This window comes from Schistocerca cancellata, chromosome 11, assembly GCF_023864275.1.
Source record: "Schistocerca cancellata isolate TAMUIC-IGC-003103 chromosome 11, iqSchCanc2.1, whole genome shotgun sequence".
NCBI lineage: Eukaryota > Metazoa > Arthropoda > Insecta > Orthoptera > Acrididae > Schistocerca > Schistocerca cancellata.
The window spans coordinates 106,705,050-106,849,228 of record NC_064636.1 but is presented as its reverse complement, the minus strand read 5'-3'; the positions used below and the strand labels follow the sequence as shown (position 1 = coordinate 106,849,228).

Sequence of the window (144,179 nt, the reverse complement as noted above, 5' to 3'; positions counted from 1 at the left end):
TCTAGGGGACTAATGACCTCAGCAGTTGAGTCCCATAGTGCTCAGAGCCATTTGAACCATTTTTTGAGATATTTATCTTTGCCGTAGACGGCTTGGTTACGAGTTGTTTATTCTTGTTAGTTTTTGATCTGTGCTTGAAAAATAAAATGTTTTCTCATCTCATGAAAAAGCTGTTACTTCATAAAATATAAAGGCTTCCATAGTGGTGACCCCGAAAAATCGTAGCAGAAGCATAAAGAAAATATATATACCGACGAGAATAATGAATTCAGAGACAAAAGCATGGGGCAGTGGAATCAAGATTGAAGACTACAGTCTGTTCGACCGAGGATCGCGGTCCACGCCCTTTGATTCGCCACAAAACGGAACAACAGATGTTAACGCAAAAGATGGGAGTACCTACGCGCGACACGGAAATGTTAAGGTTTCCGCGTTCTGGCCGACGCGCCCCCAGCTTTGGTTTACACAGGCTGAATGCATATTTCGGCAGCGTGGGGTGTCTAACAACATTGACAAATTTAATATAGTGGTTTCACATCTAAATTTAGAAGTGACAGAGCAAGTAGAAGAAACCTTGTCGCAACAAAATTACTTTGTGCTAAAGGAAGCTCTCATACAGCATTATACGTTGTCACCAGATTTGCGACTACAAAAAATGTTCGCATACGAAGATTTGGGCGACAAGACTCCGTCACAAGTACTCAAAGCCTTACGTACATTAGCCGGCCCGGAACTCCTACCTGAAGAGTCTTTACGTCTAATATGGCTTCGTAAACTTCCTGCCAACATCCGTGCCGTCATTGCAGCAGAAACAGACTTACCATTGCAAGTCTTAGCAAAAAAGGCAGACACCATCGCAAACACCTTAACCGAAGTTTCTGCGTGTTCCGAATTCAACTACAGGCAGGATAGAGGCCCAAGAACGTGTAGTGTGATGGAATCTGACGTCAGTGAGCCAGGAACATGCAATAATACTTCCCAACTGCAGTGCTCATCGACCGAACCCACCATACAGCAACTGGCAGCACAAGTGGCAAAACTCAATGCGCAAGTAGCTTCACACCACCAGCAGCTACGAAGTCGCAGTTGGAAAAGACGAAGAAATGCTATCCAACAGGATTTGACAGATCAATGGTGCTGGTACCACAGACGCTTCGGTAACACTGCCCGTCAATGTATTCAACCCTGCAGCTACCCAAACTTAAAAGGCGGGCGTTAAAGGGCGCTAACGTTCGTCAACAACAACGTAAGCGCCCGAGTCATAGCGTGATTCAAAGAGGTGAAAACGCCACGGTATCTGCAGTCAACCAATCACACCGATTGTTCGTGTTGGACCTCTCTTCAGGCGAGAAGTTTCTGATTGACACAGGTCCAGAAGTCAGTGTTTATCCAAGAAAGAGAGGTGATATACTCACGACAACAACGCAACATGTGCTGACTGCGGCAAATAATTCCAGAATATCTACCTATGGTGAGAAACAGTTGGCATTACATCTGAATTCCAACTTCCATCCAAAATGGACTTTTGTGGTTGCTGATGTGCCGAGTCCTGTAATTGGAGCGGACTTTTTACGGAACTACCGACTTATGCCCGACCTGGTTAATCGTCGTTTGGCGACAGTTCCCACAGAAGGGATATTGCCTACTGCGTCTTCCGCGTCGGTTCAAGTGCAGTGCGATGTGCCCGTGTCTTTCCGCACGAAGATTTCCGGCTCCTCTACCGCTTCATCCGCGTCGGGATATTGTGATACGATTTCGTACCCGCAACTAAGCGGGGCGCACACGTGTGCGTCACGCAAGAAGACACCCGACAGTCGTAACGATTCGTATACTGTAGGCAATATCAGAGCACTGTCGGAGTAATCACTTTTTCGTAAACTGCTTCAAGACTTTCCAGCACTTACCGAACCCGTCAACGCAACCAGGAAATGCAGACACAATACTCAACACATCAGCACGACACAAGGTCAACCCGTTGCCTTCCGCCCGCGGCGTCTGCCTCCTGAGAAGCTGCTCGTGGCGCGAGCTGAGTTCGACAGACTTCTAAAAACAGGTATTGTAAGCAGGTCCGATAGTTCGTGGGCATCTCCAATTCACATGGTCCGTAAAAAAGACAATTCATGGAGAGTATGTGGAGACTACAGGGCGCTCAATGCCCGCACAATTCCCGACCGCTACCCAGTACCCAATGTGACTGATTTTAACAGTACGATTAGCAATGCCAAAATATTTAGTGTGATTGATTGCGCCAAAGCATTTTCCCAGATTCCCATGGTTCCATCTGACATTAAAAAAACAGCACTTATCACACCATTCGGTTCGTTTGAGTACAATTTTATGCCATTTGGCCTCAGAAACGCTGCCCAAACATGGCAAAGATTCATGCATGAGGTGCTTCGAGAATTACCATTCGTATTTTGTTATATGGACGACATTTTAGTATTCCCTGGTTCTGTATATCAGCATGTCGAACATCTGCGGCAGCTTTTCCGCCGTCTGACAGAGTATGGCATAATTATTAACGAAACAAAGTGCACGTTTGGAAAACGCGAGGTCATGTTCCTGGGATATTTGGTTTCAGCAGCAGGCCTGTCACCTTTGCCTGAGCGGGTTGAAGCAATACAACAGATGCCCCTTCCCACAACTTACAAAGGACTTCGCAGATTTTTGGGCATGCTCAACTATTACAGACGTCACTTACCTAAACTAGCTGCCGTCCAAGAGCCACTCACAACGTTACTTGCAGGTAAAAATACAACAGGAAATCGTAAAATTCCATGGAGTCCAGATGCTGAAGCAGCTTTCCATGAGTTAAAGAAATGTCTTTCTCGGGCAACACTACTCGGACATCCAAGATTGAGCGCTCCTTTAGCGCTCATGGTTGATGCGAGCCAAACAGCAGTGGGTGCAGCGCTACAGCAAGAAGTTGATGGCAGATGGCAGCCGCTCGCATTTTTCTCTAAAAACCTGACTGGACAGCAGCAAAAATGAAGTGCTATTGACCGTGAGTTGCTTGCTATTTACTTAGCCATAAAACATTTTCACCACCCCCATGAACCATGGACCTTGCCGTTGGTGGGAAGGCTTGCGTGCCTCAGCGATACAGATAGCTGTACCGTAGGTACAACCACAACGGAGGGGTATCTGTTGAGAGGCCAGACAAACGTGTGGTTCCTGAAGAGGGGCAGCAGCCTTTTCAGTAGTTGCAAGGGCAACAGTCTGGATGATTGACTGATCTGGCATTGTAACAATAACCAAAACGGCCTTGCTGTGCTGGTACTGCGAACGGCTGAAAGCAAGGGGAAACTACGGCCGTAATTTTTCCCAAGGGTATGCAGCTTTACTGTATGATTAAATGATGATGGCGTCCTCTTGGAAAAAATATTCCGGAGGTAAAATAGTCCCCCATTCGGATCTCCGGCCGGGGACTACTCAAGAGGATGTCGTTATCAGGAGAAAGAAAACTGGCATTCTACGGATCGGAGCGTGGAATGTCAGATCCCTTAATCGGGCAGGTAGGTTAGAAAATTTGAAAAGGGAAATGGATAGGTTAAAGTTAGATATAGTGGGAATTAGTGAAGTTCAGTGGCAGGAGGAACAAGACTTCTGGTCAGGTGACTACAGGATTATAAACACAAAGTCAAATAGGGGTAATGCAGGAGTAGGTTTAATAATGAATAGGAAAATAGGAACGCGGGTAAGCTACTACAAAGAGCATAGTGAACGCATTATTGTGGCCAAGATAGATACGAAGCCCACACCTACTACAGTAGTACAAGTTTATATGCCAACTAGCTCTGCAGATGACGAAGAAATTGAAGAAATGTATGATGAAATAAAAGAAATTATTCAGATAGTGAAGGGAGACGAAAATTTGATAGTCATGGGTGACTGGAATTCGAGTGTAGGAAAAGGGAGAGAAAGAAACGTAGTAGGTGAATATGGTTTGGGGCTAAGAAATGAAAGAGGAAGCCGCCTGGTAGAATTTTGCACAGAGCACAACATATCATAGCTAACACTTGGTTTAAGAATCATGATAGAACGTTGTATACATGGAAGAACCCTGGAGATACTAAAAGGTATCAGACAGATTATATAATGGTAAGACAGAGATTTAGGAACCAGGTTTTAAATTGTAAGACATTTCCAGGGGCAGATGTGGACTCTGACTACAATCTATTGGTAGATTAAAACTGAACAAACTGCAAAAAGGTGGGTATTTAAGGAGATGGGACCTGGATAAACTGAAAGAACCAGAGGTTGTACAGAGTTTCAGGGAGAGCATAAGGGAACAATTGACAGGAATGGGGGAAAGAAATACAGTAGAAGAAGAATGGGTAGCTCTGAGGGATGAAGTAGTGAAGGCTGCAGAGGATCAAGTAGGTAAAAAGACAAGGGCTAGTAGAAATCCTTGGGTAACAGAAGAAATACTGAATTTAATTGATGAAAGGAGAAAATATAAAAATGCAGTAAATGAAGCAGGCAAAAAGGAATACAAACGTCTCAAAAATGAGATCGACAGGAAGTGCAAAATGGCTAAACAGGGATGGCTAGAGGACAAATGTAAGGATGTAGAGGCTTATCTCACTAGGGGTAAGATAGATACTGCCTACAAGAAAATTAAAGAGACCTTTGGAGATAAGAGAACCACTTGTATGAACATCAAGAGCTCAGATGGAAACCCAGTTCTAAGCAAAGAAGGGAAAGCCGAAAGGTGGAAGGAGTATATAGAGGGTCTATACAAGGGCGATGTACTTGAGGACAATATTATGGAAATGGAAGAGGATGTAGATGAAGATGAAATGGGAGATACGATACTGCGTGAAGAGTTTGACAGAGCACTGAAAGACCTGAGTCGAAACAAGGCCCCCGGAGTAGACAATATTCCATTGGAACTACTGACGGCCTTGGGAGAGCCAGTCCTGACAAAACTCTACCATCTGGTAAGCAAGATGTATGAGACAGGCGAAATACCCTCAGACTTCAAGAAGAATATAATAATTTCAATCCCAAAGAAGGCAGGTGTTGACAGATGTGAGAATTACCGAACAATCAGTTTAATAAGCCACAGCTGCAAAATACTAACACGAATTCTTTACAGACGAATGGAAAAACTAGTAGAAGCCGACCTCGGGGAACATCAGTTTGGATTCCGTAGAAATACTGGAACACGTGAGGCAATACTGTCCCTACGACTTATCTTAGAAGAAAGATTAAGGAAAGGCAAACCTACGTTTCTAGCATTTGTAGACTTAGAGAAAGCTTTTGACAATGTTGACTGGAATACTCTCTTTCAAATTCTAAAGGTGGCAGGGGTAAAAATACAAGGAGCGAAAGGCTATTTACAATTTGTGCAGAAACCAGATGGCAGTTACAAGAGTCGAGGGACATGAAAGGGAAGCAGTGGTTGGGAAGGGAGTAAGACAGGGTTGTAGCCTCTCCCCGATGTTATTCAATCTGTATATTGAGCAAGCAGTAAAGGAAACAAAAGAAAAATTCGGAGTAGGTATTAAAATCCATGGAGAAGAAATAAAAACTTTGAGGTTCGCCGATGACATTGTAATTCTGTCAGAGACAGCAAACGACTTGGAAGAGCAGTTGAACGGAATGGATGGTGTCTTGAAGGGAGGATATAAGATGAACATCAACAAAAGCAAAACGAGGATAATGGAATGTAGTCGAATTAAGTCGGGTGATGTTGAGGGTATTAGATTAGGAAATGAGACACTTAAAGTAGTAAAGGAGTTTTGCTATTTGGGGAGAAGTAGAGAGGATATAAAATGTAGACTGGCAATGGCAAGGAAAGCGTTTCTGAAGAAGAGAAATTTGTTAACATCGAGTATAGATTTAAGTGTTAGGAAGTCATTTCTGAAAGTATTTGTATGGAGTGTAGCCATGTATGGAAGTGAAACATGGACGATAAGTAGTTTGGACAAGTAGAGAATAGAAGCTTTCGAAATGTGGTGCTACAGAAGAATGCTGAAGATTAGATGGGTAGATCACATAACTAATGAGGAGGTACTGAATAGGATTGGGGAGAAGAGGAGTTTGTGGCACAACTTGACCAGGAGAAGGGATCGTTTGGTAGGATATGTTCTGAGGCATCAAGGGATCACCAATTTAGTATTGGAGGGCAGCGTGGAGGGTAAAAATCGTAGGGGGAGACCAAGAGATGAATACACTAAGCAGATTCAGAAGGATGTAGGTTGCAGTAGGTACTGGGAGATGAAGAAGCTTGCACAGGATAGAGTAGCATGGAGAGCTGCATCAAACCAGTCTCAGGACTGAAGACCACAACAACAACAACAACAACAAAGCATTTTCGCACGTCTGTCGAAGGGAGGTACTTTGCTATTTTTACCGATCACAAGCCGTTAGTAGCTATATTTCAACGAGACACAGAGCTCAATTCACCACGTCAGTGCAGGCAAGTCGAGTACATTGCACAGTTCACAACTGACGTGCGTCACATTTCAGGAAAAGACAACCTGGTCGCAGATTGCCTGTCTAGGAATTGTGCCAGTTTAAATTCAATTCGTTGGACCGAGTTAGCGTCTAAACAACGAGGAGTTCCTTTCTTGCGCCGTCTAATAGAGGAACAGAGAACTGCGTTGCAGCTCAGAAATGTGTCTGTCCCAAATGTTCCAGACGGAATTTGGTGTGATGTAGCAAAAGGAAAGGAGCGACCTTACATACCAGAACAATATCGTCGCGAGATTTATAGTGCACTACATAACCTATCACATCCAGGAGTACGAGCTACAGCCAAGTTAGTTTCCTCCAAAGTAGTGTGGCCTGGAATACAAAAAGATTGTCGTGCATGGGCGCGTGCATGCCTAACATGCCAGCGTAATAAAATCAGCAGACATGACTTTGCACCTATTGCTGACTTCCCGGCGCCATCTGCAAGATTTTCACATATACATGTGGACATTGTGGGCCCGCTATCATGCTCTTCAGAACAACGCTATTTGCTCACAATAATCGATCGTTTTACCAGGTGGCCAGAAGTAGTTGTAATACAAGACATTTCTGCGGAGTCGGTTGCAAAAGCACTGTTGCATTCATGGTTCTCCAGGTTTGGCGTTCCGCAAAACATAACAACAGATCGCGGAAGGCAGTTTGAAAGCCAACTTTTCAATGAACTTTTACTACTGTGCGGGTGCAACCACCTACGCACCACAAGCTATCATCCATCTAGTAATGGAATGGTGGAACGACTACACCGCACGCTCAAAGCTGCATTAATGTGTAGTTCCACGTCATGGCCTGAAGCACTACCGCTGGTCCTGCTCGGATTGAGAACGGCCGTGAAGGAGGACTTACAATGCTCTTCCGCAGAATTGGTTTATGGCGAGCAATTGAGGGTTCCTGGAGAATTTATCGTTCCAGCATCTACACAGACGTTCGCCCCCGAGCTATGCACGCAATTCGCGAGACAACTCAGCGTTAGAATGAGAAACATCAAACCCACTAATCCTGTCAGACATGGAGACCGGAGAGTGTTTGTACATAAATACCTGCAAGCAACGTCCCACGTGTGGCTTAGGGATGATACGGTGCGCCCGCCGCTTGTTTCACCTTACTCTGGACCATACGGGGTAATCACAAGAGGAAGCCACAGCTTCAAAATCGATAAGGATGGTAAAGAAGAGACAGTCTCAATTGGGCGGCTTAAACCTGCTTACACCGAAGAGGGTACACTCCTTTCTCGGTCTGCAAAATCACCCTCAACCGTGGAGGCCAAAGAAACAGCAGAGAGTCTAGCCGAGCCCTCGGTTTCAGAAGAGGACAACGAAGCAGCAAGTGCAGAACAGGAGCAGCCATTGCCTGCACCAGATGTTTTCACGAGAGCAGGTAGAAAAATCAAGTGCAAGTTTCCCCACATACCTGGTGCACCCGGTTTCAAAAGGAGGGGGGCTGATGTGGCGACGTCATTTATCCACTGCGCCAAAAACAGCGGGTGAAAGCTGCAGCTGATAGATATTTATCTTTGCCGTAGTCGTCTTGGTTACGAGTTGTTTATTCTTGTTAGTTTTTGATCTGTGCTTGAAAAATAAAATGTTTTCTCATCTCATGAAAAAGTTGTTCCTTCATAAAATATAAAGGCTCCCATAACGTCATTGGTCAAAGCCGACTTTGCTGCTTCACTAGACCCACCCTGCCCATCTTAACGGTCATTTTCATAACATCTTCAACAATCAACTGTATGCTTCTTTTAAGGTATGTGAGCTGCATCTAAACGAAGAAGGTATATTAAGCAGTACAAGTATGTACGACCCAAGAACTGGCAAACTGTTAACAGTACCATTGGATCGTCGACGCTTAAGAAAAGGTAGGTTAATGAACCAAATGTTAGGCAGAGGCCTACATTTGTAAATTACAATGTTATTAGGAGGAAGCTCGTTGTATAGTTGCATCTCGTTTGATGTTAAGCTTTTCTTTTTCAGATGCAATCCCTTCAAAGTTACTGGGATGCCCTTCATATTTGTCCAATGCTGCAACATCAACCTGAGAAGACACCGAAAGTCACAGTGAGTGGCTAGAAAACAGTACCCTTCACATTGCCATTCGAGAAAGTGGAGAAACGCTGGAGAAGTTGATAGAAGTAACTTATTTCTGCAGGTAAAAGCAACTAAAAAGTAAAATAAGTGACTGTGATAAGCATAGTGACTGGATCGTAGATAAAAAATTAGACAGTGTGTGCTTATTATTAACCACAGTGTGTGCTTATTATTAACCACAATCCGTACCCAAGAGTTGTTTCCTACTCTGTTAAAAACAGTGATTTATTTCTCAACGTTTTTATTAGTTTAAATGTGTTGGAAAGATGAAACATCCCAAAAATAGTCTGCAACACATAAGAGATGAGCGATGCTCTTAAGGAAATTTATTTGGTTTGTAGTAATGATGAAGTTCCTGTTGATAATGTTCTGTCGTTCGCTGAAGATACATTACATTTCTGAAATGTAAAAGTTCATCTCAGTTTAGATATTATCTTGGCTCTCTAATTATATGGTCATTAGTAAATACTATTAGCCCACATGGATATAATTTTCTCAGAAGCACTGGCATTATTTCTATGCCAAATCCATATACACTGTCCAAGGCTTTGTACTAAGCTTTTAACTAGACCAGTCATTGAAAAGCAAAGTGATCAGCTTATGAATTATATCTCACAGAAAGCTGGAACATTAGCTTCACAGGATAAAACTTCTTCTGTTAATTGATGAAATACTTTTGAAATCCGAGCTTTTGATACACAGTTCAGATTCACCTTACAAGGATGTGGATACATTCTCCCACTAAAAACAATTCAGGCTGATCTATTTTTCTCATACATAAAAGAAGTAATTCTTAAATTAGAAGCAGCTTGATTTGAGGTGATGGATTAGTGGCAGACAATAATTCAATTAATAGAAACCAATATCTAATTTTAGTACTCTGCCAGAAGTAAAGGTAAAGTACTGTCACCCTGCCCACTGTACTGTCTTGTGGATACAGTTCATGTTTTAAATTGTATCTTAACAACTAGTTCAATGCAAAGGAGCAGATTCTGTGTTTTCTTGATTTCTGTGAGAGCATGGAGGGAGGTTTTGCATCAGTCACAGCACTGAAAGAGCTATGCATGATTGAAAAAGATGATTTATTACAATACAGAAACTCTCTAACTTTAAAATCTCTGTTTGCAAATTCAGTTGGTGCTTTGTATCTTTAATGATATGACAGTTGTGGCTTTGCAGATACTAGGCTCGAAGAAAGGAACTCAAAATTTGGAAAGTACTGCAATATTTATAAAAATAATAAATCTTTGGTGCTGTATTGTGAATGTGAAAACATTACTTAAGGGTCAGAGGCTAAGAAATGTTTTCCAGGAACTTGTAACTTCTAATTCCCATCACATATTTGAATTTTTAAAGAGCTTTGCGTCTTGGTTAGATTTATGGCATGGGATGAATGATGTAGGAAACTTTTTAAAGAGACACACTTTGCTCTAAGACATACAACAGCTGCTTTGACTGAGTTCAGTAGCTATTGGCTGTCTGACAAAAACAGGTCCTATTTACTCCTTGCAAGGGTACAGACTGGCAGGTTGGAATTACGTGGGGGAAAATACCATATTTTTCTTAGACAGGCTTTTGAAACTGAGCAAAAACCTAGCGCTGAGAGCACAGTCTAAAGTAGTTGGACATGTGGTTATTTAGGTGTCATATATTTTTGAAACAACTTTTGAAATCCAGGAGTTAAAAGATACCCCAGTACCAGATTTATTATATGTGGTAGTAGGTGAGAATGATGTTGAAGGGATAGTGAAGGACACCTGGCCATTATTGCACTACATATCAGGATACTGCTCACACCAAGTGTTAAAAGAAACTTACTGTGAGTATTGCAAAGTATTTCTTATTTCAGATGATGTAAAGCAAGATGATAATTTGATAATGGCAAAGGATCGAGGAGGCTTGGCATATACCAAAGAAGTTGTAGTGGCATGTGTAGCTTACATTCATTTAACTTTTTAAAAAAAATGTAAAAGAACATGAAATTTGGTTTTTGCAACAGGCAAATCAAATGTGTGTGCCTTTGAAGATAGAATCCTGTAATATTCCCAGTGATTTGTTTAGTGGATTTCAATGTACAAACAGACATAGTCTTGAATTTATCAGGTGTTCCATATTGCTCTGTTGTGTAAATATCGTATTAAATAATTATACTAGGAGAAGAAATGATGCAACTACGATGAAAAATGTAAATGTTTTTAAAAGAATGAAGAAATGTAACTGAAGTGTACATTAATTTTTTAATGATATTTAGAACAGTGTTTTGGAAATCATATTATGAGGTGAAATAAAAAGTCACTTTATATTTTTATTTAATTACATTCCTTTTCTGCCCACCCCCTCGCTTTCTTTGTGTGTGTGTGTGTTGGGGAAGGGGGTTGTGTGTTTGTGTGTGTGAAACTTACATGTAACAGAATTTCTCAATTATTTTAAAGAGTCATGAATGTGTGTTTCCTTACTAATTGACGACACTAGATGAATCAGTAGATTTCGAAATATTTGCATTACTTTGTGTGCTGCTTCTTTAAATGTGTATTCGTATGAAACGAAATTTTGGTGGCTAGGTTTCAGCTAATTCAGTAATTTTCCAGTAACAGAAAAAGAACATGGTATCCTCCTGCTGCATTTTACAATTACTGATTAACACCTGCGCTTGTTTTCCATTAAAATGTGTTAATATTTTATTCTGAACTCATATGTATATATATATTGCGAATATGAGATTTGCAGTTATAATAGACATCAGTGAAGGAAATTGTTGTGGACTGACAGTCTGCCAGTCCACAGTGACGGGTAACCGAAAGGCACGCGTACACACACGCCGGCTGGCGTGAGGTCTGAAACAGGATACTTAATGAATGCTATAAAGAAAAGTACGTAGCTCCTCGAATACTTAACTTTATTCCATCATTGTGGTACATCGCTCTTGACGATACAATTGAGAGTCTTTAAATACAAGCACTGTAAGGCTAATGGCGCCTTGCTAGGTCGTAGCCATGGACTTAGCTGAAGGCTATTCTAACTGTCTCTCGGCAAATGAGAGAAAGGCTTCGTCAGTGTAGTCGCTAGCAAAGTCGTCGTACAACTGGGGCGAGTGCTAGTACGTCTCTCTAGACCTGCCGTGTGGTGGCGCTCGGTCTGCAATTACTGACAGTGGTGACACGCGGGTCCGACATGTACTAATGGACCGCGGCCGATTTAAAGCTACCACCTAGCAAGTGTGGTGTTCAGCGGTGACACCACAGAAATTATGAACATGTTTATTTTACGTTATTTGAAATAACCATTTACATTTGAGAAAGACGCAGGAAGTACTGGTACATTCACTTAACTGGACATCCGTCTTGCAGGGCGTGCCAAAGTGCCGATATTGTTTGATCCGTGCTGTGACGTCAGGACGCCCGCTGTGAGGCTTTGATTCCAGGTAGCGTTGCCTGACAACGGCGAGCTCTACGCTGCAAACTGCACGCGATTAATGATCCCTCACGAGAAGCGTGAGGCTACTTACCGTGCTGCCATCTGGTGGCACCAGCTTGCAGCACAGGGTAGTTGCGTGGCGCGCCGTTCGATGGCAGGACCTGTCGTAGCCGTTATCATTTCGTTTTCTTACGTTTTGCAGGAACATGCGTTAAGCAACTGAAGTTCTCATAGTTGCATCCATTACTTACTTTGTTTTATTTACACAGCTGATATACGTGACAGTGAAGAGTAATCATTGGAAATCGTGTAGAACTGTTGTGTGCCTCATTGCCGAGGAAATTATGAAAATGTGCCACGAGCATCGGTGTTTTCTTTTCGTAAATGGGTAGAGCTCCAGCAGAACTGGGTAGCTGACAGCAATACATCGTGAAAAGTTTCAGGTTGCACAGAATCCGAAGGTAAGCTCAGCATCTTTACAAGTCACTTATAATGTCTCGCGGTCTGTGCACTTCAAGCTGGGAGAAGTACCGAAACAGCTGTACTAGAATACATAAAAGAAATAATCACTAAATTGGAAGAGGGAAATAGTGTAGTTGGGATAAATCTAGATTTGTCAAAAGCCTTTGACACTGTTGACCACAGCATACTTTTGAAAAAGCTTGAAGCTATAGGTATCAGAGGACCGGTAAAAAAGTGGTTTGAGTCTTATATGGAGAAGAGGATGCAGGTGGATGAAATTACAGCACCAAATATTAATCAAAAAATTAAACTAAGATCAGATCCAAGGGAGGTCACAGTAGGAGTACCCCAAGGAAGTGTATTAGGCCCCTTGCTGTTCCTCATTTACATTAATGATATTCAGGTGTCAGAGAGAAAAGCTAGAATCATGTTATTTGCTGATGATACTAGTTTAATAGTTAGTGATATGAAGCAGTCATTGCACAGTACTGTGGACCATACCCTACAAGATATACAAAAATGGTTTAGTGCTAACAAGCTAACACTGAATGCAAAAAAACTAATTATGTGCAATATGGAAAAATAAGTGAACAGGACGACCTAAATCCCACCATGGAGGGCAAACAACTTGAAAGAGTACAGTGTGCAAAATTCCTGGGTATGCACATTGATGAGAAGATTAATTGGAAGGACCATGTGGTGAACTTAGCACTAAAACTAAATTCAGCATGTTTTGTGCTTAGAATAATTTCAAGAGTTTGTAGTAATGACTGTACCAGATTAGTATATTTTGGCTATTTTCAGTCCATTGCATTCTATGGGATAGTATTCTGGGGAAAAACAAATTGTCGTCTAAATGAGATTTTCAAATTGCAAAAACGTGCTATTCGGATAATGACCCACAGCCCACCTCAAACGAATTGTAGGCCCCTTTTTGAAGCATTGAAAATTTTAACAATTCCATCATTATACATTCTGAAATGTCTGTTGGTGATCAAAAGAAATCAGGACAAAATGAAAACTAATACAGACTTCCATAATTACGATACACAGCAATGTAAAGATCTCCACATACAAGCTGTAACAAGGACCCGAAGCCAGAAACATGTATGTAATCAAGGCATCAAACTTTTTAATGCGTTACCAAAACATATCAAAGAGCTGGAAAATGAGGATAAATTTAAAACTGTTCTAAAGAACCACATGCTTGACAAATGCTATTGCAGCATAAGTGAATACCTCTGCGCAACTGTATAAAATATATGTTTAAGTTAATGTGACAAATGAAATTACATCAGTGCATAATAAATTATGTTATAAAAACACTTATTAGTTGTATATTGTATTAAACATAAGTTAGATTAATATGAATTCAGCACAGATACAAATTTTGTAAAGATATTATATAGTTGTTAAAATGTACCCTGACAAATCCTATATCACAAATGTGATCATTGGGATGATAATAAATAAATAAATAAATAAATTTAATATAGAGAACATGACCAGTTTGTCGGGTGTTCTTGTTAACAGGATGTCCAGTTGTTCAGGAACAATGTGATCTCAGTTGACCTGATGCCTTTCTATAGCAGAACAAGTTCTCTCTCTGCAGTACTGAGTCACTAGCAGACTGAAATCTACATATGTAGCTTTCGAACTCGAAATACCGAGTCAATATTGATCGATTTGTTCCGAAAGTAACCGAAACCAAGCGCATGTTGTTGTTGTTGTTGAAGTCTTCAGTCGAGACTGGTTTGATGCAGCTCTCCATGCTACTCTATCCTGTGCAAGCTTCTTCATCTCCCAGTACCTACTGCAACCTACATCTTTCTGAATCTGTTTAGTGTATTCGTCTCTTGGTCTCCCTCTGCGATTTTTACCCTCCACGCTGCCCTCCAATACTAAATTGGTGATCCACTGATGCCTCAGAATATACCTTACCAACTGATCCCTTCTTCTAGTCAAGTTGTGCCACAAATTTCTCTTCTCTCCAATTCTATTCAATACCTCCTCATTAGTTACGTGATCTACCCATCTAATCTTCAGCATTCATCTGTAGCATCACATTTCGAAAGCTTCTATTCTCTTCTTGTCTAAAGCATTTATCGTCCATGTTTCACTTCCATACATAGCTACACTCCATAGAAATACTTTCAGAAACGACTTCCTGACCTTTAATCTATACTCGATATTAACAAATTTCTCTTCTTCAGAAATACTTTCCTTACTATTGCCAGTCTACATTTTTTATCCTCTCTCCATCGACCATCATCAGTTATTTTACTCCCCAAATAGCAATACTCATTTACTACTTTAAGGGTGTCATTTCCTAATTTAATTCCCACAGCAGCACCCGATTTAATTCGACGACATTCCATTATTCTAGTTTTGCTTTTGTTGATGTTCATCTTATATCCTCCTTTCAAGACCATGTCCACTCCGTTCAGCTGCTCTTCCAAGTCCTTTGCTGTCTCTGACAGAATTACAATGTCATCGGCGAACCTCAAAGTTTTTATTTCTTCTCCGTGGATTTTAATTCCCATTACAAATTTTTCTTTTGTTTCCTTTACTGCTTGCTCAATATACAGCTTGAATAACATTGGGGAGAGGCTACAACGCTGCCACACTCCCTTCTCAACCACTGCTTCTCTTTCATGATCCTCGACTCTTATAAATGGCATCTGGTTTCTGTACATACTCTAAATAGCCTTTCGCTTCCTGTATTTTACCCCTGCCACCTTCAGAATTTGAAAGAGAGTATTCTAGTCAACATTGTCAAAAGATTTCTCTATGCTAGAAACGTGGGTTTGCCTTTCCTTAATCTATTTTCTAAATTAAGTCGTAGAGTCAGTATTGCCTCACGTGTTCCAACATTTCTACGGAATCCAAACTGATCTTCCCCAAGGTCGGCTTCTACCAGTTTTTCCATTCATCTATAAAGAATTTGTGTTAGTATTTTGCAGCAGTGGCTTATTAAATTGATAGTTCGGTAATTTTCACATCTGTCGACTCCTGCTTTCTTTGGGATTGAAATTATTATATTCTTCTTGAAGTCTGAGGGAATTTCGCCTGTCTCATACATCTTTCTCATCAGATGGTAGAGTTTTGTTAGGACTGGCTCTCCCAAGGCTGTCAGTGGTTCTAATGGAATGTTGTCTAGTGCCAGGGTCTTGTTTCGACTTAAGTCTTTCAGTGCTCTGTCAAACTCTTCATGCAGTATCATATCTCCCATTTCATCTTCATCTACACTCTGTTCCATTTCCATAATATTGTCCTTAAGAACATCGTCCTTGTATAGACCCTCTATATATTCCTTCCACCCTTTGCTTAGAACTGCGTTTCCATTGCTCTTGATATTCATGCAAGTGGTTCTCTTTTCTCCAAAGGTCTCTTTAATTTTCCTGTAGGCAGTATCTATCTTACCCCTAGTGAGATAAGCTTCCACATCCTTACATTTGTCCTCTAGCCATCCTTGCTTAGCCATTTTGCATGTTTGCGTTAATACTAGTGGCAACCTTGCCCTTGGGCAATATGATATGTAGCCGATAACAGGTTTTTGTCATTATTTCAAGGTCTGCGAGCTCCATTTCACTGAGGACCTCATTGTTAGACGTGGTGAAAATTCCGCAGATCCACAGGAAATAAATATTCTTTGCCTCTTCTCAAAATTCGCCTTAAACCAGCAACTGTACCATCGATTCTGCCTAACTGTCTGAAGTACCTTTCGTCAGCTTCTTGTTCAATGCCAGCTTCTGGAAAACAGAAAATTAGAACTAACTCTTGCAGCCAATGTAGCAACTGATGCCCAGTATGAACAGGAACGACGTTTCATGAACTTGAATGGCCTTCTTTAGTGCTTAGAAGGGATCAAGCTGCCCAAAGATTGGCATACTATAAAGTCAGATAGTGTCATTAGCTTTGCTCTAATAGAGACGACAGATACTCTTACACTTTCATGTTGTGTTGTGGTGAATATTGGCCAGAGTATGCAGTAAGATGTTGGTAAAAGTGTAACCACAAAACTTGGTACAAGGAAGTTCCCATTAACTATAAACGATTTAACCCTGGTATGGACACTGTGGCTCCAACGGACCTGCAGAGAGTTTTAACTTTTAATTAATATATGACTTAAAGTTGTGCCCCAACTCATCAGGTATGCTCTCTAGCAATATTCAGAAACACATTGAAGGTACCATTAGAAATCTGTGTCATTGGTTTTAAGTGTAACTTACTTCTCGTCTCTATACCACACACTTACATAACCTGGGTCCGATGAAACCTATGGTTTATGTTGTAGTGTCATTAAATTAGATTGGGTTGTTATCGATTACAGTTTGTTGGAATTCAGAGAATGCATTATTGGTACTCCTACACATTGTTGTCATTGCAGAAAACATATTGTTACTACTCGCAACTCTGTTCACTGTGAGATAGCGTTCTCCTGTGTTGCATAACAGAGCGAAATATTGTAGTTGATTATTACGAGTATGTGAAACAATATAGCAAAGTTGTGGGAATTTGCTGCACAGCAGTGGTGTGTCTGATATTCGATACGAACTCGGAAGAAAGGTAAGTGTCATTTGTAACACTAAACAAAAAAATGAACAGCAGTTAAAGTCCTACAGTCGACAGAAGAAGAGAGGTTATTTCTCCACATCGTTTTTTCAGATATAATGTCAGAATCTACATCTAAAAAAAGAAGTAGGAAAGAAGATAGCATTCGCTTATCAAGCTCAAATTTTGAATCAGTTGTTAGTCAATGGGAGATTGAAGATGATGATTTCCTTTCAGATACAAGTACTGCTTCAGATGAAAACCATGAATTTCTTCCTCAGGCAGTGGCATGCACCTCTCTGAGTGAAGAACAAAGTAGTGGTGGTGGTGATGATGATATTGATGATGATGTAGGTAATAATGCCTCTGGACAACTAAGCAGAGAGAACTGTAACATATATATTGCTCCAAATGGTAGGCAATGGAGTAGGTGCCCCCCAGTGCCAAATAAAATGCCTGCACACAGTTTGGTGAAAATTATTCCAGGACCAGCAAGGGGCACCCCCCAAAGATGCTTGGGATTTATTTATGGAACTCTGAGATGCACAAAGATAGAAGCAAGAAGACTTTGTGTACCAAGAAAAATAAACTGGAATGATGTAGCTAGAGACAAAATGTTTGCCTTCTGGGTTATTTTACTTCATAATGGAGCGGATAAAGTTTTAGATGTTCCAATCAGGGAAGTTTTTCTGGGAAAGTTTTCCAATCCGTTATATAGAGCTACAATGTCTGTGAGTCGGTTTGAGGCAATAAGAATATTCATTAGATTTGATGACAAAAGAACAAAGCAGCTAGGTTACAAACTGATAAACTTGATGCTATATCCTATGTATGGAAAATATTTACTGGACAATGCAGGAAAATAATGTACCTAAAAGTTATGTTATGGTGGATGAACAGTTAGTTCCATTTAGGGGCCATTGTGGATTTGTGCAATATGTACCAAACAAGCCTGGAAAGTATGGAATGAAAATATTCTGGATGTGCAAAGCAAAACTGGTTATGCCATTGACAGGATTGTGTACACAGGAAGAGAAACAGGTGAGCCACCCCAGAAAAATTTGTGCCTCACCACAGTGAAGACCTTGCAGGCAATATTGTTGTCACAGCAAGAAATGTTACTGTAGATAATTATTTTACAAGTATACCATTGCCAGAACATCTGTTGCTTAAAAACTTGATTGTTGTGGAAACAATGAAGATGAATAAAGAGAAATACCAAAAGACATGAAGCCCAATAGGAGCAGAGCAGTCAATTCAAGTCTATTTGCATTTACAAAGGAAATAGCAATGGTTAGTTTTTCACCAAAGAAAAACAAGTGTGTAGTCCTCCTACATACCACTAATCATGATAAATCTATAGATGAACAGTATCCAAAGTTGAAGCCTGAGATTGTGAAATTTTATAACCAAATGAAGGATGGTGTGGATGTTATGGGTCAAATAGTGTGTGATTATACATGCAAAAGACAAACTAAACGGTGGCCAATGGTTCTGTGGTGCAGCAAATGGGATGTATTGCACTCTAAATACCTATATTCCATATAAAAAACGACATCTCACATATCATGAAGGGATTTTGCACAAGAGACTTTTCATCAAGGACCTTTCAGTGTAGATGATCTAACCATTTATGATCAGAAGATCGTCTAATCCCTTTCTACAGTAATCCATATGCCTGGATATGGAAAAGTTCATTACTATTCCTAAAATACATAACAGCAGTAGTAACAACAACAGCATAGTGAGTCATCAGGGGAGAAGGTGTTCATTGTGTCCTGGTTCAAAGGACAAAAAAACAATGTGCTGTAAATGCACAAAATGTGTGCCACGGCTGTAGCAGTGAGGTGCATAACAATCGTAAAAATTAATGTCATCCTTGTTTGCTAGGGACTGATGGCCTATGTAGTCTGGTCCCTTCGACCCCCATAAACCAACCAACCTTGTTTAATTAATGATTTGTTCTGTGTGAATATCATAACCGCCAATCTGAGAACAGTTTGTGATAATACTGGTGGCTTGTGTCTCAGTTTCTATAAGGTAATTTATTTAATGAACATTATTCAGGATTAAAAATGTACTCCTTTTAATTTAATAGAAGTGTTAAAAATGATCACAGCTGTCTTATAGTTTACTGATACACCTTAAAACAAAGTATTTCTACATGTTAATATCCACAAAATACTTTTTTCTGTTTAAGTTCTTGAATTAGACGTAACGGGTGCAATGGACCCAAGGTATATAAATGTGCAGAAAATATAAGTCATGCACAGAAGGATTAAATGACATTACAGATAACTTAGAAAACTACACCAGAAAGAACAATGACATTTCAGTAACAGACTACTTGCTATCCATAGCCACTTATTTGAAAAATATGGTAAATGTTTTTGATAAAACCGAAAGTAGCAAAATTAATTTTTTATGTGAGCAAGTGAATTTAATGAGTTTCCAAAAGAAGCATTACAGATACTCGCCAGATTGTATTACGTTTTGTAGTATTTTATTTTCAATATAACCAGACACTTATGAGTTTATAAGGAGCACACACTGACTTATGCTACCCCGTCCTAATACACTGCATAAAATATGTCCACATTTTCAAACATAACAAAGCAGGTGAGGAACTTTGTGGCAGTTAGCAGTAGTATACAAAACAGAAGTTCCAATTTCATTGTGAATCACAGAATGTTTCTTCACTAATTAGTCTGTATTGTTAGTGACAAAAATTCAATTAACAGATGGGGCACATCATTCTTTGCTTCCCCTCCTGAACTGTCAATTGTTTACAATATCACTTTCAATGACACACAGCCCCTTTTTGCTTTTTTTTCGTTCACACATTAAAATGTGTCACATACAAATGAATCAACAAAGAAGATCCAGATCAGACAATAAAGTACCTATAGTTTGAAATTGTTTCAGAAGGTACACAACTGATTATGGCGAAATTCTCTGCATTTAAAAAGCTGCATGATGTGGAGTGTACACAGATAATAAATTTTTGCCAAAAACCTTAATTTAGTCTCTTTATAGACGCAACCTGGAGCAACAAAATGGCGAACTTGCACGTAATATTTTCAATGAGAAGACTGTTCAAGGTTTGTTAGCTTTGGGGGAATATCATCTTAGCGAAAGTTTTGAGAGCACTCCTAAATTCATCAAAATTAATTTGTACATGGCAGAACACCTTAAATATTAGCTGACCTGTTGGAGATATCCGTTTCAATGATGCAATGCAGAAACCACTTTCCAGGACAATATAAGATATTTAGAAAGATTGTTATCGAGGCAGGATATATGGAAACGTTGTCCCGATCGCAGATTTGGATTACCCAATGACACTCATTTGCGCGTATCTTGTACCACTCATGCTCCTCTATAAAGTACTGCACTGAGGACTCGAATTTTAAATATCTTTTGCCAGGAATGGTTGAGACAGATGCTGTGGAAAAAAGATTTGGAAAATAACGAACAATGGCAGTATGTCACTATTTGACATCTCTGAGACAGCTATTACAAATGGAATCCAAGCTAAGAATTCAGACCCCACTACCCCTGGAAATTCCATCACATGTTCTTGGAGAATTTGGAAATGATTTAGATTCTTTGGAAGCTGACTGTGTAGATGATGTCACCTTACTCACCTTACCACCACCACAACCGAACTTTGACGGTATAACGGATTTCAGTGAGGATCAAATTCAGTCTGGTGAGGAATGCTTGCCTTTTTTTACACGTACTTGTCAGGGCATTGTGCCAATGCTGTTCTTAAGAAGCTGAGATGCGAGACATGTGAAACATATATAGAGCGAGGTAAAACATTATCAGTAATAGAAAATAACGAAGGACAATGAGGTTATTAATGTTGTCGTTTCTGTTTATATGTTGTTAAAACCATGTTCTATGGAGAACATCAACTCAGCTTCATTACATGCTCTTCCAAGATAAATTTACTTTTAAAATTAGCTGTTGATATAATTAAAAAAGGAGACTTCTTCGTAAGTGAGTTTTCTTGTAGTCGGGTAGATCACACAGACGACAGAATTCTTCAGTCAGTGGTAAAAGCAGGGTGTAATATGTTTGTCAATAACTATGTTAAGAAAATTAACAATAGCCGTAACGGTAATAACAGCAAAAAGAGGAAATTGTCAACTGTATAGTAGTTTAGAATAAATTTTGTGACAGGTTAATAAACGTTTACATTTGTCATTTTCCCCTCATTCCTAATTTCCTCTTCTCGATATGTGTAATTTCATTGTTAACACTGAAGGTGCATAATACTAAGCCTATGCTTTACCTACAAAGATTTCATTTCATTAACGTCAGTATTCTGGTACATAGTTGACAGTTCTGATGACACAGACAGATGGAGGTGTCAGATTTATGAAATATCTCTTTCTGTTATGTTGGTTAAAACTTGGTTACAGGAGGGTTTACAATTAAACTAATCCTGGAGACAACATCGATACGGTGTTTGGCGAATCATTTATGTCTGAGTGAATTACATTTTTGACAAAGTGATTAAACTAGAATAATTACCTCATCCTGTCTGCTAACTTTTACTAAAACTACATCACAGTAACTCTAGTAGTGTAGTTTACAGGCTGTGGTGTATGTCGATTTCCCTATCAACTTTTTTGTTAACAAACAGTAGCTGCGCGGGATTAGCCGAGCGGTCTCAGGTGCTGCAGTCATGGACTGTGTGGCTGGTCCCGGCGGAGGTTCGAGTCCTCCTTGGGGCATGGGTGTATGTGTTTGTCCTTAGGATAATTTGGGTGAAGTAGAGTGTAAGCTTAGGGACTGATGACCTTAGCAGTTAAGTCCCATAAGATTTCACACACATTTGAATATTTGAACAAACAGTAAATTTTTGCATTATGATCTAAAACATAGAAGGAAATCACGGAGTATTGTAACCAGCGTAACATGCATTTTACAATATGGCATACAGGAACGGCGTAGTTTCTTTATAAATGATAAAATGTGGCATAGTGTCTTTGTAAATGGCCCACAGATTAATAGCCGAGCACTGTCTCGTGATGTTTGTTACGCTTTCATGAAAGAAGTACAGGCTCTTGCGTTAGTGCCGGTTTTCAGCGACGGCCTAGCGGCGATGACGTCACAGTTGCGTCTTGTGGCCTGTGTATCAGAAGCTGTGGGTTCAACCCCCTGCAGTCTACTGCGCGCCTGACTGTCGAGAGTTGAATGTGACATCGGACTGCCTAGTTATGTCGTTCCAGCCTCGTCCTCAATTGAACTTTTTTAGTGGACTGAAGTTCTCTATTCATCGAATTATGTTCCAATATCGAACATCCTCTGCTCCAGCTATGTTCAAACAACAGAAAGAAGTTGGAACACATTTTATTAAGTCACAATTTAAAGGGAAGTGATCACCAATGTTGAATATTGTTATTTTATAGTGCCTTTATTATTTCTTGCAGAGTAATTTTGTCTTGCTCGTTCGAAACACATCAGTTCTAGTGCTTCTGGATTTTGAAATGATAGTCCTATTAACATTATTACGCATCTTAGTTAACACAAACTCCTTGGGGCACTCAGCATATGAGACGTGATAGCGAATTCTGAGGTGCAGTCAGGCAGTTTACTGAATCTGTACCAGTGCAGCACTGCCACAGAAAGCTGTCGCTGCCTTTGAAATGAGCTACGAATCAAGAGTGACCTGATGAAACTCTACATGTTAAGCACGGTTACCTAGTTTTTAAAAAAAAGTAATTACAACACTGCTTGCGAAGCCTCAGGTTCTGATTGCTCATTCAAATGTCGTAATAAGTAATAGTTTTTACAAACAGGAACAACCACTACATATAGCCACCAGTCCACTTCTTCCCGTTTCGGTTACTGACGACAGCGCTCGCACACCACCGTTATATGTGAATACATTAATGGTCACAGATCGCGCTTAGCATCTATCCTAATCAAAAATTGTACTAAAAGAAATTAATGATAATGTAACATCAATATTTTAAACGTAGGTGCACAACAGCAACGATTTCACGTAATAAAATTATAAGCAGCCGACCAGTGGCAATGGATAAAGAAATTCTTTACCTAGGTTCCGACAAATATAAATTTGTCTTCTTCAGAAGGTAACCCAAGGGCAATGAACATCATAGCTTACATTAGAAAAGTATGAAACTTATAAGCCAAGAATAAATATTAAGACAAATTAGAGAAGTCTTGCATTACAGAAGTATGATAATGACGAGTGGTACTTACAATTTTACATTAGTAACGACTAATGTACCATCGCCGTTTTTACAACTGTCGGCATAGATCCATGTGTCAAAAACCAAATATAGCCATAGAATTAGAGTTTGTTACGTTAATATAAAATAGCTCATGGTTCTTGCAGAGCTCACAACTGACTGAGTGTAATCGGCGAGTGTAGTTACTCTAAAAACAGGGCAGGTGGCGTTCTTGCTGAGAAACACTCACTTAAAGTAGCACTATAGAGAAGACATGGCGGCAGATGTGGGGGGGAGGGGGGAGGGGGGAGGACCCGGACCAATGAGGGGGAAAAGGGGGGAGGAGAGGAGAAAAAAATGAGGGAGCCAAATGTAGAGAGGGACATGCAGAAGGGGGGGCTGGGCAGATGCAAGAAGGAGCTGGAAAGGCAGTGGAGGGGAGAGGAAAAGGACTCAGGGGAGAGAAGGGAGTCAGAGAGAGGGTAGGTGGGGAAAAAACAGGATGGAAGAAGGGGTAGAGGGAGCCTGGAAAAAGGACATAGGAAGGGAGGGGGAAGTGAGCTTCAGAATTGATAGGAGGGATAAATGGAGGGAGAGAAGGCATCATCCGGGAGAGAGAGTCGATGGAAAACCACCTTTGGAAAGGAGGTGAAGGATATAGAGGTGGAGGGTAGGGGGACGCAATGGTGAAGGTGCGGAAGAGGGTGGGGATTGGAGAGGAGAGGAGCAACCAGGGGATGAGGGGGATGAAGGTGGTGGGGGCTGTAGGGGACGTGGATATGTACAAGGAAAAGGAGCCGATGGGGGAAAGGAATCAGGTCATAGAGGATCCACGTGGGGGATAGGAGGCATATACAGAAGGCAAGGTGGAGTGCATGGTGCTCAAGGATTTGGACAGACTTACAGTATTTGGGGGGGGAGGGGTTGCGGATATCCAGCTGGGACTGGTATAACAGAGGATCAGACAGAGTAAGGATTAGTAGGTGTGGAGTTCAACCCTCACGGCTGGCCATAGAGGAGTTTGCGGTGTTGGAGGAGGTTGTGGGCTTTGGATTGGATAAAGCGGAGACGAGGGATCCAGGTGAGGTTGTAAGACTACAGTAAGATAGCCAATATTTCTCTTCTGATTAATTATATATTCATATGAAGTGTAATCTCTGTAATGTGTGATCTATGATGTACTATGATATGTTTTGTCTTTCTCACATAATCTCTTTGGTTATCTTTAGAATTGAATAATTTTGTTTAACTGTCAATATGATCAGATGATATCTTTGTTTGCTACTCTGAAATTTCTGATCCTCACTTAGGGTTCTTAGTTCTTTACATATGAAAAGGTATTGTGACTTCCCTCTGGAACAGAAACTTAGCAGCGTGCGCTAAATGTGGTTGGTGCGAGTGAAAAGGTCGACAACGAGATAGTCGGAAACGAGCTACGAAACCGCTGGCAGCTTATGATAGATCAGTGTACTGCGCTGGTGGCGAGAGAGGATTGTTGTGTCTGGTTACACTGTGCCAAAGCCTTGGGTGGATGGATGGATTTAATTATCTTGCTCTGTTTCTGGAAATTGTATTCAAAAATCTGAGGAATGTCGCCACCAAGAGAATGACAGAGCTTAGCATTACCAAGTCTGTAGGAGACGAGATACTGGCAGAAGTAAAGATGTGATGACGGGGCGTGTGTCATGCTTGGGTAGCTCAGTTGGTAGAGCACTTGCCCGTGAAAGGCAAAGGTCCTGAGTTCGAGTCTCGGTCTGGCACACAGTTTTAATCTACCAGGAAGTTTCATATCAGCACACACTCTACTGCACAGTGAAAATCTCATTCTGGAAACATCCCCAAGGCTGTGGCTAAGCCATGTCTCCACAGTATCCTTTCTTTCAGGAGTGCTAGTTCTTCATGGTTCACAGAAGAGCTTCTGTAAAGTTTGGAATTAGGAGACGAGATACTGACAGAAGTAAAGTTGTGAGGATAGGGCGTGAGTCGTGCTTGGGTAGCTCAGTTGGTAGAGCACTTGCCTCCGAAAGGCAAAGGTCCCGAGTTCGAGTCTCGGTCCGGCACACAGTTTTAATCTGCCAGGAAGTTTCATAAGTATTAATTGTTTTTCAAAGGTAAAGTGAACTAAAAACTACCAGCGGCACGAATTGCAACCAATTTGAAAGAATGGATAGTAAAAAGTGAGAGATATCTAAACTTAACAGTAACTAAAATTGATAAGAAACTAGAAATGAATTCAGACAAGCGAGCATAGAATACGACTGACTATTTCAGACGGCGCACCAAGAGAGGCCACTAAATGCGTATTGAATTACATACAATTTCACTCAAACGTAAACGAACAGATTCAAGCCATGAATATCGTGCGTACTAAACAAGACAAAACAGACTATGTTGTCGATGACAGTGGCTATGCAAATGAATCAAGGGACATGTTTGAATCACCAAAAACAGAAAGGGAAGTAGAATTTGAAAACGAAAATGCAGTAGAACCTGAAAGTGAAAAGACCCAGATATGACAGATTTGTTAAAAATGTTGACTGCACAAATTGCTGCACAGGGACAGCAAATTGCAGCACACAGTGACAATACTAATGCACACATTACAGCACAAAATCAACCAATGAGAGCTCAAAGTAGTGATATTTACCAACAGATAAAAACACAGAGTAACCAAATTGAAATGCAAAGAACCAAACTCAGCATTTTTTTTCGTTATAGAATTTCGATTCTCCCCGAAGGGGGCGGGCTGGTAGCAGCTTAGTACGCTGCTCTTCAGCCTACAGAATTTTTAAAACATAAGAAGAAGATAAGAAACAATAAAAACAGGCGATAAACGGTGGCTTATATTGTAAAACGGCGGAAAATTGTGGAACGTTCAAACTTAGTAAACAAATTGAAGAAGTCGATTCAAGGGTAGGAATAGTGAGTAATGAGATCAAAACCCTTAAAAGCGAAATTAATATAATCCATAGTAATATTGCCAATGTACAAGGACACATTGATGACACTAACGAAAGATTTGACACTGAAATAATTAAAATTCAAGATCCAATGGAACCTTACTAAAGTGCACGAAAAAATATTCGGTATTAAATCTGAAATAAAAACAGAATACAGCACCGGATTTGCACAGATTAGACAGTCTATGTCAGAAACAGGTAGGGAACTGGTCAAAAAAATCGTTATTTGCGAAAAGAAGTGTGACCATGACACTTCACAAATCCAAGGTAAAATGTACGAGTTGGAAAGAAAAATACAAGCAAGACGTACCCAATTTATTGAATGAATAGTCTACAGTAAAATCTTAGAGGGCGAGAAAAAATTCGACCCTGCAAAAAGATATAACAGATGGCAACCCTTGAATTTCGTAAAGAATTGCGAAAGAAACTTTCCTGAATACTTGTGTGATCAGAAAAAGATTAACGTAATGATCAGTGCATTGGGAGGTGATGCAAAAAGGTGGGGGCTAAATTTGGACACAAACCAGATGTCTTTCGGAGATTTCATACAAAAATTTATTGACGATTTCTGGTCAGAACAGAAACAAGACCATTTATGGCGTGAATTCATACTGGCCAAGTTTTATGATATTAGAGATAGACAGACCATGAAAGAATTTTGTGAGTCCTGGTATAGAAAATTGATACATCTGAAGACTAGACGCACTGAAGTTGACATAGTTTGGTAACCGTGGAATAAATTGCTGAGAGGTTCGAAACAGTATGTCTGAAGTAACCATAGGAGTTTTTCAGCTTGTCTGAAGTAACCATAGGAGTTTTTCAGCATGTTTGGAAAGGGTCAAAGACGAAGACCATTGGCGAGGAAATTGCAAGTCTTTCGGAGATTTCATACAAAAATTTGTTGACGATTTCTGGTCAGAACAGAAACAAGACCATTTATGGCGTGAATTCATACTGGCCAAGTTTTATGATATTAGAGATAGACAGACCATGAAATAATTTTGTGAGTCCTGGTATAGAAAATTGATACATCTGAAGACTAGACGCACTGAAGTTGACATAGTTTGGGAACCGTGGAATAAATTACTGAGAAGTTCGAAACGGTATGTCTGAAGTAACCATAGGAGTTTTTCAGCATGTTTGGAAAGAGTCAAAGACGAAGACCATTGGCGAGGGAATTGCGAGTCTCGTCCTGATAATATCAACCAATCGCGGCAAAATAATGACCAGAACGAACAAACGGAAAATGACCGATTTCGCGTAAACATGGTACAGAGAGGCCGCGGAAGAGGAAGAGGCAATTTTGCACCCCATGCAGAGGATTCATATCGCGGAATTATCAAAATAGAGACTAACTGGAAAACTAAAAACCGCGTGTGTTAATGGCCAGATTCACGCGGAAAGCGGTTTTAGACCCAAAACAAAAATATCAAATAAGTAATTCGAGTGGGAGGAATACAGTCTGTGGGGTTGAAAGATTAAGAACGTGGCGGTGGGAGATGTGCTCGGAATGATACATAGTAACGGGCACTGATTGGATGCACGAGGCATTATACATACCTATTTCAATACATTTAGATGCTCTCGGAGGCAAGAACTGATACACCATTTGGAGTGCGTTCACCAATAGAAAATGGAGTACAAAGAAATGACATTTAATTCTGTGGAAGGTGAGGATACAAAAAATTATAGTTTATTGTTTGTATTTGCCTGATAACTGATGTTGTACATTGATTGTATATGTAGGACTTTCCAATGAGTTAATTATATGATGTAGTAATTATTAGTGTTCATCTTGAGTATCATTAATGTAAATATAGATAAGAAAGTATTGTAGGGTATACAATGATTGCCAGTATATTTTCAGTGTATAACTGAAATAACTCTACACTTATTAAGTTGTTAATCTGGATTTGCCCCAGCATGCTAAATCTTCGTGGTGGTGACAGGCTGATCTGTAGTGTAGCCCTAGGCTTAGGTTAGATTGGAATGTTGGCTTAAAGCATTCTGACATTGACTGTGTGTACATACCACAACTATTTTCAGATTCTATGACACATGAGTAGAAGAGACTGTCTCCATTACTATCATTTCTCAGGCACCTTGCTTATAATAATCATTGGAAAGCTGCTAATATGTTTTGACCTTAGTGTTATCTTGTGTATTTCAACTAAATTGTTTCCAGAATAACGCATAAATGATATACTTAAGTTTGTATTTCTTATGCATTGTAATTTTATTTTCAGAGTTCTTTCTGTGGAAGGAACAGATGGAAGCTGAAAAGAAGGTTTCCTTCATAAGACCAAGGGGAAAACAGAAATGTGATTATTTTGTTTGCCACCGTTCTGGATGTGCTGACAAAACAGCTTCAGGCAGGAGGTTAAGGGAAACTTCAATCAAAATTGGTGGCACCTGCCCTGCCTGTTTTGTAGTCAAAAATGTGTCATCTAACGTGGTTAATGTCAAGTTCTACATGACACACACAGGACACAGTCTGTCTGTGGGTAGCCTGCATCTGACCACAGCTGACAGTGCAATGGTTGCTGAATTAATTGCACAAGGTGTTGCTGATACTACAATTTTGAAGAAAGTGAGGGAGAACATTCAGAAGAGTTCATCTTTTAAGCAAACAAGATATTAGAAATATTAGGATAGTAGTGCACATGAAGATGATGCAACCAGTGGGTGAGACAACAAAAGCGCCTAGGAAAAGATTCCCTGGTGATGTATAACAATGCCCAAGGCACTGAGGATAATGGAAACAAATTATCAGAAAGTGACTTTATGATAGTACTTATGACTGAGTATCAGCAGAAAATGGCAAAAAACTTCTGTGCAGATAAAGTTCCGATAGACAGCACACATGGCACTAACAGATGTAAATTTTATCTGACCACACTGCTGACCACGGATGAATTTGGTTCTGGATGCCCAGTTGCTTATTGCCTCAGAACACATACTGACGCAAGGTTCACGCAAGTTTTCTTTGAACAGATTAAAAAATGTACTGGAAACATCAAAACAGAGGTAAGAAGACAGTTTCATTAGAGAATGTTTGATCCACTGCTTGCTGAAAGTAACTACAGCATTGACATATATGTTTCATTTTTATTTTTATAGGTATTCATGTCTGATGACTGTGACAGCTACTACAGTGCCTGGAGTGTAGTTGTGGGCCATAGTGAACATAGGTTATTATGTACTTGGCATGTTGATCAGGCATGGAATATATGTGCATAATTAAATGGGAATGCAATGCTGAAGAGTACTGTATACAAAGCTCCGAAAACTTTGAACTTACAGATAGATAGAGAGAAGTTCTCAGAGCTGCTGGATGGGTTTCTTATTTGGTGTGCAGAGGAGAAAGGAACTGAGGAGTTTGGCAAGTACTTTAAAGATAGATATGCATAGAGGACACATATGTGGGCGTATAGCTACAGAATTGGACTTGGCCTTAATACAAATAGTTCTTAGAAGCAAACCACAAGACTCTTAAATACTCATATTGAAGAAAATAAATAACAGGGTAGATAAATGTATCCAGCCTGTGTTGCACACAACGAGGGACTCAGTATTTCAAAGATTAATAAGGCTTTGTAAGGAGACAGAGAAAACTACACACAGTGCTGAAATAAGTAAGAGTCACAGAAGATGTTGTGGTATCAAGAAGGAACTGATACACTGCGTTGAAGATGGGACATAGCATGTATACACCCTTGCTGATAGGCCCCCATAAACTGTCATCTATACAGAGAACTCTTGTGCTACATGCCCATTGTCCTGTCCTGAGTGCAAGGTATGTACACTTATTTTCAACAGTTAAATTCCTAGGTGTAACAGCCATTTGTGCCAATTTAAGAGATGTTCACCCGTATGTGCGTATAATGTATTATTTTGTATTTCTTTTCAGACCTGTGTGCACAGTTATATGTGTTCTTGCACAATTTGATCAAGGGTAACCTCTGTGAACACATTCATGCAGTGGAAATCAGCAAATGAACTGTAAAGCTCCCTATGCAAGACAGGTTCTGCAGAGAGTCATCTGTGCAGGAGTTAAATTGTTGCTCAGCAGACTTCAGCTGCTGGCAGCATTGTTGACCACCGAGCTGCTTTGGAAGACAGGCTGACTATTGGGCAACTGTTAGCAAGAAGTGCTAACAGCGAAACTGCTGGCTCTCTCCTTGCATCATTTGATAAATTAATTAAAGAAATGAGGGCAGGCATTGCATTGCAAAAAGAACTCATTGGTCTGCATTTTCCAGTAACTTCAGCTCCACCAAATGAGACATGCAGGAATCTGAGACAGTTCCAATCAGTAAAGAAGGCATGTGAAAAGAAGGAACATTAATTTGCAACACCATCCTGTGCAGAAATTGAGACCATTATACAGAATCTCTTGGGGAGTGGGAACCGTAGCTGGGACTATGTATATGCAAAAGACATCTAAGGAAACCATCCAATAGTTCTGAGAATTTTTCTTTTTCTGCTTGTATGTGCAGGGTTTTCAGCATTGTATACACAGTACTCTTCAGCATTGAATTACCATTTACGTTTTGCGCATGCCCTCTGTCTCTACTCCTGGCCAGCATGCGAGGCACACAACCTGTGATTACTATAACCCATAACTACACTCTCCTGGCATTGTAGTAGCTGTCACAATCACCAAACTGTATTTATAAAAGCTTTGTTGATGAAACTGACTGTCATCTTGTGTTTGGTGTTGAAAGTAAACTTTTGTATCTGATCTAAGAAAAACCTGCATAAGCCAAGCTTAGTGTGTGTACTGAGGCAGTAAGCAACAGGGGATCTCACACCAGATTCATCCACAGTCAACAGTGGTGTTACGCAGCACACTTGCACTAATAAGTATAATTTATTCTCAAGATTGTAGCATCACAGCACTATATGCAGTTAACTCGGGAACATTTCCTCTTTCAGCTGTAGGCTACCAACAGAGAGATTGTTCTCTGTGCATGGTGTATAGAACTATACACTAACCATGCCACATTACATCATGTGTGACTATGAAAGAGGCACCACAGCTGCGACCATATTCTGAATGGGATTGCCCTTTACCTTTTGACTGAGCTGCTCATTACATTACATTACATTAATACTTATTCCATAGTCCATGAATACTACATTTCATAATGATGTGGAATGTTTTTGTTACACATTTTTTTACACTTTCTACTTCATATGTAAAAATCATATCTAAAATTTCAAATGCTGGTTGGCTATCTGTCAGACTTTTAATGCTATTACGCAAATGACCAAAGATTTTTGTGAATTCACCCCTTTCCATCCTAAAGTCAGTTATAAACCAGAATAATGAAAGTCATACTTTCTTCTACTATTACAGCTATGCACTTTGCTGTTATTTTTGAATTGGGATGCATTATTAACAACAACAAATTTCATAAGTGAATATTTGTATTGTGAAGGTTCTGTGAATATCCTGAGTTCCTTAAATAAATGTCTGCAAGGTGATCTTAGAAGGGCTGCAGGCATTATTATGATATGCACTTATGTGCAATGAATGAAAGCAGTGAATGAAAATAGGCAAAGTAAACTAATTTACTGATATGCTTATCACCAAAATTTGAAATAACCCTAATAGCATAAGGTCTTAGCCTAAAAACGAGTTACTCCCACGAGTTTGTCCTGCCCCCCCCCCCACCCCCCCACCCCCCAAAGATTTTGCTGTCATCCCAGCCAATTTAACCTTCCCTTTCTCATTCAGATGCTGGCCATGCCTGGTGAAGTCCTACCTACCAATGCATGAACAAAACCTTTGCCTGACAAAGTAGCTGCCTGAAGTAGCTGATCTAGCTGCATATTGACCCTCCTGACAGAGCTGTTCAGTTGGGCCATCACACTGCATAATAGCAGGAAACAAGTCATCATTGGTATGGTTCATTGCAGATGGTATTTTTACCAGGCAACCCTAATCCCTATCAATACTGTTTCCCACCCCACACATGATCATAACATGAGGCTACTTTCTAAAACCCTTGCACAATGATCCCACATCCTCAGTCACTTGGATAAGACATACACTGGGCTTGGAAGACTTCTGACCTGGTACCTGTCATCTAATTTTTCCACAAGATCTGGCCCATGCATCTTCCATGGCTGCTAGTTAACAGGACGTTCCTCCTACTTTCTACTATTTATTTATTTATTTCTGAAACAATTGGTTTCCTGGTGAAAGTCTGTTGATATCTCATCTGCCCAGATTTAATTGTAAGGATTTCTGTTAACTATGTAATTTTATTATGAAATATAAAAAAAACAGTTTCTTAACTGATCATTCTTGTTGTATTGGGATTAGCTGACAGTAAAGCGTTTGTTTTTCATAATGAGTTACAGAGAAAGAATGATGATGTATAGCATCTCATAAGATAAATCACCAAATAATGCTGTCACATAAGTAGAATAGTGCTACCTTAAGGAATGTAAATGTCACCTAGAAGCATTATCATATACTTTCTTTCCAGGTGGGATTCTTTCTCTTATTGTATGTATAAAGGTAAATTACCCAACTCTTCCAAATGTTACACATCCTTTCATTGAATTCTACATATGTCCTTGTCTTGTTGTTTATGTCTGTTCAAGGTTTTTCCTTTTGCTGGTGTCTGTCTATAATAATATGAGTTCATGTACAACATGATGGTTGTCGTTTATTTATACTCTTTTTTATTTTGGGAATGACAGATGTAATGTTTTCAGATATTTCCCTCTGTTTCTTAAGAAATGTTTTCTTGTGTTTATGAATGATTTCAAGCATTTTTGTTACCTCTGTATGTAATGGAAATGTGTCCTGAAGACACTTAATTATTTAAATAAAATATATTTTATATAATTTAATGTGTTTCATTGATTCTTGGATGATGAGATTGCTACCTTAGTGATAGCAGAATAATTGCAGATCGGCGATATGAACCAAGTAGACTATAATCTCAATGTTGGTATAAACTATATTTGGTGCCAGTAAGTGAATTCTTTCAGAATTTAATTTAATACAGGTGCTAAGTGTTCAACTTCTACTCTTCTGTTTCAAACCTTACACACCTTCGAAGTTAACTAACTGTGTCAATGTTTATTTCATTCATCTGCCACATGAACACAAAAGGAAGCGTGGAAGATAAACTGTTAAGCACTGAGCAACTGAAATGTAACAACATTTCTTGCACACAGCTGTATCGATTTTGGACAATACAGACCACCTTGAAGATGATGATACATTATGTACATCTGATCATGTTATCCAGAATATATTCAAATGCAACTGTAACATTCATTGACAGGAAATGGAATCAGGTGTAATTATTAATACATGGAGATTAATTTGACATTACAGTTGCTTTTGAATACATTCTGAATAACATGATGTACATCTCAAGTGCTATTACCTTAACAATCGCCTGCAGCAATCAAAATTGGTTGTAATGAATAAATTGATATATCTGTGAGCAAGAAATGTTGTTCACAATATAATGTAATGGTTAATGTCTGTCTCGAACCCAGGCTAATGATACTGCAATTGTAAATCTCAAATGCATGTAGTAATTAAAATTTGATTTAGTTAATTGGTTGAATTCTTGAGAATGGTGTGCCTTAGTAATTTTCTGACACTGCAGTTCTACTACACAATGTTTAGAACAATGTCGGGAAGAACATAATTTTTCCCCACACAGCATATGACAAATCTTGTCTTAAGTTCTTGTTATCTTCCTTCTTATAATTGACTTATTGAAAGCAAAATTTATCGTATCTTGAAAATAGCTACAATTATAAAGGTCTGCAATGTTTGAGGCATAAAGGACAGTGGACGATAACAACATAGATTGGTGGACTTCTCTTACATTATGTTCTTTCAAAGTAGAGAATACGTTATCTCGAAAAATGTGTTGATCATTACGTACTCCTTGAAAGAATCTACTACTAAAATCTGTGACAGAGTTCTCTGAACATGTGCCCTCTTGCAGCTACAGCATGCACTGTTTGTTTCAACAAGTGATTATCCAACGAAGCTAATTGCTTCGAAAAGAACTTTGCGGATAGCCAAAACGAACTTGTGTGCCTGACTTTACAAAGATTTGACCAAAATGTGACATGAGCATTATTTTTAAAAAATTAAAAAAATATCTGCACCTGTTTCATTACAGGTAAAAGCATTTTGTGAATTTCAAGAGTGTATGCAACTCCGCCTGTCACTACCAATTCATCTTCACTCACCTAAAGTTACAATGGCTACAGAGAAATTAGAAAACATATTTTTTGTAGGAGCTCTACTTTTCCCTTTGTCAGTATCAAAGCTGTGCAGTTTCAACAAATGAGTTCATCAACAAACCAATAACTGTATATATCATAACCACAATCAAATTTCAAAAGCAATGCATTGTAGATGTGCACTATAATGAGATGTCCCACAGGTTATAACAAACACTGTACCTGTAGACTTCCTTTCATTTTGTAATATGATTGATGCCTTTAAAACTGTATTAACTATGAATTTCCAGACTGTACTAATTGTAAGATCATAGTGAGCAGCAGGTAATTCTTTAGTGTTAGCTGTTTCCACATTGTTTCCAAAAACTGTACAAATATGCTGCAATACTGATCTCACTGTTACTATACAGGGCATCCAACTTCGCTATTAACAACTTACTTTGTGAAATAAGAAAAGCAGTTGGGTGCATGGCATACAGGTCTTACCTGTACAGACTGAAAACAATGTAACATTCACTTTCCTTGTTCACACCTAAAAATTACTGTTTATACGAAAAGAGAAAAGCGATACAGTTTTTAATTCAAGGAGGAGAGCCTTTCAAAATGTTTCTACTGTCATATCTTAACTTACTTTGTATGACAATAAGCATGAGTACATACTTTTGCACTGTGCACATAATGAATATCATCTCCATCCTGCTTCCACAACGGGTTACTTTGTTCTGAGATGCTGACATGTTGATTAGATTGCAAATGAATATCACATCTCTAGTATGTATTGTTACAACTTAAGCAAGCAGTGAAAAATTTTAATACTGTCAAGAAATGTCCTATCACTTACTGCACCACTCTTTCCAATTACTCAGTGGGTCAGGTTGGCAGATGTAATGTATCCAAACTAGTTTGTTATGTATGCAGCATTCTTAAAAATTTTCATTGAAAGCAGCTTTTATCTTTTTTCCACAAGGCAAAGTGTATTTGAGGACATTACTCTGTTGGTTAACCCTTTTTTTCACTATCAGTTGGAAAGGAAGCGAAAGTGTGCACCTCTCGCACAAATTTTCATACATCCATAATGTCCTCATCATTAAACAGAGCTCTGTTTCAGAACAGAGACTAAGGAAATGGTCTATCACTCTAAATGTACAGTTTTGGTACAAAGTGGCAAAACCCATTAACAGCCATAGTGAGAGAAAATACACGTTTCCAGATGTAATAAGCGAAGTGAGCAACATACAAATATTATTTTATAAATGTCCACAGTTATCGTCTTAGCAGAAAGCAACCCTTTTCAGTTAATTTGAAAATTGTAAACACCTGGTGTAGGTTTGTCAATGATGACAAAGTTATCACGTCACTAACTTTTAGGGCCTTTAGATATTGGGAATACACAGACCTGGAAAGGTGAGTACTCTCAACACAAAATCTTCAACAAATTAAAGTTTGTTGACTCACTGTCTTCACTGCTTGGAAAGTTAGAGACTTCTAATATGTAACACTGGCAAGCAGGTGAGATAACATGGTATCCTGAGACATTATGCAGGAGTATATCACCTTTGTGTTTTGTGGGATTCACCTCAAAAATGCAGTTGTTTGGCTAAAGTTTACAGTGGGCTGCCCATGTGCAGATGTTTGCAGCACCCATGCATGTATGATTAAAGGCGAATGTGTTCTTACTTTTGACAATAAAATCTGATCACATATCTTCCACCACTCATGTTTTAATTTGAAAACATTGATTCACAAATCACCTGTTCTGCAATCTTTAATTTCCCTGACAGCCCTTTGTAAAGTTTTACCGTTTTTTTTTTCGTATCACTCTGCATACCATTAACACGTCTAACATTCAAATAACAGTCCCTCAGTAAAAAACAAACACACATTGCTTTTCAATTTTGCATTTCTGGAGGAAGAGAGTCACAAGTTTCATGTGAAGGCCTACGCTAATTTATAAAACATATATGGATCTGAATTTTATGGAGTATGAAGAACCCTCATGCAGAAAAATGTCAAATTCCTGTATGGATTTAAGGTTGTGGAGAAATAAATGTGCTAAATTACTGTTGACAGTTTCGATTTAAGGTTGTGGAGAAGTAAATGTGCTAAATTACTGTTGACTTTCTGGATGGCAACGCACATAATTTGAGATTTGTGTCTGCAAACAAATAGCAGATGACTGCCACTGAAGAAAGCAGTCTAAAACTCATTAACAGCCTGCAAATTAATCATTAGGACTACCCTGATTAACTCTCAACGAACTGAAACAGTTCCAAATTGCATCACCTACTTGACAAGCTAGTCTATATACTTTTCCACACTTCACTGCTCAGGATAACAGTCTACTCTGCAGTTGGGTAATAACACAAGACAACCACTTTCGATTGACCAATGCTGGCATTATCATCTACAGCAATTACTGTTTTAGGGACTTCTCTCCTGTCTTATTATGATTCTACGAAACCAATCACTAATCATTTAAAACAGTACTTATCTGTGATTCTAACATGTAGCACTACTTTTGAAGCCATAAAATGGGTTGCAGAGGGGCAGCTCCTTAGGGAAGAAAATGCTGAACGCTATGTATTAAGTCTTCTGAAACAGCAAGTTATAGTTGCCTCGACATTTTGTCGAGAATGTTGCCCCAGGAAAATTAAACCACAAAACTGACCTTATCTTTCATCATGTGCTAAAAAATATTCTTTCACGTTTCAAAATTAATGAATTCTTCTAAGGTCATTATCCATGTAAAGCATTCACAAAAACTGCACATCGGAAACAACTGCTACAAACTTAAAAGTCCATGACATGACGCATTAATCTGTTGGGAAAAGACACAACGCTGAAATCAGATGATCCAGAATTAGTATACATAACATTTTTATTTCATTCCACATGCTAATATCGTCAAATATGCAAAACACAAAATGTGACATTTTTCGACAGTAAAGATGGGAGGGATATTCACTGACCCATGATTTGAAATCAAAAGTCGCTTCACTTCGTGAATTTTTGAGATATGTCCATTCAATGCTCTCAATTATGAATGGCACAACAAATACATACTTCAAGATGGCTCCCCCCTCCACCCATAAATCATAAACAAAGCAGATGTTCAAAGATCTGCCTACAAGTAGCTACCTCTCATTGGCTCTAACCGCCAACCAATGAGACTTTGGTGCCATTTGGAATAGCTACGTATAATGCCTCATAGCGCCAAGGGTACTGCTGACCAAGGAGCCTCAACTGCAGAGTGTGATATCTGCAAGGCTAAAACTGGAGGAAGACAGTTCTGTTTAGAACAGGATTCTCTGTAGTTGTGCTATATTGTACTCAATCAGAATAAAGTGTAATTAATCATAACCATGTCTTCAACATTATATGCATCTCCCTACTTTCTATTGAAGATCTACCACAAGTTTGTAATTTCTTTTGTTCACAAAACAAAAGTTTATAGCATGCTTTGTTTTAAGAACCAGTAACAGCTCTCTTACGCTATATTAAGATGCCATACACACAACTATAGATTCACCACGACATAATGACATGTCACATTATGCTCTTAGAAAACCACAAATACAGTGTTCTAACGTTATTTCAGGTGTGCAGTCCATAAGCTGCCTTAACAAGTAAATCACTGTAAACGCCATTCACGTTAATCTTAACATAACTCATCTCAATATACCCCAGGCACTTATGAAACTTGGGACACCTGAGGTAAGGTTCTCTTTTAGAGTGATAACCATCTGCTTGATTTTGTTTTCTTTCAGCAAGAACACATTTTCTCAAAACCAATAAAATAGTTGAGTGATTACCTTTTCGCCACAAGTTTTAAGGTTACTGAGATGGCTATGATCGTGAAGACAAGTTGTGTTGTCTGCTTTGCCATACTGGATCTAATGAGCGAGGTCAAATAATTCATTTTTTGTTAGAGAAAGGAATGTACCAAGCTCAGATCCCTTTAGCACAACTACATTAATTCTGTTCTACGATGGACATACTTTTAGAAGCACAGACCACTTGCTTACAGTTGTGTAAATAGGATTTTAATATTATAAGGCTTACAAAGCTGGGTGGGGGCGCAGCTCGCATTGCAGTTAACTGGCCGCAGTAATCGGCTGCAGCCGCGTCTTCGTTAGGGCATACAACAGGGGTCATTTGGCGGCATCTACCCACTGTCTATCCCTCTGTCTGTCTGATCGATGCAGCCAGGTGACCAGCCATTGCCACTAGTACCTCGCTACCCTACGCCCTTCTCTCTCTTCCTCCCTCACCCCATCCCACCCCAACTTCTGTCACTCACACGCACTGCTTGCTCGTAATTTGCAGATGCGCTTCGCCCTGCCTCACCTCGCCTCGCGTCAGTCATGTCCCATTAAACCCCCTGCCCTCACTACCATCGCCGACACGTCATCATCCAGCCCTTCTCCCTCCCCCCACCCTATTCTCCCACTCTGCTCCTGGCCGCCTTAGAAATCCGTTTTTTCCTTGTAGTTTCAGGTGCTACACACACTCAGTGGCGTTACTTGATCACAATAAGTGACCTGAGCAAAGCCTTTGTCCTCAGACTCTCAAAGAAGATATTTGCCTACAGAGTCTTGGCATGAAAAACTGATAAGTTTTTCTAAAATCATAGTGTGATACATTAATTATTCCTAGATGTTTCTGTAAACCGAAAACTGTTGGTAAATTATTGTAAATAAAGTTGAAAGTATGCAGATTTGTTTGAAACTTTGGAGGAAAGTCTTCATTTTCCTTTTTATGAACTGGATCTACCCTAGATAGTTTATTGGAAAAACATCACTTGGATATATACTTGTTTATACAATGGGATTAGGGGTGCACAATATAATCTATTACGTTCTTCAGTGGGTTGCAAGTACACCTACTGAATATCTACACTACAGGTCAGACGTAAGTATGCTTAAGGATGAGAATGTAAATAAACATTAGTAGTGTAATATTTGGTGCAGCTTACATCAAGAAATGCAGGATACTTCATGAAAGTTAAATTAGGTATAAAATGTCAGTACAACTCACAGGAATACTGAGAAATCTGCATACAAGGAAATCTTACAAAATTGCCATCACTGACGATGTTCTAAGTGAGTACAGGGCTCTTCAGGTACTCCAAAAATTTTTTGGGATACTGAATAATGACCAATAATATTGAACGTCTTATTTCGGTTGTGATGGTGCTCAATATATTAAGTAACAATGGAGAGCTTTAAAGATATTGACAATCATTCAACATAGTGCCAATATATTGTACTGTGTAAGTGCCATATTACACAATACGTGTGAATTCCTCCCAAGACCAAGAGAAATTGAATTAGCTCCAAACAAATTTGAGCAAAAGAAATGGAAAAGCAAGCAACAAAAGATGAGGAAATGGGCTGAAAAACGTATATGAATGCATCATGTGAAATTTCAGATAAATGAATGTCTGAATCATACCCTGGCTCACTATTCACTGTACATTGTTGGTACATACAAATAAAATTGGAAGTTTAATACGAAAAATCGGAAGTCTGTGGAAAAAATCTCTATTTTGTAATTTTGATGTAAAATTCAATAATATATGTTAAGAGGAGAGAAATTTGTGAATTTTCTTTACTAAATTTACCCAATATCTCTGAAGCACTGGTTTATCAGGAGCCAGTAAATAGCCACTGTTAAACACCATAGTGTTTACACCACTTTCACACAATTACACAACTATTTTGTCTGTATTTCGTTGTTAAATCTCTCTGAGAATATAACTTTGTCAACTTTTATTTTTCCATACAATGTCTAGCTTATTTATCGTTCTCAACCTTAGCCATAGAAATGTTTCAATGTCTTGTTTTTCGTTGTATTCGCTGTAGAAAACACTCTTTCAGCACTAGTCGATGAATTGGAAAACACAAAAGTGAGGTCAATAATTTAGATAATTTTGGAAATATTGGTTCTCTTACTTTATACATTGAACTGCAATCCAGAACACTGTTGGGACTGTGGTCACAATGTTAATATTAGTATTTGGCAGCTTTCTCCATTCTGTGTCTAGATGTTGTAATTCGTTGTCTCCAATTAAATTCCAAAATTATGGCGCAAGTCCAAAAAATGATGAATTAGATTTGGTCTTTCCATTTTCAGGGTTAAGAGCTTCTAACACCTTCAAGTTGTATCCTCCCAACAGAAAAATTCCGAAACCTCTCAAAAGAAAAAAATATAATTATTTATACCATTCACATTCAGCATAAACTCCCAATAAAAAATTCTGTAACCTACCAATAATACAATGTGACTAACCTCCTAATAAAAAATGTGACTCATATATAACCTTTAAATAATTAATTGACTGTGAATCTAAACTGGTAAATTTTGGACGTCAGCAGTGCTGCGTCATGGCTCTGAAAGATCATACTGAATAAATTAAAAATTCTTGCCTCAATAAGGTCGCCGGATAACACATATATATCTGCTCCTATAAGAAATTTTTCTGGCACAGCCCAGTGCAATGCTGGCCCATAGATTTGTCATGTATAAAAAGAAACAACTGATTTTTTTCTTTATGATAATCGGGATGACCATGGATTGGACAAATTAGTAAATTCTTTAAATTGAGATGAATGATTGTCAAAAGTTAATTTTTATAAGAAAGATTATTATTAAGATATTTTTTTAAAAATATTTACATGGGACTTGATATAACAATAGTACATATGTGCGAGCCTCCTTTTTTACCTTATACTACATCGCTCAGGCTCCACCATCGTTCCCCACGACCAGCCCAGCCAACTCCACACACATGAGTGCTAGCAACTATTTACTCCTACTACCACACAGTTCCTACTGCATACAACACTGCTCTCTGGTCTAAGATTCTCTTACAGCTTACATATCGCAGGCAGCGTGTGAGCAATCCATCGAAATTACATCTGCTCGAGTGCCCTAGCAACATATTTCTTAATAATGGACCTCTTACATAACCCTCCATTGGAGGGGGGGGGGCAAAAATTTGGCAGCGATGGCGAGTCAATTGGACTTGCCATGAGCAACAAATTTTTCTATAATCTATTTAGTTACTAAGTCTACAGTCACAGAGCAAATACATTATTGATAAGTGCAGAACATATTAAGAAATGAAATATAGTGCACACACACTGAGTACAAAATATATTAACAAATGACATTAAGTGCACACACACACTAAAACGCTTTAGCATTTTTACATAAATTAAACATATCAAGGATTGAAATAAAGTGCACACGCACTGTAAAAGTCTTTAGCATTATTTTACATGAATTAAACACATCAAGGAGTGAAATAAAGTGCACTTGCACTGTAAAAGTCTTTAGCACATTTACATGAATTAAACACATCAAGGAGTGAAATAAAGTGCACACGCACAGTATGTCTTTAGCATTTTTTACAAGATCTGAATACCTTAAGAAATGAAATAAAGTGCACACACACTGTAAAAGTCTTTAGCATTTTTACATGAATTAAACATATTAAGGAGTGAAATAAAGTGCACATGCACTGTAAGTCTTTAGCATATTTACATGAACTGAATACATTAAGAAATGAAATTAAGTGCACATACACTGTAAAAGTCTTTAGCATATTTAGGACAACTAACCATATTAACAAATGAAATGAAGTGCACATGCACTGTATAAGTCTTTAGCATTTTTTACATGAACTGAATACAGTAACAAATGAATTAAAGTGCACACACACTGTAAAAGTCTTTAGCATATTTAGGACAACTGACCATAATAACAAATGAAATGAAGTGCACACACACTGTATAAGTCTTCAGCATTTTTTACAAGAACTGAATACAGTAACAAATGAAATAAAGTGCACACACACTGTAAAAGTCTTTAGCATTTTTACATGAATTAAAGATATCAAGGAGTGAAATAAAGCGCACACACACTGTAAACGTTTTTAGCATTTTGTACAAGAACTGAATACATTAAGAAGTGAAATAAAGTGCATATGCACTGTAAAAGAATTTAGCATTTTTACATGAAGAAAGGAAATAAAGTTCACACGTACTGAAAAGTCTTTAGCAATTTTACATAAACTAGGATAGGAATGGGAAGGATACATCATGGTTGTAGCACAGTGGGTAGCTGCATTGAGAGTCAATATCTTTCCACAGAATCACAACACCAAGTGAGACAATCTGAAGTTATCTTCCCTGAAGTATTTATCAGTGTAGCCAAGACACTGAAATGTTGTATTAATATTGTATGTTATTATTTTGGTAGTACATCAGGTACACCAAACAGTAGGACCATAATAACATCTCCATCGTTCAAGGTGGTGGACAACTTGATGTCACCACCACATTCTGTTAGAGTCCATACACTTACATCAACGTAGAATTAGTGCAAAAACCAAATATAGTGCTCCACGATAATGAGGATGGCCAGGACAAACGGAAATTGCAGTAATTGGTGGTGATTAGGTTAGAAGGTGAAGGATACATTAAGTCTTATTCTAGTCATCATAGAATTACACTAGTGTATCAACTGATCTGAAAAATTACTGGCACTTATTGGCTAATTACTAAACATTTCTGTAGAATGTATGGAGTATTACAGAACATTATTCATAAGTGATCTTATTACAGCAATTATTGGCATAGCATTTATGCATAAGTCATCTCATTACAGTAATCATTGGCATTCATTTATGCAGTATTACAAAACATCATTCATAAGACATCTCATTACAGTAATTATTGGCATAGAATTTATGCATAAGTCATCTCATTACAGTAATCATTGGTATAGCATTTCTGCATAAGTGATCTCATTACAGTAATTATTGGCATAGCATTTATGCACAAGTCATCTCATTATAATAATCATTGGCATAGCATTTATGCAGTATTACAAAACATCATTCAGTATTATTCAGATGTCATCATTCAAAACAAGAGTTATTGCATGTAGCATCAAGCTGCTAGTGTTTATATATGATATCATGTAAGTGACATAAGACACATTTAAAATGTAAGACATTGTAACTGTAATGCAAGGTCTGTAGTCCACTAATACATAGACATAATGGAATCAATACATCAGAAAAATTTGCATTATATTTAGGACTAGAAATATATTGTAAACTGGTAGCATTATTTAGTTGTATATTGGCAATAGTTGGCACTGGTAATAAACATCTTTTTTTTGCTAGCAATGCATTGCATTGTGATCGATAATTAATTGGTCAGGCATGAAAATATTTTCTTTTGACTTATTGCTGGAAATAAGGATTATTAACATAATTCGTCATTAGTCATCTGTAGCAAGGTTATGAAACAAGTAGAGTATATGTGACTACATTCATAAACGATAGACACAACTGGGTAAAAAAAATGCAAGTACTAGAACAGGTTTAATAACTAACTGTTTGTAGCGTATTAATATCATGAACAGCTTCTCCTGGAATAAATACAAAATGGATTATTGAGCTGAAAGAAGAAATGGATTCATATTATGCTGAAAAGTAGTAAACTTCGCATTAACAGGTAATGAAACGTGTACTTGTACTATGCAACATAAGACATACTGTCAAAAGGAACTGCAACAAATACTTGAATAACTACATAGCATTTCTAACTAACAGAACATATATAAACTTCATCATTACCATCATCTGCAAAGAAAAACTTCATTATTCGTATTACCATAACTTCATCATTAACACGATCTGCAAAGAAAAACTTCACTATTCATATTACCAAATTCTTAATACAACTATCCATCACCATTTATTATCATCTGCAAAAAATATACACTTCATTATTCATATTTATATTATCATTCTCCTCATACAACTATTCATTATCATTCGTTACTTCATAAATTACAGAGTTTCTTACTTCTAGCATATTTCATCACTAAAATTACATGTATAGTTCTGTCTGACAGCCTGCATTAACCACCTCGTATTCTGAAAGAAGATAATTAGTCAAGACTGCTATCATACAGTGTGTATAGTATATTCTTGTTAATGCTAGTTAATTCTGAACCATTTACTCTTCATGACAAGGTATTGCATTTTCTTTCGTTCAATCTGATGGTGAAATTTCCATTTCATAGTAAACCACTGTGGTTTGTTTAATTCGTTTCGTTTACACGTTATTGCTCTCTGAAAAATGACGAATATGGATTAGTATCGTGCATTTAAATCACATTTGCATTAAATAAAAACTTGTTTCAAGTGATATGACTAAGCATACAGCATACATGACAGAAAAGTATTAGGTCAAAACCATAGAGACTTTTCAAGTGCAAAAAATGTACACACAGTCTCATAATGTAGTAGCAAAAAATGTAGAATAGTCAAGATATTGAGATATCATAAGGCAAAATGTCAAAGTCAACTGGTGTTTGTTATATCTTAAAGATTTCGTAGTGCATACAGACAAAATTCTACTTTCGATAGGTAACCAATCATACATACACAAAAATGGAAAATGTCTGATGTATAACGACAAGAAAAGCGACCTGCTAACCTTACCTTGTTGGGCACTTGCCAAGAAAAAATATGATGTTCATCAGTAAGTAGTCAAATGTATATAATTGCATAAGTGGTCACATAAATATCAAGAAATGGCGTTACAGTGTGATAAATCATAAAGTATGTTCATTCAATAAAGGGTTTAATATTGGAAATATGGTGATTGCCCTTGCTTTTTCTGGTTCTCAAAGTTTCGACGTGTACTACATTGGGGTGAGGAATGCTGCGAATTCTATGTGGACCAACGTACAGAAGCTCAAATTTACTGCATCTACTCCTTCCTCTGTTGGATAAATAATGTGAGTTCACTAATATCTTCTGTCCAATATGAAAGTCACGGCGTGTACAAACCTGTTTCTGCTGTCTTCTCCGGCGCTCTGCGGCACATTTGATGTTGTTGAGGGCAATGTCAATTATTTCATGGTGGCGTAGTCGACGAGATGTAGGAAGAGATACTAATTCTTTAATTTTGTTAGGTGGTTCAATATTTTTCAATATAACAGTCGGAGATAGCATAGTAGATTCATTTGGTATTGAGTTAATTACATCCTGGAATGGGGGTATGTGTGTATCCCAATCAATATGTCTTTTACGGCATTATATTCTACATAGTTTACCAATTTCTTTCATCAGTCGTTCAGAAGGGTTCGAAGAAGCATGATACCTAGATATATAGATCGGAGAAATGTTTATAGCTCGTAACATACGTGTCCATATCACAGATCGAAATTGTGGTCCATTGTCGGAAATTACTTTCAATACATGCCCTACGTGAAATAAAAATGTTTTACAAATGCATTCGAAATAGATTTAGCAGTAACTTTGCGTAACGGAATGAAGGTAACAAATTTCGAAGTGAGTTCAACAGCGACAAAGATGTAAAAAAAAAACCTCTATTAGATCTGGGAATCGGTCCAAAAATGTCTACAGCGGCCATGTGTCTCAGTTTAACGGGTACAATGGGATGTAACGGAGGAATATGTGAAGTCGTGTCTGATTTAGCTTTCTGGTAGACTTTACATGACGCTAAAACTCGTCGACTACGTTTCTCCATGTTGGCAAAATAACAGTTCTGTCTCAGTATAAGAAAACATTTTCTGGCTCCATAATGTGCGTAACTTAAATGGGTATACCAAATTAATTTGTTAACAAGTTCGTCAGGAATACATAATAACCAGTTGTTGTTGTCAGGGTGAGAGCGGCGAAATAGAATGTTCTTGCTTACAGTATAGTGGTTTCTAATGGTAAGGTTATTCCTATCTTGCCATACGGTGTCTTTGCTCTGCTCTTGTGCTATGTCTCGCAATGATGACGAAATGAAATTTTCAAATGCAACTTGTTGAATATACATGACGCTAAAATTTGCTTGGCAGAAGTTGGTTGCGATGTCTTGCTTATTGTTGATGAGAGAACGGGATAATGCGTCTGCTACAATATTTTGTGTACCGGGAATGTGAACAATTGTAAAATTAAATTCCTGTACATAAAGTTTCCACAGAATAATTGCGTTCAGCTGGTGACAGAATGCGACTTGCAAAAGCTATGTTTTTAATTACTGTAGTACCGTCTTCTTCAATATCCTGAAAAATGTGTACGCCCAAACTGATGTTAGAACTGTCGGTGGCAATGGAAAAATTTCTAGTAGGATCTGTGTGTGATAAAAGTGGTGCATTCAACAAATCGTCTTCCAGATTAACAAATTCAGACTGTGCTTGGCTATCCCAGGACCAAATAGCGTTTTTACCAGTCAACTTGCATAATCTAGTGGTGTCTAAAGCAGAGTAATGAATAAATTTACGGAAAAAGTTAATTAAACCCAGAAAGCTGCGTAGTTGTCCCTTGGTCGCTGGAACAGTAATGTCACGTAAAGCTTGAAGTTTTTCCGGGTCAGGCGCAATGCCTTCTGCTGAAATTACATGTCCAAGAAATTTTACAGAAGTCTTCCCAAAGTGCGATTTGCTAAGATTAACTGTGAGTCCTTGTGCACGAAGAGTTTGCAACAGTGATTCAAGAATCAGATTGTATTCAGACCAATTAGCTTCTGCAATAAGGATGTAGTCTACATACGTTGTGATTCTGTCTTTAAGTTCTGTCGGAAGTATAGCATTCAAACTGCGAATAAATGCTGAAGAAGAAATTGTTAAACCGGGCGGTAATTTGCAAAATTGATAACAATCACCAAAACAGAAAAATGCTGTGTACTTTCTGCAGTTCGGATGGAGCTGAATTTGCCAAAATCCCGATTTCTAATCTAATGTGGAATAAACAGCAGTACCACGAAATTTCTGTAGAAATTCTTCTAGTGTCTGTGGGCGATCTGTTTCATTAATAATAGTCATTGATATGACGTGAATCGAAGTGATCCACCCTTTTTCTTAACAATATGGAGCGGGCTTATGTACGGACTAACTGCCGGTTCAATAATTCCTTGCTCTAGCATAGCTTGTAGTTCTTTCTTAACTTGTTCTCTGTGGACATACGGAATAGGATAATATTTGGCTTTAAATGTGTCATGCTGTTTAACTTGAAATTCATACATAAAAGCGGACCTAGTCCTTGTCCTTGTCAAAAACTGGAGCCTGCTGTAAAAGAATATTGCGTAGTTCTGTACGTTCGTCTTCTGTATTTGCACTGCCTGTTTTACCTTCTCAGAAATCAGTTGCATAACGTCATAGTCAGCTTCGTCTGGTGTATTGTAGTTGTGTACGTACGTATCTGTGAACAATGTGGACTGACAGTCTATGTTATGCGATATAGACATGACCTCTGTCCGATTAATTGTTTGTTCTTCTGCAGATAAAGAGTGCTGAAATTCTACAGCCAGTTGTACCTTTTCATCCTTTAACATTAAATAGGAATTTTGAAAGTCAATAATTGCGTCATGTTGTACCAAAAAATTCGTACCTAAAATAACGTCTGTTGTCAATAAGGGAACAATCCAAAAATTTGAGTGGAACATATAACCTGCAATACAAAATGATAAGTGTGTCTGTAATTTTACATCTACTCTTTACTAGATACGGCACCTATTACTTTAGTTTTGCCTACTGGTAACGTAGGATAGGTGTTCTCTTTGTTACATTCGTTGAAAGTTTCTTCATTTATAACTGACATAGGTGATCCAGAATCAATTACTGCTGAAAATGTGTATGATCGAATCTTTACTTCAATGACAGGGTGGGAAATGGTTTTTTGTATAACTGGTTTTTCATGTAAAAGTGTGTTTCGGATGTCGTCAAAAGTAATAACATTTTCGTGAACAAGATTCTGTGTGTCAACAGTATTGCTTACGTCGCTGGAAGATGCAACCTGTACTGTATCTAGTCAAATTCTTTCTGACGTGCTGTTATTTGCGGGAGGATGCTGTGGCATTTCGACTATTTGTACTATTCTGTTATTTCTTCCTGACGTATTAGGTTCGGGATGATACGGCTGTCTGGTTCATTCATGATAATCTGTTGTTGCGGATGATTCTGCTGCTCGTAAGACCTACTGTTATTAAATGTTCGCTGAAATCTGTGCTCATTACTTTTACATCTGTCATGATAGTCATTGCTATACGGCGGGTTGCGATAGGAATTGAAATGATGTGTTTTCTGTACGTAGTGATTTCCTTGTTGCGGTGAGTTACTATTTGGTGGAGCCGACGCTATACGTGTAGGCGACGAAACATTAAAGCTTGGTTGACCTTGCACATTACATTGTTGGTTAGGTATGCTAACCGGCTGGTTTTGTTGTTGTTGTTGGGGAAAACCTCTATTATTACCAAAATGTGTTACCTGTTGCTGATAATTTTGACGATACTGATAATTAAAATTTTGTCTGTTATTAAAGTTCTGGTGCTTGTCATTCCTGGAGCATCTATCACCTTTGCTATTAAAGTAGCGTGGCTGGTCGTAACTACTGTATGCTTGTTGGCCTTGGTTATGTCGTGAAATATTTTTATTTATGAAAGAATAGTCTGATTGCTGAACTTCCGAAAGCTGTAGCAGATCTCTAAATGCCGAAATATTTTCTTTATACTGTGCTGTTTTAAAGTGATTCTCTTAACGATCGTGGTAATTTAGAAATACATAACTGGATAAGTGCTGATTCACTGTATGGCTCACATAAGTATTGGTTTATGGGAGCAGATATATATATATATATATATATATATATATATATATATATATATATATATATATATATATATGCTCCCATAAGAAATTTTTCTGGCACAGCCCAGTGCAATGCTGGCCCATAGATTTGTCATGTATAAAAACCAACAACTGATTTTTTCTTTACAATGATCGGGATGACCATGGATTGGACAAATTAGTAAATTCTTTAAATTGAGATGAATGATTGTCAAAAGTTAATTTTTATAAGAAAGATTATTATTAAGATATTTTTTTAAAAACATTTACTGGGACTTGATATAACAATACTACATATGTGCGAGGCTGCTTTTTTACCTTATACTACATCGCTCAGGCTCTGCCATCGCTCCCCACGACCGGCCCAGCCAACTCCACACACTCGAGTGCTAGAAACTACTTACTCCTACTACCACACTGTTCCTACTGCATACAACACTGCTCTCTGGTCTGAGATTCTCTTACAGCTTACATGTCACAGGCAGCGTGTGAGCAATCCATCAGAAATACATCTGCTCGAGTGTGCTAGCAACAAATTCCTTAATCATGGACCTCTTACAAAGTCATCAAAACGAAATTTCCTGCTTATTTCTTCAACACCTTCGATGTAGAAGTTTAAACATTGAAGCTTGAAATCTTTCAGTTCCTGGGTGCCTTGGGTTTAGCTTTTGGTTCCTGTGAGAGGAATTTTAGAACCAAAATAAATATCATCTAATGGTTTACAATTACTGGGATTTTTATACTGCATATTCTCCATCATTATCTTAGAGAGGTATTCATCTTTTATGAAGCAGTCCTAAACTGGTCTGAGTGTACTAGCTACATCTTGATAAGTGATATGGATTTATGATGATTCACTCTGGACTTTCAATTTCAAACCGTTGAATAAGGGTAGTATGAAATTCAGAAATTGAAGGAACAATTTTGTAATTGGACCGTTTAATATCTGCAATACGTTCGTAGTTTCATTGCCAAGAAATTGTTCACTCAAGACAGTATTGGTAAAATACAACTTTAAGGCCTCACTTTGCACCATACGTCGAGCAATAACCATCTTTAAAGAAAGCCAGTGTGTTTGGCATGGGTGTAGTATCTTGTGGGATTTTACATTTACAAAATCTTGAAATTCGCTCAGCCCAGCTACACACTTAGAACTGGAGTACAAATAGTTGTAAAAATTTCTTGTGAGACCTTTAATTTCTCTATACAGTCTGAGGCATGCATAGGAAGCACAAACTACAAATGAATGACAAATACGTTTCATTGTGAAAAGGAGTGGTGTGCCCTTCTCCAGCAATGTTTTAATTGAAAATGAATGATACTCCCTCCCCCCACCCCATCATTACTTTTACAAAATCTGCACTTTCTGACTTGCTCCACACTCACAAGAATCGTCTCGTTTTTGGGTCTATGGAACAAAAACTGAATCTAATCATGTTTCTGTTGTATAGTATGTCATGGTCATTAAAAATGTAACAATATGTTCATACTGATTATTGCTAGTAGCATCATTCAGAGGAATAAGTTGAAGGAACTCATCTTTGGTTTTATCATTTGTCATTACACGAACTACCATAGATAAATATTTTATGCAATCCTTGTCAATGGACTCATCTACAAGGGAAAATGTGATTTTTTTTCCATAAGTTCAGCGAGTTGAGTAAAACTTCCATTCCCAGTCACATTATTTATAATGGCTGTTCATTTTATTCTCTTGCACTCTATATGCCTTGTATTTTCAGAATATGGACACGCCACTGCTTTTATCTGATTTGGAAGTCCTTTATTATTCTTATTGTTAGATCGTGTTCACAAACAAAACTAGCAAGATGTATTCCACCTTCCTTTACAGTTTTACTTAATTGGTTTTAATGCATACAGAAGACACTTCAGCTGATTTAAGCTATTTCACAACAATACTACAATTTTTCTTATTTTTTTTTCTCTGTGGTATGTTTCTTCATATTATCTGAAACTGAAGTGTTGGTAACACAGAGAACAATAAATTAAAAAAAAGGGACCTCTCTTACTTTTACTTAACAACCAACGAAAAATAAGATCATTTTCCCATTCTTTATTACATCTTGTGCTGTATTTTGCGGTTTTGCTTCTTAACACTCTCAATGAGGCATCATAATAAATACTTGTACCCATATTTAATTATTTAATGCTCAACCTACATAGCCAACACCTAAACTGGGATACATTCAGTAAAACTGAAATGGTGCACAAGTGCAACTGTCTTTATTTTATTTGGATCATCAGTGATTAACAAACGGATTCATGCAGATTGGTATTACATCACCCATGCAATACTATGTACTGCATCGTTAAAAATTAGTTTATAGAGAGAAATTAAAATTAAAGTTAAAAATCGAAAGATTTCGGAGAAAAACCCATATTTTCGACAAAGCATGCCTAGCTGGGAAATCTTTTGCAGATCGGAAGATCTGGCAATGTTGTCGCTGCAGCAAAATTTCGTTTACACGTCCTCCCACACCGTAGCATGATGTCATGTGCTTTGAATACCAGAGTGCTATTGACCATTGTCGGATGCAGTCATGTGCTGGTGCTATCAACACACAGTAGAAGTCTATAGCATGATAAAATTACTTGATAGTTGATGTCTGTCAGTTGTGGCTTCAGTGTTGCCACATTGGCTGCCAGCTGCTGCTTGGTTATAGGCGACACTCATGCACTGCAGATCATTTCACAAATGCTGTTAATGTGTAATATGAAGAAATGTTAGAAGTGGCTACAACAAGGAATGTCAGAAATATGAGACGCTTTGTCAACAGTCGATGTTAAGTGACCAATGACTGAGCCATTCTAGATGACGTCGTTTGTAGTCATGAACTTAATCTCATGTCCTAAGCTAACCACAGCCTTGTGATGTACTCAAGAAAATGTTGGTCAACAATCTGCAGCATATCACAATGGCTTTGTTCATTCCAGTTACAGCTAACAGGTAATATCAAACAGAAAAAATTAGTTTCATCATTTAACAAAAACTAATTTCTCGATATCGTTGGTTACCTGGAACTATCCTCACACTGGCTTCACTGCCGCATTATCAACTGATGAGCAGCCCTCGTTGACACATGGTTGCAGATTATAGGTGACACAGGTAGATTCCAGACGAAAAAGAATAATAGGAAGAAAAAATAAGGACAAATGAGTCAGTATAATGACGTAAATGAGGTGGAAAAGAATTATAAATAAAAGTATTACATTTAAACCACTTAATCAAATTAAAATAATAAATAAACTCTTGTGACTAGATTTAGAAATGAAAACAAATCGCTAGATCTGATGAGGTTTGAACCTACGACCTTCAACACAACAGAGTAATGCACCAACCATTTCACACTGCTACAACAGTTGTTATATTTATACTGTGATGACCCAATCACAATGGTAAGTTACAGCCTTCAAAATTCAGCTTCATGCAATGTCATTCATAGCTTGTCTAATGTAAGCCGATACCTGTGACTATGATAACTGTATATGTTACTCTGAGTCACCTCTTGTGCAGAAGTATCCAGTAGTGTTTGGTTGGTGCTATGTATGAGATGTGTATTTCATTAGCATCTCGGTGTGTGTGTTTTGTTTTTGGTGTGGTTATCATGTGTGATGGAATACTAAATAGAAGTACCAGACCCTTGATTCAGAACCCAAACACATCAAGAAAGAAGCTGGACAAGGAATTGGAAATGAACTGATTAATTATTGTGAAGTTTGGCAATGGAAAGGGTTTTGGGCGTGATGTTGAGTGGAGGAAACCATCTCCAACACGAGAAGTGTCAATTACCATGCAATTTTAAACAGACTATAATACACATCTTCTTCAGCACCAGGATCCAGATGCCGTTCAGTTTCGCGCATTTCCCCTTTTTACTGAAATTCGTGGGTTATCATCTCTGTGGTCTCTCTGTTGTCTTCTAGCTGCAAGGATTAGATAAGATTAGATTCAGTTTTTGTTCCATAGACCCAAAAACGAGATGATTCTTGTGAGTGTGGAGCAAGTCAGAAAGTATAACACAAAATAACATAAAACATTTGAATATAATATTCACTACCCTGATAATTTGTTAGGAAATTGTCAAAATATGTGAATACATGACAGTATCCTGGAACTGCTAATAGTTACAGAATTAATACACTGTCAGAATTAAACACAGTTATGCACTGTCAAAACTGAAATCTAACTGACATTTTTGCTTAAGCTGGTGTAACATCCTTGTTAAGATATTCATCTATAGATTAGCAGGAGCTGCCTATCAAAATGTCTTGCAATCTCCGTTTAACTTGTGCTTTATCTGAAACCAAGTTTTTAAATGTTGCTGGCTGTTTATTGTAAATGTGTGTTCCTAAATATTTGACCCCTTTTTGGACCAAGGTAATTGATTTTAGATATTTGTGTAGATTATTATTCCTAGTGTTGATACTATTGGTTGCAAATACAGACATATTACTAGCGAAAAATTCTGTTAAGGGGAGACGGTGGCAGTCCTGCAATGATATATTTGTAAATCCATATCTTTGCCGTTTTTTGTTCAATCTCATTGAAATTTTGCACACTTATGTATTGAGATCTAATACGATTTTTTTAAAAAATCAGAATTTTCAATAACAGTCTGATGCAGTGAGATAATTTTGAATTTTTTATTGCATTATTATTTTAAGGTACACCTTTTCATAATTTCGACACAAATTTGGCAAATTTTTTAATGGTAAAATAATCTACACTAATAGGTGTACAATTAAGTGCAGTAATTTTTTGGTAAATTAATGCTACTATTTTCTGTGATATTTTGGATTCGAACATTTTTTACAAACAAACTTTTCAATATACACTCCTGGAAATGGAAAAAAGAACACATTGACACCGGTGTGTCAGACCCACCATACTTGCTCCGGACACTGTGAGAGGGCTGTACAAGCAATGATCACACGCACGGCACAGCGGACACACCAGGAACCGCGGTGTTGGCCGTCGAATGGCGCTAGCTGCGCAGCATTTGTGCACCGCCGCCGTCAGTGTCAGCCAGTTTGCCGTGGCATACGGAGCTCCATCGCAGTCTTTAACACTGGTAGCATGCCGTGACAGCGTGGACGTGAACCGTATGTGCAGTTGATGGACTTTGAGCGAGGGCGTATAGTGGGCATGCGGGAGGCCGGGTGGACGTACCGCCGAATTGCTCAACACGTGGGGCGTGAGGTCTCCACAGTACATCGATGTTGTCGCCAGTGGTCGGCGGAAGGTGCACGTGCCCGTCGACCTGGGACCGGACTGCAGCGACGCACGGATGCACTCCAAGACCGTAGGATCCTACGCAGTGCCGTAGGGGACCGCACCGCCACTTCCCAGCAAATTAGGGACACTGTTGCTCCTGGGGTATCGGCGAGGACCATTCGCAACCGTCTCCATGAAGCTGAGCTACGGTCCCGCACACCGTTAGGCCGTCTTCCGCTCACGCCCCAACATCGTGCAGCCCGCCTCCAGTGGTGTTGCGACAGGCGTGAATGGAGGGACCAATGGAGACGTGTCGTCTTCAGCGCTGAGAGTCGCTTCTGCCTTGGTGCCAGTGATGGTCGTATGCGTGTTTGGCGCCGTGCAGGTGAGCGCCACAATCAGGACTGCATACGACCGAGGCACACAGGGCCAACACCGGGCATCATGGTGTGGGGAGCGATCTCCTACACTGGCCGTACACCACTGGTGATCGTCGAGGGGACACTGAATAGTGCACGGTACATCCAAACCATCATCGAACCCATCGTTCTACCATTCCTAGACCGGCAAGGGAACTTGCTGTTCCAACAGGACAATGCACGTCCGCATGTATCCCGTGCCACCCAACGTGCTCTAGAAGGTGTAAGTCAACTACCCTGGCCAGCAAGATCTCCGGATCTGTCCCCCATTGAGCATGTTTGGGACTGGATGAAGCGTCGTCTCACGCGGTCTGCACGTCCAGCACGAACGCTGGTCCAACTGAGGCGCCAGGTGGAAATGGCATGGCAAACCGTTCCACAGGACTACATCCAGCATCTCTACGATCGTCTCCATGGGAGAATAGCAGCCTGCATTGCTGCGAAAGGTGGATATACACTCTACTAATGCCGACATTGTGCATGCTCTGTTGCCTGTGTCTATGTGCCTGTGGTTCTGTCAGTGTGATCATGTGATGTATCTGACCCCAGGAATGTGTCAATAAAGTTTCCCCTTCCTGGGACAATGAATTCACGGTGTTCTTATTTCAATTTCCAGGAGTGTATTATCAAGCACAAAACTGTGTATAATATCTCGATTAAAATTTTGTTCCACTTAAATATTGCTTCAAAGTGAAAGAATAGGTGTGCCAAATTTCACTGCAATCCTTCTGGTAGTTTCTGATAAATGTGTTCCCGAAAGCAGAAAACATTAAGTTGCAAAAAAATCTATCATACCTTAGCTAAAACTGCCCATATCCATATTCCATTTCTTCCTTATCATCCTCTGCAGCTTTTTTAGCTTCTCTGCTCCTTTGCCTAGCAATTTTTTGTATGTTATGGACTCAAGTCTCTGCCTTCGCGATTCTTTGCTTATCGATGATCTGCAGTATCTGCTCAGTAAAGACCCCAGGTGTAAAGCCCAACTTGCTGAGGATGTGAAGTCTTGTTACATTCCCTTCATTAAACACTGCTGCAGCTTCCAAAGCAGAAATCTTCACCACCAAATTGGAAACAAACGCAGTCTTTGGACATCTTTTCCAAATAAGAGCATTGAAACTTTCATTTGGGTTCTGTGTTTTCAGATGAAGACATTTTCCTAGCAGTTCTGGTGAAGCCAGTGCTCTAAAAGTTAGTTTACTGGCCATTGAAACCTCATAAGGAAGGTTATTTTTCCCCAGTTTCTTTACTCTTCAAAAATTTGCACCATTCATTAGAACAGAGGCCATGTTGAGGTGTAGTGTCAGCTGACAAGTAATGAAACGAAATGGCGCATACTGCTTTCCTCATATTGTCCAAGCTTGTGAGGTTACTTCTAATTGCAGCATCATAATAGACTTGTAGGCTGTCAATTCTCTTCTTTGTTAGTCTGTTTTTACCTCCCAGTGGCTTCCCATCCTCTAGTAGCTTGCCTTTATTGTCTACAACAAGACTTCGGAGTCGTCTACCCATCCTCTTCTGAATATGGCCTAAGCACTCCAGTTTCTCAATAGTGCTATATTTTCCATAGGGCTGACTTTCAACTACATTCTTGAAAACACTAGAGTCTCCCTCTCCTAAATACTGTACGTATCTATGGAACTTGAATTTCATACCTGCAGCTTCCATCTTACCACTGGAGCCTGCATAATTTCTGTTACAAACATCTTTATGGGCTTCTGCCCATTCTGTTTCTTTACCTGCATCAATATATTTCTTGTGCAAGGAACATGCAGAACAGTATTTAGACATCACTTCTACGTCTAATACTTTTCCAGCGTCGACACTAATGATTGTTGAAACTCCATGCAGTGAAGTATGACCCCTCTTCATCCAGGAACTGTCACAGAAAAGTGCTATATCGCTGCTATTAGTTGCTTCACAATTTTCTTGAATTTCCCCCAGGACTGCCATAATCATGCTCTCTTTACTTACTTCTGCAACTGCATTGAGGAGAGCAGTACTCATTGCAGAAAATTTTAGGGGAGGACCAGGCATGTTCATAATACCACATGAAAGGTTTCCACCATCTCTTCCAATCCCTATACATCTTAGTCCATAAGCAAATCTAATATTGGCTTCATAGATTCTATTATTCACCTTTGACGTCTTGAATGGTCTGTCAGCATCACAGTTTTGACACAAACTGTGCAATGTGTAAACCAAACTTTCTCTCTTTCCATCATCAACCAAATACACATTTCCTCCACAAACAGAGCACTTGCAGGCTTTTCTAAGGGCTTCTGCCACCAATTCCAGATCCACAATTCTGAAACCTGTATTTCTGTCATGATTTGTTTCTTCTGACACAATGCCTCTCCATCTGCAGGCCCGACCCTAGCCTCAGTGTCAGTTTTTCGCTTTATATTGGAAATATGGGACTTCCTATATTTTTAAATACTTTACCAGGCCTGATTCAACCTTGCATAAGGAATGGCACAATAAATCAAGCGTCACTCGAATTCCACTGAACAGCACAAAACTTGTTTACAACACTCCACAGCCTTCTATACCGAACTGTTTCAACCAGAAAATGGCTCCACAGCCTTCTTTACAACACTGCTGTTATGTATACAAAAAATCACAGCCTTCTAAAGCTATATTTACTAGGTTCACAGGACAAATTCTGAATAAAAATTTTCCTCCATTTGGTACATTGAAAAGCGGGCTTGGCGCATTACACTGCTTAGGGTTTTAATTTTTTATGCCATTTGTAGTTCGAATTTCAAGGAAAAAATTTGGGATAATAATCTCAATTATATTTACTATCAAATAAGCAAATAAAAATAATTTGTAAATTTTTCATTATTTCTGCCACTGTCTCCCCTTAATGAATAAATATACTGGGAAGCAGTGGTTAAAATACCAAATTCGTTGAAGAGGTTTCTACATGATGCTTTTGGATTTACACCACAAATAAGTCTTTTGGACTCTAAAAACTTCTGTGCAGTTTGACGAGTTACTCAAGAATATGAGCCCATATGACATTATAGAACGAAAGCAAGCTAAATATGCATGTTTTTTTTTAATATTTAGATCTCCTCCATCTGACGCAATTCACATTGCAAATACAGACTTGTTTAGGTGTTTCAGCAGTTCCGTGGTATGCCCTTCCCAACAGAATTTATTATCAAGTTGTAATCCCAGCAACTTGACACTGTCAGCCTCTTCTATGTGCAGGTCTTGATATGTTATATAAATTCTGGAAGGAAATTTCTTACAGATTCTGAACTGTATGTAGTGGGTCTTTTCAAAGTTTAATGGTGGTGGACTAGGTTTAAACCACTTATTAAAGTCAGTGAAAATTTGATTAGCAGCCATTTCTAAAGCTGTAGTTGATTTTCTATTTATTGCAATGTTTGTATCATCTGCAAACAGAACAAACTTATCATCTAGCAATGTAATAGATGAGAGGTCATTAATGTACACAAGAAACAGGAACGCATCCAAGATGGAACCTTGAGGAACATCACATGTAATTAATTCCCAATAAGATGGAAATTGATTGCTTATTCCACCGGTATTTTGATACAACACCCTTTGTTTCCTGTTAAGTAGGTAAGACTCATATCATTTTGCAGCACTGTCAGTGACTCTGTAGTATTCTAAATTACTTAAGAGAATTCTGTGATTCACACAGTCAAATGCTTTTAACAGGTCACAGAAAATTCCAGTAGCCTCTAATTTTATATGTAATGAATAATGTACATTCTCACTGTTCATGAAAATAGCCTTCTCTACACTGTAACCCTTAAGGATCTCAAACTGTGACTTGGGCAAAATATTATTTGCAGTCAGATGCTTAAGAAGGCACTTGAACACAAACTTTTCCAATATTTCTTTATAAAGCAAGTAAAAGTGAAATTGACCCATTATTTGACAGTATCTCTTTTATCTCCCTTCTTGTAAAGAGGCTGATCTTAATCACATTTTTAGCGAGTCTGGAAATATTCTGCAACAGCTGATCTATTAATCTCTCCTTTCTACAGTTGCCCTTCTGCTCTTCTACTCGTTTTTCGGCCTTTTTTTGTATTACTGAAATACACCTGCCCACAACCGCGCGGAATCATAAAAATTCCTAATTCTTTCCAGCGGCATGCGAGCATCTTTGGCCAATTTCATGTGATCACGTAAGTTCCAGGTAGATTTGTAAATTACCACAATGTTCTGTACTGTCAAAATTTTTCCATGCGATCAGTAATGTCCTTAATGAAAGGTAGGAAAACTTTCGTTTACACAGGCGCTTGTGCATCGCTATGATTTTTGCCCAGCGTTCTTAAAGCTCTGTTTACTTCAGCACACGAATAAACATTATCGAGCAATGCCTTAATGAGCTGTTTTAATTCCATGTCCAATGACACAGGTTTGCAAATGTTCCTTGCTCTGTTCGCCAATGTTTTTATGGTGCCTCGGTTTTGTTGTAGTTGGTGGCTCTAATTCTAGTGTATGTGAGATTTTGGTAAACTATCTGGCTTAAGTTATCACCTTCTTTCTTGAAAACTAGTAGATTAAGAAACTTTAATCTTCCACCTACTCACGATAATCTGACTCTTCAGATTAAGGCCATTGAAATTGTTGTGGAAACGACATAGTTCCTCTCTGCCATACATCCACAAAACAAATGTATCATTTTCATAGAGGAAACAAATATTCAGTTTTTTGTTGGTAGTTTCCAATGCCTGCGTCTCGAATTTTTCCATAAAATATTCGCTATAACTGTGGCTAAAGGGTCTCCTCCGCCACATCACCCATATATTAATAGAATTCATCGTTCCATTTGAAACACAAGGTCGTGAGGCAATATTTAAACAGTTCTGCAATATCAGGAAGCTATTGTTCGGAACCATAGTACATAGCGATACTACATCAAAACTAATTAATGTTTCCTTCGACTGGACCATTATGTCGTTTAATTTACCGATATAATGTGCCCAATTCTTGATATAGGAGTCCAATTGGCCCGCATAAGGTCGTGAGAATGCTGTCAAGAGTACATCATAATAACCTGGAGCATTTTATTAATTGATATACTTTATTCCACCCAACAGCAGATGAAAATTAAGAGCATGGCGTTATGACAGCAAGCAAAACTATTTATTTTACTTGTGGCAGTCCTGTGAACTGACAAACAAGATCAGGTCAAGTGCCCAGTGAGCAAGTAGATTGATTTCTCGTGCAACAGTTGTTATTGTCAGAACATAAGATCATGTAATATTTCAAACAATAATATTGTTTTGTTTCGCTGCAAAAGTTGCCAGAGTATGGAAATACATAGAAAACAACATATGAACGCGATAAATTATATAATTCATATGTTCAATTTGCAATTAGTTGCTGTTATGGCTTACAAACACATGCTCATATGAAAAAGTTCCTGGTGCAGCGAAACGCTCACAGAAAGCTCCTCAGGCTTGTTTGATCCGTTCTGCATACCTTCTGCATGTCTTTTGCAAAGTAAGCAACTTAGACACAGCACACATGCACGTCGTCGAGGGCCATTGTGTTCGCTATGACGACAGAGGTCTATCTGACGCGTCCCAGGTAGAAATATTGCGCTGCAATATTGTACCGTTCTTGGCGTCATACTTTCGGACAACGTGTTGACACAATAGTAGAGAACGTGTGAGGGCCGTTAAAACAAAACGTGCACGGTAAAGTGCGCAGGCCTTTTTTAGGATTTGTAAAGAGAGATTTGAAATACAGTAAATAATTGTGGAATTACTACAGGCACTATGACTACACCAAATATAATTAAAAGAAGCCTTAATCATGCAGTCGCCAGCGTATCATTTGAAACGATAACACAACAAAAATCTACTAAATTACAAAAAATTTTTACTGTGGAGAATACTAGCCATGTAGCCCCCACCCCCTACCCCGCAGTTTAATGTGAAATAATTTATTATATTCTAACTTAAAAATCATATTAGGAAACAGATGTCAAATTTTAAAGAAATACAAGTAAAGCATTTATAAATAGTCAGAAAACGAAGAGAGCACATTCCCTTGAAACAAAAGCAGCCTTTATTGGGTTAGTCTTCCAAAGTTTATTGTCTTTGAGCATAATGCTAAACCCAAGCAGAAGCCATGTTGTGATTTGTGAAACAGTGTAATTTCGGCGTCCAGATGATAAATAAGCAACTGGGTTTTGTAAACTAGGATGATGCAAACACGAACATTTAGTCTGGAAAAAAGCTGATGCTCCATTAGTATTATTATTATTGTTGATTTGAACTCACGGAACCAGCAAATATCTTTTGATTCTGTGGTGAGTATACCAATATAGTATTGTACTAATTTACTGTTATTTACCGCGTAAACTTGAAAGTGATTTTATTCTGTATCTAAACATCTGTGATTAGATCACCTTAAGCAAGTTTGACGATATTCTCAGACAACATGTGAATGCTTCAGGTTATGTTTATCGCAAGAACCTACTTATTTTCAATGATTAGGTGAATTATGACATGACTGATTTTCATACAAGAATTTGGCACATATGTGTACGGACATTGGGCAGATGTGAAAAATACCAGGTCGACGTGAATATAGGTCTATTGCTTCTAGGAAAGTGCTTGTCATTTTCACCCTGTCCCATAAAATTATTACATGTCTCGTTGTTGAATCGCAAAAGAAACAATCTATATAGTATCCAAATGATGTAAAAATGTTTGCTAAGGGACAAGTTCGTATTATGAGCTGTTGTATCATATGGCCCAGTACTTCAGATTCAAGTGCCTGCGGTTATTTTGTCAATTCAGGAATGGTTCGGATCAAAGAAAGTACCGTAGCTGTTTAGAATGCTTAGGGCGTTCATCTAGTGTGTACTGCTCCACAGATCCCTAAATCATGTGTAATAATGTGCGTGCTCCAGCATAGTTTTGTGTAAGGATAATAGAACAGGTTTTCGAACGTTTTTAAAGAAAGGGTAATTGGTCCAGGAATTGATATCAGAGCCAAACAGAATGTTGGCAGTTTCACTAGGTTTTGTAAGGCAATGAGTATTAAATGTCAGTGATCATCAAGAATTAATTGTTCCATTGCATGATGTGAGGACTATAGTATGCAGCATTCTTTAGTAAATGGATGCTGACTACCAGATGACAGCAGTTGCTCTAAATTGAGTATACAACTATTAATCTGAACGAGGGAAGCCTCAGAGGAGAAGCTGTATTAAAAATGCACATTAAAGTAATCTAAAAAAGTGTGTTTTGCTTTCTGGTGAACAGTCTTTGGCATTTGATTCTAATTTTGTGCGTGCCAGCCCAGAATGAAATAATTGAATGAATAAAATACAGAGTGAAATGTGGGTTTTGATTTCACTTTGGTTGATGATCAGTACAAATTCTGTTCTATTTTTATTGAGTGTTAATAAACACATGATTATACACCTGTGGGATTATGGTATACAGTAAGATAGTGTCAAAATAAAGCCACAGGCATGGCATTAATGGAGCTTGCGGACACTTAACAGTGAGAAACACACACAGGCCTTCATCTAAGAAATTACCCTAAACTCCATTTTAACATTTCTTGTTCATATATAAAATTGAGTGTGACTATAGTAAATGGTATTTTTTTGTAAATTCACTATGCTGTATTGCTTCATCATAATTCAGTAGTTAGAATTCATGCAGAAGAAATAAATTACGTTTTCTACGGTGCTTACAATAGGACAGTGTACCTTAAGCCAGTGCACTTGTTTGCACTGCATATGATTCTGATGTTATAATATTTTGAAATTGTGTGTTCTCAGGGGTGCCACAAGTTCTGGAAATCACTTAATTTCAAACATGTCAGGGAAATATCAGGGAAGTTTGGAAAAAAGAGAGAGAGAGAAACCAACACTAAAAACCTTGTTTCTATCTCAGTAGATAAAATGGTTTGTTTGCTGATGTCAGCATCATCCTGGCTGGGTGCCGCTTCCCTACTCCTCATTCCTAGTGCTTCTCCTCTCTCTCTGCCACTCCCTTCAGCTTTTAGTCATTCCTGACACTACTTCTTGCCACTAGCATAGAAGCTGCTGATGAGAGGCAGGGAGGCACGAGGAATGCTTTGTTTGGATCTGATTCTCAGAGACTGTTGGGCAGTGGCCGGAGGTGGCGGTCAAGTGTGCACGAGTTATGTTTCAGTGTTTGTGTGATTGTATGTTTGCTCCTATTTTCTGACAAAGGCAGTGGCCGAAAATTTTGTTGTGAGAGTGTAGTTGTCTTTTCTATGTGCCTGTCTGCGGCTCAGCGATCATCTTTATGGTGAGTTGCTACCTATCCTCATTAGTGCTGACTCTCATAGTATTTGCACAAGTTATCTGTTGCAGGGATTGATCACTGCAGTCTTATTTCATCAACATGGTGTGTGTGACATGTGAATAGCTGGTCACACAAGTGGACTTCCAAGGCGGGCAAACCACAGGCCATTTCTGCCTATATGAACCCCAGCATTTCCCATTAATCTGCAAAACCTGCCTATCTGATATAGTCTCATCGATCTACCCACAGCCAGGTCTGTTTGTGTGAAACATACTGCAGGGGATTTTCTTGGTTTGTCTATGGACCTGGGACTGCGATGCTCCTCGGTAGGCCTGAGGCAACAGGCAGTGGATTACAGGAATTGTGACTGTCTGACAACAAGTACATTGCACAGTACAGCATTGTATAGACATTTTATTTATTCTAGTACATTTTGGCACCTTGAAAGTAGTTTCTATATTAGGAAGTATGGACAGTAGTAAGAAGAAAATTGTTGCAGTCTTTGGTGGTTTGTGTGCTATGTACTCATATATTTCTTGAAAGAAAAATCACACAATACCTCTAAAATAATAGGTGGGTGATAACTGACAATAACGAACATAGCAGGCAGTCACATATAGTGTTGGTTTACACAACTCTTCCTCACTTTATGTACTTCTTTTGAGACACACATTTTTATGAGGTTATTTCTGAGATCTGTCTTGCAACTCCAAGGAAATGCATGTTCTTTTCACCAAATGTGTTTTGTTTTGTTGAAAATATAATAACAAAAGTGGTCTTAATGATATAGACCATCTCAAACAGTTCATTACAAAAGATGTTGATATTAGTGCTTAAGATTTTTGCTCACACGGGGGAGAAATACAAAAGTCATTTATATTTTTTGTCAAGTCATATCCTTACTTACTCTTCAGATACCAAAATTTATCATGGAAAAATACCAAAACTTGTCTGAAAATCAGGGAATATTACTTGGGGAAACTTGTGGCAACCCTGGTTCTGACCCTTTGAAACCCGAAAGTTGTAACTCAGCTCTTGAAATTTGAATCTGTATCCTTGCCCAGTGTTAAAAGTTACTTTCTGTGTAGTGACTAATTTTCTGTAGGCAGTAGTGGACTGAAAATTGAGTATAACTGATTGTATCTGATTCATTGTTTTACAGGGACAGAAACTGTAGTCATGGTCAACAAGAAAAAGATTTGGACAAAAAAAGAGGGAACAGATGAGATATGTACTGAACCAGGCTCTATGGTAAGTGACCTTGTATATCATGCAGTATATTGTGGGAATAAATATAATTCATATTGGGTTGATGGAACTGAGAGTAATTCAGCCTAATGGTTTTTTTTGTTTTTGTTTTTTTTTGTTTTTTAAAGAAAGAAACAGTAATCTGTTGATGTTAAATATGACATTTTACAACACTGTGTTAAAATTTGGTGAGTGCCAAACTACGCATAGAAAGGGGGAGAGATTTAATTTTTGATAAGAATGAAGATGATTCTATGATGAATATTAGCAATATAAGTAAATTTAAAGATAGTACAGGTGCAGGTACTGCATAATAATATTACCTATATAGTATGGAAAAGGAATTGTGTTTTATTTATTAATTTAGATGTGTATTAGGTTTTAGGATACCACCAGTCTGAAATGGCTTGTGACATAGTTGTGCTGTTTTGTGATGTATTGTGTGATGTTGATCTTCGGTGTGTTTGATATGGAGTGGAAATGAAATAGGGTGTGGAGTATGAAGAGGGGGCATGATCTGGTGGTTTAATTATGTGACAACGATGTGTTTGGGAGGTATGTTACTGTGTCATTTAGTATGCTTTTGTCATCATGATGTAGAGTCTATGAAATCATGGCATAGTGGAGTATATTGTGCAGAATATTGTCATACAAAACGGAATGTCGTAAAATTTAAACTGTATTCTTAGGTGCATGCGTAACCATTGAGCAAGCAGATCAAAATTTTTAATTAAATCATGGGAGAAGGTAGGTGGATCAGTGTTTATTAAAATATTAAATGTTCGACTCAGTTGTTAATAAACATTGATCCACCTACCTTCCATGATTTAATTAAAAATATTGGTCGGCCTACCTTCTCCTATCATTTCATTAAAAAAGTTGTCACTTGCCTCCTCCCATAATTTAATTAAAAACCATTGATTCACTTATGATGTTTTTTTTTTTATTTTCTCATGGGTTCCACTATCTTGTCCTATGTGACTCATTGTTAGTCATGTTCACTTTCCATAATTTACTGTGCATACAGTTACCAGCAGCAACAAGCAATGGAAAAGCCGCTGACACCATAAGTGCACTTTCACTCAAGGCTTGAGCTATGTAGGTGAACTGGAGAGTGGGATACCACGTTTTGTTGTTGTGGCTAAGATTTATTGGTATTTAGGGTTAGGGTTGAACTATATAGGTGAACTGGAGATTGGAATACCAGTCAGTCAGTGCATTGGTTTGCATGGTATTTGTATTTTTGCAGGTGTTTTGATTGTTGTTTTAGTTGCCATATTGGATATGCTTGAAACTGGGGTTTTTGGCATGGTGATGATGTCATTGATCAAAGCAGATGGATGATATCCCAGTCTCTAGTAATCCCATTTACTGATTTCAAATAATTGGTTTGAAAATGAATTTTAAGATACTTTTACTACTGTGACTGTTGTTAGAAGAAAATTTTGTAATAGTCTACATTTTATCTGTCTTTGAATGTATAAATGAGGCCTCATTAAGACCAGCAGCACTAAAAGTTCAGTTGTAGATAAATTTTATTAGATGTTAATTATTAGTTATGCAGTCTGATAGGTGCAGAATGAATGGGTGCAGAATGAATGTCTGTGTTGGCAGCAAATTTGTGACAAAAGCCGTGAGGCTACATATTGAATATTGGCATGTTTGTTCATAGCCGACTCCTACATTAACTTCACATTGTCATAAATAATGTCTGTAAAATTGCACAAGTCTTATATAAAACTGAAGCAGTTGTTGGTGTAAATTATTGGATACATTTCTTTGTAACTTCAAACCTGACTAAGGGCTACCATTTGGAAGGTGGTCAGGTATAGTAGGTAAACAGATTCACAGGTTGCCATTAGTCAGCGATGCCTGAGGGAACTTAGCTAACCACTCAAACTACTTCTGAACACTTGTTTTGTAAATAAAACTGCCTTTTCCTGCTGCTAGTTACTATATTTAGCCCATACGCGTTTCGAATTTTCCTGTTCTAAGGCATTATCAGTGGGCTCTACAACAATACAGTATTGTGAGTTTTAGATTATCTTCATCTGAAAATATAAACAAACTTGTTACTTCTGAACAATCTGTGTTGACCAGTTCTGTTTCCTTTCCGATCTGTCGTGGGTCAAATTGTTCCATTTGCATTTTAATATTTGTAAAAATGCTTAATTATAGTTAGTACAAACTTAGTGATAAACTTAGTATTAATTTGACCAGCAGTATCACAACTGTAGTCCTAAACCAGCTCCGTAAGAAAATGTAAGAAAGTAACTAAATACACTCAAGATTATTAAACTCAGTGGTAGGGTGGTAGAATGTACTGATACAGGGCTTTGCTTTGGAATGTGACATCGCATGCTCAAAATGACACAGAACCGATTATTTATTTCAATTTTATATTATTATTATTATTATTATTATTTGGAATGAAAATTATCACAGATTGATGTGAAATATAGCCTAAGATCTAGGTTAGTTTGAATGTTGACAGCTTGATTGAAAGTTGTTAAAGCCACCAAATGGGATGTCATTAAATTAGCTGAAATCTGTGTTGTGGTGCTTTATTTTAGACCTGTTGGATCATTTGTCTTGGGTTAAAGTCGAAAGTATATGATTTTTACATTATCATCGGTCAGTATGATGGCCAACATTCTGCCGTATTTTGACATACAGAATTTTGCCAGATAGGCAGCTTGCTGTGCAGTTCGCATTAATGCTACTGTATCAGCTAGTGTGACTTCGATCCCCCTTCTTGAAAATGGGAATCGTACATGGCGTTTCCCCGTATAGTGGAATTTCAGTTTGTTGGCAGCAGGAGTGGTGAGCAATAATGTGCCTGCATTTAAGTCCAAAGAATATAGGCAGTCCTGCTTCAATCGCAGGCTAATGCAGGCTGCTACACCACCTGATTATCTGCAATCGTCTTTCGCAGAAAGGATGAACCAGAACCTGAAGTCCGCCCTCATCGCTTGTCATTTAGTCTCACAGAAACAATGGTATTTGCCCCTCAATTGGCTATCCTTTGCCTTTAACCCCACCCACCACTAAACTCATGAGACCACTCCCATCAAATTAATGTTCTTCTCACTGAACTCTCGATTGGCCAGTTTATGGTGATTGAATGATTTGTTGCTGGAGCAAGTAGATGCGTCAGAGATAAAGTGGGAGGCAGCTAGGAACAACATCAAGCGGTACATCATCAGGAGAAAGACTGATATAACAAGCATAGCCAGGCAGCATTCAATAAGATAGACAGTGAAGTGTTCTTCAGAAACTTTTGGGCGCAAAGTCAAGGCAGTCAAGGTACCACATAAAAACTGTTACCACATTTTGCAGGACCGTATGTGCTGGGTCACCAGCTGTGCTCAGCACCTGGTAAAAGCCTCTTAACCAGCACATAAGGTCCTGCAAAATGTGGTAACAGTTTTTCTGTGGTACCAAGACAGGGTGAAGAAATCACATGCACCTGAACCAGTTGATGGTGGAGCAGGTACACAGTGACCATAGGGCCTTAGGCAAAGGAGATTCTGGCACCCATCCGTACTTTTGCTTTAAGAAGGGAAGGTTGAGCCATCACTTATCACTGAAATGATTAGTGTATTGTTTTTTTTCTGCACTTTGCAGCAGTAAGATTGGCTGTGATCCCATATTTAGGCACATGAGAACGATTTGAAGGGAGTTGTCGTAGCAGCAAGACACGGTTGAAGTTTCGTTGGTTACCAAGAGAGGGCAGTGACCTCATCAGTTGTTGTAGCAGTACTAGTTGTGCGGTGGTCGGTGGTGGGCCATATGAGCCCAGAGTTTTGTTTTGCCCCATTACTGTAGTAATGCTTGTGAGTGAACAATATGATGTGAGACTTCGCACTAATAGCAGAACTTGCTCCCATTACTGTAGTAATGCTTTTGAATGAATGATGTGATGCGAGACTTCACATTAATAGTGGAACTGGTCCTTGGCTACATCTGGAGGACAGTGCAGCCATGCAGAGGCCTAAATACAACTGTCTGCATCCTATCACCATGACAAGACTTCTACTACTGCCCTCTGCAGCTGTGTTAAATCTGGTTGGCAAGCTGTTTTCCCATCCAGGATCATTCTTGTATGGTTAACTGCTGGGTGTCCCTTTACAACTTTTGTGTTGAGCTGTGGTACCTCAAGTGTGCTGTCACATTTGTGTGTGGGTGTTTCTCACCCCATAGGTGCCATTGTGCTGACAAGTACTACCTGCGTCTATTGCATAATTTACTGAGTCTAACTTAACAAAAGCTGTGTAAATTCTTTGCACTATATAGAGCTTGGGTTGGGGAACTTTTGCTGGAGTAATATCTGTTTAAATCCCAATGCTTGGCAGGTTCTATAAGTGCAACTTTGGTAAAGCCTGCTATTTTGTTTGAAGAATGTTGTATTGAATAGCAGCATGTGTAGTCTTAATTGTGGGTCAACCAAAATGCTGATAAAGGGTTTTCTTGCTGCACTTGATTGCATACTGTTAACCTCTGCTCAACTGTGTGCACAAGGAGCTAAAATTATGCGATGCCATTTTTTATGTAATTCTAAAGATGTAATTTTTACTGCTTTGCAGAGTGCTAGATTATTTCAATAAGCCTCCTACTTTTAATGGTTAAAGTTGCAAAGAAAACGTTTTACATGCTTTAAAGCATTGTAATTTGCTTTAATAACTTTGAGCTTATTGACTACACATGCAAAGCTTGACTGCCTTCACAGTTGGTGTAAAACGAGCTATGTTCTAATAGTAGGTTTGGCATGTTATAGAAGGAGCTTTTTTTTCCAAAGCAGCTGGGCTACACCTAATGTGTTTCTTCCTGACCAGGACAAATAAGTGGGTCTATGACTGTGGAAGGCTGTAAGTTTGAGAAGTACTGTAATTGATGCATGCATTCTACCTTTAAGAACCTTTTTTCTGATTTAAAACTCTGGCTTGTAAATAATGTTTTTGGTGTTTTAAACTATTCAAACGATTTCGAACCCCTTCGGAGCCACCAGCCTTCTTAGTCCTCTTTCAAGTAATTTTGTGTAAAGTGTTTGCATTGAACAAGTGGACCATCTGTAAAGTCTTTTCTTAAAAAACCTGTTTTGTTTTATTAAAAAGGAAAGCTATATTTTGCAACTAAGTTTTGTCACAAGAAGAAACCAGTTATTTTAGTGAAGAAAGTTACTGCCATTTGTGTTAAATTAAAATATATGTTGAATTACAGGTTTTGGCACAGGAGATCATTCTGAACTTGCTTACAAAAAAATCATTTTGAAGTTACTGATACACTATATTAAGGCGCTACCACCTGTACAGGAAGGGTGATATTACTGGAGACAGGGCTAAGGGCGTTGTGGCTGTTTTCATTCATGTCAGATGACACCCCTCCTCTGTCCTTCTTATGACAGGCATAAAACCAGTTTCAGTGGAATCTCTCTCATTGGTTAAAATCATAGTGTTTGCCTTGTAGCTTTCACCTCATGATCTGTTTCATGCAGGTACACTGACAGACCTCTTCCAGGGACAGCCCCACCCATTCACCCACATGGGTGATTTCAGCGCATGCAATGTTCTATGTGGTTTGACTTCCTCTTTTTAGAGGAGTTGAATTGAAACTTCCTGGCAGATTAAAACTGTGTGCCCGACCGAGACTCGAACTCGGGACCTTTGCCTTTCGCGGGCAAGTGCTCTACCATCTGAGCTACCGAAGCACGACTCACGCCCGGTCCTCACAGCTTTACTTCTGCCAGTATCTCGTCTCCTACCTTCCAAACTTTACAGAAGCTCTCCTGCTAACCTTGCAGAACTAGCACTCCTGAAAGAAAGGATACTGTGGAGACATGGCTTAGCCACAGCCTGGGGGATGTTTCCAGAATGAGATTTTCACTCTGCAGCGGAGTGTGCGCTGATATGAAACTTCTTTTCTTTCAGGAGTGCTAGTTCTGCAAGGTTAGCAGGAGAGCTTCTGTAAAGTTTGGAAGGTAGGAGACAAGATATTGGCAGAAGTAAAGCTGTGAGGACCGGGCGTGAGTCGTGCTTCGGTAGCTCAGATGGTAGAGCACTTGCCCGTGAAAGGCAAAGGTCCCGAGTTCGAGTCTTGGTCTGGCACACAGTTTTAATCTGCCAGGAAGTTTCATATCAGCGCACACTCCGCTGCAGAGTATAAATCTCATTCAGGAGTTGAATTATTGAGCATCTTGCCCATTTAGAGGATATCTGCCTTTTGAACTCTGATCAGATGGTACACTTTTCCTTATCTGCAGGGTCACATTCAGCCATTGACCTTTATTTTTTGCTTCCCAGGTATTGCAGACTCAGTTTACTGGGAAGTGGGCACAGAATTGCTTTTCAGTGAGCACTTTGTGGTGTTGATTCGACTGCCGACTTGGGTGGTAGTCGACAGGAGAAGCACGAAGATGGATGATTCAAATGGCAGGTAGGCCATGCTGCAGTCAGCAGGTCATCTCAAAACAACAGGATTGTGTACAGGAGGTTGTGGACCACATAATCTGTGAGATCCAACAAGGTGCTGCAAATTTCAGTCCCCTGTCTAGCAATCACATCAGACAACAAGCTGTCCCTCAATGGTATGACGAATGTCACAAGGCTGTCAGAGCCAGGTACACAGCTTTGTAAAGATTCAGATACCAACTGATCACCAAAAACCTATCTGCCTTCAGATTTGCAAAAGCACAAGTGAGACAAGTGATAACAGAATGGAAGGTGAACTCCTGGGAGGAATTCGCAACTTCCATTAATTTGTCCATGTCCACTGCTCGAGTTTAGGACTCAACAAGGCACTTTTCAGGCAAGGGCAGTTTATGAATCTTTTTGAAAAATTGGGTCTTGATGGATGCGCCAAAAGAGATGGCTCAGAGCTTAGCTGAACTTTTTTTCAGTCGCTGTGTCATCCAGACAAACTCCTGCTTTTCAAGCACTTGGTAAGACTGTGGTGATGAGGAGGCTCCACTTGTCATGTAATGGAGAGGTGTACAAGCTTTCATTCCCCATGTGGGAATTGGAATCAACTCCATCTGTGGCCAGAGGCACTGCTCCAGGACTAGATCAGATTCATTATGCCATGCTCTGTCCTCTGTGCCCTGAAGACAAACACAAACTCTAATCTCATTTCAATCTAATCTGTTTTGACAAACAGGTCCCCCAACTTAGAAGTCAATATCATTTCCTTTACGGAAATCAGGCAAGGATCATACTGATTGTTACATGTATTGATGTGTGATCTTTACCAGTTGTATGGGTGAAACTCTTGAATGCATGATTAACCACCATCTCATCAGATTACAGGAATCCAGAGGTCATGTATGCTGGTCCTAGAACAGTTTCTGGTGCTACTGTTCTGCCTTTGAGAACTTAATTGTACTGGAGATGGCAATGCAATTCTTCCTATGTTGAAACCACTTGGCTGGTGTGTATTTGGACCACAAAGCATACATCACCACTTGAAGGTACAACATCCTTTGCCAAGTTTGTGAGTGGGAACTGCGTGGATGTCTGCCACATCTTATCCAATCCATTTTCAAGGACAGGTGCTTTCAATATCGAATTGGAGATTTGTTGTCTTATTGCTATGTTTAGGAGAATGAAGTCCCCAAGGCAGTGTACTCAGTGTCACATTACTTGCAATCCCTGTCAGTGGCATCTCCTTCAGCCAGGAGCTTTTTGTTCGTGGATGACTTCACAATCTTGTACTCTTCCTCTGATCTTATAATGACAGCAAGGCAACTGCAGTTGACCAGGAGGAGGCTGAGAGCTTGGGCTAAGAAAATGGGTTACCAAATAAGACTACACATGTCACTTTTAAACACGCTTGTTGAAGTTTTAGCCAATGAGAGCTGACAATGTGGAACAATATTTTACATTTTAAGGATACTGCATGGATTTTGGGTCTACTGTTTGTTTCTAATGTGGCTGGTGCACCTGAAAGACTGGATTTCGGAGGTCTTCAGGTCATTGAATATTTTAAAATGCATTAGCGGAAAGGTGTGGGTAGTTGACAAGTCTGCCTCCTGCATTTGTACAGGGCATTTGTTAGATCATGGTAAGATTACAACAGCATGGCTTAGGGATTAGCCCATATGTCCTATCTCAAAATGTTTAATGCATCCACCATGAGGGCATTCGGATATCATCTAGAGCCTATTGGACCTGACCACTTCAAAGTCTGTGTGCAGATGCTGGTCAACCACTACCCAGGATTTGGCAGTACCTACTTTGGCTCAACAGGCCCCCAAAATAATAGCGTTGTCTCAGTCATCAGCATATGGTGCAGCATCCACCCCAACTTTGAGAGGTTGTTAAAGGATTTGCTCCATGTCACCAAGCCATTTGGGATGCATGCAACTGAATGTCTGAGATATGTGGATGTATCAGACCTCAAACAGCCGGGGGTGGAACAAACTGCCACTTTGGTGTCTTAAGGGGCCCAAAGTGATTTTAAGCTTGACACAGTAGAAGAAAACTAGTACTCCAGCTTACATTTTTACAATTCTGTTTGCTTCAATTTTAAGTACAGCCCACAGTTTTATTATTATGTATACAGATGGATCCCAGCAGATGAGTGATCTTGGTTGTTCAGCTGTTTTCACTGGTACAGTTTACAAAGTACATCTTCTGGAACAACTTGCCAATTATGATGTGAAGTTGGATGGCGTTGTGGCGGCACCTGAGCAGATTTGCAGGTATTGCGTCCAAGAGTTCTCATTTGCTCTGACTTACTCAGTGCTCTACTGGCGGTCCATCAAATGTATTCCATAGAGCAGTTGATTCAGCGCATTATGACTTCTTACAGTGGCTCCAACACTGTGGCAAGGAGGTGACATTTTGCTGGGTACTTGGATGCATCAGGGTACAGGGAAATGACAGCCAGCAAAGCAGCCAAAGATGCATGTCCCGTGCATGCCATTATATCATTATCTGACAGATGAATTATGCATCAGTGGGAAACTGAATGACTGGAGATGGCAGAAAACAAATTGCGGTCACTCAAATTTACCACACAGGCATGGTGGATTTCATGCCAATAGAAGAAAGTGCTGCTCGCCAGACTGCACGTAAGATATAGCCCTGGTTTCCTGCTCCAGCAGGAGGAGCCACCACTCTGTGACATTTATGATGTCCAACTTTCCGCTCAATAAAATTTGGCTGTGTGTGTCTTGTATACTGACATTAGGACAGCCCTCAGTTTGGCTCAAGATTTGCCCTCCATCCTCACTGATACGGACACAAGTGTTACACAGCTTCTGTAATTGTATGAGCTGTCAAGCCTCATCCCTAGAGTACTGGAGAGGGGAGGGGGGGGGGCGGACTTTAATATATTATAAACTACTCGGCATATGGCTTCATCTCCATCCCCTCCTCCACACAAAAATGACATGCTGACTTTCCATCGGGCACTGATGAGCGTGCTGTTGAGCACCCCACAGCCAAAATTACCACCACCACTTATGTGTCAGTGGGTCGTATGGAGCACTGTCTCTCTCATATACTAGGTTTTGTCTGGTTCAACAATAAAAAATGTGTTGACAGACGAGCAGCAAGTCACAAATGGGCTGCCAGAAATAAGACAGACATTTACATCTCAAAGTATTGGCTGCAAGAACAAGAAAATTCTACAAAGTGAAGTTAATTAAGGTTCTCTCCCTACTTAATACATACCATTTAAATATTTCAAACAAAGGTATATGACTGGTTGACAGAAAACCAAAGTTACCTTGTAAGAGTTGTGGAATTTGTAAAATGTTGAATTTGGTATTTACCTTTGTATCAACCACAATGAAATTGTTTTGCATCATTCTGTTGCCGTTTCAAAATTGTGAGCCCATACCTATTCTTTCGTTATTGCTTCAGCTAACATGGTAATAAATTGTTGTCATATGTTCAAGTGAGCCGCAGTAATATAAAATAAACAGGGGGCTAGGCAAGAAAAAATTACAATCCGTGCAAGAAAATGACTCGTATTATGAGCTAGGAGCACAATATGTAAATGTGAGACTTGTCTAAGAGATATTAATGATTGAATAAGCCATTGGCTGTGATGCAGCTGCACTATTTAATGGTTTGAGTGGGTCATTACTGTGTGGTGACACCTGTCTGGGGCAAGAGAGTGATATAATAAAAGTTTCTGTCCTTATTGTACAATTAAACAGTGCTTTAGATCATATTATGTAACTACAGGGTTATTACAAATGATTGAAGCGATTTCACAGCTCTACAATAACTTTATTATTTGAGATATTTTCACAATGCTTTGCACACACATACAAAAACTCAAAAAAAATTTTTAGGCATCCACAAATGTTCGATATGTGCCCCTTTAGTGATTCGGCAGACATCATGCCGATAATCAAGTTCCTCCCACACTCGGCGCAGCATGTCCCCATCAATGAGTTCGAAAGCATCATTGATGCGAACTCGCAGTTCTGGCACGTTTCTTGGTAGAGGAGGTTTAAACACTGAATCTTTCACATAACCCCACAGAAAAAAATCGCATGGGGTTAAGTCGGGAGAGCGTGGAGGCCATGACATGAATTGCTGATCATGATCTCCACCATGACCGATCCATCGCTTTTCCAATCTCCTGTTTAAGAAATGCCGAACATCATGATGGAAGTGCGGTGGAGCACCATCCTGTTGAAAGATGAAGTCGGCGCTGTCGGTCTCCAGTTGTGGCATGAGCCAATTTTCCAGCATGTCCAGATACACGTGTCCTGTAACTTTTTTTCGCAGAAGAAAAAGGGGCCGTAAACTTTAAACCGTGAGATTGCACAAAACACGTTAACTTTTGGTAAATTGCGAATTTGCTGCATGAATGCTTGAGGATTCTCTACCGCTCAGATTCGCACATTGTGTCTGTTCACTTCACCATTAAGAAAAAATGTTGCTTCATCACTGAAAACAAGTTTCGCACTGAACGCATCCTCTTCCACGAGCTGTTGCGACCGTGCCGAAAATTCAAAGCATTTGACTTTGTCATCGGGTGTCAGGGCTTGTAGCAATTGTAAACGGTAAGGCTTCTGCTTTAGCCTTTTCTGTAAGATTTTCCAAACCGTTGGCTGTGGTACGTTTAGCTCCCTGCTTGCTTTATTCGTCTACTTCCGCGGGCTACGCGTGAAACTTGTCCGCACGTGTTCAACCGTTTCTTTGCTCACTGCAGGCCGACCCATTGATTTCCCCTTCCAGAGGCATCCAGATGCTTTAAACTGTGCATACCATCGCCGAATGGAGTTAGCAGTTGGTGGATCTTTGTTGAACTTCGTCCTGAAGTGTCGTTGCGCTGTTATGACTGACTGATGTGAGTGCATTTCAAGCACGACATACCCTTTCTCGGCTCCTGTCGCCATTTTGTCTCACTGCGCTTTCGAGCGCTCTGGCGGTAGAAACTTGAAGTGTGGTTTCAGCCGAACAAAACTTTGAGTTTTTCTACGTATCTGTAGTGTGTCGTGACCATATGTCAATGAATGGAGCTACAGTGAATTTATGAAATCGCTTCAATCATTTGTAATAGCCCTGTATATTTCATTGTTGTTGAATTGAACTAATATTAAACCATATTTTGCTCATACATGTTTACCTTGGTTACATAAAGACAGCTATTCTTTACCTGTGTACAAAGCACACAGCGCACCCACTTGTGTTATGAAAAACAGCACACTTGTTCAAGGGTTAAGGTTATGACTGTGCCTTTCCATTTCATATGAGTGATGTTGATTTAGTATTTAAAATTCTGGTTGTATTCTTCGATTTGACTGCAATACTATTATTTACATGTAAAGATCATGAAATTGAAAAATATGTTTGAAAATACTGGCATAGATAGAAGGCTGGACTGCAAGACCTTTATAAATTTTTATGTATGTTGTCATTAATCATTCATATAAATTTTTGTTTGTTCATTGAAATACACCTTAGGGACTTTGTCACTGTGAATTTCTATCTCAGGGAAGTGCACTGGTCAGAATTGGTGATTAATTCTTAAGTACCATATTTTGACTTAAAATAAGTTGCAGCTTTATCAAATATGTGGAAGTCATGACTGCTTGAATATACTCATTACATTTATTTTACTGTTACCACAGATCCAAGTCTACCCAACCAGTGTTAATTTAAAAGAAGATTGGGAGGAGACGGCGAATCAAGAGGTAATTCTAGAATTTATGTGACTATGGAATTGAGCTCTGTTACAGTATGACTGAGTTGTGGTGAATGTGATTGGATGGATAACCAATGTGTGTGTCTAGAATGAGATTTTCACTCTGCAGTGGAGTGTGTGCTAATATAAAACTTCCTGGCAGATTAAAACTGTGTGCTGGACCAAGACTCAAACTTGGGACCTTTGCCTTTTGCAGACAAGTACTCTACCATCTGAGCTACCCAAGCCCAAATCATGCCCCGTCCTCACACTTGCCCATGAAAGGCAAAGAGGTCCCAAGTTTGAGTCTCGGTCCAGCACACAGTTTTAATCTGCCAGGAAGTTTCAATGAGTGTGTCTCCTCACATTAGCACCTAGATTTTTGGTGCAGAAAATATAAACAAGACACTCACAATAACAAAGTAAGCTCTTAGTGGAAAATGAGGAATAGGGGGCAAAATACAGTATGGATTTAAGTGTTGTCTTTGAGCTGGTGAAATAGTTTTAGCATATAGATTTATATTCATAAAATTCCATATATATCTGTATAAAAACACAAGTAAAAATACTGAGATACCATGTTGATATTCATACAAAGCAGTGCGTGAAAACTGGTGCTGTGTCCAGGACTCGAGACAGGCTGCTGTCATCACCAGTTGCCTTAATGATTTCGGCCATCCAAGCATGCCTCCTTTAATGTGTCAGACCTTTGTGTATCCAATGCTTAAGGGGACTCTCCATAAAAATCAAAAATCTTTGTTCAACTCATCATTGGGCCCCAGGTAATGTTTTACTTGAAGCAGTTGTTGTTACATTGATTAATTTCGAAGTATTAACTTTGTTAGATCCTTAGTGAAGTGTTTGTAATGAACTGAAAGCAGTGTATGAAACACATTTTGGGTCTGGAAAACTGTTTTTATTCAACAGCAGTACAGATGTACACTTGTGTGGAATAAGGGCAGAAGGAAAGAGAATAGAGTTGTAATGTGTGTAAGAAATGAAACAACATGATCTCAATGGGAACAAACCTCTCAAAGCCTATTGCCATTAAGCGCTTTATATTTGTTAATATATTTTTATTGCCATTGTGCTCTGAATAATTGTTGGGAACACACAACTATGCAGCTATGGCAACTTTAATTTTCATAAGATCTTTCCATAGACACTGGCTTTTTGTCACTTCTTCATTAGGAAAGAGAGCATTTGTTTTGCTTACCTATAATAATGGTGGCTCCTTTGTTCCCATCCACATCAATCATTCAGTCGTAGTATATAGTATTATTTATATTTATTTACGGAGCAAGGTAACAACTCACTGAATAGTAGAAGCACTGAATCATTGAAAGGCACATAGAGAAGACTGAGAACTTTGGTAACTTTCAAACAAGTCCATTTTCAGAACTACACAGTATGCCCCCTGCCTCTTCCACACCACACACACCAGTATAACTACATCATAATGGTTGACTGCATTGAGTCAGCGCTAGAGTGAACAGAGCAAACAAAGTTTCATTGAGTCTGTGGTTGTGGTATATATTTTTATTCTTGCTGAGGAACTGTTTGGTTTGAGAAAGAGCCATCAAATAACTACACAAAATCATTCTACAAGGTTTTGACAACAGCTAGATAGGTCTTTAGTTCTGTATGTATTTCCTGCAACTCTTCTTACAGTCTGAAATAACCTTTGCCTTTTTCTAATCACATGTCACAAACCATGATTCCATAAACTAACAGTTATGTTCTGGCACTGTAGGTCCCCTTACAACTGGCTGGGTCAGTCAGCTCATAACTGGGATGAAGACAACAGCTTACCACATCCAGTAGAGTATTGCAGTGTTCCAAATAATCTCCAGGTGGATAAGAGCTCTAGCTTTAATTTAGTTTTACATTTACTATTTCCAACATTTCAGGACATGAAATCCCACTCAATGAGAAAAGCAGCTGACATAACCTTGGGTCTGTAATTGTCTGCCAATTAACTGCTTATTTGCTTTGTAAAAGGGCTTTTAATGGTTCCTGAATATAGTTCACTCATGGCCTTTACAGGAGTACCCTATTGTTTTTCACTGAATAACACAGTACATAATATATGTAGTTGAGATCATCACAAAATCAATGAATGATCTGATTTGAGCCTTAAGCTCAGCTCCAGAGGAGGAGAGGTATAGTCAGTCATTCTCTGTTGATTAAGAGCTGTTGGACAATTACCCAGGTGACTATCAAAATTATTTAGGGGTGTATAGTGAAAGATTTTATACATTATTGGGTACCATCATGTACCACCACCTTCAATTGCATGGTTCAAATGTCATTTTCATCATCATTAACAGGAGATTTATCTACATGTACAGAAACATCTATGTTGGAATAACTTGCGCTTGGCAGCTCTTGATCTGTGGCAAATGAAAGCAAATGTTAGTACCACAATACCGCTACGTAAACATCATTGAGAGGTTCACAGAATGGAGAATATTCCTCCTTCATACTCATTTGAGCATCCTGTGTTCAGGCATAGCATGCTCAAGCATGAATGCTTGTAGTGAGAGGATGGTGATCAAATAAGGCTCTCTGGGAAGGGGAGGATGGGGCAGCCAAATCCTCATGGCTGCTGCTCTGCAGTTGTGATTGTTATGGTAGCTCTGTTTCTCTGTAGGCTGATGTTGCTTCCAATGGGCTCTCACGAGCTGGTGGAATTACACTTGGATTGATTTTACACTCCTGGAAATGGAAAAAAGAACACATTGACACCGGTGTGTCAGACCCACCATACTTGCTCCGGACACTGCGAGAGGGCTGTACAAGCAATGATCACACGCACGGCACAGCGGACACACCAGGAACCGCGGTGTTGACCGTCGAATGGCGCTAGCTGCGCAGCATTTGTGCACCGCCGCCGTCAGTGTCAGCCAGTTTGCCGTGGCATACGGAGCTCCATCGCAGTCTTTAACACTGGTAGCATGCCGCGACAGCGTGGACGTGAACCGTATGTGCAGTTGACGGACTTTGAGCGAGGGCGTATAGTGGGCATGCGGGAGGCCGAGTGGACGTACCGCCGAATCGCTCAACACGTGGGGCGTGAGGTCTCCACAGTACATCGATGTTGTCGCCAGTGGTCAGCGGAAGGTGCACGTGCCCGTCGACCTGGGACCGGACCGCAGCGACGCACGGATGCACGCCAAGACCGTAGGATCCTACGCAGTGCCGTAGGGGACCGCACCGCCACTTCCCAGCAAATTAGGGACACTGTTGCTCCTGGGGTATCGGCGAGGACCATTCACAACCGTCTCCATGAAGCTGGGCTACGGTCCCGCACACCGTTAGGCCGTCTTCCGCTCACGCCCCAACATCGTGCAGCCCGCCTCCAGTGGTGTCGCGACAGGCGTGAATGGAGGGACGAATGGAGACGTGTCGTCTTCAGCGATGAGAGTCGCTTCTGCCTTGGTGCCAATGATGGTCGTATGCGTGTTTGGCGCCGTGCAGGTGAGCGCCACAATCAGGACTGCATACGACCGAGGCACACAGGGCCAACACCCGGCATCATGGTGTGGGGATCTCCTACACTGGCCGTACACCACTGGTGATCGTCGAGGGGACACTGAATAGTGCACGGTACATCCAAACCGTCATCGAACCCATCGTTCTACCATTCCTAGATCGGCAAGGGAACTTGCTGTTCCAACAGGACAATGCACGTCCGCATGTATCCCATGCCACCCAACGTGCTCTAGAAGGTGTAAGTCAACTACCCTGGCCAGCAAGATCTCTGGATCTGTCCCCCATTGAGCATGTTTGGGACTGGATGAAGCGTCGTCTCACGCGGTCTGCACGTCCAGCACGAACGCTGGTCCAACTGAGGCGCCAGGTGGAAATGGCATGGCAAGCCGTTCCACAGGACTACATCCAGCATCTCTACGATCGTCTCCATGGGAGAATAGCAGCCTGCATTGCTGCGAAAGGTGGATATACACTGTACTAGTGCCGACATTGTGCATGCTCTGTTGCCTGTGTCTATGTGCCTGTGGTTCTGTCAGTGTGATCATGTGATGTATCTGACCCCAGGAATGTGTCAATAAAGTTTCCCCTTCCTGGGACAATGAATTCACGGTGTTCTTATTTCAATTTCCAGGAGTGTATTATGCTGTAGACATATACCAGCAAAAAAAATGCTACTATTGGAGCACAAAAAGTACAAGTATGTTCCTGTTCATTTAAAGGACTCTGAGCGAAAAGTAGAACACCAGCTTCCTCATTCTACCTTTCTCACAATGTTTAAAAATTGGCACAAAAACTTTGGCACGCAAAAATAATCACACTCTTTTTAATATACAACTCACCTCTAACTCCTGCTAGCTTCCCTAACTGTAACTCACTCTCACTCACTAGTCCATTGTGATAAGTTGCACATACCCATCCTTTCTCACTCACTCACTCATTCTGCCCAACTCACTGTCATTAGATGATAGTTTGGTGTCTATTCTTTTGGTCATGTCCTAAAGAACAGAACCCGGAATCTCTCCTGCTTACTGGGCAGTTACGTTAACCACTGTGCTATCCAGACAAGTGTTTATCACAATTGCACAGACTATCTTGTTACACCTCTCAGCTGACCCACATTGCCACCTAGTGCCACCTATCTGCAGTTCCCGTTCGTTTCTTCTATGCATGCTTTTTTGAGATTACCACAGGAGACATGCCAGAAAGAACAGACACCACATGTTCATATAATTAATTCTATTCATCTTGATGGGCAGTGAATCCACCACTTGCAACATGGATGAACAACAATGTTCGACCACCTGTGGGAATCTCAAAAGTAGTGAGCATGGAGGACACGGGTGAGAACTGTGGGTAGGCGGTGCTAGGTGGGAATGTAGGCCTGGCGAGAGGCATGCTGATATAGTCTACACAATCGCGATAAACACTTTGTGTGGATGCCACATTGATTAACATAACTGCCTAGTAAGCAAGAGATCCTGGGTTTGAATCTCGGTCTGGCACACATTTTTGCTCAGTGCCACAGATTCTGCAATGTCCCAATGCAGTTGGCAGTAGTAATTCCTTCTCATTCCTTTCCTGTCCTCCACCCCCCTCCACCTTCAATGTACGTAACATTGTCATTATCTATTTGTGTTAGCACACTGGACTCACATTCGGGAGGATGACGGTTCAATCCCGCCTCCGGCCATCCTGATTTAGGTTTTCCGTGATTTCCCTAAATCCTTTCAGGCAAATGCCGGGATGGTTCCTTTGAAAGGGCATGGCCGATTTCCTTCCCCGTGCTTCCCTAACTCGAGCTTGCGCTCCATCTCTACTGACCTCGTTGTCGACAGGACATTAAACACTAGTCTCCTCCTCCTCATTATCTATTTGCGTCTCCCTGTCATTGCCTCCTGTGTAACAGCCACAGTCCCTCTTTTCTGTACTACTACTACTACTACTACTACTACTACTACTACAACTACAACTACAACAATAATCTGTTCTCACTGACACTATCTGCCTCGTGCTCTCTGTTACTGCTAATATCTCAGTCCTTCCTTACTGCTGCTGTCTCTTCTTACTGTCACTCTCACCAGCCAGAGTGGCCAAGTGGTTCTAGGCCCTATAGTCTGGAACCGCATGACCGCTACGGTCGCAGGTTCGAATCCTGCCTCTGGCATGGATGTGTGTGATGTCCTTAGGTTAGTTAGGTTTAAGTAGTTATAAGTTGAAGGGGACTGATGACCTCAGAATTTAAGTCCCATAGTGCTCAGAGCCATGTGAACTGTCGCTCTCTCTTTCTTTCTCATTGCCATTTACTCTCTCTCTCTCTCTCTAATTACCACAGGCTCTCACCCATTTCCACCATCTCTTTATCTATTCCTTCCCCCTGGCACCATATTCTTCACCCTTTTCCTAGCACTGTTCTCTCACTGTCAGCTTGTTCCACTACCCTGTGTCACTGTCTTTGTCTTACACTGCCACTGTTTCAGTTTCAGTCACTCTTTCTGTGACACAACCAATGTCTTCTTCCTTCCAGTATTTACTACTTTTCCATCTATTTGCCACTGCCACTGTCTTTTTCTCTCTCAGCATAAAAAAGTATGAATATGTTCACACACCAAAATTTTTAAAATAGTGAGGAAGGTACAGTCTTTTAAAAAACAGGAACATATTTTCATTTTTATACTCTGATGGGAGCAATATTCCACCGGTTCCTTTTTTTTCCTGCTGCAACAGGGAATGTAACTCATATGAAACATATTGGTCAGTAAAATTTAGACAGTTTACTTACGTGAAATTGAAATAATACAAAAATAATTTTACATTTCACACTAAAGTTTAAATGTGTGTTTTGTGTGTACAAGTAACATAACTAGAAACTTATATATCTTTGAAATGGATAAAGATATGAAGCTAAGTTTGAAGGCTGTTTGAGATGGAGATCTTAGGAATATGGCTTATACTGTAAAAATTACAGCCATTTTCTTTGCATAGCTGTCTTGGAATCTGTTACTGAGTTTTTGGGGTATTTCTTGATAACAGATAAAGATTTTTGAAAATGGGTAGATGGCTATTCCAGGTAAATGCATAGAGAGTATACTGTTAAAATTTGAGCAATTTACTGCAGTTATTTATTATCTAAATTTCGCCTTATATGAGATTTTATGTTTAGAAGTATGGTAACTTTGAACTTCTGCGTGTTGCAAACAGATAAAGGTATCAAGAAAATTTTAGAGGTTGTTCGAGATTAAGATCTTTTGGGACTAGATCATAAAAATTGGGGAAAGAGTATAGTGCAAAGTCTCTTTATGTGCTCTAATAACATTTTACCTTTATGTCCATTTCACGAGATGTGTGTGGGAGGAACTGATACGTTTTCTGTCTTCGTGGAATGTACACTCTCGGGCTTTCAACGGGAAACCTCTCTGTAGTGCACATTACTTCTCTTGTAGCATCCGCCACTGGAGATTGAGCATCTACGTAGAGCTCTCCCTAAAGGACCCCATCACGAAGTGAATGCACCACTGTTCTTTGGATCTTCTGTATTTCTTATGTTAATAAAACTGGGTAACAACTCCAGATTAATGAGCAGTAATCAGTCAGGTAATTAGTTGGTAAATCACTTCTCTCTTGATGAATTACATTCCTTAAGGTTCTTCCAGTGAATCTCAGCCTGGCTCTGATTTTTGTATTTATTTTTTGTGGTGATTCCACTGAAGGTTTTTTCTGGATTTTTACTCCAATGTATTAACGGTGTAATCAAATAGTGATGGCTCTCTGTTACTTTTATTTACATTTATGGTCAACTGCCAGTCCCTGCACCATTCTTCAGTCCTCTGCAGGTCTGCCTATAATTTTTGACAGTTGTATGGCACTGAAGATTTTCTGTATATTACAGCATTGTTGATGGGTAGCCCTAATAGAGCTTCTGATGTTTTCCATCATGTTATTAATATAAATCAGTGGCAGGCATTGCAGCTTTCCCATATATAATGGCATTATTGATGGATAGCCTGGTAGAGCTTCTGATGTTTTCCAGCATATTATTAACACTTTGCCATCCGCATGTCTCATACAAAGTGATTCGCTTGGTGCCAGCAATGCTAATTCAGATTACTTGGCTTGTTGCTGGCACTTGACATTATCAGGAGATTATAAATTGTTAAGTCACTAATCTCTTCATTAGTTCTTAACCCTATTCCCCTTCTTTCTTGAAATTTCGAAGTATACATATGTAAATAAATAAAAAATTTGTTTTCGCAACCAACGGTTGCCTCATCAGGAAAGAGGGAAGGAGAGGGAAAGACAGAAGGATTTGGGTTTTAAGGGAGAGGGTAAGGAGTCATTCCAATCCCGGGAGCGGAAAGACCTACCTTAGGGGGAAAAAAGGACAGGTATACACTCGCGCGCGCACACACACACATATCCATCCGCATATACACAGACACAAGCAGACATTTGTTCCCATAAGGATAGCGAGATAAAACCATTTTCTAAGTTCGGGTTCTGTAACATCGACAAAGTTGGTAATTTTTTTTATCCAGTTTTCTTCTGCTGCACTTTCGACTTTAGTACTGGGTGGTTTTGTTGCTAACAGATTCAAATAGATCGTTCCCAATATTTAATACATCGATATCCTCAATGCTCTTTGGGAAATATGTTTGGACCTGGAGATCCACTGTCTTCTGCATCTGATTAATCCGAATCAGTTAGCAACCATAGCATTCACTGAATTGTTCTTGGACATATTTCACTATGTTCCGACGATTCTGCTTCACTTTCATTTTTTTCGATATCCAGTGTCTTCTACCCAACTGGCCAAGTTCTCCAAAACATCAGACAAGGTATCCGCACATTCATCGTAAGTAATCATATCATCTCTTTAGTCTGCCATGATGAATAAGCACAAGTATTTATAAAAACAAAAGACTTGTTGATGTGTGCAACTTACTTTCACCTAAACAAAATACCAACAGAATGCAAAGGATACTAAAATGCTGTTGCTGACCACTGAGCGATACCATGCACACGACACCACTGTGGTGTCGCTGGATGGCAGTGTGTTAATGTAGATCAGTGACAGTCAAGACCTTGTTCGCCTCGATAGCTGAGTGGTCAGCACGATGGAATGCTGCGCCAAGGGGCCAGGGTTCAATTCCCGGCTGGTTTAACATTTTTAAATGTTCGGATAATAAGTTGCCGTCTCTTTAATCTCAGAATAGATTATCAATGCAGCTAGCCGCTATTTTTGTGTAATGTCTTGTCTGTATAGATGTGTATCTGTTGTCTTTAAGATCCATTCACCTTCACACCTAAGTCTATACAGTAAAATAAGGCCCTCCCAGTTCTTGGCTGATCCGTGATAAGACAGGTGAAAAATTAAACCAATGGAGGAGTATTAGTATTATCTCTATTTTTCATTTGCTCTCTCTCTTTATCTCCTTTATCTATGTATAGTTTTTAATATAATATTTCATTACATGATATAGGATTCAGCCAAATAAAATCTTTGGTGGAGTCCTTCATCGTGGTAATCAGCGGCTGGCTTGCTGTAAGAGATCTTTACATTTATTATTACTGTTAAACCGGCAGTCAGTTGGGAGAATCAATCGTTTGGACAATTTGTTCCTTTTACGAAAGATTGCGAATTCCAGATGTGTACGAAGCCTTTTTGGACGATTTAACACAAACTCAGTGATTGCACGCTCTCTTCGACACAGCTGAAACTTCCCCACTAATTACAGTGCCAATGTGATCAACAAATGATTCAGAAAAAACTCATTCGTTCATTCACTCCAGAACAAAAAAGTCACAAACCTTATTTATGGAGGAAATCATGTATTAAATCCATCTCCATTACATGTCCAGATCTCCGGTGATTCCACGCCTTAATTATTTTCCTTTTACAATCTCTTTCTCTTCAAAACAGACCGCTAGCGGCACAAATGTTGATTGCCTCGCTTTTGCGAGAAGAAAAGCAGAATATGTTTCTCTCAGAAACACATCAGTCCCTCAACAGATACTCCAGAAGCTGTCCTAGTTACCACTCTAACAACCATGGAGAATGCATATATGCATCTCTGTTATTTCAAAGAATAAACACACTGTAAAATACTTTGGCGTCGACGAACAGTCGCTGCATATATTACGAGAAAATCAGATCAGATCACTTTTCCAAAGTGAATGAATATGGATGGTTTGATTGAAAATGATTAATTGGTGTGTGGTAGAGGGTATTTTTGCTGTGGGGACATTACACTGGGTTGGGGAATTTTCTCCACTCAGGAACTAACTGGGTGTAGTGTTGTACTCGTCCTCATCAGCATTTTGTGTGGTCATCATCATCATCATCTCATTCACCGGGATGGTGACAGGAAGGGCATCCGGCCACCCTGTCAATTAATTTTGCCAAATCAGTTGATGACCTGTGGAAGTGCAGGATACAGGCACAAGGAAAAAGAGAGAGAGAGAGAGAGAGAGAGAGTCAAGACCTTATTATAACACTCCCTTGGGGTACTCCAGATCATCTTGACTTCCATCAAGAATGTCACACTGAGATATCTCTACCAACAAATCCTGAATATAGTTTCAAACCTGGGCTGATGCTCAGTAAGCTCATGTTTTCTTCATTAAACAACAGTGCAAAATTGTGTTAAATATTTATAATTATATGCATTTGTCAGATGACCCAAGTGGAAAACAGAATTGATCAGTACCATTTTCTAGTCATTTGGAAACCTTCATGGGTACAGAAACCTGTCATAAGTAGTGGTTAGAATAGGAGCATGTTCTTCCACGTAATCATGTGAAGCTGTACAGGTATTTCATCTGGTCCAGGTGCCTTTTCTCCATTAGGCAAGTGATCAGAGAATAGAAAATCTACAAAAAGCGCTCATCTCAATATCTGTCTTACGACTTAAGGTATTGACATGATTATCTCGGCTATAATGTTCCACTGTTAAACAGTTACTTTCTGTGCCAGTATGCTCACTGAAGGTGATTTCAATTCTCCTTCTGGTACTGGCTTGTAGATTCCAGCCTCAGCAGTCGGCAGTCGGAATGGATACATGAACCAGGCATCTACTATGGAGGTTCATACACAGCAATGTTCACTGAACAGGCATTAAGGAGACACTGTTGGTAGCCTCTTGGTTCATCCGGGCTTAACAATTGCACATCTATTCAGCTGTACACATCTTTGCAGTCATTGTTCACCCTGTGTCATCTATGGCCCATGGAGCACCACAGTTTACTTGGTTCTGGTACTGGACAGTGCCATTTAGCCATTCATGATGTACTTTAACAATGGTGCCACAAGGTTTAGAAACTTAACTGTTTCAGAAATGCTTCCATTCATGGTCCTAAATCAGGGATCATGTGCATTTGGAATTCAGGTCAATCTCTCCATTTGTGCATTGCAACAATGAGTGCACTGTTTTTTTTTTTTTTTTTTTTTTTTTTTTTTTTTTTTTTTTTCCACCAACACTTTTTATATACCCCCTACTGCTAGTGCCTTCCATATCTTAGTTTACAAAAAGAAATTTTGAAATGTTTAAATGCCAACATACCATATATTGCAGTTACAGTGTAATCTGTCAGTACAGAACTATTGGTTCGCTGTCATAACTAAAGTAATTTTTAATGTTAAAACCTAATGTCACAGTTTGGGGAAACCTGTTTGGTAAAAGTAAAAAGTGCCCTCTATTTGTAAGCATTGTACATATGTACTAAGATGTTATTTTTTTAACATAAGTACTAATGGTGACTATGCTTTTTAATAATAAGACAATTTTAAAGAAATAACATATGAATAATCTTTTTTGAGTGGACCATGAACTGAAATAATTTACACTGATTAAATTTTTTTAAGAAACTAGAAAATATAATTGAAACTTATGTATATTCTTTTCAAAAATGTGTGTTTCCTCTTCTTTATATTGATTGGTGGTGGAGAGGACTTCCCTACGCTAGAACGTATACAGCGCCACGCCCAGTTCTCTTCCGTCGCACCCTATTCACCTTGCCGCCAGTAGGGTGAGGGCTGTTCCGCTGCAGCTGGTTGTTACAGGAGTGAGCTGTTGCATTCAAGAGTAAGCCTAAAACATGTCCTTAAAAACCTCATAACTCCTGTGCATAAAATCACTTTGCTCATTAAGTAGTAGGTCCGGGTTTTTCGTTTGATGAGCATATATTTCAATCTCTGCGACATGTGGAGAGAGACTTTTTGGAGCTTTATGTAGCACCTCCATTTGTTCATTTATGTTGCTCACTTCATGTTTACTATCCTTCACATGTGCTCCAAATGCTGTCCGATTGCTATGACTACAATGTTCCCTTTATCGAATTTCAAAATTCTGCCCTATGTAATAACTGACACATTTGGTCCATTTCATCTTGTATACTCCAGAATTGTTGTATTTCATTTGTTTTATCATGGCTGGTTTATGTCTTAGTCTATGAGCCATTTGCCCTTCATGCTGGAGTGTCACAGCTATGTATTTTGGAAAGCATTTAGCAATTCTTTCTGACACACACCCTTTCTATGTCAGGGTGACAAACTTCTTCTTAATTTTAGTTTTCGTAGAATCATTACTGATAACTGCAGATTTGTTTTTAATCTTGTTAATAAAATAAAATAAATAAATAAACATACGAATAACATCTTGTGTCCTGTACCCATTAGCTGCTGCTACTTGCTTAATAATGCATAGTTATATCTGCAATTTATCTTGCTGTAGTGGCAATCTCAGGGCTCTGTTGTACATTGCATGAAAGTATGCTCTTTTATGCTGTGCTTGGTGGTATGACGTCACTTCTATAATGTTGTCAGAACATTTGAATGTTGACTACACTATTTTATTAATCAAAGGATAAAAGAAGTAGTAGAGGAAATGACTAAACTTTTAAATGAGCAGCATCCAAAAATTCAATTCACACTAGAAATGGAGAACAATTGGGCAATTAACTATTTAGATTTGACCGTCAGAAAGGAGTGAGGTAGGCATGTTTTCGGCGTCTCTAGAAAAGACACATTCAGGCAACATTATAGAAGTGACTTGGCACCGCCTGGCACAGCATAAAATAGTGTACTTTCATGCCATGTGCAACAGTGCCCTGAAGATTGCCACTAAAGGAAGATAAGTTGCGTAAAGAACTAGGCATTATTAAGCAAGTACCAGCAGCTAATGGGTACAGGACACAAGATGTTACTCATATGTTTAACAAGATAAAAAACAAATCTGCAGGTATCAGTAATGATTCTAGGAAAATTAAAGTTAAGAGGAAGTTTGTCACCGTGACATACAAAGGGCGTGTGTCAGAAAGAAGTGCTAAATGCTTTCCAAAAAACATAGCTGTGGTATTCCAGAATGTAGGAGAAATGGCACATAGACTAAGACATAAACCAGCAATGACAAAACAAATGAAATACAACAATTCTGGAGTATACAAGATGAAATGTGCTGAATGTGACAGTTATTGTATAGGGCAGACAGGGCATAATTTTGAAATCCGATACTGGGAACATTGCTTTCATAGCAATCGGACAGCATTTGGAGCACATGTGAAGGATAGTAAACATGAAGTGAGCAACATAAATGAACAAATGGAGGTGCTACATAAAGCTCCAAAAAATCTCTATCTCAAAGTGCTCGAAGAGATTGAAATATTTGCTCATCAAATGAAAAACCCAGACTTACTACTTAGTGAGCAAAGTGATGTTATGCACAGGAGCTATTATGAGATTTTTAAAGATATATTTTAGGCTTACTCCTGAATGCAACAGCACACTCCAGTAACAACCAGCTGCAGCGGAACGGCCCTCACCCTACTGGTGGCAAGGTGGATTGGGCACGGTGGAAGAGGACTTGGCGTAGGGAAATATTCTCCACCACCAATCAATACCAAGAAGAGGAAACACACATTTTCAAAAAGACTACATATATGTTTTAAATATATTTTTAAGTTTCCTTAAAAAATTTTAATTAGCGTAAATTATTTCAGTTCATGGTCCACTAAAAAAAGATTATTCGTATGTTATTTCTTTAAAATTGTCTTATTATTAAAAACTATAGTTGTCATTAATATGTACGGTAGAAAATAACATCTTAGTACATATGCAGAATTCTTACAGATAGAGGGCACTTTTTACTTTTACCAATCAGGTTTCTCCAAACTGTGTTATAAGGTTTTAACATTAAAAATTACTTTAGTTATGACAGCGAACCAATAGTTCTGTACTGACAGGTTACTCTGTTACTGCAATATATGATATGTTGGCATTTAAACATTCCAAATTTTCTTTTTGTATACTAAGATACTTCTATCAGTAACTATATCTCCCTTGTTAATTATATTTGTAACTGTATCTAACAGATCTGAAGATGGGCAGCTAGCCTAAAACTAGTCATTGAAAATAAAAAATAGTAATCAAAGACTGAAATGCCAAATCTTGTATTTTTTAAAACCATTAAATCCTTATAGGTTTCCACAGCAAAGTTAAATACTTAAGATCATAGCAAAATGCAGTTAATATTGTGTGAAAATCAGTAAGATGTGTTAATTTCCTTGTTAGATCAGCTAGTGTGAAAGCAGAACCAAAATTCCAAGTTCTGACTACATTAATATTGAAGTTCATCAGCGATGCTGCTTCACTTTCTTTCTCAGTGGTCAGCATGAAATGGAATTTATTTATTTTTATTTATTTATTTATTTATCTCTTGTTCCGGTGATCCATGTTGTGACAGTATTGCAGGATATGGAACGTGTCAATTTTACAAGCTTTTGGCCAGAATTTATGGTAATACATAAAACAAAACAAAAAACAGTAAACAGTAACTTAGGTCCCACTACAAAAATAAATTTTAGAAAGAGATAAAAATTACAAAATAATAAGTGTTACAGAGAAATAAATATTGCAAAATATATGTTTACAATAAAAATATTCGGTATTACAAATACAAATTTGGGCATACATTTGCAATTTACAATACAAGAGATGTTAAACACTGTAGTTCAGGAACTCTTCTAATGTATAAAATGATCCTTGCAATAGGAACTGCCTTAAGGTTTTTTTTAAACAGGAGATCATCATCTACCAAACACTTAATTCTTGAAGGGAGGGCATTAAAAATCTTACAGCCACTGAAATGGACTCCTTTCTGCACCATACTTAGATTTGGCTGTTCATAGTGGATATCATGTTTCCTTCTAGTATTGTGACTATGATATGCACTATTCAGCTTAAAGATGGATTTTTCTTTCCTTATGAAGCACATCAATGCGGATATATATTGCGCAGTGGATGTAAGTATTTCAAGCTTCTTAAAAAGATTCCTGCATGTGGCTCTAGGATGGACTCCACACGTGGTCCTTATGGCTCTTTTTTGTACACACAGTACTTTTTTAGCCAGTGGCTGATTTCCCCAAAATATAATTCCAAATGCCATAATTGCATGAAAGTAACCATAATACGCTGACTTCATGGTTTCCATATTTATATAAGAAGAAACAATGCGCAATGCATATGTTGCTGAACTTAGTCTTTTGCACAGATCCACGATGTGCTTGGACCAATTCAGTTTGCTATCAATATGCAAGCCCAGGGAATTTTGAGGAATGTACCCTGGTTATTGTCTGCTCACCTACCTTGACAAATATTTCCTCATCTTTGGATGTTTTGTGGAACTGAATGTAGTTTGTTTTACAGTAATTTAAAATAAGACCATTATTGTTGAACCAGTTCACCGTTTCATTTAAAACCTTATTTGCAGTTACCTCAAGCTTATCTTCCGAATTATCAATAAGTAGTGTAGTGTCATCCACAAAAATGGTGAATCTACAATATTCCGTAGAGAGAGGAAGATCATTTATAAATATAATAAAAAGTAGGGGGCCCAGAACTGAGCCCTGCGGCACTCCACATGTAATGGTACCCCATTCTGAAGATATTTTGACACCATCTTGACTATCTACTACAGGTTTTTGTTTTCTGCTTGACAGATATGAGTTGAGCCATTTCCCTGCTGCACCACTTACACCGAGATGTGCAGCTTTTTGTAAAAGAATTTGGTGATTTACAGAGTCAAATGCTTTTGTTAGGTCACAAAATATGCCAATCACTTTCAGTTTTTTGTTGATAGATTCCAAGAGTTTGCCAGTAAATGCAAATATTGCATCTTCTGTTGACAAACCTTTCTGAAATCCAAACTGACTTTTGCTGAAGCTATTCTGTTCACTGAGATGCTTAACTATCCTGGCATGCGTTAGTTTCTCCAAAACTTTTGAAAAGCTTGTCAGTAGTGATATTGGCCTATAGTTAGCAGTATCTGTCTTATCCCCCTTCTTATACAGCAGTTTTACAACTGCATACTTAAGCCTCTCAGGAACTATTCCTTGCTTAAGTGACGCATCAAAAATGTGGCAAAGGACTTTACTTACATGGCTGGAGCAGTATTTTAATAATTTGTTAGAAATGTTGTCAATTCCAGCAGAGTTTTTACTTTTGAGGGATTTAATAACTCTTTCAATTTCTTGAACAGTGACTGTTTTTACCTTCATGTGTTGCACTAAACCAGGTACTGTAGCTTTCAAAAGATTGATGGCTTGCTTCATGGACCCTTGTAAACCTATTTTTTCTGTTACTGTTAAAAAATTGTAGTTGAATGTGTATGCAACTGTTTTTGGATCACTAACAAGATTACCCTCACTTTTGATTTGGATATTTTCACTACAAACTGCATTTTTCCCCATTTCCTCCTTACAAATTTCCAGATAGTTTTTACTTTATTGCTCGAGTTGTCAATTTCTGCCTTCAAGCACATGTTCTTTGCTGCTTGAATTGTCTTATTCAGAACTTTATTGTAGATTTTATAGTGTGTAATCCTACTGTTATCATTTGAACTCCTGGCTGCAGCATATAGTTCTCTTCTTGTTTTACAAGAGATTTTGATGCCTTTAGTAATCCAAGGCTTGTTTCCAGATTTGAACAGGTTTTCTCTCACTGATTTTTTAGAAAATGCTTCTTCAAAAAGGCTTGTAACTTCATTGATAAATATATTAAATTTTGAATTAACATCAACTGTAGCATATACAGGAGACCAGTCCACAAGCCGTAATTGGTGATTAAAGGTTTCAGTGGTGTGTCTGTTTATATTCCTAAATGTTTTCCAAATGAAATTTTCTTTTCTTTGTACATTCATTTGGTTTAGAGTGAGGAATTGCCCTTCATGATCAGAGAGCCCATTTATAATATTTTTCATGGTTAAATTATTGCAAATATCCTTATCTACAAATACACTCCTGGAAATTGAAATAAGAACACCGTGAATTCATTGTCCCAGGAAGGGGAAACTTTATTGACACATTCCTGGGGTCAGATACATCACATGATCACACTGACAGAACCACAGGCACATAGACACAGGCAACAGAGCATGCACAATGTCGGCACTAGTACAGTGTATATCCACCTTTCGCAGCAATGCAGGCTGCTATTCTCCCATGGAGACGATCGTAGAGATGCTGGATGTAGTCCTGTGCAACGGCTTGCCATGCCATTTCCACCTGGCGCCTCAGTTGGACCAGCGTTCGTGCTGGACGTGCAGACCGCGTGAGACGACGCTTCATCCAGTCCCAAACATGCTCGATGGGGGACAGATCCGGAGATCTTGCTGGCCAGGGTAGTTGACTTACACCTTCTAGAGCACGTTGGGTGGCACGGGATACATACGCACGTGCATTGTCCTGTTGGAACAGCAAGTTCCCTTGCCGGACTAGGAATGGTAAAACGATGGGTTCGATGACGGTTTGGATGTACCGTGCACTATTCAGTGTCCCCTCGACGATCACCAGTGGTGTACGGCCAGTGTAGGAGATCGCTCCCCACACCATGATGCCGGGTGTTGGCCCTGTGTGCCTCGGTCGTATGCAGTCCTGATTGTGGCGCTCACCTGCACGGCGCCAAACACGCATACGACCATCATTGGCACCAAGGCAGAAGCGACTCTCATCGCTGAAGACGACACGTCTCCATTCGTCCCTCCATTCACGCCTGTCGCGACACCACTGGAGGCGGGCTGCACGATGTTGGGGCGTGAGCGGAAGACGGCCTAACGGTGTGCGGGACCGTAGCCCAGCTTCATGGAGACGGTTGCGAATGGTCCTCGCCGATACCCCAGGAGCAACAGTGTCCCTAATTTGCTGGGAAGTGGCGGTGCGGTCCCCTACGGCACTGCGTAGGATCCTACGGTCTTGGCGTGCATCCGTGCGTCGCTGTGGTCCGGTCCCAGGTCGACGGGCACGTGCACCTTCCGCCGACCACTGGCGACAACATCGATGTACTGTGGAGACCTCACGCCCCACGTGTTGAGCGATTCGGCGGTACGTCCACTCGGCCTCCCGCATGCCCACTATACGCCCTCGCTCAAAGTCCGTCAACTGCACATACGGTTCACGTCCACGCTGTCGCGGCATGCTACCAGTTTTAAAGACTGCGATGGAGCTCCGTATGCCACGGCAAACTGGCTGACACTGACGGCGGCGGTGCACAAATGCTGCGCAGCTAGCGCCATTCGACGGCCAACACCGCAGTTCCTGGTGTGTCCGCTGTGCCGTGCGTGTGATCATTGCTTGTACAGCCCTCTCGCAGTGTCCGGAGCAAGTATGGTGGGTCTGACACACCGGTGTCAATGTGTTCTTTTTTCCATTTCCAGGAGAGTACATTATCTATTGAAGTGCTAGAGCTGGCAGTTACTCTAGTTGGAGTGTCCACCACTGGTACTAAATTGTAACAGTACATTAAATGTTCAAAATCTGTCTTGTTTCTATGTTCTGGTAAAAGGTCCATATTTAAGTCACCCATAACAATGATAGATTTAGTTTTACTACATAGGTGGGGCCAGAAGTGATTCAGTTTTTAGTTTTCCTACATAGGTGGGCCAGAAGTGATTCAGTTTGTCTTAGAAATACATTTAGATTTCCAGCATGTGCCCTGTAAATAGCCAGAACAATAACAGTTGCACTATCTGCTGTTAACTCAATGCCACAAACCTCAAAATGTTGTTCATCACAGTATTTGCTTAAATCTAGGGATTTATACACTATATTATTTTTTATAAATATTGCAACACCACCTTTTTCCATAACAGATCTACAGTAATGAGTAGCTAAACTAAAGTTCTCAATCTGTATCATGTGGATCCCATTCATAACGTGATGTTCTGAGAAACACAGTATATCAGGCTCACTTTCACACTCGTCTTTTAAATTTATTAGCAACTGGTCTATTTTATTCTTGAGGCTACACATATTTTGGTGGAATAAAGACAAAGTTTGATTTTTCTCACCTCTGCATTTGCGTGATGTTTGCTAGGAGTGGCTTTTTTCAGTACATTAGTTGATAGTAGTGCTTGGGATGTGGAAAACTCATATTGAACACACGAGAGAGATGCTTCACGCAACTTTGAATCCTCATTTCTCATGTTACTCACCATAAAAAACGCTGAGTTTGTTTTCTGTTGCGTGTAGGACAGGCAATAGTTACCGCTGTATGTGTTGTTTTAGCTGTTGGTTCCGCCACTGACGATTCTGCTGCTTTTGAGGATGCTTCTTTTTCTTTTGCTGGGACTGGTCCCATACCGGTACATGGAATTTTTCTGTTCGCTCTCTCTCTGTTCGCAATGACTTCTTTTATCATTTTACATACAAAGTTTTTTCCTCCATAATTTAGATGCATTCCGTGTTTGGTATGCTGGCATCTGTCCAATTTGCCTATATCAAGGACGCTACATTTTCCAAACAAAGAACATATCTGTTTTATTTTAATGTTAGTTTTACGAATTTCTTTATTTACACACGAGTGATACATTAGATCATATCTGTGTGGTAATGTTGCAACTATCGTATTTTTTTGTTTACTGCGTTCCAGGAATTTCTTTAGTTCAGTGAGACAGTTATTTGCTTCATTTTTCGCAACATCATTTGCACCCGCTATACACACGACATAGTCATTTTTTCCCGACATTTTGTCTTGTAAATCAACACAAATAATGTTTTTTGCTGTTGCTCCTGGCTTCACAAAACCTGTTGCATCGTATTTCGTGTTTTCTTTGAATAGTCTCGTCATTTTTCTGCCGTGACTGTCCATTAAAAATAATACATTACTTTCGTCTTTGCACTGTTGTACGTTTTGATTGATAGTGTCTTTCTCATTTCTACGTGCAATAGATGTCCCATTATTATGTACAATAGATGGCATGCTCAATTTCGCACCTTCATTGTTTCCGTTAATGCTGAACTCAGAGCCTGTATCACCATTCTGATTACAAAGTTTGTTCAAAAGTTCATGTTCTCTTACCGATGTTAGGCCTAAATCCTCCTCTTCACTCACGGAAAGAACTTGAAATTTGTTTTTAACTGCCAACTGCTTGGTGCTTTTACTCCCTGGTGATGCTTTCGTATTCACACCTCTGTTTTTATGTGGTATATTTGACCACTCGTTAGAGTTTTTTTGCGGAAGAGAACTGGCCGTTTGTTTGACTAATGACTCACTTATTTCTTTTCGAAGTTCTGACATCTCACTACTTAATACACCGACGATTTGCTGAAGGCTAGAAACACACTCATTTAACTTAATAATTTCGTCCTTACAATTCACACACACTGTACTTTTACCGATATTATTTTCGTTTTTCGCGGGAACACTACTCACTTGTACACACAACATCTCCGCCATCTTGTCGTGTCACTCATGCAAAGTTAATACCACAGTTGCAAACATATACAACTTGAAAGCAGCATGATAATGTCCAAAACATCGTAGAATTCACAAAATTCTCTTGCCTGTAAAATTGTAAAATTTGAAAGATCACGGATGGATTACTGCCCAGAGACTAAGTTCTGCTCCTACAGAAAGCTGTCCAGACTCACCACCAATTATCCACTGGCACAGACAATGCAAAGTAGACAAACCATCAAAGATCATGGGGTACAAGAACGCCACCTATTTGAAACCTTGAGAATGGCACCACAGTGTCACATTCACAACCTCCAACAAAATTACATTAAAATTACCATCATTGAGGGTATATTGGTTTTCTGAAAACTAAACATCTTGAAATAAGCACCTCCCCACTCTTGTCAATTTCCAAAATTATTGGAATGTTTTATAACATTTTAACACATATATTACACTAAACACGAATAAAGACATGATATGGTGCCATCGTGCACAGTTTTTAACATCGGGAAATAGAAGGTAATGTTTTCATACATATGAATCCCCTCTGCGGGTTCGGGGGTTAGAATAGGCCCGCGGTATTCCTGCCTGTCGTAAGAGGCGACTAAAAGGAGTCTCACATGTTTCGGCCTTATGTGATGGTCCCCTCTCGGGTTTGACCTCCATCTTTCTAAATTATTCCGAAGAGTGAGCCAATTGGGGAAGGGCGCCTTACATGGTGCACTGTATCCGTCGTGCAATTAGACCTTTAGCCGTCTTTCTCGTCGTTGCAATGGTGTCCCGCTCGTTTTCGATCTCTTGGGCGATTACCACACTGCACTCTGCAGTGTTTCTTTTAACTGCGACGACGACCTTGGCCATTTTGCACCTAAGATCCAGCACGGTAGCCAGTCCGTTGTGGTGGGGCCGCCATGTACCCTCTTGGTTGTAGCACCCTGACAACACAGGGATCGCTCTACTGATGCCTGCGCCGTTAACTCCCCACGTATGCCAAGGAGTAGATGCCCATCGCCCTGGGGCATCGGGACTCCCGGCAATGGCCATCCTGCCAGGTGGCCTTTGCTGTGGCTGGGTGGCGCCCGTGGGGAGGGCCCTTGGTCGGAGTAGGTGGCATCAGGGCGGATGACCCGCAATGAAGCGTGGTACATCATCTATCGCTGGTGGGCCTCCACCAGCAGTCTCTAAGCGATCGAGGTCTAACCTCAACGGGAAGAAATTGGATCAGAGATCGTTTCCCTCCCTAGCTACTCCATGGGAGGAACGTCTTGCTAAAGAAGGCAGTGGAGAATATTCACCCCGGTACCTCGTGTGCACGCGGGTTGATGGAGAATCGTTCATGTCGACCAAGCCCCAGTTTTTTGTGGAGCATTTAGAGGACAAGTTCGGGGAGGTGGAGGGCTTGTCCAAGATGCGCTCTGGTTCTGTGCTCATCAAAACGGCATCCTCTGCCCAGTCACGGAGGTTGCTCAATTGTGACAAGTTGGGGGATGTTTCCGTTAGCATCACGCCGCATAAGAGTCTGAACATGGTCCAGGGTATTATATTCCACCGGGATCTTCTTCTGCAGTCCGACGATGAATTACGCGCCAACCTCGAACGACGAGGTGTTCACTTCGTCCGGCGCGTCCATCGGGGTCCGAGGGATAATCAGGTCGCCACCGGTGCCTTCATCTTGGCCTTTGAGGGTGATGTCTTACTCGAAAAGGTTAAGGTGATGGTTTACCGTTGTGATGTGAAACCATATGTCCCTCCTCCGATGCGGTGTTTTAAATGCTGAAAGTTCTGGCACATGTCATCTCGCTGTACTTCCAGCATCACGTGTCGGGATTGCGGACGTCCTTCGCATCCTGATACTCCATGTGCTCCGCCTCCCATCTGTGTTAACTGTGGAGAACACCATTCCCCCTGCTCACCGGACTGTCGGATCTTCCAGAAGGAAAGGAAGATAATGGAATATAAGACTCTGGACCGCCTAACCTACACCGAGGCCAGGCGCAAATATGAGCGGCTCCATCCCGTGCCCATGACGTCTACCTATGCCACTGCTGCAACACGAGTTCGCTCTCAGCTCTGCCAGAATTCACCGGCCCCCTTGGTTGCGGGGGGCACTTCACTCCCTGTTGCTCCTGCTCCATCTCTTTCAGGAGCAACACCACCCCAACCACCGGGGACATCTGTTCCCCCTTCACAGCCGGAGAAGCGTGAGCCTTCTTCGGCTCCTCTCGCCCGGAAGGGGTCCCTTGGGGCCCTCCCATCCCAGGCTTTGCCCAGTGCCAAAGCGGACGCCCGCAAGTTTGTCAAACAACCACCAGTCGCTGGTCGTAGGGCGTCACGGTCGTCTTCAGTCCCTGAGACTGACCCAGTGAGGCCCTCCCAGCCAGACCCACCTAAGGCACAGCGCGCAAAGCAGTTGAAGAAAAAGGCTCCCAAGCATCCTGAAATTGCGGTGGCACCTGTCCCTCTGCAACCTTCTCCCGCTGCATCCAAAGATGAGGTGGAGATTCTGGCGTCTGCTGAGGACATGGATCTCGCCAGTCCCTCGGATGCAATGGATGGCTGTTGTCCAGGTGGTGACTCAGTGGCAGCAGGGGCCCCGGAGGCGTAATCTGCCTCCCCAGTCCCTTCACGCCTTTCCCATCCATGGCTAATACCATCCTCCAGTGGAACTGCAGCGGTTTCTCCCACCATCTAGCTGAGCTCCGCCAACTTATCAGCCGTCATCCTTTCCTTTGCATTGCTCTGCAGGAAACTTGGTTTCCAGCAATGCGAACCCCCGCCCTCCGTGGCTATCGGGGTTATTTTAAGAACCGGGCAGCTTATGAAAGGGTGTCTGGTGGCGTCTGCATCTATGTCCTTAACTCTCTTCACAGCGAGTTTGTACCTCTACAAACAGCTTTAGAGGCTGTCGCTGTTCGGGTGTGGACGCCACAGGCTATCACCGTCTGCAGTATATACCTTCCACCTGATGGTGCTGTCACACAGCATGTCCTGGCTGCTCTGATAGCCGAACTGCCGCCACCTTTTTTGCTGCTGGGCGATTTCAATGCCCACAACCCTCTATGGGGTGGGACTGTCTCCGATGTTCGCGGTCGGGCCGTGGAGCATGTGTTGGCTCAGCTCGACCTTAGCCTCTTGAACACCGGTGCTCCCACGCATTTCAGTGTGGTCCATGGCTCGTTCTCGGCCATCGATCTCTCTATTTGCAGCCCTGGCCTTGTCCCATCCCTCCACTGGCGAGTGCACCCTGACCTGTGTGGTAGTGACCATTTTCCCATCTATTTGTCACTGCCCCAGTGTCATTCTTCTGGGCTCTTGCCCCGCTGGGCTCCCCACAGGGCTGACTGGCCAGCTTTTACTTCCGCTGCAACCATTGAGTCTCCCCCACAGGGTGACATTGACGAGGTGGTTCGTGTTTTAACCACGTCCATCATTTCAGCGGCCGAGGCTTCCATCCCCCGTTCTTCTGGCCTCCCTCGGAGGAAGGCTGTCCCCTGGTGGTCGCCGGAGATTGCTGAGGCTATTCGCGACCGTAGGCGGGCTCTCCAGCGTCATAGGCGGCACCCGTCTCTGGAGACCCTCATCGCCTTTAAGAGGCTCCGTGCCTTCACCCGCCGTCTTATTGCACGGCATAAGCAGGAGTGCTGGGAGCGGTATGTTTCCTCCTTGGGCTCCCGTGTTTCCCCCTCGCTCGTGTGGTCCCGGATACGGCGGATTTATGGACACCAGACCCCTACGGGTGTCCCTGGGATCTCTTTGGACGGCGCTGTGTGCACGGACGCTGCCGCCATTGCTGAACACCTTGCTGCGCACTTCGCTACGAGCTCTGCGACTGCAACTTATCCCCCCGCCTTTCGCTCTCTCAAGGAGCGGGCCGAGCAGACGCCATTATCGTTCCACACGCGTCGTTCTGAAACTTACAATGCTCCTTTCAGCGAGAGGGAATTCCTCGCTGCCCTCGCCGATTGCCCTGATACAGCACCAGGACCGGACTGCATCCACGCACAGATGCTGAAGCATCTCTCCAGGGACTGCCAGAGACACATTCTCGCGATATTTAATCGCATTTGGAGCGAAGGCGTGTTCCCGTCGCAATGGCGAGAGGGTGTTATTGTCCCCATCTTGAAGCCCGGTGCGGACCCACTGGCGGTGGACAGCTATCGTCCCATTACCCTCACCAACGTTTTGTGCAAATTGCTCGAACGTATGGTGGGGCGGCGTTTGTGTTGGGTCCTTGAGTCGCGCGGTCTCCTCGCTCCATCCCAGGGTGGCTTCCGTCGGGGCCGGTCTGCAGTGGACAATTTGGTGCGGCTGTAATCTGCTGTCCGTACGGCCTTTGCCCGACGCCAGCATCTCGTTGCTGTGTTTTTCGATCTGCGGAAGGCGTATGACACCACATGGAGGCATCACATCCTCGCCACATTGCATGAGTGTGGTCTTCGTGGTCGGCTCCCGGCTTTTCTTCAAAGCTTTTTATTGCGCCGCTCTTTCCGGGTGCAAGTCGGTGCCACCTCTAGTTCCTCTTACATACAGGAAAATGGGGTCCCGCAGGGCTCGGTGTTGAGCGTCTCCTTATTTTTAGTGGCCATTAATGGTCTGGCTGCAGCAGTGGGGTCGTCGGTGTCTCCTTCTTTGTGTGCCGACGACTTCTGCATCTCATTTAGTTCCACGACTACGGGAGTCGCCGAACGCAGGCTGCAAGTCGCCGTTCGCAAGGCAGCATCATGGGCTCTGACTCACGGTTTTCAGTTCTCTGCACCCAAGACTCGAGTTATGCACTTCTGCAGGCGTCGGACGGTCCACCCTCGTCCTGAACTTTACCTCGACGGCCACCTGCTTGAAGTGGTGGACACTTGCCGCTTCTTGGGACTCGTGTTTGATGCCCGACTCACATGGGTTCCTCATGTTACTCAGCTGAAGCAAAAATGCTGGCGGCACCTCAACGCCCTCCGCTGCCTTAGCCACACGTCTTGGGGTGCAGATCGCTGCACGCTGCTGTGGTTGTACAGGGCCCTTGTGCAGTCCCGGCTTGATTATGGGAGCCTGGCCTATGGGTCTGCGTCCCCCTCAGTGTTGAAGTTGTTAGACCCCATACACCACTGTGGGGTTCGGCTTGCAACTGGCGCTTTTCGCACCAGCCCCGTGGATAGTCTACTGGTGGAGGCCGGGGTTCCCCCACTGCAGATTCGCCGCCATCGTCTGCTCGCCGACTATGCTGTCCACGTACATTGCTCGCCAGACCATCCCAATCGTCGCCTGCTTTTCCCTGCCATGGTCCTCCATCTGCCCGAACGGCGACCTAGGTCTGGGCTTTCCGTCGCTGTCCGTGTCCGGTCCCTGCTGTCAGAACTGGGGTCATTCCCTCTTCTGCCTCCCTTCCGGGTCCGTACACCTATGCCTCCCTGGTGTTTGTCCCGGCCGTCCGTCCGTCTGGATTTGGCACAGGGACCTAAGGACTCGGTTCCGCCTGTGGCCCTCCGTCGCCGTTTTCTTGCGCTCCTCGAATCATTTCCGGGCTGTGAGCCTGTCTACACTGATGGTTCCCTGGTTGATGGTCGCACTGCCTACGCTTTTGCTCACGCTGCCCATGTTGAGCAACGCTCCTTGCCGGTTGGCTGCAGTATTTTTACTGCAGAGCTGGTGGCCATCTTGCGCGCTCTTGAGCATATGCGTTCCTGCTCAGGTGCGTCCGTCGTCATCTGCAGTGACTCCCTGAGCAGCCTCCAGGCCATCGACCGCTGCTATCCCTCTTCTCCTCTGGTGTCCTCTATTCGGGAGTCTGTTTCCACCATTACCCACTCTGGTCGTTCGGTGGTTTTTGTTTGGACGCCAGGTCACATTGGCATCCCGGGGAACGAACGTGTTGACAGGCTGGCCAAAGGGGCGATAGAAGCCCCAGCTTTGGAGATCGGCCTTACGGCTCGCGACCAGCAGCTGGTGTTGCGCCGTAAGGTGCTTGGGATGTGGGCTGCTGAGTGGCGTGGCATGACAGCCCCGAATAAACTGCGGGCTGTCAAGGAGACGACCGCTGTGTGGCGTTCCTCCCTGCGGGCTTCTCGCAGGGACTCGGTGGTCCTGTGTCGGCTGCGCATCGGCCATACGTACCTGACGCATGGCCATCTCTTGCGTCAGGGGGATCCCCCCCTGTGTCAGTGTGGGTCCCGGCTGACGGTCGGCCACATTTTGCTGGAGTGTCCTCGACTGCGCACACTCCGGCAATCTTTTAATCTCCCGGGCACTTTGGCTTTGGTTTTATCCGACGATGCCTCCATGGCTGATGACGTTTTAAATTTTATCCGTGGTAGTCCGTTTTATGGTTCGATTTAGGGAGGTCCTGCACCTTTCCCTTTCTGTGTCTTTTGTCCTTGTGTCTGTTGCTGTTCTGGTGTGCCGTGAGATGGTTGACTCTTTCCCTTTTTTTTCTCGTGGTCAGTCAACCAGTCTCCGGCCGTCTTCCTTTCTTCTGTTTTTTTCTGTCTGGTGTTCCTCTGTCCTGTTCTTCTCTGTAATGTTTGTTGCTCCATTTGTGTTCTTTTAGCGCCTGGGGGGACGTCTCCTCCCCCTTTGGTTTTTACCTGCTCCGTAGATTTTCGGCTCGCCTGATTTTGGAATGGGGGACTGCTGACCTTCGCTGTTTAGTCCCCCTTAAACATCCCAACAACCACCACCATACATATGAATGTGAAATATCACAACAGTGTAGTTTCTTGCTAATTTACATGGTTCTCTTGGTTGTTATGAAACACATACCAAATTTCAATTATGGCCTATCTAATTAGAGGCCAGTGCACACGGCATGATAATTTCACAGAGACATTCCTAAATACAAATACATCTAACAAAATAATAAAGTTGTAAGGGTAACGCTTGCTGCTGTGTGATAAATTTAATTCAGTGGCTTTAATCAAATAGTCAATAGTCTGGAGTCATTTAAGTTCCAGAGAAACAGTATCCGTATGTGTTCATTGCCCAGCTTAACGTATTGTTTATGAGTTTGCAGGTTTTGATTTACTAGTAATATAATTTAAAGTGAATGTTGAATAATTGTTTATGAAAATTGAAGTCAATTAAAAGTTTTTCAGTGCTGCATTGAACACATGACACATAAATGCACAATTTGATAGGGGTCCATCGCTGTCAATTTTAATGTTTTCATGTGTAATATCAGTTAGTAAAATTTTGTCTGGAAAGCCATTAGCAGTCAACCATGCATCTGATTTTTTATCAGGTTAGTCAGCAATATTTTATGTCAGATTCTTTGAATGCTTCCCATTTTACTATCCTTCCCTGTTTTGGCTGTGTTTAGCTTTTATTTGTCAGCAAGGTTAGAAGTGTGTTTAAATCTGTGACAAACATTCTCTTTGCTTCAGTAACAGTTTTCAACACTGGGTCTTTCCTGTCCCCCAAAAACTTGCTAGACAAGTGTATGACCAGAGTAAGTATTTGATCCGTAAATATTTTACATTTTCATCACTGTAGACAAATGTTTGATAGTGGTTTCTCGGATAACTTGCAGTCTGATTCCTGTCATTTACTAAGCATATTTTGCTGTATTTCTTACCATTTTTTCCAATACCAGTAGCTATTGACGCTATTACAGCCTGATAGTCTCAGGTTCCCTCCTCCGAAGTGATTGAATATTGAAGTTTGAGTGTGTTAGTTACTATTATAATTTTCAGAAATGATGTTCATCACTATACCGAACAAATCTCTGCATTCGCAACACTTTCAGTTGCTTCCTCTCCCTTTTTTAACAGAAAAATTATAGTTTCACCCTACTACAGTTCCATGATGATGAGGAAATTTACCTCAGGACACAAAGGAGTCTGTTCAATGTAGTTTCCAACACAGTCATGTGCTACAGTTACTAATGCTTGTGTAGTAAAATATTCTTATAGATGCACACCTCAAAGAAAGGTTAGTCCTGTGAGATATTTTGCCAGTGAATAGAAGCAGCAATGTCAGTAATCTTGCTGCAGCTCCACATTGTGCATAGTGCACAGTGTATGCTCGCAGTCCCAACTTGTATGCTTTAGTCAGATTAAGCCACAGACAAACATAACATAGAACTAAAAAAAGTGGTATATTCATTCTGTGATAACTGGAGTTGAAGCTAATAGTTCTGAGGCTGCTGGCTTGTTCTTTTATATGTAAGCCATTTATCACAAGCTCTGTGCTTAAATGTGAAACAAATAACAAAATAAATGTAGAAAGAAAACTAATGGTATCTATTCATACAAATAGATTCTGCATTTTGGAACTATAAATTCTAGGAAAGGAAGGACATATACACAAGGAAAAAAATTAAATCATGTCATTTCCATGCCAGGAGCTGAGGAAGAGGTAGTAGTCTGGAAAACCCTACTCCCATGTGGTGGAATCTGTAAGGGAGTGTAGCAGTGTCTGTTCACACAGTCATTTGAGAACTTGAACCAGCTGGATCAATCACTAAAAAAACCTTACTGTACATTAAACATATTGTAAGAAAAATAATATATGGCATTGATAAAGTTCTGTAATTACCCTTATATATTTCGTGTGTAACAATCAGTTGTGTTTGATGACAGGTTGACTTGATCATCTTATGTGGTGGAAATCTGACTGCATGAGAAATTTTCAGATACCTTATGTATGTGAATGAATTTGCTGCCCACTATATAAAGATCTGACTGTTCTTTTCTTTGAGTGAGGATTGGTTTCCTCTGTTCAGATCACATCAGACCATGTACTTACGGATTCTTGGTACTATCGAGAGAGCATCAGATTAGATTAGTGGTTTGCATAACAAGACAGTAGTTATCTTGACGTGTTGTTTATTGTCTGCCCCCTTTCATCTCATTGTAGGTCTAAATTCAGCTCTACTGGCTTAGTAAAACACTCAGAACATGCTTTTTATGTTGTATTTGCTTCCACTAAAATAAAGGCCCCCATAAACAGTCAAAGGTTTTGCCAAACTTTACTTCGTTTGCCAAATATTTGACTTGGTATAGTACTGTTTGCCATGTTTGTCAAGGAGAGATCATGTTACACGAAAAATTTTGATTGATGGAAAATTTGACAAGATTGTGGACATTGTGTCGATGACACACCACATGTGTAGGGAGACATTGTTTTATTACAATTTATCTCACTGTATCATAAGTTTCTAGAACTATAGAAACTATGTTCAAGGATAAAAAATAACAGTGACAATTACCGTACTGGTAGAGGTATCACATCTCTCCCAGCCATATATTGTGGAGGAAGAGATTGTGAACCAAATCAATATTTTATGCAAATGAGAGTGCTATGAAATAAAATAAATGAAAGTTCTCCCGGTGATGTGGACTATATATTCCTACACTGAGATATTTTAATGAACTGTCATTTGTGGACCAAGTAGAAGAAAATAAATTTTAGCATACATTACTTATTTCTTCTTTTTCAGTGTGTGGGCAAAGTTATTAAACGTTTCACTGTTCATCCACATAAAGCTGATATAATCATCAGGTTCTGATTGTAACATCTCTGTTAACATGCTCTTGTGTGTATATTTACCGCTCATTCTAAACAATTCCCGGACCAAGTCATGCTTTTCTTCTTCTTTAAACACAGAACTTGAGCTAATGTTAGAAATATATTTTACCTGCATTTGTAGCCATTCCCATTAGTGCCAAAATACAGCATACGCGGAAAGCGTCTACTTCAGAAGTAAGGTTAAATATATATGTGCCTGTTTGTCACACCCGTGGCTGGATAAGAGTGAATTTGACAGACTGCTCCCTTATGAGGGCTTTACAAGTGTTTGACAGTTTTGTTGTCCATTTGAAGAAAGTTGATGTAATCATTGGGTTCTGAGTGTAATATTTCCTTTAATTTGCATCTTCTTCTTTAAACATAGTACCAAAGTCAGTGCCAGGACTGCTTTGCCTGCATTTGTGACCATTCTCACTGCTGTCAAACAAAATATGAACATGAACAGTGTCCACTTCTAAAATGACATTACATTGGTAAAGATTGTTTCTACATGTATGGGTTTGCTTGGTCAATCTATGGCTACATAAGAGTGATCTTGTCGAACACGTTTGCTCATTTATAGGGTCCTTAAGATTCTTTGAGCAGCTTGCTGTAATTTGTTTGCAGTGCATGTAGTATCTGCTCTACTACAAAGATTATACAAATGTGGAACTACAATTTTTTCCTTCTTCTTTCATTATGGGCTAGCTAAGCCTTCGTTTCTTTTTCCTACTCCTTTACGTGTTCACTTTCTTCATTACTCTCTTCCTCTGTCCATTTTTGCTATTGTGTTTTTGGGAAAGTTCCGCCTCTCAACTTTGTTTCTATATTTGGTTCTGATCTCAATTTCTTGCATATGTATGCCAATTTATTCTACGTTTTCGTGCACTTCTCTAAGCCAGCTGGATTTTTCTTTAAATTTTTTGAACTTCTGAAAAATTCTTATTTTTAGTATGTTATCTTTTCCTAAGTTTTTGTGTAATTTTTTCCTACAAGTTTGTGTACTTTTGTATTACTTCTTATACTGTTGTTGTTCTGTTTCCTATTATCTTCTTTTCTTTTTTCATTGTCATTTATTGATCCTAAAGTAATGTTTCTGGTGCATATATGTATTCTTACGAAGACTGTCTTGTAATGTTGCATTTTTTAATTTCTAGAGAATGAATTTTTCCTTTAAACATCTTTTGTTAAGTGAAATGAAATGTCAATTTTCCATAATCTTTCTCTGATGACTTCTTTCTCCCCTACCTTTGGTGAGATGAATTTTCATGGATATATGTTTGTCTACAACTGACATTTCCATAATGAATGCTTGTTTTGGGTGTCACGTTCTTGCTGTCTGCCGTTACATCTGCATATCAAAGAAGATTTGTAATTGGGAATTTGCAACTGTTTTTGTATTTATATCTTTTTTTACTTCCTGTACACTTAAAATTGCAAAAACATTAATGAATGTTAACCAGTTACTTGTGAGATTATCCATTTCCCAGTCAATTAGTGTTCCATTTTTGATATTAGATTCTGACAATTACATCTTCTCCTGACCGCTTTTTGATGGACACATTTAACCAAGACTGGAGAGCATCCATTACTTTGTCCATCATCATCATCATCTGGTTAACTCATTGCTGAATGTTATGACATAATTTCTTCTTTCATTTCTTAAGTAACTGAATCTACAACTAGATGTCTTCATCCACAGCAATCTTCAGCTCTTCTTAATATAATGTGAAGTGGTAGGCAGGTAACCTTTTTCTCTTGATCCAATTATCTGCTTGCTGCTCTTCCTTGTGGTCTTCAACCTTTTACTGTGCCTAGCAAAATTTTGTTTTCCAGATTATACCCTCCCCTTCTCAAAAAGTACCCAAGGAACTGAAGTGTCTTTGACTGGTGCTAAGTCCTGTAATGGAGCACTTGTTCGTCTTTCTGTCCATAGTACATGCAACATAATCTGTCAACACCACATCTCAAAGGCATCAATTCGGCTCGTCACTGGCTTTCATGGTCCAGGGTTTGCAGCCATACAAAAACACAGAAAACATCAATGTTTCCACAAGGAGCATCTTTGTTGTTTTGGATTTTGCGTAGTTCTGCAATATTTTAGTGAGTGTGACCATTGTGGCATTGTCGAGGACAATTCTTCATTTTATTTCTTTGTCATAGTTTCCTGTGTCAGTGATCGATCAATGATCTACATACACACTATCATTTACTTACTACCTCTAGAACCTTTAAGTGCCCTATAAACTGAATCTGATTTAAGCCTTGATAACTAACAACTTTTAGCTTTGTCCATGTTTATCTCTAGACAGATCCTCAAGTTCATCCTCATGTCCTGCAGTGAGGATAGTATCACCTGAAAAATACAGATTTTCCTGCCACAAATTGAAATTCCATCATCCCAGCCATCCAGCACTCCCCCCAATGCCATGTTCTGCATGGATGTTATATAGTTATGGGGACAGTATGCAACTTTGTCCAACTCCATTTGTCACGCTGAAAAACTGTCCACATTTTTTATTGCAGTACGACTGTCATAAAGACCTTTTAGTGATACTACTAGGTGTTTTGGGACAGTAATCTCATTAAGCATATGCCACAACTTGTCTGAAATGATAGTCAAAGGTCGTTTTATAATGTAAGAAACAAATTAATGCAAGGACATGGAATTTGACTTCTTCAATTACCTGCTTCAAATTCCATTAGACCCTTCAAGTACCTTTATGTGCCACAAAATCTGCTTATTCTGCAGCAATCCAGCTTGCAGGAATTTCTTTGTTTGTTTGATTTATCATGTGCAGGAGGACTTCACTAGTATGTGAAATTAATGCTATAGTCCTATAATTGGAGCAGTCCCTGGATGATTGTTTTCTGAGGAGAGGGATTAGAACAGATATTGTCCATCGTACATCTACCTCCACATCTACATGGATGCCCTGCAAATCTCATTTAAGTGTCTGGCAGAGGGTTCCTCGAACCACCCTCAGAATTCTCTATTCTTCCAATCTTGTATAGCGCACAGAAAGAACAAACTCCTAAATCTTTCTGTATGAGCTCTGACTTTCGTTATTTTTTCATGGTGATTGTTTATCCTTATGTAGGTTGGCGTCAACAGAATATTTTCGCATTTGGAGGAGAAAGTTGGTGATTGGAATTTTGTAAGAAGATTGCCCCGCAACGAAAAACGGCTTTTGATGATGACCATCTCACATTTTGTATAATTTCAGTGACACACTCTCTGTGTTTCATGGTAATACAAAATGTGCTGCCCTACTTTGAACTTTATCAATGTACTCCGTCAATCCTATCTGGTGAGGATATCACACCGCAGAACAGTATTCTAAAAGAGGATGGACAAGCATAGTAGTGTAGGCAGCCTTCTTAGTAGATCTGTTACATTTTCTAAGTGTCCTACCAATAAAACGCAGTCTTTGGTTAGCTGTCCTCACATTTTTCTGTGTGTTCCTTCCAATTTAAGTTGTTTGTAATTGTAATTCCTATGTATTTAGTTGAATTTACGGCTTTCAGATTTGACTGATTTATCGTGTAACTGAAGTTTAACGGATTCCTTTTAGCAATTGTGTGGATCACCTCACACTTTTCGTTATTTAGTGTCAGTTGCCAATTTCACACCATAAGATATCTTTTCTAAATTTTTTTGCAATTTGTTTGGTCTTCTGAAGATGTTACTAGTCGATAAACGACAGCATCATCTGCAAACAACCTAAGACAGCTGCTCAGATTGTCTCCCACATCATTTACATAGATAAGAAACAGCAAATGGCCTATAACACTACCTTGGGGAATGCCAGAAATCACTTCTGTCTTACTCAAGGGCTTTCTGTTAATTATTATGAACTGTGACCTCTATGACAGGAAATCATTAATCCAGTCGCATAACTAAGGCGATATTCCATATGCACGCAATTTCACTACAAGCCGCTTGTGTGGTACAGTGTCAGAAACCTTTCGAAAATCCAGAAGTACAGATTCAATTTGAAATCCCTTGTCAATAGCACTCAACTGTTCATGTGAGTAAAGAGCTGGTCGTGTTTCACAAGAACGATGTTTTCTTTGATGCAATTCAAAATGTTCGAACAAAATATATGTTCCAAAATCCTGCTGCATAGCGATGTTAATGATATGGGCCTGTAATTTAGTGGATTACTGCTACTAACTTTCTTGAATATTGGTGTGACCTGTGGAACTTTCCAGTCTGGATCTGTCGTAGAGCAAATGGTTGTATATGATTGTTAAGTATGGAACTACTGCATCAGCATACTCTAAAAGGAACCTAATTGGTATACATCTGGACCAGAAGACTTGCTTTTATTAGGTGTTTTAAGTTTCTTCACTACTCTGAGAATATCCACTTCTTCGTTACTCATGTAGGCAGCTGTTCTTGATTTGAATTCAGGAATATTTACGTCTTCTTTTGTGAAGGCATTTGGGAAGGCTGTGTTTAGTAACTTTGCTTTGGCAGCAGTGTCTTTGCAATCTTAGCTATCACGGAGAGAAGGCATTGATTGTGTCTTGCCACTAGCATACTTCACATAAGACTAGAATCTCTTTGGATTTTCAGCCAGGTATCGAGACAAAGTTTCATTGTGGAAACTCATTGTATCTCACATTGAAGTCTCTGCTAAATTTCGAGCTTCTGTAAAAGATTGCCGATCTTGGGGATTTTGCATCTGTTTAAATTTGGCATGTTTTTTTGTTTTTTCTGCAACCATATTCTGACCCACTTTGTGTACCAAGAAGGATCAGCTCTGTTGTTTGTTAATTTATTTAGTACAAATCTATCAATTGCTCCAGATACTGTTTCTTTGAATTCATGCCATGTCTGGTCTATACTTATATTAATTTGAAATGAGTGGAGATTGTCTCTCAGGAAGGCATCAAGCGAATTTTTATCTGCTTTTTTGAATAGGTATACCATTCATTCATTTTTGAAGAACTGGGGGTTACAATATTCATCTTCCTACAACAACCCTGTGTTCACTAATCCCTGTATCCGTTTTGACTCTCATTATTAACTCAGGATTATTTGTTACTAAGGGGTTAAGTGTGTTTTCACAACTATTTACTATTTGTGTGGGCTCATGAACTAACTGCTCTGATACAGTTTTCAGAGAATGAGTTTAACACAATTCCAGATGATGTTTCACGCATACCTCTAGAATTATACGTGTGTTTTTACCAACATATCAAGAGTAAATTAAAGTCAACACCAACTATGATTGTTTAAGGTTGGTACGTATTTTAAATCAAACTCAATTTTTCTTTAAACCTTTCAGCAGTTGTATCATCTGAATTGGGAGGTTGGTGAAAGGATCCAATTATTATTGTATACCGGTTGCCAACAATGACTTCTGCCCATACTCACTCACAGGAACTATCTACTTCAATTTCATGACAAGATAAAGTACTTCTAGCAGCAACAAACATGCCACTGCCAACCGTGTTTAGACTATCCTTTTGGAGCACCATTAGGTTCTTCGCAAAAATTTCGACTGAGCTTATCGCTGGCTTTAGCCAGGTTTCAGTGCCTATAACTATTTGAGCATCAGTGCTTTCTATTAGTGCTTGTAGATCTGGTACTTTCCCAACACAGCTACAACATTTTACAACAGTTATACTGATGTATCTACGTTTTTCTTGTGTTTGGCCTGCACCTTTTGTGAGTGAAGCCCTTTTAACGTTTTTGCGGGACCCTCTTACCTAAGAAACCTCCCAGTCCACACCCCACAGTCCCTGCTACCCGTGTAGCCACCTCCTGCATGTAGTGGACTCCTGACCTATTCAGTGGAACCCAAAACTCAACCACCTTATGGCGCAAGTCGAGGAATCTGCAGCCTTCATGGTCACAGAACAATCTGAACCTCTGATTCAGACCTTCCACTCCGCTCTGTACCAGAGGTCCACAATCGGTCCTGTTTACTATGCTGAAAATGGTCAGCTCTGCTTTCATCTCGCAAGCAAGACTGGCAGCCTTTATCACTTCTGTTAGTCGCTTGAAACCAGAGAGAATCACTTCTGATCCAAAGTGACACATATCATTGCTATCGACATGAGCTAGCACCTGCAGTTGGCTGCACCCTGTGCTCTTCAGGGCATCCGTAAGGACCTGTTCCACATCTGGAATGACTCCACCTGGTATACACACGGAGTGCACATTGGCTTTCTTCCCATTCTCAGCAGCCATGCCCCTAAGGAGCCCGCCCTATAATGAGCCTAATGTTGGAGCTCCCAACTATCAATAATCCCACCATCGTGATTGCCCAGATCTTGCAGGCTGAGGCATTTGCTCTGAAAAAGTCAGGTGTCAGCATCTGGCTCAGCTACAGTGTCAGCCACAGACAGCACCTGGAATCTGTTTGTCAGACTAACCGGGTAGGCCTTATGTGCAGCCCCCTGGGAAGTCTTTTTCCAACTGCTATGCCTTGGGGTGACCTCTCACTTGACCACAGGTGAGGGGTCAACCTCAGTGCAAGCAGTAACTGAGCTGGTCACTGGTGAGGACCAATCATAGGACTCAGATGTGAGTTGGATACCAACGGCCGGTCCACGTCAGTGGTGCCCATCTACTGTGTAACCGAAGCCATCACAGCCTGGAGCTGAGAGAGAAGTATCACCAACTCTGCCCACATTTGCACACAGTAATCACAGTCTTTAGGCCATTCTCCAGCTTACCACTGCATATTACATATTAAATGTAAAACACAATTGTCTATCTCTCATCACAGTCTGCTTTTCTTTGGAAATACTGTGTGCTCCTACGTTTGTTGTTTTTCACGTCCTTGATGGCATTTTCAATTTCACTGAATAGAATATCAGGTTCCGTGTCTGATTTAATACAGATTTTCTCTTCCTTGATGGTATTTCCTTCACAGTACAGTGTTTCACAGTATTGTTTCTGCCTGACTAGTGCCGATTTCTTGTCACTGACGATGTTACCATTTCATCTTCTATATCTCAAGTATGTCTTTTGAACTCTTGAGTAAAGGTATTTCTCATCATGAAGAGTTCATGTGTTTCATATAGCTTTTGATGATGCTCTATTTCATTACAAATACTGATGATGTAATGTGTCTTGCAGTTTGGCAGTTTCACTATATTTTCCCATCAAGTGATTAGTATTTTTCATCTGGAGCAGATTGCATACCATGTTTCTTCATTGTGCTCCTCTGTTTGATCAGCAGTAGAGTAGTGTTCAAAATCCAGGAAATGTATTCTTTTTCCAGATTATTTGAGGTTATTTTTGTCTGTAACATGTCTTATTTCTTGCCTTAGTGATCAGTTACAGTTTCATCCACATTTTTGTGGACAGCTTAATATCATCAATGCCATACTCTGCACCAGCATAGGACCAAAATATGTCTATGTTGCCCTACCAAAATAAAATCTTTGTGATCTCTGTCCCTATCCCCAGGAGAAATACATGTGTAGTGGCATCATCGATGTTGTTGAAATGGCTGAGAGGGCTTACTCTGGGATCTAATCTAAAATTGAGTATCAGAAGAAAAGAATATACAGCTTAAGTTCTAAAATACATACAAATGGATAAGTTGTTATTCACACAAAATTCCACTAACCATTCCCCACGTTCAATCCTCATGCCCAAGCTGTAAAGTCCAACTACATGTCTCATGTATCCAGCACCTATAGTATCACCTATTTTCACATTAAACTCATCCTGGGTGACTAATATTTCCTTTTTAGGCATCTTTCTGACAGTAATTCCTAGCAGCTTATAAAACTGTTCAGTTTCTATGTTGGAGGAAGGTGCAGTGGGAGCAAAACCTTTAATGATGTTGATACTGAAAGAAGCAGGTTTCATTGTAATTGAAATTGTTCTCTCACAAATAGGCTCTTAATTCACGATAGCATTACTGAGGATCTTAGAAATCACTATAGTGACACTATTTCTATTCACATCCAGGAAAATATATTCTATTCGTAGCTTGAGTCATGAAGTGGCCATATGCTTTCCAGAGTGTCTCAGGGAGTCAGAGTATGTATCATGAGGATCCATTTACCTCTCCATGATAGCAAATGTTCCTGTCTATGAGAGACCTTGCACATGCCAGGTTGCAGTCCTTGTAACGATTTTCAAGTATGGTTTAGACTGATGTGTGCATTCTCCTCTCACACCCTGAGATATGACTGGGAGGGCTTACTCTGGGATCTAATCTAAAATTGAGTATCAGAAGAAAAGAATATACAGCTTAAGTTCTAAAATACATACAAATATCAGGCAGGGTTTAAAGAGGTGCATCCTATGTAGAACAGATCATTGACATTGTCATGGGAAGATAACGGGCAATTTTCCAATGCCTTCCATCTTTTCTAATTTCTCCTCAAATCTCAAACAAGTCAGAAATTTCTGCCATAAGTTCTATTCTAGATTCTGTATTTGTTAGTACACTCCTGGAAATGGAAAAAAGAACACATTGACACCGGTGTGTCAGACCCACCATACTTGCTCCGGACACTGTGAGAGGGCTGTACGAGCAATGATCACACGCACGGCACAGCGGACACACCAGGAACCGCGGTGTTGGCCGTCGAATGGCGCTAGCTGCGCAGCATTTGTGCACTGCCACCGTCAGTGTCAGCCAGTTTGCCGTGGCATACGGAGCTCCATCGCAGTCTTTAACACTGGGAGCATGCCGCGACAGCGTGGGCGTGAACCGTATGTGCAGTTGACGGACTTTGAGCGAGGGCGTATAGTGGGCATGCGGGAGGCCGGGTGGACGTACCGCCGAATTGCTCAACACGTGGGGCGTGAGGTCTCCACAGTACATCGATGTTGTCGCCAGTGGTCGGCGGAAGGTGCACGTGCCCGTCGACCTGGGACCGGACCGCAGCGACGCACGGAGAGCACGCCAAGACCGTAGGATCCTACGCAGTGCCGTAGGAGACCGCACCGCCACTTCCCAGCAAATTAGGGACACTGTTGCTCCTGGGGTACCGGCGAGGACCATTCGCAACCGTCTCCATGAAGCTGGGCTACGGTCCCGCACACCGTTAGGCCGTCTTCCGCTCATGCCCCAACATCGTGCAGCCCGCCTCCAGTGGTGTCGCGACAGGCGTGAATGGAGGGACGAATGGAGACGTGTCGTCTTCGGCGATGAGAGTCGCTTCTGCCTTGGTGCCAATGATGGTCGTATGCATGTTTGGCGCCGTGCAGGTGAGCGCCACAATCAGGACTGCATACGACCAAGGCACACAGGGCCAACACCCGGCATCATGGTGTGGGGAGCGATCTCCTACACTGGCCGTACACCACTGGTGATCGTCGAGGGGACACTGAATAGTGCACGGTACATCCAAACCGTCATCGAACCCATCGTTGTACCATTCCTAGACCAGCAAGGGAACTTGCTGTTCCAACAGGACAATGCACGTGCGTATGTATCCCGTGCCACCCAACGTGCTCTAGATGGTGTAAGTCAACTACCCTGGCCAGCAAGATCTCCGGATCTGTCCCCCATTGAGCATGTTTGGGACTGGATGAAGCGTCGTCTCACGCGGTCTGCACGTTCAGCACGAACGCTGGTCCAACTGAGGCGCCAGGTGGAAATGGCATGGCAAGCCGTTCCACAGGACTACATCCAGCATCTCTATGATCGTCTCCATGGGAGAATAGCAGCCTGCATTGCTGCGAAAGGTGGATATACACTGTACTAGTGCCGACATTGTGCATGCTCTGTTGCCTGTGTCTATGTGCCTGTGGTTCTGTCAGTGTGATCATGTGATGTATCTGACCCCAGGAATGTGTCAATAAAGTTTCCCCTTCCTGGGACAATGAATTCACGGTGTTCTTATTTCAATTTCCAGGAGTGTATATCCTTTAAGAGCTTCTGTGTGTTCTATAATATTCCAGATGCTTTAAGAATTTTGGATGAGATTAGTCTTTATTTACTGTCAACAGCCTTTTGAAAATTTACAAATGTTCACCTGTATTCTTTAGCTCTTCTAATCCTTTGTGATATTATCAACTTCAGATTATTGATTTGTTCTACATAGGATGTAGTTCTTTAAACCCTGCCTGATATTCATATGTTTTAGAATTTAAGCTGTGTATTATTTTCTTCTGATACTTTGAAATTCTTGGTGAAAGTCAGAATAGTATTTTCTTTTCTTTTGGACTTTGGGATATATCTTGGATTACTTCAGGTTTGTTAAATTCTAGTATGCTTCTTGGCCCCTCAAACTTTTTGTCATACCAAGTTTACTTTCTTCATTCCTAAAATACAGATCCTTTGCTGAAATTTTCTTAATTTCTCGTTATGTAATTGATAAAAGTTCCTGTTTCTTTTGTCCATTGAAGTAATGATTAATCACATGTAATTGCTCTGTCTCATACTTTGCCTCAGCATTTCTAAAAATCTGTTTCCTCTTTGATGCTATAGTCAACAAATTCTTGTGTGTTGTTGTTAGGATATAAGTTTTCCAGGCCTGTAGTCTTTTCAACTCCATCATCACACTCCAGTGTCCACCATGGATGTTTTCTCATTCTTTTCTCTGGGATAGCTTTGTCTGCTGCACAGGCTAATTCCTTTCTTATTTCCCCTAGTTTCCAGGCACTTGAGGAATTCGGTATCTCTTTAATGCCCACCGTGTCTTTGAATCTTTTTGGAATATGCTCACCATTTATTCTAGACTGGAAATTTTACTTTTATCATTGAAAGATACTGTTCAGTTTCTACATGGATCCCTTTCTGAATCTTCTTTATTGTCTTGGACTCAGCTCTGTTCTAGCCACATGATCTACCTGAAATTTTTCTCATGGTGTTGGGTGATCTCCCATGTTTTTTCAGCAAATTTTTTAATTTTGTTGACTTTATTTTCATATGATGATTTTCATAGCTGTAGAACTGTCTTTCCCATTTGTATTTTTGTGTGTGTATGTGTGTGTGTGCATGTGTGCATGTGTCAGGGGGGAATGAATGGTAGGATAGCTACTAACAATGTATGTTCTCTGGAACTTTGTTCAGTTCACATCCACATTGTTTTCATAACTTCTGCTTTGTCTACGTTGCTTTTGTTACCTGATTAATTGGCGGCACATGTGTGCTAATTATTTTGTACCTCTTACTGACACGTTGAATTGTGAGGGGAGAATCTTTCTGAAGGTGACAAAAACTTCTCTACCAAAGGTAGGAAAGATTTGTAAATTATGAATGCAAGTGTGGCATCGTTTTTTATTTTTATTTATGCCCAAAGTCATGCAAGAATTTAAAAATGAAAACATCTTGGCCCTGGACTGTTATTAAATGTATTTGTTCACAGTTGTGATTTCGACTGTGTCATTTTCAATTTGTAACACACTGAAGTGTTTACATATTTCATATGTACAAAAAGACAAGAGTTTGCTTTGTCTGTATACCTATATTAGGACATGATGTAGCGCTCTATACAATAATGTCTGTCGAATCCGTCATACTGGACTCTTTAATTTCCACTGTTCCTGCATCAAGTGCGACATTTATAGACTTCGAGTGAGTTCTCACTTGAGAATGGCATAATAGACAAATTTTCAGTTGTTAGTAAATACATATAACAACAGTTCAGGCAGAAAATATTTTCCTTTCTGGTTTTTTTTTTTTTTTTACCAGGTTCAACATGAGAATCTCACAATAAAATCCTTGCATTTTCTCTGGAACTTTGACCAACTCATGTCCACATTGTTTTCAAAACTGTTCTGTTTTGTCTACATTGCTACCATTATCCTGATTAATTGGTACACACGTGCTAATTATTGTGTACCTCTTATTTACCCATTGAATTGTGAGGGGAGAATCTTCCTGAAGATGACAACAAATTTGTTACCAAAGGTAGTGTAAATCTGTTAATTATGAGTGTAGTGCCTAGCTGTGGCTCCATTTTTACGATTTTATTTCCTGTTTTCCCCTTGAGGAGTCTACAATTATAGGGATGTGATATTTCTTCACAGGGTATTTCTTCTGTGTAAGTCTCTAATTTTGTGATGTCATTAATTTGTAGTAAATGGGCATTATGTCAATAGTTTATTTGCCAACATGTATTTGTGTTTTGTGTATTTGATGTGTCAACCCCATACTTCATTTAGGGTTTGAATATTGTGGTTGTTGGGATTAGAGGACACTCTGACCCTCCTCCTCATGCTGATTTTGGTTCTGTAGACTATAAAGGCCCAAATGCATCACTTGTGATGATGAATTCACCTTCCCGAGACCTAAAATTTATAATGAAGAGTGCAAAAAACTTTTGTGCAAGACAAATGCATAGGACAGATATAAGATTTTTCTTACCACCTATATTTAATTGAATTAATTAATTTATTTGTATATTTTTTGAAGTGTCAAGTAGGAAGTATGCAAACAACTAAACCTATGGCTTTAATAGTTACCTATAGTACTAAAAACAAAATGGTAAAATGAAGTGTGAATTTTTACATACATTATAATCTGTTCCAATAACCACTATGATTTATGTGGCATTTCTTCTCTATTTCTATTTGTAAACATTGCAAACAATGTCCTTTGGAACAATCAGTGTTTTTTTTTTTATAGAATTTTATTTATTTAATGATCCATTACATGTAAATCACTGGTAATTTCTTTAAATATTTTAGGTGGTAACATCAACAAGATATGCATCCAACAGTAGAAGGTATGTTTCAATTATTCACTGCAGAATTTTGTGAGTAGTATAAATTTTTATTTGCTCCATGTGAAAGTATTTGAAGTATAAAACATTTCATAACTGATGATTATTATTATCAATAAGCAACAATATTCCAAGGCAGTATGGTCAGTAACCCACTCTATACAACAGCTGTTATGTTGTTCTGTCTCTTAATGAGAGGAGTGAGCTTCTAATAATCATGCAGGAAACTGAAAATGCAGGTGGAATGTCAGCAATTATATTGTGCTTACTGGAACATCACGTGGAAATCACTGAAATTCCACAGATTCATCTTCTTGAATACATACCACTATAGAACCAATAAGAGGAAAGACTAGATATACAGGGTGAGTCACTAACTATTGCCACCAATAATAACTCTGAAAGTATGATAGGAAATGAAAAGTTTATGGGACAAAAGTTGCATCGGACAATGGGGGCTAAAATAAGACGTTGGTTTTCTGTTGCTAGGATGGGTCACTTCAAAGATATGAACAACAACTTTTTTTTTTATTTGGCACTTATTTTCTGATAGCAGCTGTCAAGACGAATCCAATAATGTGTAACAGTAAGGTCTTTGAAGGTCACAAAGGTGCCATGAATGTCCAGTTACAGCTGTTCGAAGTGATGACCATTGGTATCAATGCAGTGCTGCAATCTTCTTATCATGGACTGAGTGGTATTCCTTAATCACATCGGCACTTATTGAAGCAAATGCTCTGACAATTCTCTCTCGCATATCTTCAGGTGTAGTTGGAACGTCTTTATAAACAATGTCTTTTACGAATCCCCACAAGAAAAAATCCAGAGGCGTCAAGTTGAACAAACGAACCAGTCATGACACATCTCCTCCATGTCCAATCCAACGATTTGGGAATTGTCTCTACAACTCATTTCTAGCACATCAGGAAAAAATGTGCTGGACACCCATCGTGTTGATACCACATTCTGTTCCTTGTTCCTAAAGGTATTTCTTCCAATAATAGACCTACCATATTTGCTCAAATCTAAGGCACAACTGAAAAATGAGACTCGAAATCAAGGGGAAAAATTTGCCCGAATCTAAGCCACACCTGTAATTTGAGACTCGAAATTCAAGGGGAGAGAAAAGTTTTAGACCACACCTCCAAATTGAAACGAAGTTGGTCCATTGTAACATGACACACAATTTAGGTCGAATGGATGTAGATAAACCTACAGCAGTTTGGTTCGAGTCATAAGCTGAACAGTTAAGATTTACCAAGTAGCCATTGCTATGTGTCAGGCGCTCCGTCCGTATTTATACGGGTACCCTTCCTTTATCACGTGATTCGTCTGGTTTGAATTGGTTGCTTAGTGTGCTTTGATCTGATAAGTGCCGTTCTCTTTGTTATAGGTGTTCACGTCACTCTTAAGCTGAAAATGCAGTATTGTACTGTGTCATGCATTGTTTGTCGCATTCTGATGAGTGTTTACGACCTTTAGCTGCTCGCGGCATGGCTCGCTTTTGTGCACGCTACCACTGCTTACAATAAAAAAAGAGAGGAATTGTCTCATAAGTGAAACAATGCCAAGAGACTGCTATTTGTTGTTACTTACACTGCTGCTTTCATTGATAAGGATCAACAAGAACCAAATAATGTACTGCGTATGATAGAAGATGTTCTGAATGAGAGTTTAGTGAAAATTTTTCTACATTTGAAAATCTTTGCAGACGCCTCTTTAGTACATTATATTCTGCACAGAAATTAGTCATCTTAGAGTTAAAAATCTAGTCAGTTGCCGCCCTTCATTTCTGACTGTATCACTATTCAGCATAAGAATAATACGAATATAAACATGACATGATATGTATATTCTTCCGTGTTTGCTGTTGTCTCACTCTAGTTTCGTGGTTTATTAGGCAGACAAGATTTAAATGAGATAGCAGCAAACACAAAAGAATACACGGCATAATGTTTACATTCTTCTACATTTTCTTTTAATTTATTTGCTGACACAGAGGTGTTGGTGCCAGTATTTATCTTTGTGCCTGAAAAGCATGCCTGTGAAGTGCTACATATATTCGATGGCAGAAGTTAGTTGTGGTGGCACCTACCAACATTTTTCAGAACTTCCACTTACTTTGCACTCGATTCTAAGCTGCAGGCAGTTTTTGGATTACAAAAACCAGAAAAAAAAGTGCAGCTTAGATTTGAGTAAATACGGGAATGTTTCTTGCAGGAATGTGGTGTACTTCCTACCATTAAGATTTCCTTCAATGAAATAGGGGCCTATAATTCTGTCTTCCAGAATCCCACACCATACATTCACTGACCACAGTTTTTGATGTGCAATTTGCCGCAGCCAACATGGATTTTCAGTTTCCCAATAATGTATTTTATGCAAATTAACATTTCCACAGTTCGTGAATGTAGCCTCGTCAATAATAGTAAATGTGTCATACCTATGAATCTGAGGTTGAACATAAGTAAATCATAAAGTATCAGTACTATTTGTAGAAAAAAATCTACATATATGAATTCTAAATTCAACACATTGATCTGCCAGAATAGTAACTAATTAATATTAATCAATAACATCAGCAGAATTCAGTGTGACACATACAGTCCTACCAGTTAATTCTTAGTGGAGACTGATATGGTGAGTATGGTATTTATGGCGATGCAGAACGTGAAGAACATTACTCTGGCTTATGCCAGATTCCCTTGTGATTTGATGCGAACTAACACAAGGATCTCGAACCACAGTGGCAAGAGTACCAATTTTCATTTCCTCATTAGTAACTTTCCTTTGCCGGATATGTTTCCCATGCATTAAAGATCCAGTTGTTCTCAATTTATCATACACATATCTAAATGTATGCCGTGTTGGGTGAGTACATTGAGGGTATCTTTTAGCGTGTAAGTCTGTAGCTCTCAATGAATTTCATAGGCATTCTCCATAAATGAGAAGCATATCGACTTGTTCTTCGAAGGAATACACTGTTCATGTTCACTTGATTCGGCGATGCTAATCTTACCGTTCCTATTAGTGTTGTATTGCAAAGCTGTTGAATGGTGTTTACATGTCAAGTGCACATTAGATGGATAGGCCATATTTGGCACATATTTACTATTTGCATTATATATGAGAGAGAATTGTTGGAGCGTGTACTTTGATAAGTGCCGAAGTGGTAAGGAATACCACTCAATCCATAATAAGAAGATTGCAGCACTGCATTGATACCAATGGTCATCACTTTGAACAGCTTCTGTAAGAGTACGTTCATGCCACCTTTTGGACCTTCATTGGCCTTCAGAGACCTTACTGTTACACATCATTGGTTTCGTCTCGATAGCTGCTACCAGAAAATAAGTACCAAACTAATAGCATCCCATTTAAAAAACAAAAGTTGATCTTCATATCTCTGATGTGACCCCACCTAGCAACAAAAAACTGTCATATTATGGCCCCTGTTGTCCCATGCAACTTGTCCCACAAACGTTTCAGCTACTGTCATAGTTTTGAAGTTATTCTAGGTGGCAATGGTCAGTGACTCACCCTGTAGATCCAAAAATTGCAGTCGAGTCCCAACCCCATCAAAGTAATTAATATGGCATTGAACAGCTCTTTGAATGCTGTGACACAGTAATAAAGTAGTCAATATGCAGTTTTATACTATCATCAGTTTACAGGCAACCTTCAAGAAGTGTCATGTAAAACAGCTGGACACATTTTAGTAAGCTTATGAAGACTTTCATTGGTGTATCATTATTTGTAGAGTCCTTATTAGTCATTTTCTGCTAGATAGTATGAGCCAAGGACACCTGAAGTGCTTAATGTCCAGTTTTAAAAACCTGCCACAGAAAAATTCTCTGGCAGTAGTATGGACATTATGCAATAGCCATTTATAATTTGTTTTGGGATACAATGATCTTCATTGATTCAGTAGCAAAACCAATGGCTAATCTGACCATGCTGTTCAAATGTATATTGATTAACTTAGCTCATATGAAGCTATACTTAGGCTCGTCACAGAAATATGCATGGCTGTGTTGTCAGTTGCTGAGACAGTATGTAGGCAGAAGATGCATGAGTGACAAGGAGAGCCGGAGAGGTACTTGTACTGCCCAGGAGTGGCAGCACAGGGGCCCTGCACCAAAGTTGAACAGCTCTTAGACAGGAAGGCCGATTCTTCATTTTTGGAAGATCAGCCCAGCCCTCATCTTCAGTTGGTCATCATTGTGAATGGCAATAATGCAGCTCACATAATTGCAGTTCCCTTTGCAGCTGGATGGTTTTGGGCTCGTAATGGTGCACTTCATGGCAGTGCTGGGTATAGATAATTTGTCATACTCACCAGGGCAGTAAAGCCAATCTTCCATTGGTACCCGTGATGTTGATGGAGTGGCCAAACTCAGAAAGTGAGTGTAAGGAAGGTGAGGGTTGGTTTTGTAGCAGTTGATGATGTGATTTCCTCCATATTGGTGATTGAATGTGGTCTTGTTTCTTGAGCCTGTCAGCATTCTTGTCTCGCCCAAAGTTTAACTTCAGTGTGTTCCTTTGTGCAAAGTTTGCAGCCTGAAAGACATTCTTGTGTCATTCCCAGGTGAAGTTACTAATCTTAACCCTGTTATGGAAGAGTGTTGTGTCTGCTCTGCACTGATGTCCAAGTGCTGAAACAGGTTTTTCTGACTTTCCTCTCTCAAACCAAGGGCCAATAAGGTCCCTGTTTCTACTGTAGCTCTTTAGAGTGCTGACATCAATTACACCACAATTGCGTACTCAATGGAAATGTTCCATTTACCATTGTTGCATTTGATGTCAGCAAAATTTTATTCCTGTACTTCATTACTGTCCTGCTGTGCAATGGATCAGTCACAGCAAGTAGAGGGAATTACACGATAAATGTTGTGAATAAGTTTGTAAGCAGATAGCATGGGTGGAAATAATTTTTTTTAACCATGCTCCTAATCCTATATTCTCCTAATAAAGCATAAAACTAAGAGAAATAAGGGTAAGGGACAAATAACTTCTGAGATTTAGTTATATTGCTCTAGGAAGAGGGAGCTGCATCTATTATATGATTTTATTTTTATGTTACAGTGAAGAACCTTGCTATACTGCTTGCTGTACACCTTCTAATCTGTATTAGAATAGTCCTCTGTATTGTCTAAAGCTCACCCTTCCAGGCACAGGATATTTTGATACCAGTGTTAGCTGCCCTTTCTTTCGGCTTGAACTGCAATTACCACTGATGTCTTGTAAAGGAAGACTGGGTCATGATGTTGCAAAAATATTATAAGGGATAAATAATTTCTCAGTCATTGTCTGCATCCCTAGTAACAATTTCCCATTCTTCATCCACTAAATTGTCTCAGGCTAGTGTGGGTTCCATATCTACAACTACATTCACATCCATTCCCTGCAAACCATTGTGAAGTGCAAGTTTGATGTCCAGCATTGGACCCATGCAGTATGTGGCCCACACACTTGTACAGTATTCTACCACATGGCATGTGAGTGTTCTGTAAGCATTTCCTTTGTGGCCTGAGCAGATTTCCCCAGTATCCTAGCAATGGAGCAAAGTCTGCCACCTGCTTTACCTATAACTGTTCAGTGTACTTATTCTCTTTTATATTTCCACATATTGCTTCACTCAATCACAGTCTTCTTCAAAATTAAACAAAATATGACTCAATACATTCATTCAGTCTCTTCATCTGTAGAGCTAGTAGATATATATGTACACTACTCTGGATGGTCTTAGTTTCATGTCTTTTATGGCTATAGCAGTGCATCACTGTACTGTTAACAACAGCTTACCCACATTTGTATATTCATATTTAGTTTTAGTCCTATTGCCCCGTTACCCAATATCATCTTGTGTTGATAATCCTGTACTTAACAAACCAGAAGTCCTGTTGTTTGCCCCACTACGTTTTAGTAATTCACACCATATCCAGCCTCATCCTATACACCTCTTCTTTTTATGTTCTCTGACCCATATACTCAGTTAAGAAATTTAAGATTACACACTTTGACCTGTAGTCATGTTTGTTTCTTTTTCCGGATGATGACATTCTCCAGAGTAGTCCTTGCTCAAAGATTTGAGTGGGAACTATTTTACTTCCAGAATATTTTATCCAAAATGTTGCCATCATTATTAACCTATATAGTGGAGCTACCTCTCAGGAAGTACACTGGCTGTAGTTTCCCCTTGTTTCTAGCTGTTCAGAGCACTGGTATAGCAAGGCCATGTTGCGTAATAGCACAGGCCTTGCTGTTCCAACAGCAGAAAAGGCTGCTAGCCATCTTCAGTAGCCATACATGAGTGTGCTCTATTCTCACTTATCCCTATTGCACTATGCTATGGCTATATAATTGAGGCGTGCATGCCATCCTACTTCGACAAGGTCAATGATTCATGTGGGAAGAAAGGTTGTCAAGCAACTGAAATGTGAAATAACTTGACCATTACCTGATGGTCACAGAATTTGAAAAAGTAATATTTTGCCATGGAGATAGTAACTGAAGTTTTAATTGTACACTAATCTCAAATCATTCTCTACTTAAGTAAATTTGTGGTTTCTTGTAAGTCATTTCTCAGAACTTGTGTAGCTATTGAAGGATGAGTGGTAAGGGCAAAAATGAGGAAATTGTGATTACCAAAATTGGTAAGCTGAAAATATCAGTGATATTGACATTAATCAGCAGTTCATAATTGCTATCAGAAAATGAAACCTATCATTTAATTTGCCCAAATAAGAATAGTTGACGAGCTGTTTCATGTCTGTGTTGTGGGGCTTCACTCTGTCATTTAGGGAACAAGAAACCTATGGAAAATACACATGGAGGGAGAACATCGTATTACATGCTCCTGCTTTTTCTTAATTGTTGCAATAATTATGCTGCTGGGGGTATGACTATCCACCCTTGGAGGAGGATATACACTGTCATTCATTTCTGTTAGGAAAAGACAATTCAGAACACACATTTTAGTACATGCAATAGTGAAGCTTTCATTACAGATGTCTTAAGGAACACGTCCAACGATGATCTGTCAATAGGTTCTCATTCCTATCAGATTTGGGAGGTGAGACAGCAGATATGGCTATTGCTTAACATTCTTCTCTTTCCCAGCATGCAAAGACTGAAAATACTTCAAACCCAAACACACCACCATGATCACTAGAGGAAATCGTGCATCATTATCAAAGTAATGGGACTTGAGGGTTTCAGAACATTAGATGCAACTTCCCTATCTTGTGATTCACATGTGGACACTGCCAACTAGTTCTAAATATTGATCGTTTCATGATGGAACCATGTTGCTGACTCCCCTTTGTGAGACTGACACAAAAGCAAGTCCTTGGTGAAGTTACTCCTATACTGTACTGCAATGGAACATTCATGGCTTGAGAATACCTGTAGGATAACTGAAGCTTTTCATTCATAGAAGATAACTGTATTTCAAGTGTGTGTGTGTGTGTGTGTGTGTGTGTGTGTGTGTGTGTGTGTGTGTGTGTGTGTGTGTGTGTGTGTGCGCACCTTGTACTTAATACTCCTGTGAAGTCAGAGCAGAGTCTCTAATTGGTTGAATGGACAGTGTACGTGACTGGTTGCACATAGGTGTATGTGAGGGGTAAAGTCATCAGATACCAACTGTCTGAATATTTATGACATTTAATCAGTGGCAACAATATATACTGTTTTGATTACCATGCCAAGATCCTTTTTATGAGAAACATTGCTGACACTTTTATAGAAGTTTGACAACTGTATATTTTTAGGAGGTATTAATGTTCGTATTATACAGCATCTTCAGGGATCAGGCTGTGGAAAGCTTGAGCTCATGAAAAGAGCTATGTTTTCCAAATCCCAAGTGGTAGCATTTACTTTGGACTGGTAACTTCATTTCCTCCACCTAATCCCTTATCCTACTTCCGTAGACCAGTACCCGCCACCCAGGGGCTTATTGTGTATAACTTAAATACAAAATGAATTTACTGATGTGGATACCACGTGGCGCTAACTGGGCAATATTTCACCATCAGCCAATTTTCGAATTTGTTTGTAGTGCCACAGACAGTGGTACATTTCAAGGGAGATTCACCTCACTGCATGTGCAGTTGTCCAGTAGTGGAACTAAGTGTAACAGTCAACACAAGGCATCTTGTGCAGTACTTGGTGACAATTCCATTGTTGATCTACAGAGAACATCAGATTGTTTTGCTTCAAGAGAACACTTGTATTGTTGTGAACTTGAGGTAGCTCCAGAGAGTCGAAATTGATACATGAGCAGTTCTTGCATGTCAGGATAGTTTAGTCTTGGTAGGGTCTGTAGATGGTTTGGGAGACAGTTCAGCTGTGTGGAAAGCTTCATGCAAACAAGCAGGTATACACAGTCCTTTGTTCAGTCATTCATCTTGGTTTCTCCATATAGATAAAAAAGTTTCTAACTATTCCATCCAGCTTGCACAGTCACTGAAGTGCATTTTCTTCACCAAGTAATATTCTGAGCTGAGCAGGATGCATAGTAGTGGCCAGTGGCACAGACAGGGAGCTGCTTTCACAAAGGAACATTGACATGACACAATGACTCAGCAATGGTACAAACACTGCACATTGCTCAACTGCAGTGCCAAGCAGACAGTGGGTGATGTTGGCCATTGTAGTGGAAGGTCATGGTGCTGCCCAGAATCTGACTTTGAACTGTTAACTGGACTCGCAATGATGAGCGATTGAAAGCAGGTGGTGGCTGGAGTGCTGTTGGCATTCTGGACTGGGCATATGGGCAGAGGTCCCTCTTTTGTGGCCTGGTTGTTGCAGAGTTATGGTAATGGCGCAGATGGATAGACTGGGTGCCAATGCCCAGCTGGCTGAACGATGGCGAACTGGTACTGTCTTCAGTCTCCAATTGTTGTAGAATGCACAAGGTTAGTGCGTCACACTTAATTATCTAGTGAATACAGTGACCAGCTGCTGTAATAGGCAGTGGGTTGAGCCACAGTTTTTCCTGGTTACTGATCCATTTTTTTCATACGGATGGCAGTGATGCGGAAGTTGTAGTTGCCCACTGGCCGATCCCATTATGTGGTCTTATTGCAGTTCCAGGCTCAGATTTATGCTTAAAATTTTATCCAGTTACAGTCTCCTCCCTTCTGCAAAGAAAATTCTCCCATGAATTGTCTGCAATACACTCTTGATTATTTACAATTATTTGTCGTTCATGCTTCCACATCATCGTGGCATTACATTGCCTGATACCACTAGCACTTATCTATAGTTTCTCTCAACCACTGGGTCCATATGTTCCCATTTGCACACGTATTACTTCATTTCAATTTTAGTTTACAAGTGTAACTTTAAAAATAACAACAACACAGGACAGTTTTGTCACAGAGGCTTTCACCACATTTCACACTTTAACAACTTTTAGAACATTTTCATAAATTCTTTGATAGAGGTTATAAGAAATAAATCTGTTGCAAGCATTACCAATTAGTGGACCAAAACCTGTTGTCTATTCTAGTGCAGCAAACCAATAACAAAACGACACCAAGAAAACAAAACAAAGCGTGTAACAACCATAAGATGAATTTAAAAAAAAAATCTGAAACGCCATTGTTTGATTCAAGTAAACCTTGTTAACCATAGTAGTGGCTGGTTGCTGTTTCAGTTACAAATCTTATTTGACAGAGTTATGGACGACACATCTCGCATCCGTGTGGTATCTCAGTGCTTTGGCATTGCCTTGAGGCAATGCCGCATGATGTGAAGACATTGAAAACTAATCAGATAATACTGTTGTGACTCTTTAATCTATTTCTAACCCATCAACACTGTATCATGGCTTAAACCTATTCTAAAACCCGATCTTAACAAACTAAGTACATGCTAACTATTTTCATTGAGCCTGAAATTCTTCAAATTGTATCTTCTAATATTCTTTGCTTAGCCATTACCTTAAATCCTACATTATACCTAACTGTAATTGCTGATTTACACGTTAGGAATCATTCTTGCTCATCCTAAAACATTTGCCCTGTAGAATTGAAAACTCTGTTGAAAGGATGAAGATTTGCAGTGATAGATGAGATAAAAGAAAATCTGCAGATAGCACTTCGCGCTATCTAGTAAGAAGCACACCAAGACTGCTTCTGGAAGTGGAAATGGCATTGGGAGCAGTGTATCAACTGTGGAGGAGAGTTTCGAAAGAGATCATGCATAAGAAGTAATAGATAAACACAGAGGAATTTTGTGAACAAAGTTCTGGAAATTTTTTGAACAACCTTTGTACGAGAAAAATAATACAATTCAGATTTTATATATGCTTCTGATTTTACTTTTTTGTTCTTTTTATTGGTAGACCATGTGTGTGTTTTTTTTTACAACTTCAGTTTCTGTAGTCCACATACAGAAAATTTCTCCTCCTGCCTGTTCATCACTGCCTCATAAACCAAAAACTACAGACATTTTCTGAACCTATTTTATATTAGTAGTGTACAGTCTTGATAGTATGTTACAGTTTCCTTCTTGATCACAGTAGCTTCAGGTGGCAGTGTAGACCAAACATGCTCTGCTAAGCAAACGTGAAGTGTACCAACATGACACAACTTGTTACTCGTTCATTACAACAGTTTGAATTTTGTAGTTTCATACAGGCTCTTTTTATATCACAATCTGTGATGTGCATCAGAAACCATTTACTTTTCAAACAAATTGCTACACATTCACAGTATTGTGGTGTTTAATTATTAGTTTATTAATATTTTTTCATGGCAAGAAGTTAGCTCTTTACCAGTGTACCACACACGGAACAGTATATAAAAAGCTATCAGCTCAGTTCAACTGTCCTTTCCATGCCCCTATTGATAGTTTCGCCTCATTAGTTCAAGATGCAATAAACTGTAATGAAACCAACCTAATCTGTATTCAAGATACACATCGAAACAGTACATGTTGTGCCCACTGAAACCACTCTGTGGTGAATGACTGCTGTCTGCACATTGTAGGTTCAAGTTTATTTTTGGAGATGGGACTCTACAATATGAATCACTATATTACGTTTAGCTCTTAGTTTTATCGTCTACGTTAAATACTGGAACTGCACACATTGTACCAAAACAACAGTCTTGATCTCACAATATACCCTCCATCACACACCACAGTCATTCTCTTACACACCTCCTCTAGATACACCTTTGTTACATCAGCTAGGAACTTCTCATTACATTCCTAAAGCTCAACTTCTGTTGCATACCATTACAATATTCAAAATATATATAAATACATAACTTCATAAAAATGGAGAATGACATTTCTGTAAACAGCAACTACAAAGTTACAAAATGTAAACTATTGTTACAGCCATCAAAGAACAAACAAAATACAAAGAATAATATTATAAACAGCCGACCAGTTGCAATGGATAGAGAAATTCTTTACCTAGGTTTTGACAAATATAAATTTGTCTTCTTCAGAAGGTAGCAATTTTACATAAGTAAGGACTAATGTACCATCACTGGTTTTACAATTGTCGGCATAGATCCATGTGTAAAAATGGCGATGGTACATTAGTCCTTACTTATGTAAAATTGCTACCTTCTGAAGAAGACAAATTTATATTTGCGGAAACCTAGGTAAAGAATTTCTTTATCCATTGCAACTGGTCGGCTGTTTATAATTTTATTACACGAAACCGTTGCTGTTATGCAGCTATGTTTTAAAAAAAGACAAAGAAAAGAAAACAAAACAACACATTAATTTACAATAGTTTTTTCACACCTGAAATGCACCCACTGTGAACCTCAAAGACTCACATTCCCATTCTGCTGGTTGGGGTTACTGCACATGGAATGATAGGGTCCTAATATGACAGTGGTAGCACAGGTACCAGCTGCCATCACTGGCCCACAGTACAGTAGGGTAGTGTCCCCTGTGTCCAGTGGTGATGTGGACATTGGTGTGTGTCTTATTCTGTCAAGCATGTTCTGGAATAATAGGTGATCAGGTTTTTGGGAGTCTTAAAATATTTCAGAATGGCTGGGCACTGTGTATGTATTGGCAGATTTACAGCTATTTCCATACTGTCAAACAATTTCTGTTTACAAAGTGCCAACAACACACATGTTCTGTTGCAAACCTCTGTAAATCTGAGTCATTCATATTTATATATCAGTTGCACATTTGTTTGTTTTGGCACTTGTTGATCTGACATTGTTTCCAATTAATGTAGCCATTATACACTTGGTCAAGTTCCAGACTAATCAGCCAGCTTGCTGTAGTATTTGATTCACTTGGAATCAAACAGAAAAATTTGTTTTAACTGATAAAGCAAATTTATCATTGATAGTTGTACTATTTTCTATCCTGAACTGAAAGTGTTTTCCAAAACAGAGAGAAGGGCTGTAAAAAGCATAATTTTATTTTAACTTTTTATGTTATAGTAATTTATAACGTTGTTTTACTTTGTGTTAATATTTGTCATATGTAGAAACTGTTGAGTACTAAACTGGAAGCTGTTAGTATGTTAGATTAACGCTGAAACAGTAAGGATATAAAATCAGTGAAAAAAACGGTCTAGATCACAATTATTTTAATAAAATGACCCGTTTCAGCCTAGTGTTAGGCCATCTTCAGAGCAGTAGCATCAGCTGAAGTTGACGACGTCTAGAACAGTCAGTTGACCGCAGTCACTGAAACTGGTGAGCAACAGATCAACTGACTGTTCTAAACATCGTGAAACTCAGCTGGTGGTTCTGCTCCGAAGATGGCGTAAGACGAGGCTGAAACTGGTCATTTTACTAACATAACCATAATGATCTAGACTGGTTTTTCTGTGATTTTGTATAGCTTAGAAGATCTCTGTTTTCCAAAAATGTCCCCAAAAATTTAGGAAGGACATAGTATTAAGCAGATTCATTATGTGTCTCAACTAAATCTGAAATACGTTGCACCTTCCACTTTCAGAATTATCTAATGCACAATGAGATACATTATTTTGATAAATATGATAAATTGGTGTGTACAATTAGCTTGCAGCGCCATAGTTTAAAAAATTGTGACTCTTCTAAATTACAGTATCTTCTAAAAAGTTGCAAACGAAGTCAACAGTGAATGAGGTTGGTCGCTATTGAAATTCCTCTGTTTATAAAAGGGCTTCTCTGCTGCAAAATTTTATTCTCGTAGAGTTTCATAATAATTCTCTTCGCTATTATTTACTGAGTATGTAATTTCTGAAGCATGTACTTACATGATCATAGTTTTATTTCTGGATTTGTGGACATTGAAATATTGTCTCTGTTTTTCTGATTTATTCAGCATTCTTCTCTTCTTTCTCCAGGTTAATTCAACGTAGGGGTGATAGTTGTTGCATTTCATTTCAAGAAACTATTAATGAAAGAGTTGTCCATGATGAACTGAAGATAGGCACATGGGAATCAACAAATTTCACCATGTTTGGTACACACACAGGAGGATTGACCTCACAAGAAGATAATGTACTCTGCACGAAGCTAAAATATCGTTCGAGGGAAAAAGAACTGCAGAAATTTAGTTGCAGTTTCTGCCTACAGAGCTTTCCCTCAAAATATAAACTCATAAAGCATGTCTTCACACACATAGATGGTGTGCAGCCGCCTGTATATATTTGTAAGTTGTGTGGTGAAGTATTTCCCAGTAATGGTAGCTTAAACAAACATGGGAAAATGGGTGTGTGTGATCAAGCTTTACTTGCCGGTATTAATGAGAAATTTGACTCTAGTTATAACCCCAAAAAAACTGACTTCTTGGATCATGATCAAGAACTTTCTATGTTGGAACAGACTGAGAAGCAGTCGTCATCTAAGGACTCTGGGAAGACTTTAAAAAAAAACTTTGACATTTGTAACACACGAACTATTTCACGCAACTCAAAGAAACGAGACAGAGGTGAAAGTAATTCAACTTTAACAGCAGCTGTTAAAGTCAGTACAAACACTGTTGGACTTACTGTAAAGAGACCCCACAAATGTGATATATGTGGCAACTGCTTTACACAGCTGGGTTCTCTAAAGAGCCATATTTTAATACACACTGGGAAGAAACCTCACAAATGTGATGTGTGTGGCAAATCTTTTACACAATTGGGTACTCTCAAGAGCCATGTCTTAATACACACTGGAAAAAGACCACACAAATGTGACATTTGTGGTAAATCTTTTACTCAGTTAAGTACTCTCAAGACACATTTATTATTACACAAAGGAAACAGACCACACACGTGTGAAATATGTGGCAAATCGTTTGCTCTGTTGCGTGGTCTGAAGTGCCATGCATTAATACATGCTGGTATAAAACCACACAAATGTAATATTTGTGGTAATTCTTTCACTCAGTTGGGTCATCTCAAGGAGCATGTATTAATACACATAGGAATAAGACCACACAAATGTCATGTATGTGGCAAATCTTATACCCAGTCAAATACTCTCAAGAAACATGCATTGACACACATGGGAAGGAGACCATACGAGTGTGATATTTGTGGCATGTCTTTTACTCAGTCGGGTAATCTGAAGACTCATTCCTTAATACACACTGGACAGAGACCCCATAAATGTGATATCTGTGGCAAGTCTTTTGTCCAGTCAGGTACTCTGAAGAGTCATAGAATAATACACACTGGAAAGAAACCGCACAAATGTGGTAGTTGTAACAAATCTTTTACTGATTTACGTAATCTCAAAAGACATGAATTAATACACACTGGTAAGAGACCCCACAAATGTGATATCTGTGGCAAATGTTTTACTCAGTTGGGCAATCTCAAGAGGCATGTATTATTACATACTGGAAAGGAATAAAAACATCAATATCTGTAGATGGTCCCCTCGAGATTAACAGAGCATGCAAAAGTATGAAAAAACATTTCTGCAGCTTAACATTTCGATAAATTGCTGTATTAGGTCCTGCAGATATTACTATCAGAGTTAAGACCAGAAGTTGCTCAACTGTGAGAAATCTCTTGACTGTTGCAGTTATCATAAGTACCATGTAGCATTCAGTGCTCTAGATAAGGCAAGGAAATATAATGGTATTTTGCATATCACTTCAAGGATGGTGTCATTCTGAGATCCATGAAGCTGTAAGTGCTAGGCAGAAGGAGATGGCTAAAATACAACATTTGTGACACCCTTCACTCAGGAAAGTAATCTTAACACTTGAGAAAGATGGCAGAACTTTTACAGTTATAGAAGTTACTTCTCAGAGATATGCTTTCACTACACTAATGTTGTGCAAGTAACTAAGTGTACATGTATGATTCTATGTTACAAAACGCATAGGTGGGCGAAAACATTATGAGAACTGCCTAATAGTGCGGTGGTCCACCATTGGAATATACTACTGGAAATATTCTGCTTGGCATGGCCTTGTGACATGGTTAGTTATCCTACTGGAAGATGCTATTATCTTCAGGGAAGACATGCATGAAGGGATGCAGGTGGTAGCAATAATGTTCATGTAGAGCCCAGTGGTGAGGTATATGAAAATACTACATGGCCTATAGCACCCCAGATGAATGTCCGTTATGTCACAATTTTGGACCCAAATGCTTGTATCTGGGTTTGATCATTGATGTGGTGCAACAAGAAAGTCACTCATTCAGCATGGTGACTAAATCCATTGACAAAATACAATGCTGTTGGAGCAGTATGTAGAATTTGTGTGCTTTGGAGCCTCATGTTCAGCAATGTGTGCTGAATGGTGTGCTACACCAAGTAGCAAGTTTATGGTTTCACTGCCCTTCAAACACTTTCCTTGCATGCTCACAACAGTAGCACACCAACTTTGCCAACCACCAGAACATAACAAACTGCTCTTTGATTATATCACTTATGTCAGTGGATTTACAATGTTGGTCCTATACCATCGCTAGAATGATTCCCCATTCATATACCTTGTGTATGACATTGTACATGGCAGTAGGTGGCATTTGACCTCTTGTTCGATGGCAGTCATAATATTTTGGTTCATCAGTGTATCTTGACAGAAGGCAGCCAGTTGGTAAAATGTGTAGTTTCACAAATCTTACCATAATTGGTAGCCTTTTGTACTAAATGCCGCTGTCTATTAGAGAGCTATATTTCTTTTGAAATGTGCGTTGTGTATTACACAGCTCTATCTGGGATTCAGAATAAATAAAGATTAGCACCATGTATAAAAACTTCTGTTTGTCATTGTTTACCAGTGTGTAACTCCTAGACATAAATAAAAGTGCCAATGAGTGCATCATCTAGTGTTAATCTCTAACTCCAGTTGCTTGAATAAAACGCAATGACAACACTCAAATGACCTGCAAGTATGATTGCTAACAACCTGAATTTAACCCAGATGCATAATTTTTCATTATACTAAGCAAATATATTAAATGACAATTTTTAATTGCTTCCTTTGTTTTATTTTAACACACTAACTCCTGCACACTTAAGAGATGGATTTTTCACTATGTCAGGTTGGACACACAGACTCTATGACGGTTAGCGGCCTCATTGCATCAGATGTCCAGTCCTCCATGGTTGCCCATGGCCTCATGGCAGTTGATGTGTTAAACATGATTGAAGTGCATCTAATTTTGTGATTCCTGTGAATAAGCACGATCTTTTTTGAAATATCTGCTACTGCTCTGTATTTTATTTAAAAATGTTTATTTTTAGGATCAGTTTATTTTCCACTTCCTGCCAATTTTTTGTTTGTGTAAAATATCTGCTTTGCTATGTCATGTCATACCTGAAGTGACTTCATGTAGTTGTAATAAAGTAAGCAGCATCCTTCAATTTTGCAACACTTTTAGCTGTGTGGATTTGCAGTGATGTCATGACACTTTAATGTTTTGCTCTTGCAATGTAATACTGTCCTGCCATATGTAGTATCACAGTGATTTTAGATATTAAGCAAAGTTGACCTGGTGACTATCTCTCATCCAGTATTCTTTAGACACACAATAACAAATTGTGGTTATGACAGAGTGAAAAATACATAGATTTCAAATTTTGTAATATTTTTGAAATTTTGTTACATTATTCTTTGCAATTATTTATTTGCTCATTTTTGCTTCAGTTCCTATTGATACTGTAGTGTTGTGGATATTCTGATTTAGTAATAATGGACACACATGTTGTATTCCCAGGAATGACTACTTGTAACAATAACTTCAATAATTATTGCTCAAGTAAGAACAGATCTCATAATTTACAAATGTACAATGGTACTTCCCACCATGAATCTTTATTTTTAACTTGTACTCATCCATTTTCAGAGTCTCATAACTGAATATGAGAACATATTCTCAACACAAATTAAGTAAAGTAACCGTTAGTATTATGTTGTGTGTATTTAGATGATAAAGTAGAAATGACAGTCATTATGAGTAACTGAACATTGCCATCATCATGTGATATTCTTTATGATTTCTGTATGTTTTTCTGTGGAAATACACCTCCAAATGCCATTAGTGCAAAAAACGACTATCATCATATTATCAAAATGCTTACATTTCATATGATGTGTATACCATTATTCATTGTCAGATGTACATACGTTCCATGCGTGAGAGTTAATCCATAGTTGAATTGAAGTTGCAAATTAAAAAAAAAATTATTTCATGATTCCTTAATTAGTAAAAATAACATGTCACCATAGCAGTAGAAGTTTACCTGGCTAAAATGTTGCCAACCTAAAAGTACTAAGAAAAATCGTCTAGCGGATGATAGTAGCCAAGATTTATGTTTCATAAATTAGCTCAGCAACAGTTTTCATGAAGCAGTTCTGTTTAAAGGCAACACAATCAACAGTCAAAAGGCATTTTGAGAAACCTTATTGTTGACTGGATCCAGGATGAAACATAAAAATAGAGTGCCAATATTACATAGTATTCACTACAAAAAGTGCATTTCTTTTCATTTAGAATTAATCACATTTGTTGGAAGACAATACTGGTTACATTTAAAGATAAAAATATCTACTTATTGCTAAAATGTAAGTTACTTGTTAGCGTGCTGTGTATTAATGTAGTTTATTAAAATTTTACTGTGATTCAAGTTGGTAAAGTAACATTGTTTAGCAAGGCTTAATCAATTAAATCATTGGTAGGTTGTATGTTAGGAGGAAGGGATAAGTTAATTCTGGGCCCTGCATAGGGTGACTGGTGTAGCCCACTGATGTATTTATACCTGTACGTTTGTCAACATGAACCTATAAGGTTCAACATCTGTGTAATTTCTCATGTTTTTAGTTGTAGTTACTAGCACTTTTATGTAAACCAACAGATCAGTGTACATCAGCATCTCACTATACATCAGCATCTCACTATAGGGGTTATGTATAGTGTTTACTTTTTGTAGCATGTATTCCATGATATTCCAGTCAGGTGATTTTCAATGAAGGTAAAAGTCTATAGAACAAGTCCATGACAACGTTGTTGGCCTGACTGCAGCAAGAATGCAGACTTCCTGTTTGATGTGTCACTAGAAGGGGGAGGGTTGTCAGATCCCAGACTCCAGCCATCTTTCACCATTTGAAAGTAGGCTGAGTGGACTGCAATGAGGAGAAATCTTTCCTCCTATCCAGGATTGAACTTGGGGCCTCCTGGGCTAGAGTTTAGTGCTCTACCCACTGGTCCACCATAGCCATAATTTTTAGAAGTAATGCTGTGATGCAAGTTTTCAGACTTCCCTTAAGTATTCATATTGCTATCAATATTAGTTTTCTGTGCAGACAGAGTTAAGTCTTCATCTAAAATAACTTCCAGGGAAGAAATACATTTCCTTTTTTAAAAATAACAATCCAATGAAAAAGATGGCTGTTCAAATGTTAGTGGAGAAGACAGGACAATAGAAGGATTTTGGTACAGTGATAACAAAAATGAAAGAAACAACTCTACATCCTGAATAATTAATCAGTGGAGAACAACAATTACAACATGAAATATATTAAATTTCAGGTATGGAGATCGCTAATGTCGTGGCTAAGAAGTAGTACAGTTTGACCTTACTAGTGATAAAAACTGGCAAAATGAAGATGACATATAAATTACCAATATTCAGTATGTGAAAATTTTGCAAATACCTGAAAAGATGACAGCAGTAGATGCAAGTGGAATGCAACAAAAGAAAAAGTCATAAAACCTCAGCCTGAAATCTAGTCACTTGTAGTCTTGTGAGTACCGAAGCTGCGCAGTGTACAGGACATAAAGTGGATTGTGGGCAGAATTAAGCCACAACAACTGGGCACAGAAATTAAAATGTTAATAAAATATTACATCAAATTATTAATTTAAGTTGATCCCTGTTTGGACTGACACCCACAATTTCATATTCTTCATTATTTCAAAAAGGTCTATGGTATTTATATCCAGAGGCTAACAGAATATGGTCAGGTCTCAGTTTGCTTTACATTACAATAAGAGAAACTTGGGTGTAACAAAACGATTTGCCGCCCCTCAGATTAGCTGGGTCAGTTAGTGTGGAATTCCAGATCTGGCAGGACTGTAGAAGAGAGTCGCTGAAGAGGTACAATATCTTAGACTTGGATGATCACAGTGAGAGGGCTCCATAGTAGTAATATGGCAGTACAAAGAAATATGCTTAATACAGGCACCAGGAAGAGTCCACTGGCATGAAAATCACAAACACTGCGAGGAAGGAAATATTCTGTTTGGAGATAACAGTGAACATTAGAAACTGAAATTAAGTGCAATATTTTCATTTGTAATAGAGATGCTTTGAGAGATAAATGTAGTGAATATTGTAGGAATTAACATTAAGAAAAGGATACACAAAACAGGGTAACCATATCCCTCGTCCATGGAGCTAAATTCGATAAAGTTCCAGGGCTGGAAAGTATTAACATCCGTGATGTCATCGCATACCGGATTCACGTCGCAGAGGTCTACAACAGAGATATGCATAATTAATATTACCTCTCGGCCATGTCTTTCGTCCTCGGGAGCAGGAATCATCATAAAATAAATGAATCGGAATCTGTGTCAGTGTGGGTTAAAGGTGCTGACAATTGTAAAAAAATTAAACTCATTGGTGACCTTACCCATTATTATAGAAATTAAATAAAGTCTTTCCTTTCCCTTATTCCTATCAAAAAAGAATACCAAATAAAAATAAATAAATTACAAAGCTATTGCATCAGCTTCATGCGAGATACTCTGTGTGAGCATTGACCTTGGTCATTACGCAACAGCCTATTGCTTATCACTCTGTGTTTACAACATGTGTCAATGAATATAGCATGAAAAGCATGATCTACACACTACACTGTCCAAAATTTATATTTTTAAAAATGGGAGGTGTTCTAAGATGTGATTTATGTTTTGTCAATAATGTGATGATATGAAAGTGGAAATTTCCAGTCAAAATTAGTAAAACTGAAAAACATCAAAATGTATCATCAAAGTTCTTGACCATTATAGCTCCCACCAGGAAAACATTAAATAATCAAACCTTCTGAAAAAGAAAAAAAGAAAATTACTCGAGTTAATCTGAAGCAATATGATAAAGAAAACTGGGGTCTAATGTAGCTAATTTGTCAAAATCTTTTACAATTAAACCTAAAACTCAAATGAACCTAGGCCATGAACTAGATGGCAGAGCAATTATGTAAAAGATAAATATCACTATGAATCTAAGGAAGCACAAAAAACGTGTTTAGTTCTTCATCAAGTATTGTGAGCATCATATCTCCCATAATCGTAGTTCCACAACTACCTTACGATGTAACCCAATGAAGATGTGAAGCAAGTAAAATGAACTACAGCAGTAGCTGTAGAAGAAATCATGATTCATTGTAAAACAGAAAAGTAGTCACAATTTTTTGTTTCTGGAACTTACCATGCCCAGCTGCATAGGTGTTTTCAGTTTACTTTATCAAGAGGTATGCCTACATGATTATAACCACAAACTTCTGTGAAGAAAAGTGAACTCGTGGCACATTTAAGAACCTGAAAAGTAAGTAATTAAAACTGAGAAAAAGATAGTTTCCTAGAGCATAAAAATAAATTACTTTAATGCACAATTCCAGTTACAGGAGAACTTTGCACAAACGATGACAACTAACCTGACAATGACTTGTAATGGCATATGACAGAAATGAGCCAGCACTGTGGGATAATTTCTGCATGAAGCTCCAGAGCACAGAAGAACTGAAAACATAATGGTCCCTGTTGAATCATACTTTTGATATAACCAAAGGGGATTTTACTCATCACGACCCTCAAGCATTAACAGTGTGTCAAGGGAAATGCTTTAAGCACTAGTACTGATTAGTGACAAGAACACACACATTTATTGACAAATACTCAACTTTGTACAAATTGGCTCAGGCAACAGACCCTGAAATTAAACTATTATTCCAGAAGCTAGGGCTGGATACTGAACAGTTCCTGTTCCACTAGAATGTTAACTGAAAATGGGCTGGTGCAGACTTGCTGGAAGCATATGATGAGGCACAAAGTACACAAGTGGGATGGGTGCACGACAGCAAGGTCTTCAGCGTCCCTGACTTTGAACTGCCCTCTTTGCTTGGCGCTGGCAGTTGTAGTCTCTGGTAGTGCCACTGCTGTGACTTCTTGGTGTGACAATCGCTGGGATATACACTGCTTCTGAAGTGGTTTGTTGACCTATTGACACCTGTGTGCTGCCTGGTAATGTGTGTTGTGCTTATGATGCCACACTTCTCCCCTCAAATCTCCAGGCCATGGTCACATATGGTTGTGGCATGAACCAACAGAGTGTTGGAGTTCTAGGTGCAGATGCAGCTGATGGGATAGGAGCCAGGTCAGAAGCGAGTGACAGGCCACCATCCGTGCCACAGCATTCACCCTGAGCCCCATGGAAACTCCTGACAAACCAGAGGTCGGACACACACCTGCATACAGGGCTGTAGTCTTTGAATGCTGGAGGAACCCTCCCCCCTCCCAACAGGAAGACGGCAGGACAGAGAGGCGTCGCCCATGGTGATAGGGGCCACTGTGATGATGGGATCGAGGATGACGGCATATCCACCTCTATGGGAAGCACCTTGGGCTGAGATGCCAGCTGGTCTGTGGCAGCCACGACCCTGGCTCTTGGCTGTATGCTGAATCTAAAATGAAACATAGTGGCAGGATCATGGAGTCTCAGAAACCTGAGATAGGTGTTAATAACCAAAAATTTGAGCAGTCATCCAAAAGCAATTGGAGGTAATCACCTGTGACATCTCTCTTGGAAAAATAACTACCCACACCTACCCCTCCCAGTTAGCTGATCAGTCTAACACACGGCTTTCCAGAGTGGGAAGGAGCACCTGGTCCCCGGCATGAATCTGCCCGGCGGAATTATGTCGAGGTCTGGTGAGCCGGCTAGTCTGTGGGCTGCGGCGAATGCGGGCTGTTTCCCCTTATTCTGCCTCAGATATGTCGGCGATCACTGCACAAACAAGCTCTCCATGCATTCGTACACTACCATTACTCTACCACACAAACATAGAGGTTACACTCATCTGGTGTGAGACGTTCCCTGGGAAGGGGGGGGGGGGTATCTACTGGAGGTCAAACTGCACAATAACCCTGGGTTCGGAGTGGGGTGGCGGAGGGGTCAAGTGTGAAGTGGACTGTGGTGGGGTTGTGGACCACTGCGGCTGCAGCGGGGATGGAGCCTCTCCATTGTTTCTAGGTCCCTGTTTAATGTACAATACAATACCCTCACCTAATCTGTCCATCCGTTCCTTGGGGTGGAAGAAAATGTATGCATCTATCATTGTCTGAAAGTTCACAGATTACGTAAATCAACAGACCGTCAAAGACGTCCTGAAGGTTTGTGAAGGATGCTAATAGGGAAGACCACTGACTTGCACTAATAGGCTTGATGACCCCATAAGCATGCCATTGTTGTAACTTCCAATAACCTGTTCCTTAGTGACAAAACTATGGTTGTGCATTGTCTTTGAGTGACATGAGCTAAAACATTGTTCATGCAACCAGGACCATCGCTGAAAAATTCACTAACTTCGTCACACAGAGCCTGAAGCTTGTCTGTTGGTACATCTGTCGAATTTGCGACACTAACTTGTGGACTGACAATCCGAAAATGTCAAAAGGATGTAAACCAAAAATATTCTGTAATTCTGTGATGATTTGGCAGAAATCACCACAAATTAACTGTCTTCATTACACCTTAAAAAGTAGCTGGCATACTGAAAGTTCCTAAAAGTGGAATTTCCTGTCCATTGTAGCCTGACAACATGTGAATAGCTGGATTCAGTATTGGTGAAAGTAATCGCTCAAAAGTAGGTTTGTTCAGAAGTGTAACTGAAGCACCAGTGTCCAGTTTCAGGGTGACCTCTTTCTTAGCTACTGTAAAAAACAAAAAAAACTTTACTGAACTGCTTTGCACGTCTAAAACAGAACTATCGCCTTCTTCCAGTTGCTGTGAGCTGCTACAAAGTGTGATAGGTGAAGTGGACAAATATTTAGTAGTGGACCTGTATTTGCGTCAGCATGACTTGTTTGACTCATGAAAATCACTCGATTGATGTTTGTTATGTTTTGCACTTGGGCAATTTTTCCAAACATATACTACTGCCACTGGGTTGCACTGTTCCCTGGCTGGCTGTGTCATGACAAACATTAATGATATTAACTGGTTTAGTGGCATGTTGATTGGGAGTTTGCTGTCCACGTAGCCTTTTCATGCAGATTGACTGAACGTGATTTTTGTACTGCAAAAGTAATAAATAGTCTCGTGATTTGGGCACTGCGTGTACTTATTGTGACTAAAACATTTTGGGCAAGACTTTCCTATGTTTTTCTGTCTACTGGCATTGTGCCAGCGTGACATGGCACTGTTAGTCTCTGTGCATCATAATCTGAGTTGCACATGCCAGATGGGCGTGGGACTTTATGTTTTATAGCACTTCTAACACTGTCACTATGCAATTCGCTAATATTTGACATTTGAATCTCACACTCAGGTAAGTGGTGTGTTCTCAGCCTCAATTAACTGTAACACTGTATCTAAGGAAGGATCAAGTTGTTTCAAAATAACAGCACAAATTTTATAATCACAAATATTTTGAGTTATAGTGTCCTGCAGCGTGACATAACAGCATGATTGTACGCGACTACACAAAAATTTGCAACGCCTAGTTAAACCTCGTAATTAAGTGATCCACTGTTTATGAGTTTGATCTGCTACATGATAAAGAAAGAAAAACTTGAATCTTGCAGCAACCATGAGCGTTTGTTCATCGAAGTAAATGGTTAACTTGCTAATTAAAGTCTCAAACACTAAATGAGCTAGTAGTTCGTCGGGAAACAATGTCACTATGAGCCTGTAAACTTCTGTTCCCACTACGAAAAGAAAAATGTTTTCCTCTTTTGATCTTGCAATTAGTGTGCCTCCATATTTTTCTTCAATTGAGGTAAGCATTCCGACCAGTCCTCATGCTGTTTGTTGGAGCTGTGGAATGGTTGACGGAGGCTGTAGCTGCTGTGCTGCTTGTAGGTTCTGATGTTATTGTGTTAGCTACATCATTGGTTGCAGTAACAATTGGATTTGCCCACTCTGTAACTGAATAGCATGCGTTAGAGAACCGTCTTTTGATGCAAAAATCATGCCTGTAAGGAATTTGGATTAGACATCTCGGTAGTAATGTCCATCCCAAGTCGAAAGTTCACATGCTAACGTACTAGACATATAAATAGCAAGAATTAAATAACAAGTATCAAGGATGGGTGTGTGGGCAAAACAAAAATTAACTCTAATTTGCTCAGATCCCATCCCTCCCGATCGCAAACTGTTATATCATACTTTTAATACTACAGAAGGAGATTTTACTCGTCATCCCCTAAACTATTCACAGTGCTCTGAGGGAAACACTATGAGAGGAGAACGAGAAGAATACTGATACACTTATGATGATTAGTGACAAGAACACACATTTATCGATGATACTCCACTTTGTACAAATCGACTCAGGCTGAAGTTCAGCTACTGTTCCAGAAGCTAAAGCTGGATAGTAAACAGTTCCCGTCCCACTAAAAGATCGCCGAAGACGGGCTGGTGTGTACTTGCTAAAGGCAGACAATGTGCCACGAAGTGCACAAGTAAAAGGCGTCTTCTCCATAGACGAGCTGATTCGGAACTGCATGCTCTGCTGTGGTGGCAGCGCATGTCACTTTTCTGGCGGAACTACTGCTGGGGCTTCTTGATGTGGCAATAGCTGGGCTGTACACCGTCTCTGGAGTGGGTTATCGACACCTGTTGTGCTGCCTGCTGGTGTGTTGTGCTCATGACACCACAGTCCCTATTTTGAAGGTGTCAACGAATTTCAATGAACACAGTCGCAGGGAAGAGACAACAGGCATCAAAATTATAAAGAAATACTGAGAGGAAATAACCATATAT

The 144,179-nt window shown here is 39.8% G+C and overlaps 1 protein-coding gene and 1 non-coding gene across 5 annotated transcripts; both read left to right on the top strand.

The window, feature by feature from the left end:
- The first annotated feature begins 25,189 nt into the window (after positions 1-25,189).
- Positions 25,190-25,264, top strand: Trnas-cga (transfer RNA serine (anticodon CGA)). The gene has a single exon. It is a non-coding gene; the product is annotated as a tRNA-Ser (tRNA).
- Positions 25,265-60,832: 35,568 nt separating this feature from the next.
- Positions 60,833-134,059, top strand: LOC126108564 (zinc finger protein 93-like). 4 transcript variants are annotated; one of them, XM_049913850.1, is made up of 6 exons: positions 60,833-61,021; positions 64,165-64,253; positions 70,550-70,682; positions 76,342-76,404; positions 118,727-118,764; positions 132,089-134,059. In XM_049913850.1, the coding sequence occupies exon 6, from the start codon at positions 132,201-132,203 to the stop codon at positions 133,587-133,589; it is 1,389 nt and encodes a 462-aa protein (XP_049769807.1). In that variant the 5' UTR covers positions 60,833-61,021; positions 64,165-64,253; positions 70,550-70,682; positions 76,342-76,404; positions 118,727-118,764; positions 132,089-132,200; the 3' UTR covers positions 133,590-134,059. The 4 variants fall into 4 exon arrangements, with proteins under 4 accessions (XP_049769807.1, XP_049769806.1, XP_049769808.1 ...); XM_049913849.1 differs by lacking the exon at positions 70,550-70,682; XM_049913851.1 differs by lacking the exon at positions 118,727-118,764.
- The last annotated feature ends 10,120 nt before the right edge of the window (positions 134,060-144,179 follow it).

Excerpts from the sequence above, each read along its gene's own strand:
- LOC126108564 (XM_049913849.1), top strand. The coding sequence starts at position 64,182 with ATGGTCAACAAGAAAAAGATTTGGACAAAAAAAGAGGGAACAGATGAG. Across the intron at positions 64,254-76,341 it reads GTACTGAACCAGGCTCTATG|ATCCAAGTCTACCCAACCAG; the intron begins GTAAGTGACCTT and ends CTGTTACCACAG. Across the intron at positions 76,405-118,726 it reads AGGAGACGGCGAATCAAGAG|GTGGTAACATCAACAAGATA; the intron begins GTAATTCTAGAA and ends TAAATATTTTAG.